At 38.9% G+C, this 144179-nt stretch overlaps 1 protein-coding gene across 1 annotated transcript; it reads right to left on the minus strand.

Moving 5' to 3' along the window:
* Positions 1-3658: 3658 nt before the first annotated feature.
* On the minus strand, positions 3659-108071 carry LOC309827259 (uncharacterized protein). Its single transcript, XM_082661804.1, has 7 exons — positions 107975-108071; positions 107814-107868; positions 105339-105461; positions 40319-40442; positions 34719-34777; positions 4870-4950; positions 3659-3706 (listed from the first exon to the last, which is right to left on the minus strand). Exons 2-7 carry the CDS (start codon positions 107849-107851, stop codon positions 3667-3669), a joined length of 465 nt encoding a protein of 154 aa, XP_082517930.1. The 5' UTR covers positions 107852-107868; positions 107975-108071; the 3' UTR covers positions 3659-3666.
* Positions 108072-144179: the final 36108 nt, after the last annotated feature.

The following is a 144179-nucleotide window of genomic DNA, read 5'->3' on the forward strand; positions in this document are numbered from 1 at the left end:
CTCAACAAAAACTAAAATTAATATTTCTACCTAAGTGAAGATGGTCAACACCTACACAACACCATGTTAAGTTGTACTGAAACTGAGGCACATTATGGATAGGAAGAAATGTACAGCAGATAATAATTATTAGAGGAAATAATATTAACCATAGCACAGTGAGCATTGAAAATAAGCTACAGAGACAGCTAGCCCCAAATCTAATACATGGTAGAGTTCAATAATGCAATTGGTGCTGTTGTGATTGTTGGTATCTTCGTATTTATCTATATTGTCTAGTAATGACTAGCAGGCCAAAAATATGTGGGGGGGTCAAAGTAGTCAATATAGACAGAGAAACAGTCATATCTCAAGAAAACCTAGAATGCTTTAGGCAGATAAGAGCATAAATTTGAATAAGAATATTTACTTACCAAAAATGAATATTGTAGATTTTACTGGCTGTCAAAAATTCCTCAGGTCCCTTGAAACTCACTCACAAAATGGAGACTGCAAAATGTTTAATAGTATTTTTAGAATGAATCTAAGTCTTAAGCTTTCTAAGAGTCTCTGTTGGTGATTTTGGGGTTCTTTGCCTTTGGGAAAATAGCAATAAATGAAATGGAGAATAAAAAAAAATAAAATCAGCACAAGCGAATTTAGTTCTTCAAAATGAACAAATCTTTAGCTTGACTAACCAGACAGAGAGAGAGAGAGAGAGAGACTCAAATTATGAAAAGCAGGGATAATAGATGGACCATCACAACTAGCCTTAGAGAAATAATAAGGATTATAGGGAAATACTATGAGCAGTTGTATGCCAGCAAATTATATAACTTCTATATTTGTGTCCCTCCAAAATTCACAGGCTGAAACCTAATCCCCGTTGGATGGCCTTTGGAAGTGGGACCTTTGGGGGATGATTATGTCATGAAGGTGGAGCCCTCATGAATGGGATTAGTGCCCTCAAAGAAGAGACCCCAGAGAGCTCCCCCACCTCCTTCCATCATATGAGGACCCAGAGAAAAAGACATCTATGAACAAGGAAGTGTGTCCTCTCTAGACCCTGAGTCTGCCAGCACCATAACACTGGACTTCGTAGCTCCCAGAATTGTGAGAAATAAATTTCTGTTGTTTACAAGTTCCCTGGCTTATGGTATTCTGTTATAGCAGGCCTGGACTAAGAAAATAACCTGGATGAAATGAACGAATTCCTAGGAAGACACAAACTACTGAAACTGAATCCAGAAAAAAAGAAAATCTGAATTCAATTTAAGAGATTACATTACTAATAAAAACACTTCTCACAAAGAAAAGTCCAGGCCCAGACGGTTTCATTAGCAAAATTTTCAAACTTTTAAGGAAGAATTAACACCAGTCTTTTACAAATTCTTCCAAAAAATAGAAGAGGAAGAATTACACCCTAACCCATTCTATGAGGCCAGCATTACCTTGATACAAAATCTAAGATAAAAAAATCATGAGAAAATAAAATTTCACACCAAAATCTCTTACGCATAGAGACACAAAATCCACAATGAAATGCTATCAAACTGCATCCCACAACATACAAAGAAGTTTACTCCTGACAACTAAGTAGCATTTATCAAAGGAATGCAAGGTTTGTATAATATGCAAACATCAATTAGTATAATAGACCATATTAATAGAATTAAGAACGAAACTACATGATCTTTTCTAAAGACTTATAGAAAGTTCTGCCCTGGGGAGTTAGCCACTTGGACCGTACACTGGGCACACACTGGACTCCACTCCCAGGACCTTGCGAATGTTGACTTCCTCTGGGGGCAGGGTAGAGAGGGTGGATGGAGGGCCGCTCCAGTGGCTGTCTGGTTTCCCACGACCGCCCTGGCCTGTGCGCCAGCCTGAGCCAAGCACATGCTCGAGCCCTGCTCCCTTCACCTTGTATGCAGTTCTGCACTGGGGCGAGGGACGCCATGAACGGGGAGAGAGATGGCCATGGCATGCTTGTGCTTCCATGGGTGGCACATCGGGGTGGTCCTGACCTCCAAGTGACCGGACCACCACAGCACACACCCCATTACACACTGACAGCCCAGGTGGGCCTGCCTACCCTACTGCACACCTCCCCAGCAGGGTGGGGTTGTGGAGGCTGGGGTGAATGGTCGGCTGAGAGGGAAAAGGAGCGTCCGATGCATCTGGGACTGCCCTTGATGACGCTTGCAGAGATGGTGCATTGGAGGCAGCTCGGACCTGTGTCCAGCGCACACAGCCCATGGCCCACCCTGAGCTGAGAGCCCCGGTGGGCCCCTTTTGCCCCAGCACTGCTCCCCTCTGGGGCAAGGGTACCAGTGTGGAGAGAGGGGAGAGCTCACACTTAAAGGGAACAGAGCCATCTCGGACCAGACTCTCAGGGCTTCCTCTCCAGCAACTTGGGATCCAACCCCATCCCTGATTGAAGGTGACAGACATCGAGAGAGGAAACTCCACTAATACCTGGCAACAGCCCTAGTCCCTCCATATCCAGCCACACCTCCTACCAAGGTGACAGCTGCCAGCACATCACAAGGAAGGACATAACTTCCATTCGTGTCATATCCAGCTCTCTACCAAAGGCATGGGGCACAGGCAGACTGTGTAGGGACCCTTTCACATAAGGACACCCCTTCAAGACCACAATAGGGAACTGTTTCACCTAAATCCACAGGCACAGAGAAAGTTAAGCAAAATAGAAAGAGGAACTGGTCTCACTGGAGAAAGCAAAAGAAAACCAATGAAAAAATAAATAATGAAACAGAAATAAACAATTTACCAGATAAAGAATTCTAAGCATTAGTGAATACCAGTGGGAGGGGTAGTTAGGGGTATGAGATTAATAGGTACAACCTACTATGTATAAGGTAGATAAGCAACAAGGATCTATTGTACAGCACAAGGAAATATAGTCATTATTTTATAATAACTTTAAATGGAATGCTATTATATAAGTATTCAATCACTATGCTGTACACAAGGAACTAATATAAAATTGTACATAACTATACTTCAATAAAAAAAGAAAAAAAACACTGGTGAAGTAAATTCTGGTGAAGTAAATTTTTCACGGTGTTTATTGTTTTATTTCTGATTCTACAAATAATGCATTCTCATTATAGAACAATTAGAAAATAAAGTGTTATGAAGAAAATGTGATATTAACAATGTAATATGTTTGTGTATTTCTGTTCTGTATTTTTATTGTGTTAAAATATACTTAACATAAAATTTACTGTCTTTACCTTTTTTTTTTTTTTTTTGGCAGTACGCAGGCCTCTCACTGTTGCGGCCTCTCCCGTTGCGGAGCACAGGCTCCGGATGCGCAGGCTCAGCGGCCATGGCTCACAGGCCCAGCCACTCCGCGGCATGTGAGATCTTCCCAGACTGGGGCATGAACCCGTGTCCCCTGCATCGGCAGGCGGACTCTCAACCACTGAGCCACCAGGGAAGCCCTGTCTTTGCCATTTTTAAGTGTACAGTTCAGTGGTATTAAGTGCAATCACATAGTTGTATGTAAACATCTTTTAAAGTGAAGAAAAATTATGTATTTAAATCCTGAGTGATAAAACTCAGAAAAACATGTGGAGGCCTTGTGAAGAAAAGCAAGAATGGACAACGCAATCAGAGGAGCTTTTATTTGTATACATTTATTGTGTGATATCTGTTTTTTTAAGGAGTCCTACTGCTTTCGAGAAGTCCGGGCATACACCTACAGATAAGAAATAAAACAGAACACTCAACCTCATATTTCCAGGGATTTGAGATAAAATGAGACACAACAGCAAAGGCAGTTCTGCTCCCCAGGTAAGATCTTTGTGGAGACGTGTGCTCCTATTCAGCACATCTTGTATTCAGAGTCGAGCACTCACAGTAGTAACTGCGTGTGCACATAACGTCCTAGGAATAATAAACCGATTGTCCAAAATAAATCCTCCCCTTTCTGACACATGGACATTCTGACACCATGGAGCCAATTTCCTTTAGAAAATTCATATGAGACCAGAGAATTTCTATTTTATACAAAGAAATGGATAAAAGAAGGAGCCTGAATTAATTTTATAAAACTAATATAGAATTGGTTCTAGCACCAAACCAAAGAGTATAAAAAAGTAGAACCAGGACCCATCTCGTTGATTAATATGTGTAAAAATTGTTAATAAAATAATTTTAAAATTCTAATCAGCAATGTATACAGATAAATCATTTGTGCCTATTTATTCTCAGAATCAGAAAATCAATTAATGTACAACTTTTTATTAACAGATTAAAGCATATAAATCATATTGTCAACGAAGTAGATGCAGAAAAATCATACAAGAAACTAAAATGTATTCATAACAACAGCTATTATTAGCTTAGGAATAGGAAAGGATTTTGTTTGGTTGACAAAGGTAACTATCAGAACAATGTGGCAGGTTTGTAAAATGTCTCTGAAAGATGCCCTTTGAGAAGTAAACTAGCCTTGTAATGTAGCTTTTCCTATGAAGGTTTCTGATATCCCCCAAATCCATCCAGTGGAAGGAAGGGGCCTATTTCCTTCAGTTTCATGGAGATAAAGAACACTTCTCCTACCCCTGATCATTTCTGAATGAATAAGTTGCTCTAGGACTTGGTTCTCCTCAACAGTGGGCTTATGGTGATGGGGTGTAGAAAATTCTTGAACAAAACTCCTACAGATGATAGCCTGTCACTGCATAATGCATGCTCTGCTTGCTTCCTACAAGTCTTCTGAGGATGGAAACTGTAATTCTAAATTCTACTTTTGTTCATCTTCAGAGAAGCCTTCATTTGTGGATTAGACCACAAAATCCTACTCTTCTGTATTCTGTAGACTTGGTCATCTCTCTGCCATCCAGCAAAAACATCACTCACCTTGTTGTGAAGTTCATGCTTCTCTCGTTGTTTTGCACACCAGGAAGGACAGAGTCCAGGGGGTGGCCAGTTGGTAGTAACCTACAGAAGAATGTTTCAACACACCCCTTGTCTAATCCTCTATTTTATGCATATTTTTCTTAATACCACTTTAAGTCATTAGTCAAAAATTTCAGTATGAAAACATAAAATATAGATGAACCCCTGTTCAATGCAATTAATGTATAGCCAGAATTGAGGTTTTCCCATTTCCATGTCCATTTCTATAGATGACAGTTAGAGGGTCTAGCAGTTTCTTGTTCTTATCTGATAAACTTTTTCTGTTACAGGGAAATTATTTATCAACTCTCTTTAAACCAGGGTTACTTCTTCAAGTTTCTGTTCTTTTGATAAGCTCAGATGGTGGAATCTGCCTGGACCCAGTTTACTCTGTGTTTTGAAAGAGCTCTCATTTTAGAAAGACTCTTAGTTTCCAGGATCTTGTATCAATTATTTCTGGTTTATTTATTTTTAATAAAGGAGATAGCAGCATGATGGAATGAATAGGAAACTGGGTAAAGGAAAACTGTTTCTCTACTCACATCACTTCTGGTGCCAAGTGTCTGTGGGGTCTCCCACAGACCCCACCCAGTTTCCAACTCTCTGGACACCAACTGGGTGTCAGTTCCCCCACCAACAACCCAGAGTTACTGTGAGACACCACAGCTTAAGGGTTCAGTCCCACAAAACTGCTCTCACTTCAGATAACGGTCACAAATAATGGTCGTCAGGGCACTCACACTTCTGTCCAACTTGGCCACAAACTCTCCCACCACAGGATTGCTAATTTCCTAGAACTGCTCAGGGAAATACTTTACTTATGCTCACTGCTTTGTTATAAAGGATTCTATAATGGATACAGATGAACAATCCGATGAAGAGGTACATAGGGCAGAAGGCCTGGAAGGGTCCCGTTTTCAGGAGCTTCTGACCCTGTGGAGTTGGTTTGCACCACCCTCCTGGCCTGTAGGTGCATTCACCTACCTGAAAGCTCTCCAAACTTTGTAGTTTAGGAATTTTTCTGGAGGTTCCATCACATAAGCATGATCAATTTTTAATTCAGTTCCCAGCACCTCCCCTCCCTAGAGGATGGAGGTAGGGCTGAAAGTTCCAAGCTTCTAATCATGGCTTGGTCTTTCTGGTGACCATCCCCTATCATGAAGCTATACAGGAGCCACCAAAGGTCACCTAATTAGAACAAAACATGACCCTACTGCCCAGGAAATTCCAAGAGATTTTGGAGCTCTGCATAGCATGCTCTCACCACTCAGGAAATTACAAGGGTTTTAGAAGCTCTGTGTCAGGAACCAAGGGCAGAGACAAATTATATATTTCTTATTATGTCACACTGGGTGACATAGAATCTGTACTTTCAGTATTTGCTCTCATTCCATGTTTTCTTTTAATGATATATTATTTTTTACATGTTTCCTTAGTAAATTTACTTATCAAAGTTGATAGAGTGAACTGTAATCTAAAATGAAAGCATATCTATTGTGTTAGCTAAATTTTAAAAAATGTATACTACAAAGCATTTTAGAGAACGTGGAGAAATTGAAACTTTTATATACTGTCAGTAGAAGGATATCTCTTTCCAGCCGCTCTGTAGGACAATTTGCTAATCTCTTTCAAAAAAATTTTTTAAATGTATAAACATATTCCAGAAATTTTGCCTTGAGGAGTTTATTTATGGCTCTTCTCTCAAAATATGTGCAAGCAGAAAATTGAGATTAACTAAAATGATCATCAAGTAGAGATTGGCTAAAAATTAATTTGTATTCATATCATGGAATAATCTATGGCCTAATTAAGGAAATTTATATATTTAATGGTGTGGACAAATATATATTTTAAGATGCAAAAGTTTAGGAAGAAACATATAGTGATCCCTTATTGTCAATAAATAAATAAATAGGTATATGGAGGTATGGAGGAAAATAATACAGATGAATATATTACATGAATATGAATATATTACAAATACAGTTTGTAATATGAATATGTTACAAATACAGTTTATAACATATCATTTTTATTGCTTTTTAAGAAAGGAATCAAAATAAAATTCAAACAGTAATCAACCTTGGGATAAAAGAAAAAGTGGGAGGGAGAGAAGTTTTTCCTTTTTATTTTGTACTTTTCTGTACAATTTATACTTTCTATTTTACTTTTTTGCCTGGAATGAACCAACCAAATGACCTGTGCTCTGGTATTATGCACTGAATGTTGTGTCTTTTTTCCTCTTTTGTATTAAAAATATTAATATTTAGCTAGTGGGAAGCAGTCGCATAGCACAGGGAGATCAGCTCGGTGCTTTGTGACCACCTACAGGTGTGGGATAGGGAGGGTGGGGGGGAGAGAGATGCAAGAGGGAAGAGATATGGGAACATATGTATATGTATAACTCACTTTGTTATACAGCAGAAACTAACACACCATTGTAAAGCAATTATACTCCAATAAAGATGTAAAAAAAAACTAATATGTTGCTAAGCATACACACAAGAAAATATATCTCTCTGGTTATATGATGTCATGCAGAAATGAATTCTAAAATAGCTGGCGGAGTGGATGACCTGCAAGACCCGACAGTGAGCTAGTGCCTTGAACACTTGCTCAGCCATCCAGCCTGGGAAGGGCCCTTCCTCTTGGCTTCTCTACCGTCCCTCATGGATCATATGCCACCATCTGTCCATCTCCCCTCTAGGACCCAGGACCCCAGGACCCTGACAGCACGACAGCTGCTTGTCACAGGTGCCAGTTTCTTCAGGATCAGCAAGTGCCGGGCACCCGCGAGCATTCTGTAAAGAGGCATTGGGCAGATTGGCTGAATAAATAAGTCTCCATGCTTTTGTCATCCCTATCCCCAACGCCCACCATCATCTCCTTGAAGATGCTGCTGCCATGAATTCCCTGTTTTCTGGTAGAGACCCAGACATCGGCCAGAGAAGATAGGGCGTATTTTGATGTGAACTAAATATCCATTTAAAACCGATCATGCCATTCAGATATTTGATCAGCTGCAGCTTTGGTTTCAGATGGATCACATCCCTTGGGTTCTGTCAGTACACAGGGATTCATTGGTCCATCAGTCAGCTCCAGTTTATGCTCCTACATCAGATCTCTGGGGCCCATTCAAATTACATTTGAGGACACTTCTATCCTGATTTTCCCTCCAGAACTTCATAAAGAAATTACACAGGGATGGACTATGTGTTGCAGGAAGTAATTATTTAAATAAATTTTCAGACAATAACTAATTTTTCCCCAGGAGAGAAAAGAAGTAAAGCTGCAGGTTTGCCCCCATTTGGAGACTTTGTAGGTTCTCCTCAATAGAGAAAACAGATGTCCGCACACCCAGGGATTTCCTTCTCTTCAGGGAGGGTCACTCCTCATGTTTTCAGATGTTTGATTACAGTTTTGCTTTTAGAACAGTTCTAGAGTAGGAGCCTTTTCAAATAGTTAAAATATTTTCAGTATTTTGGTGATCCACTGACTCTGTGTGCTCAAAATAGAAAATCTCCCTTTAAGGCAACACCATTCTTCCTCTTACCCTGTGCTCTGAGCACACCCATCTTATTTCAGGTGTCACTATTAGGTTGACCAGATAGCATAACTGACATGTGTATGTTTTGATCTACAAAAATGGCAAAGTCACATGGCTCCATAATCTCTGCTAAAATAAGACCACATCATATCTCCCTAGAAGGCTTCTCCCACATTCACTTTTCACCTGGCTAATTCCTGTGCACCATTTGGTTTGTGGTCTGGCCGTGGCATCATCACAAAAGCCATTAGCAAGTCTAGGACTGTTCCTTTCTCACACACCTTCCTGGTTTCCTCCAGGTCGGCTGATGTGACTGTTTGATGTCTCCCTCCTGTAACAGATTGTGAAAGCTCTGACATTGGAGACTGTGTTCATTTGCTCATTCTTCTACACTCAAACCTAAAAATCAAAGTTGGCACGGTAAGTGCTATATGAAAATTTAATGCATGGATGAAAGTTTAACCCTGTAGTGTCCATCACAGGACTTTATAACTGAAAGAGGCTTTACTTGTTATTTCATGATATCTCCTCAGTTTATTGAGAAAAAAATGCTTGAACAGCATATAGCTGACTTACAAAACTGACCTACATAAAACACTCAGTTCCTGAAATTTAAGTGTACAAAATAAGAGTTTAGCACTTTTAATGTTTTAACTTATTTTTTTAAAATTTCCAGCCTCACACTAAATATCCTATGCATATCAATCTCTCATTGAACTTTGAAATCTCTCATTCAACTTTGATCTCATATCAATCTCTCATTGAACTATATTACATGGATATTCAATAACTTGCATCTTTTTTGTCTGTTGTAGCTTATCCTGAGGTGAATCTAAATGTCTTTGTCGTCGAGTAAAAGGACCTAAGTAACAAATATGAAATAAAGAAATCTTATGGCTCCTAAGTGAAATAAATGTAAAGAATTCAGGTAATTGTGGTGACTAAAATTCAGCTGCACAATAGGAGACTTGAAGCTCAGGATGAAAATGTCAAGTTCAGGAATTGATACTCAAGTCCTTGCCTCGACCCAGAAGCCAGGGACGAGGAAGGACTGCATCCTGGTACCAGATGTACCTGTGACCAAAGGGCAGGTACTGGGGACCTTGCCTGTTTGACACTGAGTTCCCATTAGGTGACCTTGGCACAGAGGCTGAGAGGTGGGGAAATTTCCCAGGTCAATTTTTGTCACTTGACATCTGTACCATCAAGAGAGATGTTTGAATATGTAGAATAAAGTGATGGCTTTTGAGAATAACAACAAAAAATGTAGTAACAGTTATTATTTATTAAGCAGTTCTTCAATGTCAGGTACCATCTTATTATTCTATCCACAACTCAAGATGATTTAACCTTGATTATCCACATTCTCTAGTGGAGTATATGATGCCTCAAATCTTCTTGATGACTTGACTGTGATTACTCAGTGAACTCAGGAGCAAGGGTATTAACCAAGATCTGTGGTCACAGAAAATCTAAGCATGAAATACACCGAGAGGGAAATCATGAAACGTGGTTGGTAAAATGATTATAATGGTGGAAGTGTAAAAACTGGCCATATGCTGTCTCTAGATAAATAGTGTGGGGATCATGACCTGTTTTCCTGGTCATTGTAGGCCATTTTAAAGATGTTCTTATACCTGTAAATGTTCCACACTCTACTTTATACAGGGACCTATGTAGAATTAAAATTTCCAGTCTAAAATGTTTGAGGTAGAGGACTGGGAACCAAAGCATGCATGAATCTGAAGTCCAAGGAGCTAACATGACAGAATCTTGCAGAATTCTCAGCAAGCTGTCTGAGGATTTTCCAGGGTTAGTTTTCAGAGGAAGATATGTCTTTTAGGGGCTGATGAAAAGAAAAGGGAGGTGGGAACAAAGCAGGAGATTCTAGCAATGCTCAAGATGGAAGTTAATTATTAATTAATTATAGGAACAAGGAATCAGAGGGGAGGCTTGAGCTACAGAGTGGAGTAGAGGATTCTCTTGTCAGAGCAGGATGGATCTGATGAAGATGCTGACAACAGTGGAGAAGATAAAGACGACCGCTAACCATAACTGAATTCAAAAGTGGAAGGCAGTGTAACCTGGGGGCTAAGAACATGGGCTTGGAAGTAGTCATCTGGAACTTTCTGCCTGTGGGAACCTCAGACAATTATTTAACTTCTCCATAACTCAATCTCCTCATACAGAAAAATGGATTTTCAGGAGGGATGTTATGACTGCTCGAAATGGCTTAATCAACAATAAAATGCTTTCTCTCACATAACACAAAGCCTGGAGGAAGTCAGACACCAAGCAGTGTAATCAGGGCTTAACTTTTCTCTTGCTCTGCCTTCCTCTGTGTTGTCTTCATCCTCAGACCCAGCATCACACCCAGGGCCCTTAGAAACCAGAGTAAGGAAATCGACCATGTTGTCCTGCCTCTCATGAAGAACAAGGAACCCTTTCTCAGAAGACTACAGCAGCTGCCCCCTCCCTAGGAAATGTGACTTCCCATGGTGACTTCAGGTTTGGAGCATATGCTGTTTCCTAAATCTCTCATGAGCAAGATAATAGGGTGCCCAAGCTGGTTTAGCTAATCAGCCTCCACACCTGTAACTGACATAGGATCGCTTCCCTGAGACATACAAAGAAGGATTGGAGCATATCAGATTATTTGGGGAAGGAAAGAGGGAGAAGCACTTGCTGGAGAGAAACACAGCACTCACTACGTGCAGTTGTTATGAACCTTAAACTGTGTAACACATCCCAGGGAGACAACAGCTCTGGGTCACTTTTCCTCAGTTAGTGTAGCCATGGTCATTGTCAGGTGCCCGACACTGAGCCAGCAGTTCATACACCATTAGTAACTATCACCATCAGTCTATGAGGTTAGATTATTTTTTCCATTTTGCAGATGAAAAGAACAGAGACTCAAAGAGATGAAAGCATTACTCAGAGTCACAAATGAAGTCAGGAAAAAAGCTGGAATTTTAATCTAGAACTGAGTGCAAAACTCATGACCCACGATGCTTTTGCTCAGTGTTTCCACCAACACGATTCCATGTACTCTGTGGGCTACAACCATGATGCCCCTCCCCACGAGGTATCTGTGCTCAGACTTCCATCTTTGACGGAGGAGCATTCAGAGCCACAGAATCTGGGCGCTAAGGCACCCTTGATCAGTAGCACATTTCCTCCACAGATCACTTTTATGTTGTTGAAGAGTATTACAGAAGAAACTCTCATTATCCGCCTGTTTCTAATTAGCAAGGCACGAGGAAATTTGTCTATTATTCTTTCCTTTCCTAATGAAAAAACAATATCTGTTATCTTGCATTAATCAGTGAAAGAAGATTATGTCATGATACAAACTGATTGGCTAATAAAGAAATGTGAATGGTCTAGACTCATGTTAAGATACTTGCTGAAGAAGACCTGAATATCTATAATATCTATTTTCTTTCTGTTAAAATTCAGATTTATAAGGTCAAGTTCCCATCTGTACACTAGAATCATTGCAATTATTTTGCAGTCTGTGAAATATTGCCTGTTTTTAAGGTTCACTCTCATTTTGATAAACTGTTATTTTACTCATTCAATAAACAGTGCAAGTAACACATCTGGTAGTGTCAATGTGTAAGCTCCAGAGGGAACACACTTGCCTTCATTAAGGACTCCTAATTACAGGCAGTATTCCAATAGAGCCGATTTGTAATTGCAGAAAATTCATTTCTCCATACAAACAACATAACAACAATTGAATAACTTGAATTTTCGACCTGAGAACGCAATTTTTTAAGACTATGGTTTCAAATACAACCTGACCCAGTGTCATTTTGAACTATGTAGCAAGTATTCTCAGCAGGGCAAAAATAAATAAATAAATAATAAGCAAGTGGATGCAATCACTTTCAAAGTAACTTGGAAAGTTAATTAAGTTGGAAAGTCTTAGATTTTGCCTTGAAATCACCAGGAAGCCAATTATGACTTTTTACGTGTTCAGAATGAGCTTTTTCCATAGTTGTGAACTCGAGGAGAATGATATGTGATTCAAATTCATTCTCTCATTTCTTGAGTCCTTCGAATAAAGTGTTTATGCCCAGAGCCTATTATTTAATTATGATGATATGGGTAATTATCACAAACACATTATGTATTGACTTGTGCCAGGCATTGTTCTAATCCTTTATATTGATTAACTTATTTAATCCTCACAACAATCTAATGAGGTGGGTACTAATAAGTACCCAATTTAGAGATGAGGGGGTAAACGTATAGAAGGATGAGTTTTGCTAAAGTCACCAGGGAAGTAAATGTCAAAGCAGAGATAAGGACAGACATAGATTCTGGCCCATGGTAGGTACTCAAGTGTATCTGTTAAATAAGTGAATGGATAAAAAAAAGAATGAGGAGAAGGATGAGGGCACAATTAGACTTTGTTTTCTGCAATAATCCTTGATATTGATGTAACTCTAGAATGCAATGAGTATTTTATTTACATTAACTTGTTTAATATTTAAGATAAACCTCCAGTAAAGTAATAGGAATATCTTTTTATATACAGGAAAATCAACAATAAAAATATAGGATTTTTAGCCAGTATTCTTTGCATTAAAGCTGTCAGACAATTAGTTACAACTAGGGTCTGGTACATTGCCTGGCAAATGGTTGTACAATGAATATATCTTGGATAATTGCTTGGGGGAAATTATCGAAAGCTTACATTATAATGTGATTCTGTATTTGTCTGTGTGACTTCAGATGGCTCAAAATACCGCACTACACAAACAGAATTGACAACAGACCCAAACATGAGAAAATGGAAGTTTTTAAGTAATGAATAAGACACAGTTGCTGTTCTTGGGTTAAGTATAGATACATGTACAAATAACTAAAAGGCAAAGCAAGAAAGGGTCCATTAGAGCAGCAAACAGAGGGATGTGAGAGCACAGGAAGAGGACTCAAATGTTCTTCCAGGGAAACAGGAACTGTTGCTCTGATGAGATGGATCTGAGATGGTTTTTGAAAGAATGAACAGAGTACTAAGTCCTGGAAGCAGGAAAGCCATTGTGTGAAGAGCAAGCCCCGCTCTGTGTTTGAAGTCTCTCATTGTACAAGCAGTCCTGGCAACCCCATGGACTGGCCCGTGCCACAGCAACGTGCCCCAACGTTGAAGGTCTTCTCCGAGTCCATGCTGTCACCCTCATCCCCAGCACATCTTCTGTGTGTGGATCCTTCAGCAGCCTGTAAATCGATTTCTTTGCTTCTTTATTTGCCCACTTGTCACTTACTCCTCAAATAATCACAGTTATTTTTTTAAACATAAACCAAAAGGATCCACTCACCTACTTAAAATGTTTCAGTGAACCCCCATCAAATTGTAACAAAAATCCACATTTTTTACAATGGACTCTGATCCCCATTAGTTTCATGATCTCCCCACCTGACGTTGGTTCACAATGTTCCAACAAGGTTTGCCATATTTTTGTCTGTTGACCATTTCACGTGTGTTACTCATTTAGTGCCTGAGCACTTCTCTCTGTTCTGCTGAAAATGTTCTCCTACTGGACCTTCTTTTAATGGATTCCTCATAATCCAGAAATAAAGATCATAGTTGCTTCCTAAAAGGACTCTCTGATGCCCACATTGAAGTACCACTTTTATCACTCATCAGAATCACTGCCCATAAATCATCTTCCATTATTTATTACTCATATGATATTCTCTCCAAATATCATTACCAACATCATTAACAGGTGAAGGAGATATGAAACAATAGAAGAAAGCGTTATACTTTTACAGAGACCTTGCTCTGAATGACGGGATAGAGGAACGTGTATAATGTGTAGGATGACACCTTCCCCAATTCCTCTCCATCCCACATCTTTCCTGTGGCTCAAAATAAGTCCTGGGTAAAATGGGAAATTGAGAGCCATGTGGTCACGTCTAGGCATGGATGTCATATGTCAGATGTGACCTCTGATCAGTTCTTCATTGCTGGCTGGCTGCAGCTCACCTGTAGACATGGGCACGACCCAGACCTGGGTTAATTTTGGTTTTGAGTGGAGGATACATCTGAAAACTTCATCTCAGCATATGGTTTGAGTTGGAATTAGGATGCAGGTGGGAAAACATGGTATTGTGATACCTCATATGTGGCTAGGATGCCTGTGATATTCACAAATCATTTTGTTCCTTATCCTCAGCCACTTTGGATCTACTCATAGCCTAGCCTCATTTTCCATTTTTGGCATTATAAACCTCCCTTGCACTGATGCTCTAGCCCAAGACTCTGGCCCTGCTGACTCTTTCTGCCAGGCCAGGCTGACTTCTCTAGACGGCAAATGGGAACTTTCTAAAATTGACAGATTGCTCAGGTGCTTATATCACCCTTCTGCTGTTTGGCCAGTTACATAAGATAAAAATTACAAGTTTAAAATACAATGTTTTGACAAAGACACCAATTGATGTGACCATCGCATGTTCAGGATACAGAAGAACTTCATCACCCCAAAAAGTTTCCTCCTGTATCAATTGTTATTCTCCTCCTGTTATGCCCTGCCTCTGGTTTTATTATTTCTGCTATATTTTTTCTAGAACTTCATATAAATCGAATTGTACATTCTGTAGTGTTTTCTGTCAGGAATATAGAATAATTAGAAAGCTATCAAAAGGAGAATTATATTTCTTAACCACTTAAAATTAATCAGTGTCTCATCACTTTCTTGATTAGCTGAAAGGTGACTATTATCAAGCAGAGGATGCCGTAGTAGGCCAATCTAGTTTGGGGATGTTTGGGAGGATAAGAGAAAGGTCCACATATCTTAAAGGTTTAAATACAAAGGCACTTAAGTAGATAAAAGAACATGATTAAATTTTTTTTTAATTCACAAAATATTTGAAGTATGTGTTCCTTCCAAAAGTTCCTTCCTTGTTTCACTCTTCCTGGCATGGAATTGATTTTTCTGGGTAGCATTTGCTTTTGATTATGATCCAAAAGATCCAAACCCTTTTTTTTTTTTTACCGTACGCAGACCTTTCACTGCCCTGGCTTCTCCCGTTGCGGAGCATAGGCTCCGGGCGCGCAGGCTCAGCGGCCATGGCTCACGGGCCCAGCCGCTCCGCTGCACGTGGGATCCTCCCAGACTGGGGCACGAACCCGCGCCCTCTGCATTGGCAGGTGGACTCTCAACCACTGTGCCACCAGGGAAGCCCAGATCCAAAACCTTTTGGCAGATTTTCCGATGAAGAGAGATGGTGTGAGAATGTTTTCTGCACTCATTTTCAGCCAATTTTGTCTGGGCATCTATGAGGTGCACCAGGTTACCCATGACTATGGAAACTGTTTTCGCTCAAGCAGTGTCTCTGTAATAAGATTCAGTCCAATGTGACAGAGGAAAATAAGTTTTAACACATGCATTGTTTGTGTTCAGGAATTTCAATAAGTGCAAAGCTACAGAAACCCTCTCTTAAAATAAAGCAAACACAGATAGATACCATTAGTAAAGAGAAAAATAGTATCGGGAGACTACATAGTTTCAGAGTAGTGTCATCTACATTTAGAAATACAGGTTCACCAATTTGAACTAAAATTTTTATCTTACCAAATAGTTTTTTTTTTTTTCCATGAAGATCAATTTCATGCTTTCTGCTTTCTACCAATCAACTAATTGGTTGGCTTTTTTTTCCTTCTGGTTTGGTCAATTCAGACTTCTTCATGCTGAGATGGTGCCTTATTGCAGATATTTGTTCTTTCCTTTTAGTTTTTAGGTGTATCAGAAGCCGACATTATATACTCCTAGGGACTATGACCAGATGCACTAGAGTTTAATGAAAAGATTGGGGATTGGAGATGGCAGGTGATTCATATCCCTTCTCTGCAAATCATAAATTTTTCACAAAGAAAATAAGATTTGATCTTTCTGACTATTCATTAGAGTCATCCTAATTGTTGTTTAGATTATGAGATAATGCACATAAAGTACTGTAGGAGACAGAATAATGCCTTCTCCTACAGCGTGCAGGCCCTAATGCCCCAAACCTGTGCATGTTATCTTACATGACAAAAGGGATTTTGTTTGTATGACCAAGTTGAGGACCTTGAGATGTGAGGATTGTTTTGGATTCAGGCGTATGCAGTGTGATCATGGTCTCAGTCTGTGGCTTATTCCTTCCTAGGAACTGTTGCAGTACCCCTTCCCTTCTTATTTTCCATCATACTGTTGCTAAAATCCCAGAAACCCATTTTCCATCAAAATCTTAGACAATGACCACACAGACCTGGGCTGTTATAAGTACAGATATGCATCATGGCCATAATCGGTATAAACTACCATCAGCGTTAAAAGTGGTGAGTACAATTCCAGAAAATCTTGAGATTCCCTTTTCCTGAGTCAATATTCATTCCTAGAAAAACCAGTATATGTGTCTACAGAAATAGGTTTCAATCGCTAAAGCTCTTAACCTGGTATTTTCACCCTAATAATATTGGGCTACTTCTATTTTACCAAATTTACATTTACAGTTACTTTTACATTCATTCTTTCTTTCATTTATTCATTCATCATGGTTCAGCCATTATGGAAAATAGTACGGTGCTTTCTCAAAAAACTAAAAATAGAATGATCACATGATTTTGCAATATGTCTTGTGGGTATTTACCCAAAGGAAATGATATCTTTACCTCTAAGAGATACGTGCACTCCCATGTTCACTACAGCATTAATCATAATATCCAAGATCTGGAAATGACAGATGGGTGGATGGATGGATGAATAAAGACACTGCGGTGTGTATATAAAATAGAATATTATTCCATCTTATAAAAGGAGATCCTGCCATTTGCAACAACATGAATGAAACTGGAGGACATAACACTAACTGAAAGAAGCCAGACACAGAAATAAAAATATATATGAATTATCTCATTTTTGTGTGCAATCTAAACAGAGTACATGGAAGCAGAAAGTAGAACAGTGGCTACCAGGGGTGGGGAGGCGGGAGACATGGGGAGATTTTGGTAAAAGGCTACAGAGCTGCAATTATTTAGGATGAACAATTCAGGAGATCTAATGTACAGCAATGATGACTATAATTAATAATACTGGAAATTTGCTAAGAAAGATTTCACTTTCTCTTATCACCCCCCAAAAATATGAGGAGATGGTATGTTAATTAGTTTTACTGTAGTAATCATTTTACTACTTGTATTGATATCAAATCATCATGTTGCACACCCTAAATGTATACAATTTTTACTAATAGAAATAAAATAAGGAAATCTTTGAACTCAACTCATTTGTGTATATGGAACAGTAATATACATATTTTTTCAGCAGATAGTTTGGTTATATTACAATTTAACCACTTAGTTACTATTTTTTTCTGAACCCTTATACTTTCTGGAATTACTATTTAAGGGTAAAAATCATTCAGTCTATATTCTGTCTAAACCAGAGGCAATTTTTATTTTTCAAAGGCACTTTAATCTTCTTACACTTCTGATTTAATTATACTTCTGAAGTATTTTTCATTTATCCTGTTATCTGAAAATTTATTCTATCTGATGTTATAGTTGGATGTATATTTATATCTATATCTCCAGCATATAAATATATCCAATACCATGTGAAAATTCATCTGTATCAATCTCCCAACTAAAAACACATCTGCTTCCTCATTAATCATGATATCAACATTCTCATCATTAACTTCAGTCACCCTCTTCTGCTAACATTTTTCTCTCAGAAAATGCATATCATGGAAACATATGCACTGTAAATAAAATAAACACACAGACATTAAGAAAGCTTTATAAAGTGCCCATATTTTTTTTTTAACAAATTGACATTTACCCTATTTCCATTATAGTCAAGATGATTAAAAGTCATTGTGCACGTTTTCTATTGGCTGGGTTATCACCTATCCACTCCATAACGCCATTAATTCACGGAAAGTGTTCTTCCCAAGTGCATTTAACAAATCTTAGTTCTTAGCTTACGTTCTTAGCGTCTGCAGTATTTGAGACTCTTGATTTTTGGTCCTTCTTAAAATTCTCCCCTCCCTGCATTCCAGGAGGCTGTTCTCTCCTAAATTTCATCTCACAGTGATTGCTTTACTCGTACAACCCTGCTCCGTCCTGAGTAAATCCTTAAGGAGGTTGCAGTCTGCTTCTTTCAACTGGGGAAAGTGAGGCAAGAGAGCATCCAAGGTGAGTGACTAAGGCATCTCAGGTGATGTGGCATCCAGGTGGAGGTAGGGTTTTAACACAAGCACCTCCTTCTCCATCATGTCCATCCCCTTCTTGTTTCTTGAACACACTCCTTGATGTGGTTCTTACCCCAGCTTCCAATCTGCATCCTCTCTCTTTCACAGGCACAGCTGCAGTAACCAGCTGTGCAAAGTTTCCCAAACTTAGGGAACCGGTACAGACCCTGTGCCTCAGGCCTATGTGTAAGCAATTATTAGACAAATTCCTGAGATGTGTGACTGGCATCTCGAACCCAGCAAGTGCCAGATTGAACTCATCCTTTGTCTCAGAAACCTGCAATTCATCCTGGATTCCTGACCCAGTGTCCCTCGCTTACCCAAGCCACACACTTGGAAGAAGTTGATTTGCCTCTCTCTCCTCCTTATCCCACCAGTCTTCAAGTCTGTTGTCTAAGGCTCTTTTCTCAATAGCTTAAAAATGCCTCTAATTCTCTCACACTTAGCTTTAGAGACTCACTCTTTCTTACTTTTTCTATTGTCAATAGAATAAAGTCCCTCTTCCTAAGTTAACTTATTGAGTAATTATAGGCATGCTTCCCCCCCTTTGGGGACTGACATCATCTCATATGTAAAGAGAAAAAAACTGATAATTATAGTCAGTATTCATAGGTTATTTTCTCTGTGCCTAAGGGCTTTATGTATGTCAACTCATTTGATTCTAAAGTGCAATGGAACATTTTTACAATCCCATTTTTTGGGTGAGGAGACTGAAGCCCAATAAGGGACTGTCTTATGGTCCCCACAGCTGTTAAAAGTGGCCTGGGATACCATTCTAGGTAATATGACTTGAACCCCTCCTCTCAACATGAGTCTAGATGGCTCCTAAGGCAGAATTCTACACATTTGTATAGGTTTTTGGAAAGAGTATGAACATTGAAGCAAGACATACAGTGGTTTAATTTTAGATCTACCCCTTATAAGCTGTGTGGCCCTGGCGAATAGCTTTTTTTCTATGTTTCGGGTCCTTTTTCCCATAAAAGGAGGGTAATAATTATATTTCACAGATTTGTAGCAAAAATTACATGTTTTCCTCCAAGATCAATTTCCCCTACCTGCCTTGATAATAGAAATTCTGGTTTTTAATAGGTGTGAGGCCGCCAGAGTATATTTTCCTTAAAACTAGGTGTGACCGTGGGAATAAGTCTGTCCCAGGAAATTCAAAGTAAGTAGTATATGGTAGTTTCTAGAAATCTTCCTTAAAAGATTTCTGATCAATATCTTTTTGGTTTTTCTGCATCTTTTTCCTTCTGAGTAGCAGAATGTGATGGCTAAAGCTGGAGCATTTGTTTTGGATGAAGTACAATTCGAGCCTTTGAATGAAGGCCATGCACGGCAAAGTAACCAGAGAGAAGGAGTTTGGAGTCTCAGTCATTTGCAGTGGAGCCACTCTACCAGGCTGGCTACCTGTGCATTCTTACATAAGAAAAAAATGCACTGACTTGTTCAGCTAGATCGACTGGTCTCTCTTCTGTCAATCAGATCTAACAGACTATCCTCTCCCAGGTAGGACCATTTATTTCCAGGCCAGCCTGTGCAAACCTAGCAGTTTTATCTATTGGTTAACAAATATGTCTATTCCATTTTTCAGTTTTTTTGTGGTTGCCAAGACTCATGTCTATGTTTATTTACTAATTGATTTCATAACATCAATACTGTCCACATCTCCCATAACACAGCAAATACCTCATGTGTCTTGTCTGCCATACTCCCCAAACCAGCATCCTAATGATATGAGTGAATAGGTTTGTTCTAGATACTTAGAAATACAATTTCTAGTTATACTTTTTACTTTTTCTTTTGGTTCTAAGCTTAATACTTTTTTAGACAGCCATAAATTTTCTAAGATTTGATTAGTCATACTTGGAGTATATTCTGGGATTGTTTTTTCTTCTTCATTGAATAAGAATATTGTGATTATTGCCATCATGTTGGAAAGATATATTCTCCAGAGTTAAAACTGTAGCCTCATCTTTTTTTTCCTTCAATATTTTAGAAACTGTTACTGCATTGCCTTTTGCCATCTGGTACTGCTATTTGGAAGTTTGCCACCAGTCTATTTCCTATTAATTTTTGTGAGCTCCTCTTTCTGTCAAGAATTTAGAATTTTCATTTCTTTTTGATTGTCTTACATTTCACAATAATTCACCACGTATTTTTTTGTGTTTCTTTGGGTAGATTTTAAATGACCAATACAGCATTCCCATTTTCCTGGGAGTGAGGTTGAGCAATGGGTTTAGAGCACAGGTTCTGGTTCCCAGAGCTGCCACTTGTTAGTTGACCATTGACACATGACCTAAAGTCTTGGTGGCACAGTTTTCTCAGCTTTAAAATAGGAATAATAATTTTGAGCTAGTTAATGTCATGGTAAACAAATGAAATAATATTTTAGAGCCTGACATAGTACCGACCCTTAGTGCTTCCTCCTTCCTCTGAAGAATTCCTTATATCTTGTTTACCATTTTCATCCTGTCATACCATTTCTTAAGCATCAATTCAGAGGGTAAGGAAATTAGGGGAAAAAAATGGGGAAGGGTATAATTGGTTTGATATGTAAAGAAAAAGAAGGGATGTACAGGAGAAAATAGCACAATATTGTAAATCAACTATACTTCAGTTAAAAAAAGAAGAGAAAGGAAGGGATATTGATGGGCCTAGTTCCTTATACTGAAAGAGAAGGATTTATAACTTTTAAATAAAAATGTAAAATCTGAAAACATTTAAAAAAATAAATTCAATTTTGTCTTTCTTGTTTTATTGCCATGTACCTCTACCGTTTAATTTGTAGCTTGAGAACAGCATTTATGGGAGCAAATGTAATCACTTTTTAGTCTCTCCACAAACCAACATTCCACCTTCACATGCACAGGGGAATAAGGGAGGCGTTGGCATACACACACTGTCCTCAGAGCAATAACCTGTTAAAATTTCAGTATTCATTTTCTGAAGGACGTTTGTAAGGTAGCATTTTTCATCAACACTGTGGCCCATCACACATTATGTCAGAGATGAAGTACTATTATCAGGATCACAGGTTACTCTGAAGTTTCACAACATTTGAAATGTACATAATTCAAAAGAGAAAAATAATAAGGTATGTTCCTGGCTGATGTTTTCACCATCAATCACATGACTTCATTATCATACAGTTTACTGAAAGAAAACAAATATGGATGCAAGCCAAGTAAAAGCTAATTCAAATAGACCTGTTCGGTTCAATGGATTCATTGGTGAAGGATCACATTCTGTGGGAACAAAGGAATTTTTTTAACAGCTATATTTGTTCTAGTAATAATGTAGTTATTGAACGTTTTCAAGTAACCATGTCCACCATTCATTATGTCATAGTCTGTCTTAATCAATCTCCTTGGCTACAAAAGTACAATATCCCTCCATCATATTGTTCTGTTCACAGTACCCACTAGAATTTAACTTCTTACTATATAGACTGATGGTTGTCAAATTTAATGTGTGTCTGAACTACCTGGACCTGGAGGGCTCCTTAAAACATAGAGTTTTGAGGCCTCATTTTGAGTTTTAGATTCAGTTGTTCTGAATTTGCATCTTAACAGATTTCCAGTTGGTGCTGGTGCTGTTAGTCCAGGCATCACACTTTTTAAAATGACCATCTATGATGTGTCTGATAGGTTTTTAGCAAGTGTTGAGGTTTTTAATTTTTATTAATTTTACACATGAAACCACTGTGGCTAAAATAACAATGGGAGACCAAAAATGTTACTCATGACAGAGTCAAAACTCAGGTCAGCGATGTTGCTTTCATCTTACACTTACTCAGAGTGAACGTGTTACAGCCCAGCCACACTCGAACACTTCCTAATGTCCATCTGGTATCTACTTGACTCTTGCCAGAAGAATTTTCCTCAAGCCCCGAGGAGCCTTTTACTTTTAGGTAGTGGTAGCAATCTTTGTCTACAAACTTACTAAGAGAGGTTTAACATTGTTTGTCTAGAGATCAACTTAATTTTCATTTCAATCTCCCAAGCAGCTTAGCTGATAAAACTCAACATCCTGACACCAAATGGCCATCTATGATGCATCTAAATTCAAGATGGCTACCAGGGTGCCAACACACTGGGCGAGAGATTCTTCTGGATCATTTATCTACACCAGTGCTGTTGAGATTTGTAAAATTCCACTTGATCCTCAGCTGTTCACACAAGCTGCTGCTCTGCGTGCATTATTCCTACCCCCAAAGGCCTCATTACGTCCAATGTTTCTGATCATTACCTGCACTGTCACATTGTGGTATAAAACATTATCCCACTGCTCTTGAGCCACAGAAAATTAGGAGGTGTGTTGGGCCCATTTGCCTAAATATGTCCCCATAAAGGACATTTATATTCTGGATTTTTTTCAATTCCTGGATTCTTTTTGGGTAAGAGGACCCAGCTCTCTCTGAGGGTTGGGTTATTATCCCATTGTCCCCCCGGGATAGGACTGGGGCACGGGCAGGATACAGGACCATCTTTCTTAGAGATCACAAGTCTGGGAACCCACATCTAATTCAGCATGCAGGAAGTGTTGGTCACACTCATTATGCATTATTACTACATTTTTTATGTTTCAAATTCTTCTGCATCTAGAAAAGTCTTTTTTATGTTTTACTGCTCTAATATATTTCCCTTAAAGAATGAGTTTATCTGCCTGAATTGGGGTAAAGGGAAGGAGATTTAGAAAAAGCAATACTAATATCTGAGTACATTACCTGTTAGGCTAGCCATCGAGGCTGACAAATGCTAGGCTGGCTGACCTGCTCAGACTTATGCACCAACCAACGAGGCTTGTTAGTTCTCTTTTCAGTCATCTGTGTTTCTCAGTTCCCTCACCAAGTGAGATAGTTTGGTACATTTATTATAAATGCTAAATACAATCAGAAGAAATGTGGATATTTTGTGTTGGGGTAATTTAAGAAGCTTTTTCCAGGGGAGAAGCATGTAATGGTCCTTGTAGGAGCACAGAGTTTCAGCCTTGGGAGGCGAGAAAGGGATGGTTGTGGTACTGGGATGATGGAACAGGTGGAACAGGCTGTGTGTTTACACTAAAGGGGTTTGGAAATGACCCATGTCCTTCCTTTCCTGGGTGAAACAGAAGTCCAGGGAGGGGAAGTTACTTTCTCAGTGCCATGCTCCACCAGGAAAGAAGTATGGGGCTCATGATCTCAACCCCCACTGCCCCACACCACATTTCACTAATCATTACTGAACTGAGCATGAGGTCTGGATTGGAGTAAAGGTACTTAAAGTGGAGTGAGGGCACAAATTTTGGGCTATTCAGAAAAAGAAATGAAGAAGGCAGAATAGGATGACCTTGGGGATCAACTTGTACTGAAGGGGGAGGAATAGGAGAAACCAGACCCTGAAACTCACATTCAAGTAGATCCAACAATTCTCGAGACCCTAATGAACTCCAGGCACTGCACCAGGGGTCTCCACCCCATCATTCCATTCCCCTTCTGCCCCTGCTCTCTGATCTCTTGATCCTAAAGATCAAGGTGGAGGGATAAAGCAGGGCAAGGCAGGGCTTTCTGATGGTGGGCTTCATGCTCTTTTCTTTGCCCAATTTTAAAACATAAAGTGTTTATCTTTATCTTCCAGAGTATTTTCATTTCATAAATCATGCAAGAAACCTAAGTGTCCATCGACAGATGAATGGATAAAGATGTGGCATATATATACAATGGAATATTACACAGCCATAAAAAGAAACGAAATTGATTTATCTGTAGTGAGGTGGATAGACCTAGAGTCTGTCATACAGAGTGAAGTAAGTCAGAAAGAGAAAAACAAATACCGTATGCTAACACATATATATGGAATTTAAGAAAAAAAAATGTCATGAAGAACCTAGGGGTAAGACAGGAATAAAGACACAGACCTACTAGAGAACGGGCTTGAGGACATGGGGAGGGGGAAGGGTAAGCTGGGACAAAGTGAGGGAGTGGCATGGACATACATACACTACCAAATGTAAAACTAAAAGCTAGTGGGAAGAAGCCGCATAGCACAGGGAGATCAGCTTGGTGCTTTGTGACCACCTAGAGGAATGGGATAGGGAGGGTGAGAGGGAGGGAGACACAAGAGGGAGGAGATATGGGTATATATGTATATGTATAGTTGATTCACTTTGTTATAGAGCAGAAACTAACACACCATTGTACAGCAATTATACTCCAATAAAGATGTTAAAATACTAAAAAAAAAAAAAAAAAGAAGAAGAAGAAGAACATTTTTAGATTGTTTTTTCTGTTTTAAAAAGGAAAAACAATCACCTGTTATTTCCAATTTTAGAAACTGGAGATGGTCATTGCTAATATATTGATGTACATTTTTGCAAACTTCTGATGATGACCCACATTTAGGTGCAGGAATTTTACGTATGCATGTGGTTGTCTATGTGTGCATATTGTATATAGCATATGTAATATAGATACAGAGAGAGAGATTATATATGTATATATTTTTTCCAATCCTAGCAACTCACATTACATTCTTTTTTGCCACCATCAATATATCTAAACCTCAATTTCACATATTCACCATATTCTGCTCTCTACTGAATTATTACTAGTTTCACTAGGTACGCCTTACAGTTATCTTTTTATTCTTATTATTCTTCACCTTTTTATTTTATATCATTTTATGTAGAATATTTATAGTGTCCCTGTAACAATGCCTATCCACTGATGTTTTATAACCACTAGACCTGATGTCTCATGTTAATTTCTAGATGATCCAAATAATGTTTTACGTTTAAAATAGGAAAACAATGTTACAGCATCCCTACCTGCCATGACTCTCCAGGCAACGTTAGCAGCCTTGACCTGGTACAGAGCATCCTCTTGTTCTGGGCCTCACTCAAAACCCCTGCTTTTGGGGTTACCTGGTAAATGGGCCAGAGCAACACACCCCAATGATGACTATGTTGTCTCCAAAGTTCATAGCAGCTTAACTTTTAATGATCAAAAATTGGAAACCCAAATATCTATCAACAGGATAATTTTTTAACTATGCTGTATGAATTCTATGAACTACTATTCAGCAACAAAAGGAAAAATGAACAATATTGGATGCCAAGGCTGACCTGACTACTGCAATAAGCAGAATCCACAGTGTTTAATAGGCAAAGATATGTAGCAACAGCTAATGGATCATGGAAAATGAAGGGGTGATTTAGATGAAAAATGACTACAGTCTTGCTAAATGTGCATTAAAAAGTCATAATACTGTGATCAGAAAGTTTATGTTATGGTTTGCAATAGAAAATCATAACCTCTGCTTCTGTTTTCTGATCTAAGTCAGAGCCTGATCCCATCAACTTAAAGGATGCCCATGTTTCTTTGACAAAAGATCCTACAAAATTACTGCAAGTATTTGAAGTACATATTCTGCCAGTCCTTCTGTAAAGGGACGTGGCTCTTTTCCAGGCTAACAATTCCTGGACAAATCAGATTGTTCAGACTTTTTCAGAACTGGTGAGTTTAGGTCTGATCTCACACTAATACAAGGGGACCATCACAATCACATGGCTTGGGTTGGATACCATGAAGGCAAGGTGACCAATTCATACTACCTGTGAGCCCACCATACTGTTAAGCATCCCACCCCTGAGTGTGTAATTAAGATAAATATTCTTAACAATGGGAAGAACATCAAATTATGTCCCTGAGTCCTCGAGTAAGAGCTATTAAGGCAGTAGGTGTATTCGTTTTCTAGGGTTGCCCTCACAGATCACAATTAGGGTTGGCTTACAACAACAGAGATGTATTTTCTTGCAGTTCTGGAGGCTAGAAGTTTGAAATCAAAGTGCAGCAAGGTTGGTTTCTTCTGGAGTTTCTGGGCAAAGTCTATTCCATACTTCTCTCCTTTTCTGGTGCTGCTGGCAGCCCTTGGCATCCTTGGCTTGTGGATGTATCTCTCTGCCTCCACTCTCACCTGGCCTTCTTCTTGCTATGCATCTCTGCCTCTACCTTCTCTTCTTATAGGGACACTAGTCTTGGATTAAGGCCCACCCTAATCCACAAGACCTCATCTTAGCTTTACTAATTACACCCTCAAAGACCCTATTTCTAAAGAGACACGTTCTGACTTTTCTGGTGGACATGAATTTTGAAGAGACACTATTTAACCCACTACCCAACAGTGGAAATTCTGGAAACACTCCCTCTTTATTCAGAAAATAAGAGAGAATCAGTAGCAATAATGTATCCCGGGACTGATCTCAGGATGTGACAAACTATGTTCCACTGGCCAAACTTGGTCGACTGCCTATTTTTGGAAATAAAGTTTTTTGAAATACAGCCATACTCATTAGCTTATAGATTATGTATGGCTGCAGAGTTCAGTAAATGTGACAAAGACCCTTAACCTGCAAAGCCTAAATTATTTAATATCTGGTACTCTACAGAAAAAGTTTGCCAACTCCTGATTCAATTAATTCAAGGTTGGTGATTGACATAATATCCCATCCAATTTCTGACTCTTGCTAAAACCAGAAGAACTATAACAGATGAGGGAGAACTACTGTAAATGTAACCAGGTGGCACTGTTGTTGTTTTTTTTTTTTTTTTACCCTTTAAAAAACAGAGTTTTATTGAACTAAAATGGACATACAATAAACTGCATATATTTTAAGTCTGCAATTTGTTAAGTTTTACATATAAATATGACATATACGTATGCTTGACACATATGCATGTATACACCATGAAACCATTACCACAGTCAAAGTAATTCTTACCCCTCAAAGTAACCTTGTACCTCTTTGCAATCCAGATTTCCTGCCCCTTCTCCCATCCTTAGACAGCCACTGATCTGCTGTCTATCACTAGAGATTAGTTAGCATTTTCTCAAACTTTATATAATGGAATAGTATAAAGAATATTCTTTTTTTGTTTGGTTTCTTTCACTCAGCATAATTATTTTCAGATGCATCCATCTTGTTACATGTATCAACAGTTCATTCCTTTGCTTTGCTGAGTAATATTTCATTGAATGGATATATCATGATTTATTTGTCCATCTATTGATGGACATTTGGATTGTTTGGCTATTATAGATAGGAATCTTATGAAAATCTAGCTTTTATGGATTTTTGCTTTCATATCTCTTGGGTAAATACTTAAGATTGAGTGGTGAGGAATACATATTATTAACTTTGTAAGAAACTCTCAAACTGTTTTCTAGAATTGTAGTACCATTCTACATTCCTATCAGCAGTGGATGGGTTCCAGTTTCTCCCCAGCCTTATCTACATCCTCATCAACCCTAGGTGTGGTCAGACTTTTCAATTTAATCATTCTAAGGAGCCTATTATTTAGAATGGTAACTCATTGTGTTTTTCAGAAAATTACATAATATTTTATTACCTATTTCCCTGACATACTTCTTTTTTTAAGGTGTACAATGTGATGCTTTTTTTTTTTTTTAACATCTTTATTGGGGTATAATTGCTTTACAATGGTGTGTTAGTTTCTGCTTTATAACAAAGTGAATCAGTCATACATATACATATGTTCCCATATCTCTTCCCTCTTGCATCTCCCTCCCTCCCACCCTCCCTATCCCACCCCTCCAGGCCGTCACAAAGCACCAAGCCAATATCCCTGTGCCATGCGGCGGGGGCACTGTTTTTTTCTAATCGCAGCTGCTGTGCTGATGGGGTATTTTACGGAAGTGGATCAATACAGCTTCCAGCATTCACTGTACAACCACTGAGGAGGGAAAGTGCAGTTCTTGACCCACATCAGGATCACTGGTAAAATCAGTTTGATTTTCTATGGGAAACTCAGTAATACATGTTCACTATATTCTTCAGGGCAGTATTAACTATCCAGAATTCTGCCACAAAAGAGTCTTTAGGAATCATCTTGCTGGCCCTCCTGGTGCAGCTCTTGTGGCAGATAAGAGAGGCAGGAAGATGCTCATGGGCATGCGCCTCCAGTAGGTCTTTTAAGGACCATATTTTTCTCTTTCTTCTTTTCTCCCTTCTCTTTTCAGCCCTGTGGCGGACAGGGTCTTGGTGCACTGGACTGGTGTCAGGTATGAGGCTCTGAGGTGAGAGAGCCGAGTTCAGGACATTGGACCACCAGAGACTTCCTAGAGCCACATAAAATCAATCAGCAAGAGCTCTCACAGAGATCTCCATCTCAATGCTAAGACCCAGTTCCACTCAACAACCAGCAACCTCCAGTGCTAGATGCCCCATTCCAAACAACTAGCAAGACAGGAACACAAGCCCACCCATTAGCACAGAGGTTGCCTAAAATCATAATAAGTTCACAGACACCCCAAAACACACCACCAGACACTGTTCTGCCCACAAGAAAGACAAGATCCAGCCTCATCCACCAGAACACAGGCACCAGTCCCCTCCACCAAAAAGCCTACACAACCCACTGAACCAACCTTAGCCACTGGGGGCAGTCATCAAAAACAATGGGAGCTATGAACCTGCAGCTTGCAAAAAGCAGAACCCAAACACAGTGAGTTAAGCAAAATGAGAAGACAGAGAAATACACAGAAGATGAAGGAACAATGTAAAAGCCCACCAGACCAAACAAATGAGGAGGAAATAGGCAGTCTACCTGAAAAAGAATTCACAGTAATGATAGTAAAGATGATCCAAAATATTGGAAATAAAATGGAGAAAATACAAAGAACGTTTAACAAGGAACTAGAAGAACTAAAAAGCAAACAAACAATGATGAAAAACACAATAAATGAAATTAAAAAATTCTCTAGAAGGAATCTTCTAGAGAATTATAGCAGTATAACTGAGGCAGAAGAACAGATAAGTGATCTGGAAGATAAAATATTGGAAATAACTACCACAGAGCAGAATAAAGAAAAAATAATGAAAAGAATTGAGGACAGTCACAGAGATTTCTGGGACAATGTTAAATGCACCTACATTCAAAGTAAAGGGGTCCCAGAAGAAGAAGAGAAAAAGAAAGGGTCCAAAATATATTTGAAGAGATTATAGTTGAAAACTTCCCTAACATGGGAAGGAAATAATCAATCAAGTCCACGAAGCACAGAAAGTCCCATATAAGATAAATCCAAGTAGAAACACATGAAGAAATACATTAGTCAAACTAGCAAAAAATAAATACAAAGAAAAAATATTAAAAGCAGCAAAGGAAAAGCAACAAAAAACATACAAGGGAATCCCCATAAGGTTAACAGCTGATCTTTCAGCAAAAACTCTGCAAGCCAGAAGGGAGTGGCATGATATATTTAAAGTAATGAAAGGGAAGAACCTACAATTAAGACTACTTTACTCTGCAAGGATCTCATTCAGATTGGATGGAGGAATCAAAAGATTTACAGACAAGCAAAAACTAAGAGAATTCAGCACCACCAAACCAGCTTTACAACAAAGGAACTTCTCTAGGCAGGAAATATAAGAGAAGGAAAAGACCTACAAAAACAAGTCCAAAACAATTAAGAGAATGGTAATAGGAACATACATATAATTACCTAAAATATAAATGGATTAAATGCTCCAACAAAAGACATACACTGGCTGAATGGATACACAAACAAGACCCATATATATGCTGTATACAAGAGACCCACTTCAGACCTAGGGTCACATACAGACTGAAAGTGAAGGGATGGAAAAAGATATTCCATGCAAATGGAAATCAAAAGAAAGCTGGAGTAACAATTCTCATATCAGACAAAATAGATTTTAAAATAAAGACTATTACAAGAGACAAAGAGAGACACTACATAAAGATCAAAGGATGAATCCAAGAAGAAGATATAACAATTGTAAATATTTATGTACCCAACACAGAAGCACATCAATACATAAGGCAGATGCTAACAGCCATAAAAGGGGAAACAGACCATAACACAATCATAGTAGGGGACTTTAACACCCCACTTTCACCCATGGACAGATCATCCAAAATGAAAATAAATAAGGAAACACAAGTTTTAAATGATACATTAAACAAGATGAACTTAATATTTATGAGATTCCATCGAGAAACAACAGATTACACTTTCTTCTTAAGTGTTCATGGAACGCTCTCCAGGAGAGATCATATCTTGGATCACAAATCAAGCCTCTGTAAATTTATTAAAATTGAAATTGTATCAAGTATATTTTCTGACCACAACTCTATGAGATTAGATATCAATTACAGGAAATAAAAACTGTAAAAAATACAAACACATGAAGGCTAAACAATACGATACTAAATAACCAAGAGATCACTGAAGAAATCTAAGAGGAAATTGAAAATTACCTAGAAACAAATGACAATGAAAACACAATGACCCAAAACCTATGGGATGCAGCAAAATCAGTTCTAAGAGGGAAGTTTATAGCAATAAAATCCTACCTCAAGAAACAAGGAAATCTCAAATAAATAACCTAACTTTACACCTAAAGCAATTAGAGAAAGAAGAACAACAACAACAACAAAAAAAACCCAAAGTAAGCAGAGGGAAAGAAATCATAAAGATCAGATCAGAGATAAATGAAACAAAAATGAAGGAAACAATAGCAAAGATCAATAAAACTAAAAGATGGTTCTTTGAGAAGATAAACAAAATTGATAAACCATTAGCCAGACTCAACAAGAAAAAAAGGGAGAAGACTCAAAGCAACAGAATTAGATATGAAAAAGGAGAAGTAAAAACTGACACTGCAGAAATACAAAGAATCATGAGAGATTACTACAAGAAACTATATGCCAATAAAATGGACAACCTGGAAGAAATGGAGAAATTCTTAGAAAAGCATAACCTTCCAACACTAAACCAGGAAAAAATAGAAAAAATAAACAGAACAATCACAAGCTCTGAAATTGAAACTGTGGTTAAAAGTCTTCCAACAAACAAAAGCCCGGGACCAGATGGCTTCACAGGCAAATTCTATCAAACATTTAGAGAAGAGGTAACACCTAACCTTCTCAAACTCTTCCAAAATATAGCAGAGGGAAGAACATTCCCAAACTCATTCTATGAGGCCACAATCACCCTGATACCAAAACAAAAGATGTCAAAAAAAAGAAAACCACAGACCAATATCACTGATGAAAATACATGCAAAAATCTTCAACAAAATACTAGCAAACAGAATCCAGCAGCACATTAAAAGGATCATACATCATGATCACATGGGGTTTATCCCAGGAATGCAAGGATTCTTCAATATATGCAAATCAATCAATGTGATAAACAATATTAACAAATTGAAGGAGAAAAATCATATGATCATCTCAATAGATGCAGAAAACATTTTGACAAAATTCAACACCCATTTATGATAAAAACTCTCCAGAAATTAGGCATAGAGGGAACTTATCTCAACATAATAAAGGCCATGTATGACAAATCCACAGCCAACATCATTCTCAATGGTGAAAAACTGAAACCCTTTCCTCTAAAATCAGGAACAAGACAAGGATGCCCACTTTCACCACTATTATTCAACATATATTGGAAGTTTTAGCCACATCAATCAGAGAAGCAAAAGAAATAAAAGGAATGCAAATTGGAAAAGAAGAAGTAAAACTGTCACTGTTTGCAAATGACTTGATACTACACATAGAGAATCCTAAATATACTACCAGAAAACTACTAGAGTTAATCAATGAACTTGGTAAAGTAGAAGAATACAAAATTAATGCACAGAAATCTCTCGCATACCTATACACTAATGCTGAAAAATCTGAAAGAGAAATTAAGAGACACTCCTATTTACCATTGCAACAAAATCAATAAAATACCTAGGAATAAACCTACCTAAGGAGGTAAAATCCCTGTATGCAGAAAACTATGACACTGATGGAAGAAATTAAAGATGATACAAACAGATGGAAAGATATACCATGTTCTTGGATTGGAAGAATCAACATGTGAAAATGACTATACTACCCAAAGCAATCTACATATTCAATGCAATCCCTATCAAACTACCAATGGCATTTTTCACAGAACTAGAACAAAAGCTTTCATAATTTGTATGGAGACACAAAAGACCCTGAATAGACAAAGCCGTCTTGAGAGACAAAAACGGAGCTGGAGGTATCAGGCTCCCTGACTTCAGACTATACTACAAAACTACAGTAATCAAGACAGTATTGTACTGGCACAAAAACAGAAATCTAGATAAATGGAACAAGATAGAAAGCCCAGAGATAAACTTATGCACACATGGTCACCTTAACTTTGATAAAGGAGGCAAGAATATACAATGGAGATAAGACATCCACTTCAATAAATGGTGCTGGAAAAACTGGACAGCTACACAGAAAAGAATGAAATTAGAACTCCCTAACACCATACACAAAAATAAACTCAAAATGGATTAAAGACCTAAATGTAAGGCCAGACACTATAAAACTCTTAGAGGAAAACATAGGAAGAACACTTTTTGACATAAATCACATCAAGATCCATTTTGACAACCTCCTAGAGTAATGGAAATAAAAAAAAATAATCAACTGGGACCTAATGAAACTTAAAAACTTTTTCACAGCAAAGGAAACCATAAACAAGATGAAAAGACAACTCTCAGAATGGGAGAAAATATTTGCGAATGGAACAACTGACAAAGGATTAATCTCGAAAATATATTAGCAGCTCATGCAGCTCAATATGAAGAAAGCAAACAACCCAATCAAAACATGGGCAGAAAACCTAAATAGACATTTCTCCAAAGAAGATATACAGATTGCCAAAAAACATATGAAAGGATGCTCAACGTCACTAATCATTAGAGAAATGCAAATCAAAACTACAGTGAGGTATCACCTCACACCAGTCAGAATGACCATCATCAAAAAATCTAGAAACAATAACTGCTGGAGAGGGTGTGGAGAAAAGGCAACCCTCTTGCACTGTTGGTAGGAATGTAAACTGATACAGTCACTATGGAGAACAGTCTGGAGCTTCCTTAAAATGCTGAAAATAGAGCTACAATATGACCCAGCAATCCCATTCCTGGGCATATACACTGAGAAAATCATTATTCAAAAAGAGTCATGTACCACAATGTTCATTGCAGCACTATTTACAATAGCCAGGACATGGAAGCAACTTAATGCCAATTGACAGATAAATGGTTAAAGAAGATATGGCACATATATACAATGGAATATTACTCAACCATAAAAAGAAACAAAATTGTGTTATTTGTAGTGAGGTGGATGGACATAGGGTAAGTCATACAGAGTGAAGTAAGTCAGAAAGAGGAAAACAAATACCATATGCTAACACATACATATGGAATTTTTTAAAACATGGTTCTGATGAACCTAGGGGCAGGACAGGAATAAAGATGCAGATGTAGAGAATGGATTTGAGGACACAGGGAGGGAGAAGGGGAAGCTGGGATGAAGAGAGAGAGTATCATGGACATATATACACTACCAAACGTAAAATAGATAGCTAGTGGGAAGCAGCTGCATAGCACAGGGAGATCAGCTCAGTGCTTTGTGATCACCTAGAGGGGTGGAATAGGGAGGGCAAGAGGGAGATGAGAGAGGGAGGGGATATGGGGATATATGTATGCACATGGCTGATTCACCTTGTTATACAGCAGAAACTAACACACCATTGTAAAGCAATTATATTCCAATAAAGATGTTAAAACAAAAATAAAAGGGGCTTCCCTGGTGGCGCAGTGGTTGAGTCCGCCTGCCGATGCAGGGGACACGGGTTCATGTCCCGGTCCGGGAAGATCCCACATGCCGCGGAGCAGCTGGGCCCATGAGCCATGGCCTCTGAGCCTGTGCGTCTGGAGCCTGTGCTCCACAATGGGAGAGGCCACAGCAGTGAGAGGCCCGTGTACCGCAAAAAAAAAAAAAAAAAAAGAATCACCTTGTTTCTTGATCCTGTAAAGTTCCATGTGACTGCACTATAGTAATGACATCACAGTAATTGTACATGGTGTGTAAATAGTGGTAAGTACCATTAACAACCTAGTATGACACATGCATCCCACAGGGTGGGGAAACACAAAAGGGTTCACTGACCTGACATATTGGTAAAGTTTTGGCGGCTGCAATGGTCTGAGGCATGCCAGAGTACCCCTCTGTGGAAAAAAAGAAAAAGACAAAAAAAGAGAAAAGAAAAGTTACACCTCATGCAGCAGAGAGAATGTCAATGCAGATCCCTAGATTTCTGAAGAAACGCCATGGCTTCCAGAGCAACAATAAATGACTCTGTATTATTAAACCATTACTGCTCTTCTGCTGGGTCCTAATAGAGAATGAACACTTGACCATGAGATACTGTGTTTATGTTGCTAGAGTTGCTGGATATATTCAGATCCACCCAATCACATATTTAAATATGCTTAAACATAAGCAATACAAAGGATCTATATTCATGTTTAAGCGCCAGCGATCCAAACCATGTAATGAAATGATATATTTGCAACTCGGCCTTTGGGTCCACAGAAAATGGAACTGGGTGCCCAGCCTCTTGTATCCCCCTACTTATATTAAACCAACAACTCTTTCTTGGGAGTCGGGTCCCTAACACCAACGGACAAAGGAGAAAATAATTAGGATCAGGTCCACGGATGAGTTGACATGACATTTTAGAGTTAGCACAGAATGGGTTTATTGCCACATTTAGGGTGTGGAGTACTCAGCAGTACAGCGGTAAAGAAAATTCCTCCCAGCCTGGAAACATAGCTGACACATGGTGCTCTATTCCTAGTAGCTGGAAGACACACATAAACACACACACACATACACGCACACCAAGAGAGGAATACCTATACTGATAACAGAATAGAAATGTACGATCTCAGATTTTATATTAAACTGTTATGTTTTCTTCCCAAAGAGGACAGACTGGTTTATGAGAGAATTAACAAAATTTTAAATATTTCTCTGTAATTAGAATACTTTGGGAAAAAATGAATACCTCTCTTGGTAAACTAGAATAAAGAAAAAAAATATGTGGTTTAGGTTTCTAAGGACAAAAGCAAATTATCATTTAAACTCATGTTAATAAATATTTACATGCATGAATTGAAATACCCTTAACTGAAAGAGAAGATGATGAGAGAAATTCTTTTTCTTTTTCTTGGGAAATGAGCTAAAATTGTATATTTATTCTTTAATGTTTGCCTCATGATAACCCTGCGGCATAAGTATCACAAATTCTTTTTACAGATAATGAGATTGTAAATGATAAAGGTGAGCTAACTTGGCCAGTCCTGTCCCCAAATGGCAGAGTCAAGCTTTAGATCTAACTATTTCTGTTGCTAAATCTATGTCCTTATACCCTGGAGCTCATCAGGTTTAACTCAAGGGTGAAACTTCTAGGCCTTGGGTTATGAAAATGGTTCAATCAAATGACTATGTGAACTGGCATGAAAAACCCCATAATCTGAGAGTAATTGTGGGAACTGGGAGAACATGGTTTAGTCCTCAGGCTTTTCTTAATGAGTTTTGTAACCCTGAGCAATACATACACCAACCAGTCGTGGGTTTCCTCACCTGTGAAGTTAGCTGTTTGACCTAGATTTTCTCTGAGTTGAAAATCTTGTGGCTCTAAAATTATATGATTTTGTGGATAAGAAGCAACACCATCATACAGCTTCTAAATGATATGGGTGCAACAGTTGCAAAGACAATCACATCAGAATTCATCAGAGGTGTTTCAGATGTGTCTAATGAATCATTTTCTATATTGATAAGGAAAGAAAGTTGAGTCATGCATGTAAGCATGCATAAATAAATCAGAAAAACACTGAAAATCAAGTACAGTTAAACTGAATGGTGAAATAAGGAGAAAAGTGCTTCTGAGCTGTAGCCAAAATTAAGGGAGATGTGAAAAGAAGAGAGACCTTCAGACAAGATAAACTGCTTTGGGCGTGTTTCACCACGTAGATTTGATTGTTTCTCATCCTTAACAACCTTGAACTATTTCTTGCCCTCGCCTACACCTGAAATACGAATCAGAATAAAAATGTTTCTTCAAAATCCCAAGGGAACAGATTAATTTTTTTCTTCCCTCTGCCTTTGTACTTTTATGCGATGAGAACTGTTCTTTGATTCTTCCTCAAGCAGCAGCCCTCAGTGGGCGGTATATGTAAATAAACTAGAGAATGGAGAGTTACAAATACTTTCCAGTGATGGCCTAAGGCCAGACTAGAGGCCAGCCTGGCTCCCGTGTGACTGTCTTTGCCACGTTTTACTCTTTGTGTGATTTCCAAGACTTTCATCCCTCGGCATATGTGAGCCTATGAGCCTGCTCTGGAGACTCCAAACTTCAATATAACTCCATGTCTCTTCCCAAGAGTTACTGAGCAGATATTTTGCAGAAGGTAGTAAACCTTTGAATAATCATCTTTTTGAAGACGAATTAAGATGATACATTTAATTAATATTGATTTATGTTGCACCATAATAATGAAAAAATAAGCATTGATTAATTAATTCAACAAACATGTTGGAATCTACTGTGTCCTAGGGACTGTAAAATTTAACACAGAGAAGAAAAAGCAATTTTCTCATCATCAATCTCTCCTCATTCTAGCAAGAAACACATATACACAAGGATTAACCACCACAAAATATAATGAGATGCACCTAAAGGGAGGTGTTAATAAGGCACAAAGCTCTATCTAACTGTTTTCAACTTGATGTGATGGAGTTAAATTCTCCAGTATGTTCTATATATACTAACAATGAAAGATCAGAAAGAGAAATTAAGGAAACAATCCCATTTACCATTCCACCAAAAAGAATAAAATACCTAGGAATAAACCTACCTAAGGAGGCAAAAGACTAGTACTCTGCAAACTGTAAGATTTTGATGAAAGAAATCAAAGGTGACAGCAGATGGAAAGATGTACCCTGTTCTTGGATTGGAAGAATCAATATGGTCAAAATAACTATACTACCGAAGAATATCTACAGATTCAATGCAATTCCTATCAAATTACCAACAGCATTCTTCACAGAACTAGAATCAAAAACATTTTAATGTGTATGGAAACACAAAAGACCCTAAATAGCAAAAGCAATCTTGAGAAAGGAAAATGGAGCTGGAGGAATCAGGCTCCCTGACTTCCAATTACAGTACAAACCTACAGTAATCAAAACAGTATGGTACTGGCACAAAAAGAGACACATAGAATAATGCAACAGGATAGAAAGCCCAGAAATAAACCCACACACCTCTGGTCAGTTAATCTATGACAAAGGAGGCAAGAATACACAATGGAGAAAAGACAGTCTCTTTAATAAGTGGCCCTGGGAAAACTGGACAGCTACATGTAAAAGAATGAAATTAGAACATTTTGTAACACTGTGCACCAAAATAAACTCAAAAAGGATTAAAGACCTAAATGTAAGACCAGATACTATAAAACTCTTAAAGGAAAATACAGGCAGGACACTCTTTGATATAAATCACGGCATGATCTTTCTGGATCCATCTCTTAGAGTAATGAAAATAAAAACAAAAATAAACAAATGGGAACTTATTAATCTCCCACATGTCCTAGAGCAGAAGAGTGGCCCAAGCCACTTGCAAAACACTGTTATGCAAATATTGTTTGCAGAACAGTAAGCAGAACACAGGAAACTGGAGAAGGGGTGGCTTTGGTGTCAAGAGGTCAAGGTTGTCTGGAAAACTGAGCCCTGATTGTCCAAAGGTCTTATTTGTCAAATCAAGGAGTTTGGTCTTTTCATCAGAGCTTATGGAGCCATTTGAGTTTTCAAGTGGGTGAGTAGTTGTAATTTAACATGCCGTTGAAGACGACTTTGCAAACATTGTCAAGGAAGCCTACTATATTTTAAAAAACAAACAAACATTGGCTTTGGAAACTAGAAAAAAAAATTACTCAGCCATAAAAAAAGAATGAAATAATGCCATTTGCAGCAACATGGATGGACCTAGAGATTATCATACTAAGTGAAGTAAGTCAGATAGAGAAAGACAAGTATCATACAATATCTCTTATATGTGGAATTTTTAAAAAGGATACAAATGTACTTAGTTACAAAACAGAAATAGACTCACGGACACAGAAAACAAACTTATGGCTATCAAAGGGGAAAGGAATTTGGGATTAACAGATACATACTACTGTATATAAAATAAAGAACAAAGTACCTAATATATAGCACAGAGAACTATATTCAATATCTTGTAATAACCTAAAATGTAAAAAAAATCTGAAAAAGAATATACATATATATCTGAATCACTCTGCTGTAACCTGAAACTAACACAGCATTGTAAATCAACTACACTTCAATTAAAAAAAAAAAAAAAACTGTTCAAATTTTGATTCCTGCAATTTCCAGTGGGATTCTAAGCACATAACTCAATCTCTCTGAAAATTATCTTAATAAATCAGTGCCTTAATTTCCCATCTTTAAAAAAGCATAGTATTTTTTTGGTCCATTAACATGTGTGTGCATTTTTTAGAGTAAATTATATAAAGCACAGTGATGTAATGTGCCTTCGCGTGGAACATATTAAGTGCTTGGTAAATCGGGTGTGGGTGTGTTTTATTCTGAGAAGGTACAGGTGACTCTGGTAGTAGAGAACAGCAAATCGGTCGAAAAAGTTGCTTCATGAACAGAGCCCCGTCAATAGTCTCTGGCCAGCCCACAGTGGCCATGTGCAATCTTCCCACTCTACCAGTAACCCAGGCGCTGGGCCCACCTCTGTCCTTGCAGCCAGGCTCCCGGCCAGGCACACCAGAGCTGGGCGCCAGCCCAGCTGAGTGGCTGATCACACATCCAGGAGAGGGTGATTGCCCCCTATGGCTCTGCTGCTTCTCATCTCATCATGTTATATAACCTTCTGTGGCCATAAACACTGTCGGGGTCTGGTGTGTGCTTTCCTCTCTCCCAGGCCTCTCTGCCATCCCCCAGATGCCTGTAGCCATTATTTAAAGTCTTGTCACTCACTTTCTGATACAGGAAAATATGCTCCCTGGCTTTCAGTTTGCCTGCATGTGGTCAGGAAGTGGTAAAAAGTCCAGCATTTGTGAGTGCTGACTGCCAATCAAACTGAGATCAACAAAGGTTATAAGAGAGAGAAACACACGTAGATCATTGAAAAGGGGGACCAGATAGAATTACAGATACAAGAAACAGCATATGTGCATTAAGTGTTGGCAGTCCCGAGGAGACATATTATTTCTACACTTGAGCCAGACAACAATGGCAAAGTGACCGAAGTGTACCTGTCGGTGAAAGTGGAGTGGAGGCGGGGCGGAGCAAAGACAAAGACTGACACTGAAAAACAAGAGAAAAATGAAAAGCAAGGAAGTTGATCTCCCCTGGACTGTGCACTTAAGACAGCTGGTGCAGGAGTGTAGTTTAGGAGAGTGATGTCAACTTGCACAGTAGTTTGCAGCTAAAAAGTGCTAGACCAAGTTTTTTGACTCTCAAGCACTGTTTCCAGTAACAATATTCAAGCTACTCTACATTGAGTCCCTCCTATGTTTTACTGTTTTGCATGTAAATCTCATGATATCCTAATGGAAACATTATCTGGTGTTACTGTTGGGGAACCTGAGGAGGAGAGGGTTGAGTGATTTGTCAAAGGTCATAGAGACTGACTTGGCATCAAAAGCAAGGTTGGCTCTGTTTACCTGATAAGGTGTTAGCTCCGTCCACCTGAACAAGCCTGGGCTCTCTCCATAGCTGTGGTGCAATGTCCTTCCCATCCCAGCCAGCCATCCTCTACCTTCAGGAGTTATCCTGAAGAGCTGGATTCTGACAGCGGAGAGCATAATCTCAGTGCACTCAGGCTTATCCCAGGACAAACAATAGAAGGAAGATTGAAACATACTTGGTCCCTGAAAAAGAGCTCTAAGACTTACCTTAATGAGCATATCAGGAGAGTTAAGAAAAAAAGAAAAGCAAAAAAAAATCCGAAGAGTTTTAAGAATAAAACTCTAAACACGGCAACAGAGTTGAATTACAGACCAATAAAAATGCTTAATGATGACCTAATGTATCTAATTAAGTACTAAGTATTTCCAGTGATCTACTGCTTGAAAGAGTCACATTTCTAGTAACACAAATAAAAGTCTAATCATAAACAATACTTGCCTGTCATGTCTTATATATGAAATCAAGATCAGAGCTGCACTTTCTGTGGACGGAGCTTTGGCCTTCATCTACAGGGTAGAAATGGAGCCTTACTGGCCTGCTAGATATTTATGCCAAAAAGCCTTTATATCTAGCAAAAAAAGTACATAGTACCTTAAATACTTTGACGTTTACTGAGGGGGAGTGATATTACTTGATGGGTAATAAAAAGAATAGATTGAAGGCTAGAACAGAAGTAAAGCACTCTCAGGTCTCATTTTCTGGATAAGATTGTGTGTTAGACTCTAGTGATCAATCTGTCTGCTGGAGAAATTAAATTGTATTTAGTTGTGGACTTGAAGACGCAACTTGGAGATTGAATCTTAGTTGTACCACCACTTACTAGTGGTCACTATTTAACAAGTCAATTAAATTTGATTTTGTCATAGAAAAAAAATCTAGATCATAACCATGACCTATAGCGAGAAGTAATTGAGCTATCTGAATTTCCGAAATATGCTACTGGCTCATCCAAGAAGAGGGAAGAGCATATTTATTGAGCATGGTTGAGTCACATAAAAATTTCGCTTAATCTTATCTATACATCAGAGCAGTCCCATAAAACACCTTTATTCCAGTTACCAATCTGTCAACATACAAGGATATTATATTATTATTGGCTATATTCCCCACACCGTACATTTCATCATTTCTTTTGTAGCTGGAAGTTTGTAACTCTTATTCTCCCTCACCTATTTCTCTCCTCTCTCCACTCCCTCCCCTCTGGCAACCATTTGTTCGCTGTATCTATGATTCTGTTTCTCTTTTGTTATGCTTGTTCATTGTTCTGATTTTTAGACTGCACATATAAGTAAAATCATACAGTGTTTGTCTTTCTCTGTCTGACTTATTTCACTTAGCATGATACCCTCTAGGTTCATCCATATGGTCACAAATAGCAATATTTCATTTTTTTTAATAGCTGACTAATAGTCCATTGTGTGTATATGTATATATGCTGTGTGTGTGTATATATATATATATATTTCAAATTTATTTATCCATTCATCTGTTGATGGACATTTAGGTTGCTTCCATATCTTGCCTATTGTAAATAATGCTGCAAAGAACATAGGGATGCATGTGTGTGTTCAAATTAGTGTTTTTGTTATCTTCAGATCAGATGACAAAAGAGAAATGCTTACAGGGTCGAGTGTCAAGGGTCCCAAAGCAGGGCAAAGAAGGGTAAGTTTACTATGAACCCCAAAACAAGGCAAAGGGTAAGTTTACTGCTGATGACTAGACATCCTAAATATTACCTCAGTAAAGTAGTCCTGCTTTATGCCATCTACAATTAAACAATTTTACCATCTTTATTTCCACCTGTATTTAACTTGACTTACTTGCTGAATTATCTGTCACTTCACTATGATATAAGGCCTTTAGAGAGCAAAAGCAATGTTATATTTTTGCAAATATGCAAACTTCTAACCACAGTGTACTGTATATAGTAAACAGTCAATAAATATTTGTAAGTGTGAAATATAATGAAAAACTGATGGTGTTTAATGCATGCTCCTTAATGAGTTTTTAATGTTTTTGTCCTTACCATATAAACCCAAGAAAGTATACACTAATGCAAATGTAATTTCTGGAGTGAATATGTTTTGGAAGATATTTTTAAATGGTTCAATTTCATCCATTTCAAGCAAAAACCTTAAAACCATTTTTTTTGTCTCTTTACTATTTTCCAGAATTTTTTTTTTTTTTTGCGGTACGCGGGCCTCTCACTGTTGTGGCCTCTCCTGTTGTGGAGCACAGGCTCCGGACGCGCAGGCTCAGCGGCCATGGCTCACGGGCCCAGCCGCTCCACCGCATGTGGGATCTTCCCGGACCGGGGCACGAACCCATGTCCCCTGCATTGGCAGGCGGACTCCCAACCACCGCGCCACCAGGGAAGCCCTATTTTCCAGAATTTTAATGAACCAGAACTTAAGGAGATATTGCCAACACTCCCGGTGAAACAAAGGCACTGAAAAGTTGAGTCAAACACTACACTAAAGGTAAAAGTTTATGGTGATCTATGATTTTGTACAACTCCTTGCTCACTTGCCAGGGCCCTAACCCTGCAGCGATAGCTTGATGTCCTCCTTCTGCCCGTCACTCCTTCCCGCTTCCCCCTGAGTGTGCTGGTGGCGGTCTCAGAGGTGGTGCTGCCCCTCTGTGTCCTGCTGTTGTTCTAGGGGTTCACTGCCCTCTCAGGAGACCCCAGTGACTCTGTCCATCACTCCATAGATCACTGTCAGTGCTTTATGCACTCAGTGTACTCATGTCTCCTTTCCCTTCTCAACATGTGTTCTCTTGGATGGCAAGGTATCTGGGTTGGATATCACACAGCCAGAATATGATTTATAAAGTTTATTATAAGTGCAACAGAATAGAAATTCTTCATTAAGAGGCTTAGAGAAATGTGATAGGTGTTCTCTGTAATGATTAATCACAGCATCCTTGATGAATTTTTTGGGCAGCCTCATGAAGGAACGAGATGAACACTGTGTTTTAAGAACCAAACCTGAGTCCATCTGAGGCTCAAATTCTTCATTTCAAATTGAGAACAAGGTTCATTTCTGCCAACTCCATCAAGGATACGTGAATATCTGTCTAAGGAGTATGAAATTTCACTGGTGCTACAGGCTGAAATTACAAGAATTTTAAAAAATAATAACATTTTGTACAATCAAGATCATGTTAGCTCTAGAGCACCCATTTTGTGAGTAGAGGGAAACTTAATCAAGTTAAATCCAGTACTCTGATTCTTTATTCAAATTCAAGTATCATTATCTCAATCACTGTCCAATTCAAATTCTACTTCTCCCTGATTTCTTCCTCTTCTCAAGCATTTCCTCCTTCTCCTCTTCCTATAGTTGTGCTTCTACATTATAGGTTTTCTGGGTCTTGCAAGGAGGAACGTGATTGCCCACAAAATTTCCTCCAGAGCAGCTAGGCATGGTGCATCATTGGCCCATATGGCTGCTGCCATAGTTACCAGCTATTCTGACATTTTTGGTTGAGCAGCCCTTTGTAAGGTTAATAAAAACTGTCAAAGATTCTGCCAAGCAGACTAGACTTTGTCTTATTGAAGTCACTATATATAACTAGGATTTTATTGCAATGTAAGGGGCCTTTCGGATGCCAGTAAAAACCTGTAAACTAATGAACTGTCAGAAAATAATTGAGATAAGGCATTAAGCTGCCTTCAAAATGACTTCTAATTCTTGTTAACCTAAATATCGTAATGCTTTTTTTTTGGAAGGTGATTTTTGTTTTTTCGGTTTTTTTTTTTTAACATCTCTATTGTAGCATAATTGCTTTACAATGTTGTGTTAGTTTCTGCTGTAACAACAAAATGAATCAGCTATACCTATACATATATCCCCATATCCTCTCCCTCTTGTGTCTGCCTCCCACCCTCCCTATCCCACCCATCTAGGTGGTCACAAAGCAATGAGCTGATCTCTGTGCTATGCAGCTGCTTCCCACTAGCTACCTATTTTACATTTGGTAGTATATATATGCCAACACTTATTTCTTTTAATAATTTAATTACATTTCATTCAATTAAGTTTATTTTTTAAACTTAGTATTTACTCTGTGCCATGAATAATGCTAAATGACAATTCTAACATAATAGGTAAATCATTTCACTTTTCTAATTTTGAATTGTTTTCTATATTTTTATTACTATTATAAATAGCAACTCAGTTAACCTATGCATGCCCAAAACAATTTTCTTTCTTATTTTTGATCATTTTTCTTACAGGATCTTCTTGAAAATTAATGGAGTTTAAAAGATTTTTTTTACTATACTCTGATTAATGATTTCACAGTTTTGCTGGTGGTACACTAATCAAACCAGGGTAGGAAATTATTATTAAACTTATAACATCTTTTGGAAGAAGTTAACATTTTTCACCCAAATTTAGATGCCTCAACAACATAAAACATTGAAATCTCTAAACTTCTTCATAATAGCTGATCAGAGGAGGGTAAAGTTTACTTATGGCCAGAGGAGAAAATTTCTTCAACGCTGTAGGCTTCTGATCCACGTTAGGAAAAAGTATAATTGAGTATGATGAATGCTTCTGCTTATTGATAGAAAACTGAATTCTTCTTTTATTTGTTAATAAAATACACTGTAATAATTGATTAAAGAAAGAAATCATGAATAAGTAGAGGGAAAAGGATGAAGTAGGATGAGAGACAAGACAGAGAAGTTGACAGGAACAGCAATAGAAAAGATAAGACAGTAGGAAAAAGGGAGTCATTTTCTGTGATTAAGGAAATGCCTGGGAGGAAGGGATGACAAAGAGCAGGGAAAGAAGGAAAACATTACAATTCCCTTACCCAGTGCCCCGGTAGTCATGGTCTGTGTTTAGATCCCGTAAGTCTTTTTTTTCTTTTAATTAATTAATTAATTAATTTTTTTAACATCTTTATTGGAGTATAATTGCTACAATGGTGTGTTAGTTTCTGCTTTATGACAAAGTGAATCAGCTATATATATACATATATCACCATATCTCCTCCCTCTTGCATCTCCCTCCCACCCTCCCTATCCCACCCCTCTAGTTGGTCACAAAGCACCAAGCTGACCTCCCTGTGCTGGGCGGCTCCTTCCCACTAGCTACTTATTTTACGTTTGGTAGTGTGTATATGTCCATGCCACTCTCTCACTTCATCCCAGCTTACACTTACCCCTCCCTGTATCCTCAAGTCCATTATCAAAGTTGGCATCTTTATTCCTGTCATGCCGCTGGTTTCTTAAGAACTATTTTTTTTTTTTAGATTCCGTATATATGTGTTAATATATGGTATTTGTTCTTCTCTTTCTGACTTACTTCACTCTGTATGACAGACTCAAGGTCCATCCACCTCACTAAAAATAACTCAATTTCATTCTTTTTTATGGCTGAGTAATATTCCATTGTATATATGTGCCACATCTTCTTTATGCATTCATCTATCGGTGGACACTTAGGTTGCTTCCATGTCCTGGCTATTATAAATAGAGCTGCAATGAACATTATGGTACATGACTTCTTTAAATTATAGTTTTCTCAGGGTATATGCCCAAGAATGGGATTGCTGCGTTGTATGGTAGTTCTATTTTTAGTTTTTTAAGGAACCTTCATACTGTTCTCCATAGTGGCTGTATCAATTTACATTCTCACCAACAGTGCAAGAGGGGTCTCTTTTCTCCACACCCTCTCCAGCATTTATTGTTTCTCGATTTTTTGATGATGACCATTCTGACCGGTATGAGGTGATACCTCATTGTAGTTTTGATTTGCAGTTCTCTAATGATTAATGATGTTAAGCATTCTTTCATGTGTTTGTTGGCAATCTGTATATCTTCTTTGGAGAAATGTCTATCTAGGTCTTCTGCCCATTTTTGGATTGAGTTGTTTGTTTTTGTGATATTGAGCTGCATGAGTTGCTTGTATATTTTGGAGATTAATCTTTTGTCAGTTGCTTCATTTGTAAATAATTTCTTGCATTCTGAGGGTTGGCTTTAGGTCTTGTTTATGGTTTCCTTTGTTGTGCAAAAGCTTTGAAGTTTCATTAGATCCCATTTGTTTATTTATTTTTTTTTAAATTTCCATTTCTCTAGGAGGTGGGTCAAAAGGGATCTTGCTGTGATTTATGTCATAGAGTGTTCTGCCTATGTTTTCCTCTAAGAGTTTGATGGTGTCTGGCCTTACATTTAGGTCTTTAATCCATTTTGAGTTTATTGTTGTGTATGGTGTTAGGGAGTGTTCTAATTTCATTCTTTTACATGTAGCTGTGCAGTTTTCCCAGCACCACTTATTGAAGAGGCTGTCTTTTCTCCACTGTATATTTTGCCTCCTTTATCAAAGATAAGGTAACCATATATGCATGGGTTTATCTCTAGGCTTTCAATCCTGTTCGATTGATCTATATTTCTGTTTTAGTGCCAGTACAATACTGTCTTGATTATTGTAACTTTATAGTATAGTCTGAAGTCAGGGAACCTGATTCAAGCAGCTCCGTTTTTCTTTCTCAAGATTGCTTTTGCAATTCAGGGTCTTTTGTGTTTCCATACAAATTATGAAATTTTTTGTTCCTGTTCTGTGAAAAATGTCACTGGTAGTTTGATAGGGATTGCATTGTATCTGTAGATTGCTTTGGGTAGTAGAGTCATTTTCAAAATGTTGATGTCTCCAATACAAGAACATGGTATATCTCTCTATCTATTTGTATCATCTTTAATTTCTTTCATCAGTGTTTATAATTTTCTGCATACAGGTCTTTTGTCTCCTTAGGTAGGTTATTCCTAGATATTTTATTCTATTTGTTGCAATGGTAAATGGGAGTGTTTTCTTAATTTCACATTCAGATTTTTCAGCATTAGTGTATAGGAATGCAAGACTTTTCTGTGCATTAATTTTGTATCCTGCTACTTTCCCAAATTCATTAATTAGCTGTAGTAGTTTCCTGGTAGCATCTTTAGGATTCTCTATGTATAGTATCATGTCATCTGCAAACAGTGACAGCTTTACTTCTTCTTTTCCAGTTTGGATTCTTTTTCTTCTCTGATTCCTGTGGCTAAAACTTCCAAAACTATGTTGAATAATAGTGGTGAGAGTGGGCAACATTGTCTTGTTCCTGATCTTAGTGGAAATGGTTTCAATTTTTCAACCTAGAGGATGATGTTGGCTGTGGGTTTGTCATATATGTCATTTATTGTGTTGAGGAAAGTGCCCTCTATGCCTACTTTCTGGAGGGCTTTTATCATAGATGAATGTTGAATTTTGTTGAAAGCTTTCTCTGCATCTATTGAGATGGTCATGTTTTTCCTCCGTCAGTTGTTAATATGGTGTATCACACTGAGTGATTTGAGTCTATTGAAGAATCCTTGAATTCCTGGGATAAACCCCACTTGATCATAGTGTATGATCCTTTTAATGTGCTGTTGGAATCTGTTTGCTAGTATTTTGTTGAGGATTTTTGCATCTATGTTCATCAGTGATACTGGCCTGTAGTTTTCTTTCTTTGTGACATCATTGTCTGTTTTTAGTATCAGAGTGATGGTGGCCTCATAGAATGAGTTTGGGAGTGTTCCTCCCTCTGTTATATTTTGGAAGAGTTTGAGAAGGATGGGTATTAGCTCTTCGCTAAATATTTGATAGAATTCGTCTGTGAAGCCATCTGGTCCTGGGTTTTTGTTTGTTGGAAGATTTTTAATCACAATTTCAGTGCCTATGATTAGTCTGTTTATATTTTATATTTCTTCCTGGTTCATTCTTGGAGGGTTGTGCATTTCTGAAAATTTGTTCACTTCTTCCAGGTTGTCCATTTCTTTGGCATATGGTTGTTTGTAGTAATCTCTCATGATCCTTTGTATTTCTGCAGTGTCAGTTGTTACCTCTCCTTTTTCATTTCTAATTCTATTGATTTGAGTCTACTTCCTTTTTTTCTAGATAAGTCTGGCTAATGGTTTATCAATTTTGTTTATCTTCTCAAAGAACCAGATTTTAGTTTTATTGATCTTTGCTATCATTTCCTTCATTTCTTTTTCATTAATTTCTGATCTGATCTTTATGATTTCTTTCCCTTTGCTAAATTTGGGTTTGTTTTTTTTTTCTCTAATTGCTTTAGTGGTAAGCACAGGTTGTTTATTTCAGATGTTTCTTGTTTCTTGAGGTAAGATTGTATTGCTATAAACTTCCCTTTTAGAACTGCTTTTGCTGTATCCCAAAGGTGTCGGTCAACGTGTTTTCATTGTCATTTGTTTCTAGGTATTTTTTTTATTTCATCTTTGATTTCTTCAGTGATCTCTTGCTTATTAAGTAGTTGTTGTTTAGCCTCCATGTGTTTGTATTTCTTACAGATTTTCTCCAGTAATTGATATCTAGTCTCATAGCATTGTGGTTGGAAAAGATACTTGATACAATTTCAATTTTCTTAAATTTACCAAGGCTTGATTTGTGACCCAAGATATGGTCTATCCTGGAGAATGTTCCATGAGTACTTGAGAAGGATGTGTATTCTGTTGTTTTTGGATGTAATGTCCCATAAATATCAATTAAGTCCATCTTGTTTCATGTATCATTAAAAGCTTGTGTTTCCTTATTTATTTTCATTTTGGATGATCTGTGCATTGGTGAAAGTGGGGTGTTAAAGTCCCCTACTATGATTGTGTAACTGTCGATTTCCCCTTTTATGGCTGTTAGTATTTGCCTTATGTATTGAGGTGCTCCTATGTTGGGTGCATAAATATTTACAATTGTTATATCTTCTTCTTGGATTGATCCATTGACGATTATGTAGTGTCCTTCTTTGTCTCTTCTAATAGTCTTTATTTTAAAGTCTATTTTGTCTGATATGAGAATAGCTACTCCAGCTTTCTTTTGGTTTCCATTGCATGGAATGTCTTTTTCCAGCTCCTCACTTTCAGTCTGTATGTGTCCCTAGATCTGAAGTCGGTCTCTTGTAGACAGCATATATACGGGTCTTGTTTTTGCATCCATTCAGCCAGTCTATGTCTTTTGGTTGGAGCATTCAATCTATTTACATTTAAGGTAATTATCAACATGTATGTTCCTATTACCATTTTCTTAATTTTGGGGGGTTTATTATTGTAGGGCTTCTCCTTGTCTTGTGTTTTTTGCCTAGAGAAGTTCCTTTAGCATTTGGTGTAAAGCTGGTTTGATGGTGCTGAATTCTCTTAGCTTTTGCTAGTCTCTAAGGCTTTTAATTTCTCCATCAAGTTTGAATGAGTAGAGTAATCTTGGTTGTAGATTTTTCTCCATTATCACTTTAAATATGTCCTGCCACTCCCTTCTGGCTTGCACAGTTCCTGTTGAAAGATCAGCTCTTAACCTTATGGGGATTCCCTTATGTGTTATTTGTTGTTTTTCCCTTGCTGGTTTTTATATTTGTTCTTTGTATTTAATTTCTGATAGTTTGATTAATATGTGTTTTGGTGTGTTTCTCCTTGGATTTATCCTTATGGGACTCTCTGTGCTTCCTGGACTTGATTAACTATTTCTTTTCCCATATTAGGGAAGTTTTCAACTATAATCTCTTCAAATATATTCTCAGTCCCTTTCTTTTTCTCTTCTTCTTCTGGCACCCCTATAATTCGAATGTTGGTGCATTTAATGTTGTCCCAGAGGTCTCTGAGACTGTCCTCAATTCTTTCCATTCTTTTTTCTTTATTCTGCTCTGCAGTAGTTATTTCCACTAGTTTATCTTACAGGTCACTTATCCATTCTTCTGCCTCAGTTTTTCTGCTATTGATCCCTTCTAGAGAATTTTTAATTTCATTTATTGTGTTGTTCATCTCTGTTTGTTTGCTCTTTAGTTCTTGTAGGTCCTTGTTAAACCTTTCTTGTACTTTCTCCATTCTATTCCAAGATTTTGGATCGTGTTTGCTATCATTATTCTGAATTATTTTTCAAGTAGACTGCTTATTTCCTCCTCATTTGTTAGGTCTGGTGGGTTTTTGCTTTGCTCCTTCATCTGCTGTGTATTTCTTTGTCTTCTCATTTTGCTTAACTTATTGTGTTTGGGGTCTCCTTTTTGCAGGCTGCAGGCTCGTAGTTTCCGTTGCTTTTGGTGTCTGTAACCAGAGGCTAAGGTTGGCTCAGTGGGTTGTGTAGGCTTCCTGGTGGAGGGGACTAGTACCTGTGTTTTGGTGGATGTGGCTGGATCTTATCTTTCTGGTAGGCAGGTCCACGTCTGGTGGTGTGTTTTGGGGTGTCTTTGGACTTATTATGATTTTAGGCAGCCTCTTTGCTAATGGATGGTTTGTGTTCCTGTCTTGCTAGTTGTTTGGCATAGGGTGTCCTGCACTGTAGCTTTCTGGTTGTTGAGTGGAGCTGGGTCTTGGCTTTGAGATGGAGATCTCTGGGAGGTTTTCACTGTTTGATATTACATGGATCTGGAAGCTCTCTTGTGGACCAGTGTCCTGAACTTTTGGTCCCACCTCATTGGCACAGCCCTGATGCCTGGCTGGAGCACCAAGAGTCTGTCCTCCACATGGCTCAGAATAAAAAGGAGAAAAAAAAGAAAGAGAGAAAGAAAAAAAGAAAGAAGATAAAATAAAGTTATTAAAATAAAAATTAATTATTAAGAAAAAAGTTTTTAAGTAATTTAAAAAAAAAGGACAGACAGAACCCTAGAACAAATGGTAAAAGCAAAACTATACAGACAAAATCACACACAGAAGCATACACATACACACTCACCAAAAGAGAAAAAGGGCGGAAAAAAAAAAAGAAAAAAAATATATATATAAAATCATTGCTCTCAAAGTCCACCTCCTCAATTTGGGACGATTCGTTGTCTATTCAGATATTACACAGATGCAGGGTACATCAAGTTGATTGTGGAGATTTAATCCAGTGCTCCTGATGCTGCTGGGAGAGATTTCCGTTTCTATTCTTTGTTCACACAGCTCCCGGGGTCCAGCTTTGGATTTGGAGCCGCCTCTGCGTGTAGATGACCTGAGGGCGTCTGTTCTTGGCTCAGAGAGGACGGGGTTAAAGGAGCCACTGAATCGGGGACTCTGGCTCACTCAGCCCGGGGGGAGGGAGGGGTACAGAGTGCGGGGCGAGCCTGCAGCGACAGAGACCAGCATGACCTTTCAACAGCCTGAGGCACGCCTGTGTTCTCCCGGGGAAGTTGTCCCTGAATCACGGAACCCTGGCAGTGGCGGGCTGCACAGGCTCCCCGGAGGGGTGGTGTGGAGAGTGACCTATGCTCACACACAAGCTTCTTGGTGGCTGCAGCAGCAGCCTTCGCATCTCATTCCGGTGTCTGGGGTCTGTGCTGATAGCTGCGGCTCGCGCCTATCTCTGGAGCTCCTTTAAGTGGCGCTCTTAATCCCCTCTCCTCAGGCACCAGGAAACAAAGAGGCAAGAAAAAGTCTCTTGTCTCTTTGGCAGCTCCAGACTTTTTCCCGGACTCCCTCCCAGGTAGCCGTGGTGCACTTGCCCCTTCAGGCTGTGTTTATGCAGCCATCCCCAGTCCTCTCCCTGCGCTCTGACCGAAGCCCAAGCCTCAGCTCCCAGCCCCGCCTGCCCCGGCGGGTGAGCAGAAAAGCCTCTCTGGGCTAGTGAGTGCAGGTAGGCACTGATTCTCTGTGCGGGAATATCTCCATTTTTCCCTATGCACCCCTGTTGCTGCTCTCTCTTCCGTGGCCCCGAAGCTCCGCCCCTCCGCCACCCGCAGTCTCCGCCCGCGAAGGGGCTTCTAGTGTGTGGAAACCTTTCCTCCTTCACGACTCCCTCCCACTGGTGCAGGTCCCGTCCCTATTCTTTTGTCTCTGTTTTTTTTTTTTTTTTTCTTTTGCCCTACCCAGGTACGTGGGGGAGTTTCTTGCCTTTTGGGAGGTCTGAGGTCTTCTGCCAACGTTCAGTAGGTGTTCTGTAGGAGTTGTTCCACGTGTAGATGTATTTCTGGTGTATCTGTGGGGAGGAAGTTGATCTCCACATCTTACTCTTCTGCCATCTTCTGAGGGTTGTCTTTTCGTCTTGTTTATGGTTTCCTTTGCTGTGCAAAAGCTTTTAAGTTTCATTAGGCCCCATTTGTTAATTTTTATTTTTATTTCCATTTCTCTAAGAGGTGTAGACCCTGTAAGTCTTAATTGAGCACCTGGGAGAAATAGGAGGGTTTCCAGTGAAGCCCTGCCATGCTGTCAGGTGTACTGATGTCCTCCACAGGTGAAAGCAGAAAGGTACTGACTCTCCTGGTTAGAGGCACATGGAAAAGGCAGAGCAAATCTCCACTACATCAGAGCTCCTGGAAGTGAGGGCAAGATGGTACTTGGGTTACAAACTATAGGGGAGCAGGGATAACAATCTTGTTGATGGCCTTGAGTTCTTAAATAAATCTCTTTCCTTGTCCATTTGGTTCTTTACTGGTAGGACAGGAGTGTAACAAGAGCTAGTGCAAGACATGAGAAGCCTTTGGATATAAGGCTTTCAACTATGTTTGTCCCCTTCCTTTGCTTCTGACTTTACAATATATTGGGGAAGTTTAGGTAACAGCTTGGTAGAATTTGTATGGACTTTGATAGAGTCTACTCCAATTATTTTTCCAACATCTGTGGAATTTTTAGCCCCAAGTCAGATACAATGTCAAGAATCCTTATCCAAGTATGCATGAAATATAACACAGGAGGGAAATATATATCCTAGGCATATACTGCTTGATTATGAATAATGGAATCTTCTGGGACATCAGGAAAGAGTCACTGTGGTGAACATTTAATATTGCAATTCCATTTGCAGAGTATATCTCTCCCTATTAACTTCTCAAAGGTGGTATCACACAGCAGGAAGGAATGTTTTTCAGTCAAGGGCTCACAGGTTACAGTTAAGGGCTGGGAGAGGGGGGAACATCTGTAGGTTATTTGAAATACCTTCCACCTGTGCAGTATGTTTACTCTGGGGCAAAATGTTGAGTAAAGTTATCAGAGCTTAATGTAGGAGGAGTAGCACCTGCATCTATCAGGAATTGATGAGGATGGCCATCCATAATTTATAAGTATTTCATTTTGAGAGATTAAGTGTATGGTAGGATACTAGGTACTTTTTCCTTCCTCAGAGCACCCTCATTGATTTGAATCAAGGCATTTCTCTTTGTTTTGCTTTCATCGATAGGAATTCTTTTTTAGTGTCCTTTTGGTTTATAATTTCTTCAAGTGGTTGGCCTGGGGGGTGGGCCACCTAGCTGTTTGATCTGCAGAGCCACAAATTTACTTTAGGTTTTTTCTAAGTTTTATTCTAAACCCCTTTTATAATGTTCTTCCCTGTGTTGTAGTTCAGCTGAAGGGGCTCTTTCTCATTCTAATTTTTTCAAATTAAGTCTCCAAGTTCAGGTTTAATTCCATTGAGGCAATGAGATGAGAAGGCTGCTGTTACATAAGTCCCTCCTTACACTCTCTCAAGTGTTGTCAGGAGGTATATTCTAATCTATCCTGAAAATCTCCTCTAGTTTCATTATTTTTGTTGTTTGCATAATTAAAGTTTGGTCCAATCCATTTTTACTGGAAATGTTTCAAGTATGACTTTTAAGAGATGTAGATCTACTTTTCTGACCTTTTTGTTTTGTTTTGTTTCATTTTTGTTTTCGTTTTTGACCCTGAAATTTATTGTGAAGAGAAATTTATCTATAGTGTCTTTTTCCAGGTCAATCTAGTCAGCTTTATCATACAGAAGCAACCTGTACGGTTCTGACCAACATGTGTACAAGCTGATATAGGTTAGGTGGCCCTGGGTTATATGTACCCAAAGAATTCTAAATTCTTCTATGAATATGTGCTGGTTTTGTTTGGATTTAGCAAAATCTTTAATTATAACTCTTAAATTCAGCTTGGACCCAAGGCTTAAATTCTACAGTGGTCAGCAAACAATTCATGAGCATGGCTTATGGGCAGGATGGGTCCTTAGAGGCAGCTGGCATTTGGGGCTTTTAGGAGGGTTATTAGGGAAAGGTAGAGGGTCTGGACAAGAGAAGGAGGGAAGTGTCAGTCTGAAACAATTGGGCTGCCAGGTATTTCGCCAGCAAAATGTGTTTATTCGGGATTAGCAGAGAATTGCAATTCAGGGTCTACAACCATAGTGAGTCACATGCACTTTCCTGCACAACAAGAGAAGGAGAAAGATTGTATAGAGGAAAAGGAAGGTGGGAGGGCTTAGTAAACAGCATCCATGGCTGATCATTGGCTAAGTCCCTGCTGAGAAAGAGGAAGGGTCTGTCTTCTTCCTGTCGGCTCAGCTACTGTCTTGGGGGGTGAGGATTTCCCCTTCTGGTCTCCTGACTCTACATAATTGAGGTTTCTGTCTATTAATTTTTAGAGAAAAAATGCAAAGGAGAAAGATCAGTATAGGAGGGAAGTGGGAGAGATGGATGTAGAGAGGGGACTGGAGGGAGGATTTGAAGGAAATGAGTCTAATTTTTTCTTTCTTAAGATGTCAAATTGCTCTCATTTCCTTTGACCACAGACTTTCTTAGTGATGCAATTTTTAATTCAGAATTTCATTTGGAGGCCTCTGCATAACAATCAAGAAATGCTGTCCATTGGGCTTGCAAAATCTGATTCCCTTCCTTTTCAATATGCCTCACAAATGAAAACATGGCTCAAATAAAATGCCCCCGAGAATGGACACCGAACGCCTGGGTTAGCCTTGGTGAAGTTATGCTGTTTAGAAAGACAGGCACAGGAGTTAGGACTGTACAGAGAGGACAGATAAGAAGCAGGGTTCACCCAAGCAGAGGAGAGGATTTGACTAACAGGACCCCTTGCCATGGCAGCTGGCAGTAGGAACGTGATGCTTGAGCACTTCCTGTCTCAGGCCAAACCTGATGGTGGGCCTCGTCCAAATGCAGGCCCGGCAGGTGGAAAACCAGAAAGGACACTGTCTTGGAGTCACAGCCAAGCTTTCAGGACACACAATCAAAGCAGAAGGGGAATCTCATCCAGTATTATTGGTGACCCGCAGCAAAGTTAGTCCACGTGAACGGTGGTCTCACAACAACTGAAAACCCACTGGGCGATGAGCCGGCCTCAAACAACAGGCTTATAAAACCCGTGGCTGTGTCCTACCCCAGGACTCATGATAAACAGCAATTTTAGACCACCCAGTACAAAAACAGGAACACAAAAGGCAGCACAATGGAAGGAAGAGGAATGGCCTAATTCCATCATGGATGCAAAACAAAAAGGAAACTAACAAAACCTGGTACCAAACTAAGATTGAATAGCTGAGGAACTCAAAGCAAAGAGTAGAGTTCACACCCAGTGCTGTCTTTCCACATCTTCCTGGACTTGGCAAGCAGTGAGCAGCAGGGAACAAGGGGCCTCTGTGGGGACCACGTCTGGTTGAACACTAGGGCCTACAGTGATGGGAAGTGCTGACCAGACCTCACTGGAGCCCTCATGATTAACCTGGGAAATAAATGAGGACCAACCAAATGCAATTAAGTGGTGGCTATTTATTCAGAGCTTGTTATAGCAAGAGGGTCAGCCACCATCACTTGTGTTTTGGTAGAGACCAAAAAGTAGGCAGAGAAGTATGAAATTCTATAGTGAAAAAAGGGAGGGCTCTGGGGTGCCCTGATGGAGGCTGTGGGCCTGGGGAAGCTGGGGCGGCTACTAGAAGTGAGGGGTCCCCTGTGATTGGGTAGGGGTGTTCTGTTGGTTCTAAGTTGGAACTGGGTCCAAAAATTAGAGAAGCTGTCAGTTATTGATCACACCCTGGCCATCTGGGGACAGTTGTTAGAGAAGTTATTGTTCAGCATCCTGGCTTCCTGAAAGTCTGACTTTTAGCAGGCTGCTTCCTGGATTGCTTATTGTAAATAAGGGGGTTGGTTTTCAGGGCAGGTTGCTACAGGTTGTGGGTCATATTTTTATATACAGTCTGGTCCTTTTCTGTTTGTATATTCAGTCTCTCATGGGGTGGAATAAATCAGTTTCAGCAGCTACCTTTGTCCTTAATCCTGATAAAGCTGATCTCACCTTAAATATTCAAAATAAGTCATTACCAAATTCCTTACCATTCTATGCAAACCTCAAAACATTGAAAATCTAAGTTCTTATTTCTGATACATGGCAAGGCAGCCATTGCTCCCTCTTCTAAGAGAAAGCCTTGCCTGGAGACCGTGGGACCTGGCAGGAATTATAGAGACAAGCTTGTATAAAACAGTATTTTAATTCATTAGCTGGGAATGAAAGAACAGAGAAATCCATCCTGCAAATGGAAGGTCATTCAAAATCACCTTACTTTGGGGCTTCCCTGGTGGGGCAGTGGTTGAGAGTCCACCTGCTGTTGCAGGGGACATGGGTCCGTGCCCCGATCTGGGAAGATCCCACATGCCATGAGCGGCTGGGCCCGTGAGCCATGGCCACCAAGCCTGCGTGTCCGGAGCCTGTGCTCTGCAACGGGAGAGACCACAACAGTGAGAGGCCCATGTGCCACACACACACAAAAAAAAGTCACCTTACTTTAACTTCTATGGCGGACAAAGAGAAAGTGTTCCCTCCCCATTCTTTTCTTATTTATTCATGTTTTCCCTTTTTGAACGTCAAGTGCAAATTCAAGTCTTTGTACTTCACATACTGTCAAATGTCAGCATCATTGATCTACAGAAGTCCCCACTCTCTTTTCTTATGGCAAGTGTCAGCATCTTGTCCTATTTGGTCAGTACCTTTGCCAAGAGGGTGTTAACGTATTTTGAATATCATTCTGTGTGCAGCTGTTATGTTTGTGTTTTTAATAAAATTCATATTTTTGTTATTAAGCGTTTTTATTTTACGTAAATGGCATTGCATACAAACAACTTTGCTTCTTACTTTTTTCTTACTCAGCACAATATTTCTGAAATCCATCCATGTTCCTAGGTGAACACTTAATCCATTTCTTCTATCGGGTAGCAGATGCTGTTTTGTCCCCTTGCTGACTACTTTCACCTGGGACAAGGTACCCACCTGGTTACTTAGTGATGTTGGCTGCTAGGTCCTCACACCTGTATTCTTCTCCACAGCAATGCACTTGACTAAGGTGAGCCATGTTGTTCTGAGGATATGAGATTATACATCCTCTTCTTATCACCAGGGGCAGCCTCTGACCAACCCGTGTGAAGGTGTCATTGCCTCTGTTAGGACAAATTGAACTCTGGTACAATGTATACTCCAGAACTCCCCATGGATGCAGTTGATGCTACACCTCTCCAGAAACATGTATTTGTTGTTTCCTCCCCTGCCCTCTTCTGCTTCCTCACTTTTCTGCAGGTTTCTCCTGAGAGCACTCAGTCAATAAATCATTGCATGAGAATCAGCATCTCAAGCTCTGCTTCCAGAGAGCCCCAGCCAAGACAGGGAGTGCTCTGAACTGTGCATCTGCTACACTTTGTCTGTTTACCCAGGTAGCCTTCAACTCTCTGCCACCATAACCATCTTTCTAATGAATACACCTGTAAACCTGTTTGATATTTTCTTTTCTGTATACATTCTCAGGAGTGGAATTGCTGGGTCGTGGTGTGTGCTACACTTTATCTACAGGAATAGTTCCATTATGTCTTTACATTCCCACTCTGGGAAGTTTAAAATCTCTTCAATTAATGCTGAAAAATCTGTTTTAATATTGGCTCCCCTCTGCTATTAAGATTAATACAAAACAAAAACAAAAATTTCATGCCTTGACATTGTTTATCCAATCAGCAAATTGATTGGCTCTTATTTAAATCACAGTATGTGTCCATGGTACATGGGTCTGAGTAATAGCATGTTTTCGTTGAATTACGCCAGCATGGCGCCACCCCATGTAAATTCCTCCAGCCCTTATTTTCCTTCAACATCTCGATCCTTAACTCCCCAAATGATCAGGGAACTATATCAGTGATGCTCAGATTTTTAATTCATTCAGATGACATTTTTATTGAAGATTTTGATTCCATCAACATTTATTTTGCACATACTATATGACAGGTACTGTTGGGCTCTGGGGATATGAAATTTTAATACATATATTTTACCTCATTTGAGTAGTGATTCAGTATTTAAACTTGAAATAAATCCAATCATTCTGTTCACTTTAACAGGCAGTGTGGTTAAATGTTCATAACATTTGACCCAGTATTCCCACATCTGATTCTATAACATAAGAGCATAATCCAAGATTAAGACAAATAATTATCCAATAATTATATCTATTGCAAAATTGTTTATAAAACAAATGAAATCAAACCCGTAGTGAATGGTAGGATAATAGTTGAGTAAATGATAATATATTTTCAAATTGGCATATCATGTGACCATTAAACATGACTTGAGGAAGTACTAAGGACATAGTGATTTGAAAAAAGCAAGACACGTTATATATACAATGTGGTCTCAAATATATAAAAGTCTATAAATATTGTGATTTTGTTTAAATTTTTATTTTATTTTTGGCTGTGTTGGGTCTTTGTTGCTGTGCACTGGCTTTCTCTAGTCATGACAAGCAGGAGTTACTCTTCGTTGTGGTGCATGGGTTTCTCATTGTGATGGCTTCTCCTGTTGCGGAGCATGGGCTCGAGGCATGTGGGCTTCAGCACTTGTGGTACCTGGGCTCAGTAGTGGTTCAAGGGCTCTAGAGCACAGGCTCAGTAGTTGTGGTGCACGGGCTTAGTTGCTCCACAGCATATGGGATCTTCCCAAACCAGTTATTGAACCTGTGTCCCCTGCATTGGCAGGTGGATTCTCAACCACTGAACCACCAGGGAAGTCCCTAAAAATTGTAATCATTTTTAAACTTTTTATTCTGAACTAATTTTTATCTTAAAGAAATTTGCAAAAGTAATACGCAGTTCTCTCACACTTCTCACCAGACTCTCCCTAATTCAACATCTTACACAACCACAGTGCAATGATCAAGAACAAAAAACTGTGTGCTCGGGGTGCTGTGATTATTGGTATTTTTCTACCTCTTTGGTATCTTAAAAATCCATAGAATTAGTATGTACTGATACAATAATCAAAAATATTTTAAATGTCATGAGGGGAAAGATCAGCTTTGGTCCAGAGAAATGTAAAACACAAATGTAGAATTATGATGAATTACAAAACCAGCCACATCCTGCAGATCTTCTGATTAGTGACTGGACTTTGGTTTTGGATGAGTCTTTGCTTTGCATCAAAGATGAAACCAACATTTCTCAAAATGTCTGGTACACAGCCTGTACATTCCTTGTTATAATTTCATCAAATTCCTTGTCAAATTTACCCCAGTATCCACCTAAGTTACAAATTCAGTTCTTCCCTTTGGTGAAGTCAGCCCTGTATATATACAGTCTCTCATTATGGATTGTATAAAAGCTCTCATGTACCTTAGAATGCAAACGTTCCCATCATGGACTCTATAAACACATTTAACCTGAAAGTAGTGCTCTATGAAAAGAAATTGATGATTCCCTTTACGCTCTGCATGTAATAATACTTCCACTACTTTTTATTGTAATCTAAACTACTTTACATGACAAAGGAAATATTATTGTTCAACTTCAGGGCCATTTTAAAACTAATTTTTTTTAAGTTCATCTTCAATTAGAACTTACAAGAGTTTATTAGGAAATGTGTAAGCATAGCCTACAGATTCCATAGAAATTTATGTTTGGACCTTTGGGACCCATAGCGTCCCAGAAGAAAAATGCTAATTAGAATGCTAACACTAAACAAACAAAAAATGCAAATTTGTGGTAAAGAAAAGCATAACATTAGCATTGAGACTCTTGAATAAAAAGAGGGAAATGACAGATCAGTTTCGGCAACATTCAGCTTGGCTATAAAGGTGGTCCAGAGTAAACCAGAGTCCTGCAGAAGGGTGGACCTCAAGGTGAAAGGAACCTGACCCTTTAAGAGAGGCTGCAGTAGGTTGTCTGCTGGGGCCGTGTTGAAGGCTAGTGTGAGATTACTACATGAGCAAGAAATAAACTTCCATTGTCTGACACTCCAGGGCCACCCATGCAACTACTGTGGGTCCCAGATGAAAATGTAGAATATCTTATTCTAATACCGTAATAAAACCTTTCTTCTTTCTTTCACAGTCTCTCAATCTGTCATAGGATTTTTAAATTTTCTGTTTAATGCTGCACTCCTTTAAGCACCAGGACACCTACAGGATAAACAACAAAGACACTGCTGACCCTTTAACGTAATATGCACAATGATTATAAAGACAAAGATGTTGATGGTAAGAGGATGGGTCTTTGGGTTGAGAACACAGAAGAGATGCCTCGGTAACAGATAATAGTTATATGTAGACTAAATGCTTCTCTAGCCCTGTGTAACAAACCTTAAAAAGCAAGACACAAAGAAAAAAAAATCCTTCACATAACTTATCTGTATCCCAGGATAAAGCTCAATAATATTTATAGAAAAAAAAAATGTAGCCATCAACAAAGGGAAAAATTCACAATATCTTGTATCCAAACAAGAGGACCATACATTCAAAGAAGCAGAAACATTTGAATCAAATGAAGAAAGAAATCTATCAATAAAACTGACTCAGAACTGGCACAGATGATAGAATTAGGACAAGAAAAACAGTTATTATAAATTTATGTTCAAAAAGTTAAGGAGACAGAAATATGAAATAGAAAAGACCCAAATTACAATCTTAGAGATGAAAATTACAAAAACTGAGATAAAAATATCATTGATGAAAATAACACTAAATTCAACATTGCAGAATAAACAATGAGTGAAGAAGACATAGAAATTGAAACCACTCAAAATAAAAGATAGAGAAATGAATTTTTTTTAAAAAGATATCAAGTGTTTAGGGTAAACTTCAAGCAGTTTAATATACATGTAAGTAGAGTCCCAAAAGGAAAGAAGTAGAGGAAAGTGACAAAAAACATTTTAAATAATAATGGGTGAAAAAGTTAAAAATCTAATGGAAACTATAAACACACAGTTTGAAAAATCTTAACAAAACTCAAGCACAAGAAATATGAAAATATACTAGAGCATTATTATACTCAAGTTGCTCAAAACTAGTGAAGGAGAGGAATCTACAACCAGATAAAATTGGCACATTATGAACAGAGGAACAAAGATGGGGAGACAACAGTTTAGATTCCTCAAAGGACACAATGCAGGTGGAAGGAAAGCAGAGCAAACTCTTTGAGTTCTGGAAGGAAAAAATAAAAGTTGCTAAATTAGAGCTCTCTACTCAGTGAAAAAAATGTTTCAAAAACAAAAACAAATATAGAAGTTTTATGTACAAAATCTGAAAGAATTGATCAACCACAGATTTCCAGACAGAAAGAAATGACATTATGTGGAAATATGTATATATACAAATGAATAAAGACACATCAAATGGTAAACACATTAGTAACTATATGAGATTATTTTTTATTATTTAAATATTTTTAATATTAAATAAGAATATTTAAACAAAATAATTAATATAAATGTATTTTTCAGTTTATAACAGATGTACAAAAGTAAAAAGTATAACAAAAATGGCATAAAATTCAGGAAAGAAGAAATTATAAGGTACTTATTCTATAATAGGTGGTATAACATCATTTAAAAGCAGGTAGTGATATAATAAAGATGTACAATATAAATTCTAAAAAAAAAAAACACTATTTTTAACAAACTGTTATAGCTAGTAAGCCAAAGAAGGGAATGAAATCAAATTATAAAATGTACTCAAGTTATCCAAAATAAGGCATAGAACGATGGAAAAGGGGAAACACAAAATACATGAGACAAATAAAAAAAATTTTCTAACATGACAGATTTAAAACTAACTATACCTATAATCACATTAAATGTAAACTAAATATTTCAATTACAACAAAGAGCTTGATCGTCGTATTGTTTACAAAATCAAGACTCAACAGCTTACAAGAAATTTACATTAAATAAAATGCATTAAAATGTTAAAAGTAAAAAGAAATTGAAAAAGATGTATAGTGCTATCCTCAGTAAAAATTGTGCTAAAATGATTAGATCAATAACAAAGTAGATTTCAAGCAATAAATATCACCAGGAATAAAGAAGGTCATTTGATAATGATAAATGAGCTAGCTGATCAAGAGGACATAAAAACCCTAAACGTTTCTGCACCTAATAGCAAATGTTCCAAAACATGAAACAAAAACTGATAGAAATACAAGGAGAAATAGACAAACCCACAACCACACTTGGAGATTTCAATACTCTTCTGTCAGTAAATGATAGGAAAAATAGACACGAAATCCATGAAGATATGGAAGATTTGAACAACACTATCGACTAATGAGACTTAATGGACATTTATGGAACATTCTACTCAACTTTAGAAGACTGAACATTATTTTTAAATTCACACAGAGCGTCTATCAAGATAGATCATATTCAGGATCATAAAACAAGTATAAGTGAATTGAAAAGTAATCCAATAGAATTAAATTAAAAATCAACAATAAAAGATACTGGGGAAATCATCAGCTATTTGAATACAAATCAAACTTCTAAATAACACATGAGTCAAAAAAATAAACCAAAAGGGAAATAAAGTATTTTGAACTAAAGGAATGAGAACACAACAAGCTAGTATTTGCAGGATGCCACTAAACAGTATTTGGAGTTTCCCTCCACAGTATATTTTTTGTTTATTTTTATATTAGGGAAAAAACACATGTCTCAAGTCAATAGCCTCCAATTTCACTTTCAAAAAGTAGAAAAAGAAGGCCAAACAAAACACAAAGTAAGTAGAAGAAGGAAAATAATAAAGGTCAGAGGGGAAATCAATAAAAAAGAAAAGAGTAAAACAATAGAGAAAGCCAATGAAACCAAAGACCAGTCAGTTCAGGAAAAAAATCTCAAGCTGCCAATATTCAGAATGAAAGAGGAACTATCATTACAGATGCCACAGTTATTAAACTGATAATTAGGGAATATTATGAACAGCTTTATGCCATGACTGGATAATTTAGATGAAACTGAAAATTCCTTGGAAGACACATGCTCACTCAAGTATAATAGATAAACTGATAACTATATATCTATTGGAGAAACTTTATTTGTAAGTAAATCCCTTTCACAAAGAAATCTATAGTTCCAGACACATTCACTGAAGATGCATTAATGAAGAAATAAAACCAATTCTACCAGAAACACTTCCATAAAATTAAAGATGTGGGAAATGATTTCCAACTCATTCTATGAGGCCAGCATTACACTGATATCCAACTAAAGCCAATATATTATGAGAAAAGAATGCTACAGACTAATATTCCTCATAAATACCAAAGCAAAAAATCTAGATATAAATTTTACAAGTAAAATCCAATATATAGAAAAGGATAATACATAACAACCAAGTGGATATCCATTATTTCTTACAACTGCATATGAATCAACAATTCTTTCAAGGTAAAAGTTGAATATAAAAAAAAGTCCCAAGGGGTGGAAAAATATATTCCATGCAAATGGAAATCAAAGGAAAGCTGGAGTAGCAATACTCATATCACATAAAGTAGACTTTAAAATAAAGAATGTCACAAGAGACAAGGAAGGACACTATATAATGATCAAGGGATCAATCCAAGAAGAAGATATAACAATTATAAATATATATGCAGCCAACATAGGAGCATCTCAATACATAAGGTAACTGCTAACAGCTATAAAAGAGGAAATCAACAGTAACAAAAGAATAGTGAGGGACTTTAACACCTCACTTATACCAAGGGACAGATCATCCAGATAGAAAATTAATACAAAAACACAAGCTTTAAATGACACAACAGATCAGATAGATTTAATTGATATTTATAGGCCTTTCCATCTGAAAACAGCAGATTACACTTTCTTCTCAAGTGCACATGGAATATTCTCCAGTACACATCACATCTTGGGTCACAAATCAAGCATCACTAAACTTAAGAAAACTGAAATCATATCAAGAATCTTTTCTGACCACAACTTTATGAGATTAGAAATAAATTACAGGGAATAAATGTAAAAAACACAAACATATGGAGACTAAACAATACATTACTAAATAACTAAGAGATCACTGAAGAAGTCAAAGAGGAAATCAAAAAATACCTAGAGACAAATGACAATGAAAACACAGTGATCCAAAACCTATGGGATGCAGCAAAAGCAGTTCTAAGAGGGAAGTTTATAGCAATACAATCTTACCTCAAGAAACAAGAAAAATCTCAAATAAACAATCTAACCTTACACCAAAAGGAACTAAAGAAAGAAGAACAAATGAAATCCAAAGTTAGTAAGAGTAAAGACATCATAAAGTAAATAAATCATGAAGATCAGAGCAGAAATGAATGAAATAGAAACAAATAGAACAATAGCAAAGATAATAAAACTAAAAGCCAGTTCTTTGAGAAGATAAACAAAATTAATAAACCTTTAGCCAGACTCAGCAAAAAAAAGAGGGAGAGGACACAAATCAATAAAATTAGAAATGAAAAAGGAGAAGTTACAATGGACACTGCAGAAATACAAAGCATCATAAGAGACTACTACAAGCAACTCTTTGCCAGTAAAATGGACAACCTGGAAGAAATAGACAAATTCCTAGAAAGGTATAACCTTCCAAGACTGAACCAGGAAGAAATAGAAAATATGAACAGATCAATCACAAATAATGAAATTGAAAATATGATTAAAAATCTTCCAACAAACAAAAGTCCAGGACCAGATGGCTTCACAGGTGAATTCTATCAAATATTTAAAGAAGAGCTAACACCCATCCTTCTCAAACTCTTCCAAAAAATTGCAGAGGAAGGAACACTCCCAAACTCATTCTACGAGGCCACCATCACCCTTAACCAAAACAGGCAAAGATACCACAAAAAAATAAAATTACAGACCAATATCACTGATTAATATAGACACAAAAATCCTCAACAAAATACTAGCAAACAGAATCCAAAAACACATTAAAAGGATCATACACCATGATCAACTGGGGTTTGTCTCAGTCATGCAAAGATTCTTCAATATATGCAAATCAATCAATGTGATACACCATATTAACAAGTTGTAGATTGAAAACCATATGATCATCTCAATAGATGCAGATAAAGCTTTTGACAAAATTCAACACAAATTTATGATAAAAAGTCTCCAGAAAATGGGCATAGAGGGAACGTACCTCAACATAATAAAGGCCATATACAACAAATCCACACCAAACATCATTCTCAATGGTAAAAAACTGAAAGCATTTCCTCTAAGATCAGGTACAAGACCACTATTATTCAGCATAGTTTTGGAAGTCTTAGCCACAGCAATCAGAGAAGACAAAGAAAGAAAAGGAATACAAATGGGATAAGAAGAAAAACTGCCACTGCAGATGACATGGTACTGCACATAGATAATCCTAAAGATGCCACCAGAAAACTCCTAGAGCTAATCAATGAATTTGGTAAAGTTTCAGGATACAAAATTAATGCACAGAAATCTCTTGTATTCCTATACACTAAAAACAAAAGATCAGAAATAGAAATTAATGAAACAATCCCATTCACCATTGCAAAAAACGAATAAAATACCTAGGAATAAACCTATGTAAGGAGGTAAAAGACCTGTACTCACAAAACTATAAGACACTGAGGAAAGAAATCAAAGATGGCACAAACAGATGGAGAGATATACCATGTTATTGGACTGGAAGAATGAATATTGTGAAAATGACTATATACTACCCAAAGCAATATACAGAGTCAATGCAATCTCTATCAAATTACCAATGGCATTTTTTTACAGAACTAAAACAGAAAATCTTAAAATTTTGTATGGAGACATAAAAGACCCCAAATAGACAAAGAAATCTTGAGGGGAAAATATGGAGCTGGAGGAATCAGACTCCCTGACTTCAGACTACACTACAAAGCTACAGTAATCAAGACAGTATGGTACTGGCACAAAAACAGAAATATAGATCAATGGAACAAGATAGAAAACCCAGAGTTAAACCCATGCACCTATGGTGAACTAATCTATGACAAAGGAGGCAAAGGTATACAATGGAGAAAAGACAGTCTCTTCAATAAGTAGTGCTGGAAAAACTACACAGCTACATGGAAAAGAATGAAATTAGAACACTCCCTAACACCATGCACAAAAATAAACTCCAAATGGATTAAAGACCTAAATGTAAGGCCAGACACTATAAAACTCTTAGAGGAAGACATAGGCAGAACACTCTATGACATGAATTGCAGCAAGATCTTTTTTGACCCCTTCCTAGAGTAATGGTAATAAAAACAAAAACAAACAAGTGAGACCTAATGAATTTTAAAAGCCTTTTCACAGCAAAGGAAACCATAAACAAGATGAAAAGACAACCCCATCAGAATGGGAGAAAATATTTGTAAATGAATCAATGGACAAAGGATTAAGCTCAAAAATATAGAAACAGCTCGTGCAGCTCTATATTAAAAAAACAAAAACAAAAACACAATCCAAAAATGGGCAGAAGACCTAAATAGACATTTCTCCAAAGAAGACATACAGATGACCAAGAGGTACATGAAAAGCTGCTCAAAATCACTAATCATTAGAGAAAGGCAAATCAAAACTACGAGGTACCACCTCACACCGGTTAGAATGGACATCATCAGAAAATCTACAAACAATAAATGCTGGAGAGGGTGTGGAGAAAAGAGAACCCTCTTGCACTGTTGGTAGGAATGTAAATTGATACAGCCACTATGGAGAACAGTATGGAGGTTCCTTAAAAAACTAAAATTGGAATTACCATATGATCCAGCAATCTCACTACTGGGGAGATACCCAGAGAAAGCCATAATTCAAAAACACACATGCACCCCAATGTTCATTGCAGCACTGTTTACAATAGCCAGGTCATGGAAACAACCTAAATACCCATCAACAGAAGAATGGATAAAGAAAATGTGGTACATATATACAATGGAATATTATTCAGCCATAAAAAGGAACAAAATTGGGTCATTTGTAGAGATGTGGATGGACCTAGAGACTGTCATACAGAGTGAAGTAAGTCAGAAAGAGAAAAAACAATATTTTATATTAATGCATATATGAAGTAAGTCAGACAGAGAAAAACAAATATTGTATATTAATGCATATATGTGGAATCTAGAAAAATGGTACAGATGAAGTGGTTTGCAAGGCAGAAATAGAGACACAGATGTAGAGAACAAAGGTATGGACACCAAGGAGAGAAAGCAGGAATGGAGAGGGTGTTGTGATGAATTCGGAGATTGAGATTGACATGTATACACTGATGTGTATAAAATAGATAACTAATAAGAACCTGCTGTATATATATATAAAAAATCCCAGCAGGCCATTCTTTTGGTATAATTTGGCAAACTGATTCAAAAATCCATATGGAAGTGCAGAGAACATCAAAAAGCTAAAACAACTCTGGAAAAGAAAAGGAAGTGGATTTTAAGACTTATAATAAAGCTTAAGTAATCAGGACACCATGGCTAGGGCTCAAGACATATAAATTGATCAACTTATCCAGAAAGGATGTCCAGAAATAGTTTTGTATATCATATAAGGACAACTCCTCTTTGATAAATATGCTAGAGAAATTCAATGGAGAATAGATTGTATTTTCTACAGATGCTGCTGTAACAACTGGATATCTACTTGCAAAAAATAAACTTGGAACTATACCTCATACCATACTCAAAAAATAATGTAAAATGTATCATAGACTTCAACATAAGACAAATAAGACAAACTAAAACAATAAGACTTTTAGAAGAAAATACGGGAGAAAATTTCAGTGACACTTGTTCAGAGATTTCCCCTGTTCTTGATGCTCTTTTTTCTTCAAGTTAGTATCTTGACTGTGGTGGTGCTTTCATGGGTATATACATATATAAAAATTTATTAAAATATATACTTTATGTGCAGTTTTTGTTAATTATATCTTAATAAATCTATTAAAAGCAGATATATTTGCAGTTACTCCATCAAATCTGGAGTAATACATTAAACAAAAGTCATATACATCCTTTATATGAAAATAACAATTTGTTACACAGAGAAATAGATGGAGGTACAACATTTTCATGGGTTGAAGACTTTCCTTTAAAATTTCAATTCTCCTTTAATTAATATATAGAATCAATTTACTTCCAATGAAACACAAAGTTTTTTAAAAAATTTAGCAAGCTGACTGTGAAATTTCAGTGAAAAGTGAAGCATTATATTCAAAAGTTTTGAGAAAGAACTAAACAGGAGAACTTGTACCTCTTGATTTTAATAGAAGTCGTACATCTGTAGTGATAAAGACAATGTGGTATTAGCATAAGAATAGACAAGTAAATCGATGAAACAGAAAATAATATAGGGATAGTCCACAACAAATGTGCCATTGCCATTCAGATTGTGTCAGAACAACTAGATAAATATAGAAAAAAAGATAGTCTTCAAACCCTGCCTTGTATTATACACATGCAGAAAGAATTTGAAAATCTTCATAGGACTAAGAGTATAATGCTATAACTATAGTTTTTAGAAGAAACTATAAGAGAAACACGTTGAGTTCTTTGGTTACACACAGATATTTTAAAGAGCACATAAAAAAACTTACTGTAAAAGAAATATAATTGATAATTTAGACTTCATCAAAATTTAAAATTCCTGCTTATGAAAGCATAACACTGAGAAAATGAAGACGCAAGGCGTATAATGGAAAGTGTTCACAATACACATATGTGCCAAGGGACTTGTATTCAAATTACATAAATAAATCCTCAAATCAATAATCAAGGTAATCCAATAAAAGAGGCAAAAAACTTGGATAGACACGACATAAGAAGATATATGAAATACAAGAAATACATGAAAAGGGGATCAGCATTCTTTGTCATGAGGGAAATGCAAAGTGAAACCCCATTGGGATACTATTTTATATCCAAGGGGATGGATAAAATCTAAAAGGTGACAACAGCAAATAACGGCAAGAATATGGACCAGCTGAATCTCTCTCATACATTGCTGGAGGAAACAAGAAACAGCACACCCACTTTGGAGAATTTTTGGCATTTTGTTATAAAATTAAACATTCATCAGCCCTTTGCCCCAGCAGTTCACTCTCGGTGGCCTTTGGAGATGCCATAATGATGCAGAGATGGGGCTTGGGGATGAGGGAAGGGTGTCAGGAAAGGAGGGTAGCAGCGGCTTGTCACAGAGGCAGTGGCTTCAGGCATCATTAGGAACATATTGTGAGGCTAGAAAGTGGCCTGGACAAAGATCCAACCTGGCTATTCTCCTGTGTCTTGAACTCCAGTTTATACAGCTGATTTACATGCTTTTATTTCCCATCTTACAACCCAGCAATCCCAAGGCCTTAATTCACTCCCTCACAAGGCTGACATTCTTTTTAATCAACTCTCAGCTCAGTCATCACCTCTTCTGGGGAGCTTTTCTTGAAGCCCTTGTCTAAGTTCTAGAACCTTCCATGTGTCCCAACAGAACCCTAAACCTCATGTGTAAGACTTTCAGAATATGCATCACTTTTCTCTCTTCTGTGAGCTTTTTGTAGGCAAGGACCATGTCCCTTAGATCTGTATTATTAAATCTTGCCCAGACACTGGCATACACTGAGTCTTTGATAACTCTGACCAGAATGAATAAATGTCTGAAAAAAATGATTCACTGAACCTGTAAATCTAATATCTTGAATATTGAAAACAAGTTTTACATATTAATATCCTGATACTAATCATTACTAAGTTCTGTTTCATCTTACCAAGTATTTATTGATACTCACCATGTAAGCAGGAATTATCAATTATAAAGGTTCAATATCAATCCTGTGCCACTAATGTATTTCAAAGCCTGGTTCATGACTGTAAAGGCAGAATTAAAATGGATATAAAAATTATTATAATAGATAATCAAAATTCTTACTTTTTTCTTAATAATTTACAAGTAAGTCATTAAATGCAGGTATTTAAACAAGTTTAACTCATAACCTTATCCTGAGGAAGTAAGAATAAAAGCAATAAACTTTACACTGATTCTGTGGCTATATCACCATGAACTAGGAGGTCCTTCAGAAGACCTATTGATGAGTTGATTCCTCTCTCTGGGTACAGCTATGCATTAGAAACACAAAGACCTTACACCCTAATATTGATAGGGGCATATCAATTTTAGTCCATATTATGGTGAAATCCTTTAACTGCCTGAGAATATTAAAGTAGCACTTAACATGGTAAGCCCTCCCACCAAAGAGTCTTAAGAAATGTTAATATATAAACTGGTTATTAAGTAAAGCCTACTTTTTAGACTAAAACTTTTACATCATTGATTCAGTGCAATACATTGATTTAAAACAAACCCTTTAATAGAATTGAAGAAATATAATTATTTTGAGAAAAGATTCTCTTCAACTCAGCCCCATTCAGATATGATATGATCCTTGTTGTGGAGAAAATATAAGACATGGAAACAACCTAAATGCCCATCAATGGATGAATGGATAAAGAAGATGTGGTACAATATATAATGCAATATTACTCAGCCATAAAAAAGAGTGAAATAATGCCATTTGCAGCAAAATGGATGGACCTAGAGATTGTCATACTGAGGAAAGCAAGTCAGACAGAGAAGGACAAATATTGTATGATATCGCTTATATGTGGAATCTAAAAAAATGGTACAGATGAACTTATTTACAAAACAGAAATAGAGTCACAGATGTAAAAACCAAATGCATCATTACCAGGGGATAAAGAGGGAAGGATAAATTGGGAGATTGGCATCGACACATACAGACTACTATATATAAAATAAGTAACTAATAAGAACCTACTGCATAGCACAGGGAACTCTACTCAATACTCTGTAATGACCTATATGGGAAAAGAATCTTAAAAAAGAGTGGATACATGTATATATGTATAACTGATTCACTTTGTTGTACACCTGAAACTAACACAACATTGTAAATCAACTATACTCCAATAAAAATAATAAAAAAAAGACAGGCTCACACCTCTTCAAAGAACCTCATCTTTGCTAGCTGCCTGTTTAGTAACTAAAGTAAAAGATAATAACTATAACTTAGAAAATAATCAGAAAAATTTAATATTCATTGACCATAGTCCATCCCTTGTCAAGAGGCTTATGTTGTATATTAACACCCAATCTGGAAATTCATGATGTGATGAGTGCATGGACATGGCGTATGATAGTGGATGGTGTGTTGTGTGCACACAGAAAGTGCCACCTACTATCACCCACCATGATTTTACTGCAGATAATATACATACCCCTACACTTCTAAGTCGAGAAGAATTTAGAATAAATGTAGGTACAAAGGGAAGTAACATCAAGCTCCTTCACTGAGCTGATTTGACTTAAAAATAGGGACACTAATTAGAAGTAATGTTGAGATGCAAGGGATGCTCTTTTCTAAGCCATTTATCCAGTATAAAGGAATCTGGTGAAAATAAGATATCACCTAGTTTAATAGAAAACTGACCATTCACATATAAAGGTGATCAGCTAGAGGGAAATACAAATGAAAATAAAAGTTCAAAAGCAGGCATATGCACAGCTGAGATCCTAACGTGATAAGACCTGGAAATTGCAGACAGCTGAGTCTGAAGTGTTGACAGTAGACACAGCTTTTGTCAAAAGGTACCTAACAAAGTGAGATTGAAACCCTAGGCTAAAGAAAGAGGGGAAAATAACATCCATTGACATCAGACATTGTCACTGTTTCTTTGTGACTCATGGGACATCTGTTTCTCATGACAAACCATTAGGCAAGTATTATGTACCCTTTGAAAGTACAGAAACTCAAAGATTAAGTAATTTACCAAAGGTCACAAATATGGCAAAGCATCAGAGCCAGGAGTTGAGCCTAAGCCAGTGTAAAGATAATGTTTAATAAACATTTAAGGGAGACTGTGGCATTCCTTCTGCTTATAAGAATGGCATTCAGATGAAGGGGTCTTTTGATTCATTAGACTCTGCTCCCTTAACGGCTATTCTCTGCACAATTTTACGTTGTTGCAGTGTGCCCAGCCAAGGATGGGTAGACAAACATCTCTAGCAGATCATGCTGATGGCAGGTTCCACTGGGCAGCTGGACCAGTAGAACTCACTGGAGGCAGATGCTACCCAGATCCTATTCAGGGACCAGTCTTTAGCTCTCAGCAGCAGATACGGCCCAGACTATTAGTTATACCCATTGAAATTTAGATTATCAGAAGAAAGCATACAAACCATCAGGTTGTGAACTTTCAAAGATGTGAACGTGCGTTTGCACGTCCGACCACATAAGTTAGTTCAGGTGTCTGGCGTACATTGTCACGTGTGTGCATCCTCTACAAGTGGCTGTGCTTTTGGGTACTTTACTGTCCAGTACTGTATAAAGTACAGTAGTACAGTACCTTTATTTCAGCCCAGGATGGCCAGAAGCAAGCGTAAAAGCAGCGGTGATGTACCTGGTGCTACTGTTCTCTTCAAGGTACTGTACTGTAAGATTAAAAATGTTCTTTATATTTTGTGTTTGTTTTTTATGTATTATTTGTATGAAAATTATTATAAACCTATTACAGTACAGTACTACATAGCCGATTGTGTTACTTGGGTACCTAGGCTGACTTTGTTGGACTTAACGAACGAGCTCTCAGAACAGAACTCGTTCCTATGTAGGGGACTTACTGTACTTAGAATAGACAAAACTCTTATACCTTCACTACATTATATTGAATGTGATGGCTTAGATTTATAGAGATATGTCTCTCCACCTGCTTCAAACCTGAATGTGATGCTCTTTATCAAGGAAAACACTCCCCAGAGTCTCCACTGCACCCAGTGCCATTGATCCTTTAGTTGAGCCAATATTCCATACAGAAAAAAAAGTTAGAATCCTGTCACTTAACAGTTGTTTCCTATCTGCAGGTGCTGCTGAACCATAGGACACAAGGTAGTGCTCAGAGGAGGTAAGTGAATAATTTGAGGAAACTATTCCATCTGCCTTTATCTTCTTCCTAATTGTTTTTTTTATTTGCCTTTAAATTTTAATTGTCCTGATTTATGTGTATTTCCCTGTATAATGTTCCTTAAATCCTTTGTGGAATAGGCTATAAAATAGAAATTCTTTAAAAATATATCATCCAATAATCCATATTTATGTAGAAACATGAAGGGTATGGAAGTGTGGTTATAGAGCAGTCTTTTTCTACAAATAATGAACTAACTTGTAAGATGAAAAGCATGTGCTCAGCTTCAGCCTACTCCTGGTTACCTGGTTACTAGTGGTAAGATAGGGAAGATAATCCGTTCTTGCTACTATCATGGAAGGCATTCTTAAAAAAATACTTAACAAAGCTTGAATTGGCTTTTCAACTTCTTTTTCTTTTACTTTGATCATCTGGGCATAAAGTGGAATTTGATTTGATTTTGTGCAAGATAATAGAAGATGGCTCCCAAATGTTTGTGAAATTCTTATTGATTTTTCTGAAAATCAAATACCACCCTGTTTAAAGTCATCATATGAGAATTGAAATATCTGTTCCTAGAGTAATTTAAAATCTCATTTAGTGTGACAGAACTTAGACATATACTTGTTTAATTTTCTTTCAATTAAGCCATTATATAATTGAATATCACCAGAAATATTGGATTATGTTACAGTTGAATAAATCAAAAGGGGTTATTTACCTTTTTGTTTAAAATCAAGAGAAAACCAATCTAAGTGAATTTCCCCATTGCTTTACTTTATTATTGAATATATGAGAAAATTATCCTGGCATGAAGAAGCATAAAAGCTTCTTCACAGAAAGAAATATGAAATTAATCTTTCTTTGACTGAATCCACTCATATTACCTATTACTGGCTTGGTGTCCTTGTTTGAAGTTCGGTCAACCATCATTTGCCATCTAATAATAAGGTTCTAGGAACATTTTTTATGCAAATGATTAAGTAAATTTTATGGGTGTCAAGTGAGTGGTTGTTGACTTTGGTGATGGCCTGTGGAGGATGGGGGAGCCAACACAACAAGGATTCTTCTCTGCACAACCCAAGATGAATCACGGGACCATTCACGCCTCTCACAATCCTGCAGCCATCAGACCTATTGCCACTTTTCTGTGACAGACCTTGTACAAGGCATCAGGAACTCAAGAATGAAGATGCTTTGTTTCCCTTCTCAAATAGTTTATATCATTGGGCAGATAAAGGCACATGCAATATGACAAAGGATGCCATGGAGGTATGAGTCAATTATAACTGAAGCACAGAGACGATGTGTGGAAATAAGAATAAAAATGTTAGGGGAGTCTTCTCAGAGAACTACTTCTGCTGTGAGTTAAAGAATGGGGAAAATTTACTCTGGCTGATACAAGCAGAAGATGAATTCAGATGTGAAGAAGAGTGAAAATGATATGTCCAGGAAAGGATGCACAGTCAATACTGTTGGGGCACATGGTTCTTATGAATTGTGTGAACCCTTGAAAGAGAGGTAGGGTGCAGACCAAAAGGCCTGGCCAGCCACGCTAGTAACCTTCACTTTCACCTGTGGTCAGTAGGCAGCTACTGAAGTCTTAGAAACTAAGGAAGCAGCATCACTGGACAGTTCTAGCTGGGAAGAGGGAAATGGACTGCAGGCCCAAGCACATGATAGTCAATTAATCATGGCAATAGTTTCAACAAGAGATAATGAGAGATTTAAAATAATAGAAACAGGGAGAATATAGGTCATTTTAATTATGGTACTATTCTTCTAACACTGACAAAAGGCTTAAAAAAGGAGATTTTGAAAAAAAAAAGGAGATTCTGTTTTTCTAAAACTCATGTCCTTTATTGCACCACTGATATTTATAAATCAGTGACTAATGCTAGTTAGTATATGTCCACATTTAATATACCTTCAGAAAAACCACTGTACGTTTATAAGGTTTGTGACCCTAGAGATGAATGAGACGTTGATTTATTTTACCACATCATTGGTAGAGCTACTTTGAAAAACATCGTAATTCATAGGAAATTTGTATGGCCATCACAAGGTTTAGAGAATTGTTCAAGCACAAAATTAGTTTCCTTAGAGGAAAATCTTTAGTGTTAAGCTTAGAAAACTTTATGACTCAGCATTCTTGAAGGAAACAGATGGTATATCCAAAGGACTAACTGAAGAAAGTCTAATGAAGTGAGTATTTACAGAGATGGGGGCAGGTCCAGAGAACCAAGAATGGATAGAAGACCCCAAGGACTAGTGACCATTGTGCTCTGCCCTGAGCAGCCAGGTGAGGGGGTGGTGTTACCAGGGCCATAGTTCATAAAGGAGGCATCTGAAGAGGCTGGCAGGGTGAAGGGCCGTAGACAGAGGCATGAGCCACAGTCAAAACCTATTGGAGTTGGGGATTGACGAATACACCGTCCCATGTGTAAAACAGACAACTAATGAGAACCTGCTGTACAACACAGGGAACTCTACTCAGTGCTCTGTGGTGACCTAAATGGGAAGGAAATCCAAAACAGAGGGGATATATGTATACATATACCTGATTCAGTTTGCTGCACAGCAGAAACTAACAGGACATTGTAAAACACCTATACTCCAATTAAAAAAAAAAAACCTATTAGAGGAAAGGAGAGAGCAGGGAAGACACCAGAACCTCTCCTTTCTCACGACTCTCCTGCTGGTGTATCCATGGTACAAAACAAACTGCAGGAATGAAGAGGGTAACAGAGTATATGATGCCTCAGAAAAAGAGCCACCACCCAGGACGTAGAACGTGGAGATTGGCAAAGATGGACAGGGCTGGGGAGGGATGGGCAAGAGATGAAGCATCCCTGAGAGGGTGGTCATTGGTACTTTTCAAATGGTCAACCTGGCCAGCTGAGCAGCCTGCTTTTCAGTTTTGCATTTTCCAGAAACATGTAATTCTTCAGGTGGTGGTCCCTTTGCCTTGCTCACACTCACAGACCTACTTTGCCCTCAAGATTCCTGCCTAGGCCTTACTTCTGTGCCAAGTACCCCCTGAGACCCATTTCCCACCAGTTATGGCTAACCCGCTCTCCTCTGTGCTTTGTTTGTGCTGTTTAATACATGGAAGTATGTTTTTGACATCTCTTTATTGAAGCCTTAATGAATAAATAAAATAAGTAAGAAAAATGAGCACAGGCCTTGATAAATTGTCCTAAGAAAGAGAAACCTCAAAGGTGACTTTCTCAAGTTCAAAAAACCTGGGTATTAGATATGATCAAAGGGTTATTTAATCCTACTCAATTTTGTCACTTTTGCCTTCCTTCCAAATCTCATCAGTCAATCAATTATCAACACATGGTGAACATGAGAGCTTTTCTTTGAGGCTGAACTAAAAGAATGTCTGTACTAAGGGGGCAGGAGAGGGGGAGCAGACATCTACAAACAGTCATTATTACATGAATTGCCAGTTGAAATAACATTTTGGTGCAATAAGAATTCCTGCTTAATAGGCTTCTAGGGCATTAACTTAGCCAGTTTTATAGAATTATAGACTTTTTCCCAAAACAAGTCATCTACTTATTATTCATAATCTTCAGAGCAGCACTTAATGTTTAATAGCCCTTAAAACACACTCAATGAAATCGTAGTACCTGTTTCCCCACTTTACTGGGAGACTCAAGGCTCCTGGCCAAGGCTCTCCTCAGACACTCAAGCATCTCACATTATTATTGGAGGCATAGCTATTTAATCAAGTGCAAAGGCACATAGCTCAGCCCCTGGAATTGAGGGTTATAAACAACAAATAATAAACCAAAAAAGCCAAACAAATCACCCTCAGATGTATAACCCTGGTGTTTTGTGAGGACACAGAAAAGGAGGAACTTTTGCTTGAGGGCTGAGTCCTGCTTCCTCAAATACCAACACTGTGGATCCTGAAGAAAGTAGTTTCAGAGACACGTGTTCTGGGGAACTGGGACCCCAGGCAGGCTGCACTGAAAAACCAGGGTGACTGTATGCTTAATCCAGGGTATAATTTTTTGAGGATGAAAATGGCTAATGTATGCAAAATTTATATGTCAACTGTAATGGTTTATAAAGATTATTTATTACACTAGGTATATGAATCTATTACTAAAACATCCCAGCATTAATTTATTGATTAGACATATTTTGATATAGGAAAACAATTATCATTGATTTTGAATATTTAGTGATGAAAAGAAATAAAGAGAAGTCCAATTAATGTGCACAGATTCTGCATCATAAGCAGCACCGTTGCCGATTTCCTGCAGTTCCTCATACAGTTCTGACGTAGGAGCCAACTTCACAAGATTACCAAGTGTGCCAGGTGAGTCATAAGACTTGGAAGTTGAGAGCTGGGTACATCTCACCATCTTTTCCTTGCTGATTCACTCCTTCACTTAATTACACAAAGTTCTAGGAAACTTCCTCAGGGTCTTCTGCTTCCTTTTCTTCTCTTTCTGCACAAGAAATCGAGGACACTTTCTTAAATCCATCCCCTGTCCTTTCTAACCATAATTTAGGTTGCCATGATACCTTGTCTAGACTATGTATTAACTTTCTGTTTTCCCTTCTATTTTTCTCCTTAAACTCACTTCTCCACTGAGAGATCACAGATACAAGACAACCAGTCTAAAGGGTCTAAGTTCCATGACCCCAAACTACCATTTCCAGCTGCTCCAAACTCTGCCTTCCCCCTCCTTTCCAAATCTCTTGCCATCTTTGGCTTGTTCTCTGTTGCCCACTAATATCACATGGTGAGAGTGTCCAGAGAAAGTAAAAGCTTTTGTTAACACTCTTCCTGTAGTAACTGCTGCTCACCCTCCAAGACGCTCCGCTCCACAAACTGGGTTACATTGTCTGAGGGCCACATTCTGCTTCCTCTATAGTTACTCTCATGACGGTGAAATGAAATGGTCTCTTTGTGAATTTCTTCCCGTCAGTATACTGTGACCTGTTTTCAGTCATGGAAGATGCCTTTCTCACCATCCTTTTACCCCCAGTACCAAATACAATGTTGTAGACACACATGAAGCATCGTGCTTTGAAATGAAACTTATGGTCCTTGATCTTGCCTTTCCAAATATGCAAGAAGTATCCACAAATGTATAAGTGACTCACACTGTAATCCCTGTGATATCTACACCCAGGGAGAGTCTACATTGCCATTTGGACTTTCCCATTTCCCCTCTATTACACTCACTTTGACACTGGACATGTTAATAAACTATACTCCTGCCACTTCCATAGATGTGGGACTGGGGGATTTCCAATCTACTGTGGACCTACTGAGCAATTTTCTGTGTTAATGTAGTTCTAGATCATCCTTGCTTCAACAACGGAGCTGATCACGATGCAGAATACATACTGCACGAATTGGATCTACCTTTATTTCTTTTAGTCATTAAATGTTCAAAAGTGGATGATAAATTTTCTCTACTTCAATATATTTCCCTGACATAAAAAGCACTAAAAAGGAATTAAAGTTTCATAAAATCTCTAATATGCACTGTACATATTTCCTTGTCAGACAAGCTGTTTTTAGTAAAGGCTTGTAGGATATTTGGTTTCAATCAGTGTAAATTTAAATAAATTCATTTCAATCCTCACTTTCCCTTCCAGCTGTAAATCTGGGGAGACCTACAGAATTAATCTGATCTCATTCTCAATGTAAGATCAATGGGGAAGACATTTTATTGATATTAAACAGAAAATTACGATAGGTGGTTAAATTAAATCTCTGGGTTGGAAGATATAATAATAGAATTAAATCAAATTCTGTCACCTTAAATCAAGATATTTAAGTGTGAAGTCCTGTTGTCAAGGAAAGATAAATCTACCCCAAGGATGATTTTTAATGTACTGTAAAAAAAAAAAAAAAAAAAAAAAAAGAGAGAGAGAGAGAATTTGCTGGTAAAGAGAAAGGGGAATTTTTGCACATGTGTAGCCAATGTCACCTCTAAATGTACATCATCACATTTACTTGATTCACAAGACACAGAGTGTTGACCCAAGTAGGTAATTTATTCTTCTGTTCATTTCACAGCAAAGACTGGGTGGTGTAGTACAAGAGATAATGATCATCAGCTTTCAGGTTTAAACCAAGCCATCTTCAGGATCCTTCCAGCTCTGACATTCTGAGATTGTAACTAACCACACCAGTACAAACATTGCAAACGATAGCTCTGCTGCGGAGTCACAGGACAAACTGAAAGTTGAAAGCAAAATCACAACCTGCAAATAAATCTGTACTACGATTTTCCAAGCAAATTAACCAAGCCAACCATGAACACATTAAGTTGAAACCCTTGGAGCAAAAGCTCATTTGCTGCCACATGTTTTAGATCAGACCACGTCAAAGAGATCTGACAATAACTTGAGATGGGTTAGTTCTAAAAATAAGTCCACTCTCTATTCTAGTGTTTTTCCTGATTTATAAAGCCTGATTTATAACTAGTGAGACTTTCTTGAGACTAACGCTGAGACTCAAAACCTAGGAGCACCTTTCTGCAGACCCCTCCCTTTGGGGATGCCCTCATTTCTTATAGTGTGTGTGTTCTCTTCTGCCAAAACTAAGACACCTAAATCTGTTGGACTCTGGGTGTGTTCCTCATGGTCTTTGTTTAGGGAAGCATCGTAGTTTTTAAATCACAGGACTGTTATAAAGATTAAATAAGCTTGTGCACCTGATACAATGTGAGCTTTAATAGTGTCAGATATTGCTACTGGGCAGTTATCAGTGTATTAACTCTGAACTCCAAAGCCACCCGTCACTGCCCCACTTTGTGGTATGGAGCTGGTCCCTGTCATTATTCCTCTTTGGTAGCTGGCACGATGCTGGCTCAATGGCTCGTGGGCAGGACTCCCTCTGCGTCACCCCCAACAGAAGTTTTTGTGCTCACCAGGCCCAAGGAAGCTTTCCTGCTCCTTGGTCTTGCCCCACAGCCTATGGACAGGTCCAGCCAAGGCAGCCACCTACCTTCTCCACCAGCTCTGGGTCACAGCCACACCCTTGCCAGCAAGGTTTAAATCCAGCCTTGGGGAGGGAACCCACCTCCACACCTGCTCCTTCCTCTGGGGCTCTCTTTCAGCCTTTGGGTTTCTTCAGAGTTCTCTTTTATTCCTTCCCTTCCTGGCAGGCAGGAAGCCTCCAGCAGGAATGCTGGAAAAGTAGCTGGAGGGCGTTGTCATGGGACCGTAGCAACCACCAAAGAGAAACGTTCCCAGTCAATAATTCTTTACATTAAAATGTCCCTGTTTAAATGACTGATGTGTTTTCTGTCTCCTGACTAAACCCTGAAAAATGCAGCTACTTGAATATTGCTTGTTCAAATGGAACCATATTTACATGGATTTACTTCCAGACTTCTTGATATCTCTTACTTTTTTTGGTCCCTTGACTTCTGACCAGTGAAACCTCATCACTTAACCTGACACCTAATGTGGGGCTGTCTTAAGTTTTAATACCTTGCTACTCCCTACCTATGATCCCTTTGCCAAGGTAAGAGTTCGGATCAGCAATTTTCCTTCAAGACTGGTTGGGGGAGTTTCTGGTAAAATGCCAAGCTCTGCTTTGACCTCATTTTCAAGAAATGATGCTTGTATTGTAATAACATCTAGGTATTGATCACTATGTGTCTTACCCTCTGCTTGTCTGCACAAATCTCATCTTTCTTCCTAATAAAGGAATAGGTAGTCCTAATAAAGGAATAGATAGGTGATGTAAATAATAATATTAATAATAATAACAGCAGTACTTTTTTCTCAGACACTGTGCTAAATATATTTTATTTAATTTCCATAATAGTCCTGTTAGTTAGATATTATTCTATATCCATATTATAAACAGAGATAGTGAAGCTTGGAGAAATTTAGTGTCTTGGCCAAGATCAAGCACCTAATAAGTGGCAGATTTAAGACAATGTAAACCATGGGTAATTATTCAAAATTAAACTATTATTATTTAGCTCACGCTGTTCTAATAGTGGTCACAATTTCACTTCCAGGTGATTTTTAAAACCTGTTATATTTCAAATAAATATTCTATAATTACTGAATTTATTCATTGCTCATTGTATTTCAATGAGTATCACTGTTTAAATACACTGTTACAGTAATATTTGCTTTAGTAATTATTACAAAAAATGATAAAAATTTCTCAAATGTGTGTGAAACTGTTTTGATTGACTTATATAATGTCAGTGAGTGCAAATATTTTGCCCTGAGGACCCCAGCTACTAAATTTGGGTGACAGAAAGATCACTGACTACATTTTTAGTTCAATTTAATTAATTAAACTAGACTCTGTTCATTGAAATGATGAATTGTTTTTTGAAATGTAGTTCATAAGCTCATGTCTAGAGTATATTTAATCAATTTTAAAATGAACTGTTGCTGTTTGGGTAGACCAAATGAGTAAATCATTTTAAAATATAATTATACAGGGCTACCATATAAATGGGAGGAATTGTGAGGTTACTAACCAGCAAATAGACGATAAATGCAATTAATTAGCTTTTATACAACGAAGGATACAGTTTAATTTCCATTAGATCAGGTAACACAATAGGCCAGTTTACTCTCCTTCACAGGTTTAATTGAGAATAAATTCATATTCATGCATCATTTAGGAGAAGCTCTGAGATATGAATGAAAACAAGGGTCTGAAAAAGTAACATCTTCCTCATCGGCATTTTCGGTAACTTTTTCCAAGTATAATTTGAGGTGGGTATCGCAGGGCTATGGTAGGTGTCCAATGATGTTATGAGCATGTGAGTGTGTATGTGTGAAAATAGAAAGCATCATACAAATACAAATGCTCAGTAGTAGCATGCTGCTGTAAACCTCAATCTTGTTCATTTTTCCTACTGCCTCAATCTTATATTCATAACCTGCTTATTGTTGGTTTCAATTTTTCCTCAACATCTCCAGTTTTAATACATTCCAAAATCTTTAGAGCTCCTTATTTCTTCTATAAGTCTGAAGTCTACAATCTTTGTAGCTTATATAATAAACTAAAATAGAAACACTGTAAATCCTCCATATGACAGAAAGAGATATATTCCATTCAAGTTTACGACATTCACAATATCTCTATTTTGAATTTACATTTGGTAAATTTCACTTTTTAAGGTTTACAATTCTGTGTTTTTAACAGCTTTACTAAGAGGTAATTGATTAAAAAATTGCACATATGCAATGTGTATAATTTGATGAGTTTGGACATAGACAAATGCCTGGGGTACCAGCATCACAATCAAGATGACAGATGTCAAACACTTCCCAAAGTTTCCTTGTGTTCCCTTATTTTTTGATTTGTTTGTTTGTTTCGTGGTAAGAACACATAACAGGAGACAAGTGCACGACACCATATTGTTTACTATAGGTGCTGTGTCACGCGGCAGACCTCTAGGACGTACTCATCTAGCGTAGCTGAAAATTTACCCTCGTTGAATCACAACACCTGGTTTTCCCCACTCCCCAAGCCCTGGCAACTGCTACTGTATTCTCTGCTTCTATGAGTTTTACTAATTTAGATACATTCTGTAAGTGGAATCATGCAGCATTTGTGCTTTTGTGACTGGCTTGTCTCACGGAGCATAATGTCCTCTTGGTTCATCCATGTTGTCACAAACGGCAGGATTTTCTTTTTTTAAGGCTGAATAATATCCCATTACATGTATATACTACATTTTCTTTATCCATTAATCTCTTCAGGGACACCGGTTGCCTCTGTATCTTGGTTATCGTGAATAATGCTGCAATGAACATGGGAGACCAGATATCTCCCATACGCCTGGGATTGTATAACCACCATCAACATCATTATAGAGCATGGTTTCATTTCCACAAGAATTCCCTTTGTTCTGCCCCTTCCTAGTCAAACCCACCCCTCACCTTTACCTCCTGGCAATTACGTCTGCTTTCTCTCTCTGTACGTGTGCATTTCCCAAAATGTCATGTAAATGAAATCACACCTATGTAGCCTTTTGGATCTGACTACTTTCATTAAATATAGTGCAACTGATATTGACCACAAATTTCCAGGCATCAATAGAACATTACTTTTTATGTTTGAGTAGTGTTTTATATAGATTTATCAGACTTTATTCATCTGTTGATGAATATCTGAGTTATTTCTTGTTTGGGGCCGTTATGAGTAATGCTGCTATAGTCATTTTTGTGCTTTTGTGTGGACAGAATTTCTTAGTTTTCTAGTATAAATACTTGGGGAGGGAATAGCTGAGTCCAATGGTTAGTGTAAATTTAACTTTATAAGCATCTGCACACCTCTTGTAAAATATGGGTTCACCATTTTGCATTCCCTCAAGCAATGAATGAGATTTCAAGTTGATACAAACCCTCAACAGCACTTGGAAATGTCAAAATTTTAAAAATTTTATTATTTCTAATAGATGAGAAGTGGTACTTATTGTTTTAATTTGCATTTCCCAAATAATAATGACACTAAACATATTTTTACATGATTATTCTCCAACTATGTAGCTTCTTTGGTGAAGTGTCTTTTCAAATTTTTTACCCTTTTTTAGCTAGGTTGTTTGGCTACTTATCTTTGAATTTTGAGAGCTTTTTGTATATTCTAGACACAAATGATTTGTTGAATATGGGAACTGTATACCTCCTCCTGGTCTGTAGCTTGTTTTTTTTATTTTCTTAGCAATGTTTTTCCACAGTGCAATGGTTTTATTTTTTGTTTTTGGTTTTTTGGGGTTTTTTTGCAGTATACGGGACTCTCACTGTTGTGGCCTCTCCCATTGCGGAGCACAGGCTCCGGATGCACAGGCTCAGTGACCATGGTTCACGGGCCCAGCCGCTCCGTGGCATGTGGGATCTTCCCAGACTGGAGCACGAACCCGCGTACCCTGCATCGGCAGGCAGACTCTCAACCACTGTGCCACCAGGGAAACCCCAATGGTTTTATTTTTGATACATCCAAACAATCACAGGTTTTCTTCTATATTTCCTTTAAAGTGATGTCCTTTATCAAGATAAGGGAATTCCCTTCTATTCTTAGTTTTCTGAGAGTTTTGATTATGAATAAATGTTAAATTTTTTTTCTGAATTTTTTTTCATCTATTGAAATTATCATGTATTTTCTAATATGGAACATTTTATTGACTTTTCAAATGTTGAACCAATCTTCCACTCCCAGTATAAATTTAAATTGGTAGTGATGGGGTTTCTTCATTTTATATATTGACTATTTGATTTGTTAATATATTGTCAAGAATTTTTGTGTCTAAATTTATAAAAAATATTTGTCTATAGTTTTCTTTTCATGCACTGCTTTTCTATGGTTTTGTCATCAAGATAATGCTAGCCTCATAAAATGAGTTGTGAGTTACTCCTATTTCCTGGAAGAGATTATATAGAATTTCTATTATTTTTTCCATTTATGTTTGGTAGACTTAACTGATGAAACCAGTTTGTCCTGGAGTTATCTCTTTCAGAAGATTTTTAACTACAAATTCAATTTCTTTGATAGGTATAGTAGTATTTTTGTTATCTGTTTCTTCTTGAATAAACTTTATGGTATTTATCTAATGAGTATTTTGTCCTTTTAATCTAAGTTGTCAAATTTTTGCATAGAGTTATTGGTACTATTCACTTATTATCCTTTTGATATCTTTGAGTTCTATGGTAATATCCTCTCTTTAATTTCTGGTATTGGTAATTCATGTCATATCTTTTATTCCATTATTGTTTGAAGTTTATCAATTTCACTGATTTTTCAAAAAAAGACCATTTGGTTTTATTGATTGTCTCTGTTGGTTTTATTTTTTCAATTTTATTGATTTGTACTGTAATATTTATTTTTTCAATTTCTTTGCTTTATTTTGCTCTCTCTTTTTTTAAGTTTCTCAAGGTGAAACGTAAGATTATGAATTTGAGACCTATGCTAGTTTATAGGTTTAATGTTATAAATTTCCTCCTAAACATTGCTTTAGTTTTACCTCCCGAAAGTTCATGTTTTATTTTCACTTTGATTCAGTTCAAACTATTTTCTAATTTCCACTGAGACTTGTTTGACCCATGGATTATGTGGAAGTTTGCTGTTTAAGTTCGAAATATTTGGAAGATTTTCTAGTTATCATTGTGTTACTGCTATCTAGTTAATTTTCTTTATGTCAAAGAATATATATTTTCACATTTCAATTATTTTAAATTTAAGGTTTTGTTTAAGACTGAGGATATGTCTACATAAATATTCCACATGAACCTGAAACAGTCTGTCTTCTGCTGATGTTGGGTAGAGCATTCTAAAACTATCAGTTTGGTTTAGTTGGTTCATGTTGTTTTTTAGGTCTTCTGCCAGCTTATTTTATCACTTAATGGGATACTTTCCATTTTTCCTTTCAGTTTTACCAGTTTTTGTTGTATGTGTCATATGCTGTTATAAGCTCTGTTATGAGGTGCATGTTTATGCAGGATTTGTAGTCTTCTTGGTGAACTGACTCTTACCATGTTTAATGTCCCTTGTTATCACTGATGCTTTTTCTTCTTCTGAGGTCTGATTTGTCTGATATTAATATACCCATCACAGCCTTCTATTGATCACTGTTTCCAAGGTTGATCTTTTTCTTTTCTCTCTCCTTTTACTTTTTTATTGTATCTTTGATCCCAGTTAGTATCCAGCTGCAAGTCTGACTCACCTTCTGTAGTTACATTGTGGGTTCAGTGTTTAAAGTCTGAGCAGAGATATTCAAATGTGCTCTGTATGAGCTCTATCCAGAACACAGTCAGCTTCCTAGTTGTTGGTTTACCTCATAGTTCATTTCTCAATTTAACTTGGGTTGTTGTTTTAGGTCGATTCTATGCATCTGTACCCCAGAATGTCATACACAGCTCGACAGAATCTCTTTCTGGAGATCCCTCCCCTCTATAATTTCCTCAATTCTCCAGCACTCAGTAGCCTCTTTTTCTTGTCTACTCATTATAAACTATGGATTTGTCCATCCCCACACCCTCATCTTATCACACACTTCCTGAAACTGGGTCTACCTCTGGGCTAAAGAAACAGGAGGACAGAAAGAAGTAAAAGGTAGCAAAAATCCTCCTTCACTGATCAGAAAACAGAGGATTCTTTTCCCAGTTAATCTGGTCAGGAAGGAGGATTTTCCTCCCAGAGTTTTAGCTGTTTTAGCAACAGATATTGTCATTAACTCCACATAAAGGTATTTTGGGGATTGAGTCTTATTTAGTGGCTAGGCTAGGAAAAATCTAAAACAACGCACAATAAACAAAGAAACAAAGCAGAGGATGTCCCTCTCTCCATCCCTTAGGCAACCTGGTCCTCGAAACAGAAAGGGTTTATCTTGGAGATTTTCTGATCATGAGCATTGAACAGCCAGCCGTTTAAGCTGCCCTGAGTCTAAGCCAAGGGATTCAGGAGGAAAAACACAAACACCACACGTACACACACATTCACACCACATGCGCCCACACACATACATCACACAACCACACGAAACATACTGCCCTCCAATCATTGTCTTAGGTTTCCAACCAGGACTTTTGGTTGCAGTCAGCAGAAAAGATAATGTAAAATATCCTTATTCCATCCTTAGAAAAACCAAACCACTCTCTGTGTCCTTGACCTTGTTGCTTTTAAGACTATGTATGATGCCCTTTACAGTTTATTTGACACTTCCTCCTGAAAGGTTTGGTTTTGGGGAGATACCACCACCAGCACAACCATCCCCACCTTCAGCTTCGTTGTACCCACAGGAATTGGTAGACAGTCACACAGCAAAGAGCAGGGGCATTTTAATAAGCCCCAGACCAAAGTTCTAACCCAGATTCAAAGGCCTCATGCATTGGAATATCAGCCCACAGATGCCGCCCTTTCAATGCAACGGGAGTTGCCTAGGAGAGGAGGGATCCCTCATTGTGGCAGGTAAGTTGGGTCAGGAGACTTGTGCTTTATCCCAGAGAGTTTGAAGTGAATAACTAACCCTCCTGAATCTAGGCCTTGAGAAGTGGTTTCTCTTTTGCTTTGTGTCTTGAATCTAAGCTTCAGGCAACTGAAGCTTTTGTGGGGTCCTTCCTCACGCACTAGAGTTTTATAAAGGGCTGCTTTTTCAGTTGTTCATGGCTTGCTATCAAATATTTCCTTCAGGCACCTAACAGGGAGGCAGAGATCTCTAGAATGGCGCCCCAGTTTCCTAACTCTGTTACCTATCTTCCACTTAATCATATGTCCTCTTTTAATGACTTCAGTGGTTGCTAAAACTAAGTGCTGTTTTCCGCACTCTTCCTCACCACACTAACAGACCCTTAGTCATGTCGGAGCTTCTGCATTGTCCCACAGCTGAGCAGAGCCCTTCTCTGCCCTGACCAGGAGTTGCAGTCTCTCTGTCCCATCAGGGAAACCATCAGCAGACTTTAACTCAAGTCACAGCCCCACTGAACTTGACTTTGCCATGTAAGCTTTTTGAGTTGTCACGCTCACATCTGTATAAGAAAAATAGTATTCTCTGTGTCACTGATTTGGGTAGGTGCAATGAGGAAATGTATATAAAAGCCCCTAACACCCATAGCTGGTACCAAATTAATCCTCAAAGAAAGCTAATTGACTTTCTCTTCCTAAAATCTACTTCTAGGTCAGGATTTTCCAGAGTGCTCTATACAACACCCATCCTGTGAAATGGTGTTTTGGGGGGCTAGGGTAGGGGAGGAGCCAAGAATTCTAGGGTCAAAAATGTCAGAGTTCTGATAAGTACCTGCACTTAAACTTGAAGACTCATGACTCATATTGACATATTGAGGGTTCTGAAGAGTCCTCAGGTAACAAGCGCAACCACTTTATTTATTCCTGGGAAGCCCACGCCAATTCAGAGTTGCAACCTTTTTTCTCATTTGATTTCCCTTAATTTCTGGTGAAACTATGTCGCAGGTTTTCCCTCTTGAGTCACCACTGGCAGTGCTGGGGTTCAGGCTTAGCACCCCTCCACTAACTCCCAGGGCACACGGCTCGCAAAAGCCGTCCCGAGCAACTCGTGGGAATATGTGTTTGCTTCTCCTCCACCAGCCTGTGCACAGGAGTCCTCCGGGGGCTCTGCAACTTCTGCCTTTGAGCCAGTCTGCCTGCTCACCCTTCCTACCCACTGTTAATCTCCACTAATCTGCAAGGTGTTGTGATTAGCACAGTAATTATCATAGCGACAGGATGACAGCCCCAAAGCATCTGAGCTTTCAAGCAGTTTTTATGAAAATTTTGCCCAGAAAGATGATGAGAGAGATGAACGAGGGAAGGATTACTGGGCCTTCCCAAATGCCATCTGGCTCTGTTGAGTCATTCTGCAATTCTGGTTGACTCCTTCTGGGTAACGAGGTTGTTCCTTCCTTTCCATTCTGGATCTGTGGGTGTTCTTACCCTACTTCTAAATTAAGCAAATATTCATTGAGTCCTATGTAAGGGACTGCAGAAGACAGAGGAAGAATAGCATTAGTTTGTCCTTCCAAAGTCAAATTTTAGCAGACATCACAGATTATAAGTAGGCATAGTCAAAGGATGGTTTTGATGAAGGTCTCATCAGGCCCACAGGAAACAGCTAGGAGGGCGAGGGAAAGATAGACCTTACTACTTCCTGGAGGTTTGTGAACAAACTTCTTAGAAGGAGTGCGATGTGACCAAGATTGAAGGGAATTCTCTATTAGACTAATCACAGCAAGGGAATTTCCTGCTGGAGTTTCTCCAGCGTATAGCACAATGCTTGGGTCCATTGCAGATTCCTATAAAGTTTTGGGTTCTGTTATAAAATGCCCAGAATCTTGAAGATTAAGTTTGCTAACACGGAGGGCAGGGCAGAGAGAAAATCCCAAATAAAAGTACAGATACTGCAGTGTCCCGAGTGGCTGTAGGGGTCAGGTAAGACAGACCACTGGAGAAAAGTAGTAGAAGTCCCACTTTGCACACTCAAACTCTATAAATATGGTTGAGACGTATAATCTCACTATACCTCTGTTTCCTCAATTAGAAGGTAGAGACAATAATATCAACTCGTGTAGTTGTTTGTAACCACAGTTCCCTGGATCCTGACCTCTGTGAAGATTATCCCAGGTGTGGACATTCCGTTGATAAAATGTGGACATTCCAAAGATGTGGACATTTGGAGCTGAGCACTCACACAGTTGATTCCAGCTTTAGTCATCTGAAATGTAGTTGGTTTTTTTGGTTGGTGGTGTTATGGTTTGTTTGTTTTCCTCATCTGTAAAAACGAAGATAATAGTATTTTCTTCATGGGGGATTCTTTTGCTAATTAAATCTGATGGTAAATGTGACAGACTAGCAGGGAATAGAGTATTAGACCCTTAACAGAGCTCATTCCTTCCTGGCAAGATTTTCTTCCATGGCTGTCAGTTGGGGTGGCTGTTTCTTACTTTTCAGCGTTGCTTCCAGGGGAAGGGTAATGGGTTGTTTGAATTTGGATGGAAGTGAGTGAAAAGTCTTCAAAATCAATTTTGCTCCAATCCTTGTTCCCCCAAATATTCATTTTTTACCAGTTACAAAACATGGGGCAGTTTAATCCATTTTATGAGATTCTGTTTCCTCACCTTAGGAAGAAATACGTGGTACCGAACTGTTAAAATTAGCAGATGACTGTTAAGCAAAGCTCCACGGCACCTTCTAGCACCCAGAGCAGGGGCAGGAGAATCGCCTTCCTGCTCTGTCCCACACATTCCTCGAGGAATACTTTCCATCAGGGCATTGCCTGCCTGTGAGCTTCAGTAAACTGAACTATATATATGGAGATACAGTTTCTCCCTGAATGTTTAACTGGGACAAAATGAATATCTCCTAATTAGTGTGAAAAAATAAATTGGAGCACTTGAAGAGGGCCTCTGAGGCCAAGCATCAGGACGACCAAATCTACCCCTGTGAACTCCATCCCAAGCGCCTGAGAAGCATAATATCACCAGTGAGGAGAAATCACGTCCTGTCCTTTTCTTTGATTTTCTAGAAGAGTTTCAAAGTTACATTCTCACTTCACAGACGAGAACAATCTGAGACTATTTTTTAACATGAAAAAGATTATCTTAATTAAAAAAAGAGGGAAAGTATCCGGTATATATACCTCTGGTTAATTCATTCACGCAAGGTAGATGTGAACAAAGATTTTCAGAGATGTGGAAGAATTTTTCTCATGAGAACCAAATATAGGAGAATTTTAAATAGAAAACTAGGCCATGAGCTCCTAATTAGGGGATGTTAAGTAAGAGTTCCAGAACCTAGGACTAACCTATTCAAATTCTGCATTTGGGGAATGTGACATTCAGCCCAGTTAGGACCATGGTCAGAAGTGACACAGCAAGGCGGCAGCCCGAGGAAGATGGGACCGGCTGCTTTACTCTGCAGCCTCTGTGCCAACTTGGACACTTGTTAATTAAACAGATCTTTGGGCCATCATGGCAGCCATAGGCTCTGCAGAAAGAAATCTGGTTATAAAGTATGATTTTTTTAAATTTATAAGAAACATCAAAGGAATTCCATTTTTCAAGAGTCCAAATTTTATCAAAAATTGGCTATGCTTTTGCTTGCTCCTGGCAAGTTCACAGCTGTAAGGCAAATCCCCAAATGATGCCCTTCCACTTCTCACCTTTGATGGAGTTAATCCAATTCCTGTTCATCCCTTCTACCAGTGGCTCAATTCCTGCCATTCTGACTCCCCCTCGTATGGCAAGATCCCTCTCTAGGACCTTCCTGCCACCTCCTGTCTGTTCCAACTGTCACGGGAGAAATATTTTATTACAGTTGCACATCTCATTCCATTCCTACTCAAAGGCCTCCTTTGTCCATATCTTCAGGATGAGTATAAGATGCTCTGCTAACGCGATGCAGCTTCAGCTCTTCAAGAGATACCCCTAACTCACATTCTAGCTGTTCTCAAGACATTTCTAATTTAACACGTCACCACCAAAAAATAATCATTTCTAAATATCCTTTTTCAAGTCCTTATGCCTCTCGTTTGCCTGGGAAGCCGTATGCAACTTTACCCCCTGGCAAATTTCTACCTGTGATTGGAAACCCATCTGAGGTGCAGGAGTGCTCCTTCAGGTCCTGGTCTTGGCTCAGCAGTCACACCGGACTGGAAGACACCTGAGCCCTTTCTAGAGCCTTCCACAAAGCCAGGGGCTGACACTTCTTGGCAGGTGAGGGACATGCTGGTATTTAATGAGGGAAGGCAGGAGGGGTAGATGGATCTACATTCTGACACTAGCAGGGGAAAGGCTGCAACACTGCAGACGATGCTGACATTAGAATAGCCTTTTTGCTCATTTTGGAAGAACCCTGGTTGTGTTGCATGAGTCTGATCTCTTCCACTGCAAGATTTTTCTAGAGATGCCTCATTTTAAAAGTGGGTTATTTAAAGATGCATCATTTTATTTCATGCCAAAAATAAAACATGAAGTGGTCACTGGTCTGAAACCTTTACATTTAACTTCCAAAATATCTCAGGAGAAGGGAGTTCTGTAGTTCTCAAGGCTTCCGTCTGTGTGTGTGTGTGTGTGTGTGTGTGTGTGTGTGTGTGTGTGTGTGTGTCTGTGTCTGTGTCTGTGTGTTTCATAACAAAATGTGCTAAGGACTTTCGATTGACACAGGCAAACAGTTCCCCTGAGGTTTATTAACAAGCCCTTGTGGAGTTGAAAGCTGCTCAGAATAAGTAAACGAACTGCTAGGAAATATTAAGTCAGTAAAAACCTCATTTATAAAACATATGCTTTATTCTAAATTCTGGTAAAATCTCATTTTTGCCAGGAAGCTTGTGCTACTGTAAGAGCAAATACAAACCTTAAAATAAATGTTTTAAATCTTCCTAGTGAAAAGAGGGTAGAGGTCCCCCTGCTTTCTTCCTAGAGTACTTCCTTTAGACAATGTAATTGCAAATCCTTTCTCTGTCCCTTTGAGATGCATGTAGACCTTTTTAAAAGCTAAATGGGCTTCTCTCCAGTTTTACAATCAAGAATGTTTTTCTTGAGGGTCTGGAAGCCATCTCTTTGAAATGGGTGCTGTATCTCTCCTTCTCCTGGGAGGATGAGAGTTTAACCTATGTTTAACTTGGTGCCAAGCTCCAAGTTGTAAATGGTCATAGAGATAGAAGAAGTTCTAATCTTGCTCTGGATAAAGGCAATTAGCGGACACAGATGGCCATTTTAATTACCATGTTAATTTAGGATAAAGTATGTGTGACAATTTGTGCTACCATATTCTCCTGCTTGAGAACTAGTCTTCACAAGTATGCTAACTATTTCCTCCCTTCAAGAAGCTTTTGAAACTGCAGTGAAATTTCAGAGTCCCACAATATCATTTAAGTGAAGGTAAATCTGTTCCTTGTACTGTGATGAGGTGCTTTAACCAATGAGAAGATGGAAGATTAAGTGATCTAACACGATGGGTCGGATTGTCGAATCAAAGATCTTACCAAGGATTAAGCGTTACTAACAATTTCAAGGATACAGTCAGAGATCCGGGACATCTTACACGGCTTCCTAAAGCCGACCTTCCCACCCTGGACACACAGTGCCTGACTCAAGTTGAAATGAGGTCTCTAACAGAGACTTGTGCTCACCTCACACAGTGGCAAGAATTCACATTATGAAACAGCTCCATTTTGTAGACTCTGAGAGCAATTTATCTTGTATGACATTCTCTGAAGAGCCAGCCCTCAAAAATCATATTGTTAGTTTGTTTTCCATAAACAATCCTAAACCAGAGATACCCAGGTCTTAGATAAGGCTTCTCCTTTGATCAAATATCATTGCTTTTATTTCCAAGGGGTCAAATTACCAAGTTATTTTTACAAGCTGATCAAACCAAGTCATCAACCTTCTTTTCTTTCCAGAAAAGAAGTATATAACAGATCAACAGCTTTAACTCCATCCTGCCCAGGTGGTAACCAGACTAGATGCATATCTGCGTTCTACCACCTGATGGCTGTCTGATCTGATCTGTCTTCTCTGAATCATAGCTGTGGATATCAGCATTTAACTTTCTGGATTTTCATTAATGTTAGTTGTGATAACTACCACCAGAATCGGCATATCTACATCCTTGAATCAAGTCTCAGCATCTACCACCACCCACCCATAATAGAGACACGAAGTAGAGGGGAGATTTTCAAAATTTCATCTCTCACCATCTGCATCGTATCACCTGGAGGATTTTGTGGGGTTTTTAAATATATGGGACTCCATCCCAGAACTATTCAATCAGGATCTTTTGTGGTAGAACCACCAGGAAACTGCATTTTAAAATTTCCCAGTGTGATTTTTACACACACAAAATCTAGACCACCTGCCCTAAATGGGCATCAGAGTGGTGCACTCTGGTGAAAAAAACAGACAGTATGTAATACATGTTCATCACAGTTCTCAGCACAGAATATACTCTGAATATATATACTCTGAACCATCACCTCTTTAGGTAGAACTGGAGGTGACAGGGATAAAACAAAAATAAAATATTTTGGCCCAAAGAAACCTTGCAACACTTTCCTAATAATCTGTTCTCAGCAGAAATTTATTGGGACATAGAAGCTGCATACATTTAGAGCATGCTTTATCACCCAAAGCCATGTGGACCTGAGCTAGAATGAACTAGCTGTCCCATTTTGATGGAGCGTTCTTTAATCTCACAGGGCCTGGATGTGCAGTTCCTGAAAGTTAGAGGACAGGGCAAAAAGAAATCAGTGACTCACCCACTGCATTTCTCTATGATTAGCTTTCAGGCTGCAGTAGACATGAGGAAAGAGGACCTGGTTATAAATCTGAATCCAGGTCCTCTGGGCCTTAAACATGTATTTTTCCTTTTATCTTTCTGAAAGTTATACTTCACACGGTGCCTAAACTAAGGAAATACTCATGAAAACACCTAGCATAACGCCTGACATGGTAGGCACTCCAGAAAAATAGTTTTCAGGTGCTATTTCAGGGTTAGTTACAGCAAAATAGCATACAATAATATTCTTTCATAATTTTCTTGGCCAAAATTCATTCTCACTTGCTTAGATCTTAAAATGTAGGAAGACTCGAGAGAGACTGACTGTTAACGCTGGTTTTAAAACTGAGTTTTGATCACAATTGACTCTTTCATCCTCTCCTCCTCCATTCATCACTGAGTGTTTTTTTTTTTTTCTCATCTGACATTTGGCTCTGTGACTGACCACGGCCTCGTTCACACATCAGATGTGTCCTGAGCAGCCTCCATCCACCTACTCCCCGTGGGTCCCTCACTGCCCCACCACCCTGTGACCTTGATCTTGTTGTTTCAGGGGAATACTGGGCTCCTCCAGCCTTTGCTGCCACCTGAGTTCCTAGGTTTTTGTCTGACTGATGATGATGATGTGTGTATATATATATATATATATATATGCACTTAATTTAATGCTATAACATTGTATATAGATGAATCAATCATTTGAAAGCTTTTCTGTGTACTTTAAAATCTCTGCTGATGCATATTTTATTTGTTTGTGAGGATGAATGCATCTCAAACTTATTAATATTTTATTTAAGTACTTTTTAAAAAAAACTCAATTTCTCCTTTGTTAAACTTTTAATTCTTAAACAGTTGATTCAGTCTTGATAAAGTGCCTCAGTGTTGTGTTAAATGTTGCAACTAGTTTTTAAAAGTTGTACAAATAACTATACAGAAGTACATTTATGGGTGTTTGACTTTTGACAAAGATTCCAAGGTAATTCAATGGGAAAGGACAGTTTTTCAACAAATGAAGCCAGAAAAAAATGGATATCCACAAGTAAATTAGTAAGCTGGACCTCTACCACACACACCACACACAAAAAAATAACTCAAAGTGAATCATAGAAGTAAATATAACAGCAAAAATTATAAAATTTTTAAAATAAAATATAAGAGAAAATCTTCATGACTTTAGTTTGGGCAAAAAGTTCTTAGATCTGACACCAAATTCATGATACATAAAATAATAGATTGGTAAACTGAACTATATCAAAAATATATAATCTTGTGCTTCAAAAAACATCATTAAGAAGATTAAAGGTGACAATCATCTACAGGAAGACACTGGAACTCACCAAAAAAGACACCCCACATCCAAAGACAAAGGAGAAGCCACAATGAGATGGTAGGAGGGGCACAATCACAATAAAATCAAATCCCATAACTGCTGGGTTGGTGACTCACAAACTGGAGAACATTTATACTACAGAAGCCCACCAACTGGAGTGAAGGTCCTGAGCCCCATGTCAGGCTTCCCAACCTGGGGGTCCTGCAATGGGAGGAGGAATTCCTAGAGAATCAGACTTTGAAGGTTAGTGGGATTTGACTGCAGGACTTTGACAGGACTGGTGGAAAGAGAGACTCCACTCTTGGGAGGCACACACAAAGTAGTGTGCACATTGGGATGCAGGGGAAGGAGCAGTGACTCCATAGAGACTGAACCAGACCTACCTGCTAGTGCTGGAGAGTCTCCTGCAGGGGGCGGGGGGGTGGCTGTGGCTCACCACGTGGACAAGGACACAGGAAGCAGAAGTTCTGGGAAGTACTCTTTGGCATGAGCCCTCCCAGAGTCTGTCATTAGCCCCACCAAAGATCCCAGGTAGACTCCAGTGTTGGGTTGCTTCAGTCCAAAAAACCAACAGGGAGGGAACACAGCCCCACCAATCAGCAGACAAGTGGATTAAAGTTTTACTGAGCTCTGCCCACCAAAACACAGCCAGCTCTACCCACCCAGTCCCTCCAATCAGGAAACTTGCACAAGCCTCTTAGATAGCCTCGTCCACCAGAGGGCAGACAGTAGAAGCAAGAAGAACTACAATTCTGCAGCCTCTGGAACAAAAACCACATTCAAAGAAAGATAGACAAGATGAAAAGGCAAAGAACTATGTACCAGATGAAGGAACAAGATAAAACCCCAGAAAAACAACTAAATGAAGTGGAGATAGGCAACCTTCCAGAAAAAGAATTCAGAATAATAACAGTGAAGATGATCCAGGACCTTGGAAAAACAATAGAGACAAAGATTGAGAAGATGCAAGAAATGTTTAAAAAAGACCTAGAAGAATTAAAAAATAAACAAACACGGTGCTTTGTGACCACCTGGAGGGGTGGGATAAGGAGGGTGGAAAGGAGGGAGATGCAAGAGGGAAGAGATATGGGAACATATGTGTATGTATAGCTGATTCACTTTGTTATAAAGCAGAAACTAACACACCATTGTAAAGCAATTATACTCTAATAAAGATGTAAAAAAAAAAAACAGAGATGAACAATACAATAACTGAAATGAAAAATACACTAGAAGGAATCAATAGCAGAATAACAGAGGCAGAAGAAAGAATAAGTGACCTGGAAGATAGAATGGTGGAATTCACTGCTACAGACCTGAATAAAGAAAGAAGAATGAAAAGAAATGAAGACAGCCTAAGAGACTTCTGGGACAAAATTAAATGCAACAATGTTCACATTAGAGGGGTCCCAGAAGGAGAATAGAGAGAGAAAGGACCAGAGAAAATATATGAAGATATTACAGTCAAAAACTTCCCTAACATAGAAAAGGAAATAATCACGCAAGTCCAGGAAGTACAGAGACTCCCATACAGGATAAACCCAAGGAGAAACACGCCAAGACACACAGTAAACAAATTGGCAAAAATTAAAGACAAAGAAAAATTATTGAAAGCAGCAAGGGGAAAATGACAAATAACATACAAGGGAACTCCCATAACAGCTGATTAAATCAGCAGAAAATCTACAAGCCAGAAGGGAGTGGCATGACATATTTAAAGTGATGAAAGGGAAGCACCGACAACCAAGATTATTCTACCCAGCAAGGAGCTCATTCAGATTCGATGGAGAAATCAAAAGCTTTACAGACAAGTAAAAGCTAAGAGAATTCAGCACCACCAACCATTTCTACAATAAATGCTAAAGGAACTTCACTAAGTGGGAAACACAAGAGAAGCAAAGGACCTACAAAAACAAAACCAAAACAATTAAGAAAATGGTAATAGGAACATACATATCGATAATTACCTTAAATGTGAATGAATTAAATGTTCCAACCAAAAGACACAGGCTTGCTGAATGGATACAAAAACAAGACCCATATATATGCTGTCTACGAGAGACCCACTTCAGACCTAGGGACACATACAGACTGAAAGTGAGGGGATGGAAAAAGATATTCCATGCAAATGGAAATCAAAAGAAAGCTGGAGTAGCAATACTCATATCAGTTAAAATAGACTTTAAAATAAAGAATGTTACAAGAGACAAGGAAGGACACTACATAATGATCAAGGAATCAATACAAGAAGAAGATATAACAATTATAAATATATATGTACCCAACATAGGACAACCTCAATACATAAGGCAACTGCTTTAGCTACAAAAGGGGAAATCGACAGTAACACAATAATAGTGGGGGAATTTAACACCTCACTTATACCAATGGACAGTTCATCCAAACAGAAAATTAATAAGGAAACAGAAGCTTACATGACACAATAGACCAGATAGATTTAACTGATATTTATAAGACATTCCATCCAAAAACAGCAGATTACACTTTCTTCTGAAGTGTGCACAAAACATTCTCCAGCATAGATCACATCTTGAGTCACAAATCAAGCCTCAGTAAATTTAAGAAAACTGAAATCATATCAAGCATCTTTTCTGACCACAACGCCATGAGATTAGAGATCAATTACAGGGGAAAAAACGTAAAAAACACAGACACATGGAGGCTAAACAATACGTTACTAAATAACCAAGACATCACTGAAGAAATCAAAGAGGAAATAAAAAAATACCTAGAGACAAATGACAATGAAAACACGACGATCCAAAACCTATGGGATGCAGCAAAATCAGTTCTAAGAGGGAAGTTTATAGCAATACAATGCTACCTCAAGAAACAAGAAAAATCTCAAATAAACAATCTAACCTTACACCTAAAGCAATTAGAAAAGAAGAACAAACAAAACACAAAGTTAGTAAAAGGAAAGAAATCATAAAGATCAGAGCATAAAAAAATGAAATAGAACCAAAGAAAACGATAGCAAAGATAAATAAAACTAAAAGCTGTTTCATTGAGAAGATAAACAAAATTGATAAACCATTAGCCAAACTCATCAAGAAAAAGAGGGAAAGGACTCAAATCAATAAAATTAGAAATGAAAAAGGAGAAGTTACAGCAGACACTGCAGAAATACAAAGCATCCTAAGAGACTACTACAAGCAACTCTATGCCAATAAAATGGACAACCTGGAAGAAATGGACAAATTCTTCAAAAGGTATGACCTTCTAAGACTGAACCAGGAAGAAATAGAAAATATGAACAGACCAATCACAAGTAATGAAATTGAAACTGTGATTAAAAATCTTCCAACAAAGAGAAGTCCAGGACCAAATGGCTTCACAGTGAATTGTATCAAACATTTAGAGAAGAGCTAACACCCATCCTTCTCAACTCTTCCAAAAATTGTGGAGGAAGGACCACTCCCAAACTTATTCTATGAGGCCACCATCACCCTGATACTGAAACCAGACAAAGATACTATAGGGCTTCCCTGGTGGTGCAGTGGTTGGGAGTCCGCCTGCCGATGCAGGGGACACGGGTTCGTGCCCCGGTCCGGGAGGATCCCGCATGCCGCGGAGCGGCTGGGCCTGTGAGCCATGGCTGCTGAGCCTGCGTGTCCGGAGCCTGTGCTCCGCAACGGAAGAGGCCACAACAGTGAGAGGCCCACATACCGCAAAAAAAAAAAAAGATACTATAAAACAAGAAAATTACAGACCAATATCACTCATGAATATAGATGCAAAATCCTCAACAAAATACTAGCAAACAGAATCCAACAACACATTAAAAGGATCATACACCATGATCAAGTGGGATTTATCCCAGGGATGCCAGGATTCTTCTATATACGCAAATCAATCAATGTGATGCACCATATTAACAAATTGAAGAATAAAACCATATGATCATCTCAATAGATGCAGAGCAAGCTTTTGACAAAATTCAACACCGATTTATGATAAAAGCTCTCCAGAAAGTGGGCATAGAGGGAACCTACCTCAACATAATAAAGGTCATATGTGACAAACCCACAGCAAACATCATTCTCAATGGTGAAAAACCGAAAACATTTCCTCTAAGATCAGGAACAAGACAAGGATGTCCACTCTCACCACTATTATTCAACATAGTTTTGGAAGTCCTAGCCATGGCAATCAGAGAAAAAAGAAGAAATAAAAGGAATACAAATTGGAAAAGAAGAAGTAAAACTGCCACTGTTTGCAGATGACATGATACTATACATAGAGAATCCTAAGGATGCCAACAGAAAACTACTAGAGCTAACCAATGAATTTGGTAAAGTTGCAGGATACAAAATTAATGCACAGAAATCTCTTGCATTCCTTTACACTAATGATGAAAAACCTGAAAGAGAAATTAAGGAAACACTCCCATTTACCATTGCAAGAAAAAGAATAAAATAACTAGGAATAAACCTACCTAGGGAGACAAAAGACCTGTATGCAGAAAACTATAAGACACTGATGAAAGAAATTAAAGATGATACCAACAGATGGAGAGATATACCATGATCTTGGATTGGAAGAATCAATTTTGTGAAAACGACTATACTACCCAAAGCAATCTACAGATTCAATGCAATTCCTTTCAAATTACCAATGGCACTTTTTATGGAACTAGAACAAAAATATCTTAAAATTTGTATGGAGACACAAAAGATCCCGAATAGTCAAAGCAGTCTTGAGGGAAAAAAAACAGAGCTGGAAGACTCAGACTCCCTGACTTCAGACTATACTACAAAGCTACAGTAATCACGACAATATGGTACTGGCACAAAAACAGAAACATAGATCAATGGAACAAGATAGAAAGCTCAGAGATAAACTGACACACCTATGGTCAACTATTCTATGACAAAGGAGGCAAAGATATACAATGGAGAAAAGACATTCTCTTCAATAAGTGGTGCTGGGAAAACTGCACAGCTACATGGAAAAGAATGAAATTTGAACACTCCCTAACACCATACACAAAAATAAACTCAAAATGGCATAGAGACCTAAATGTAGCACTGGACACTATAAAACTCTTAGAGGAAAACATAGGAAGAACACTCTTTGACATAAATCACAGCAAGATCTTTTTTGATCTACCTTCCTGGAGTAATGGAAATAGAAACAAAATAAACAAATGGGACCTAATGAAACTTCAAAGCTTTTGCACAACAAAGGAAACCATAAACAAGACCAAAAGACAACCCTCAGAATGAGAAAAAATATTTGCAAACGAATCAACAGGCAAAGGATTAGTCTCCAAAATATATAAACAGCTCATGCAGCTCAATATTAAAAAAACAAACAACCTAATCGAAAAATGGCAGAAGACCTAAATAGACATTTCTCCAAAGAAGACATATAGATTGCCAACAAACACATGAAAGAACGCTCAACATCATTAATCATTAGAGAAATGTGAATCAAAACTACAATGAGATTATCATCTCACACCGGTCAGAATAGCCATCATCAAAAAATCTAGAAACAATAAATGCTGGAGAGGGTGTGGAGAAAAGGGAACCCTCTTGCACTGTTGGTGGGAATGTAAATTGATACAGCCACTATGGAGAACAGTATGAAGGTTCCTTAAAAAACTAAAAATAGAGTTACCATATGACCCAGCAATCCCACTACTGGGCATATACCCAGAGGAAACCATAATTCAAAGGGACACATGCCCCCCAGTGTTCATTGCAGCACTATTTACAATAGCCAGGTCATGGCAGCAACCTAAATGCCCATTGACAGATGAATGGATAAAGAAGATGTGGTACATATATACAGTGGAATATTACTCAGCCATAAAAAGGAACTAAATTGGGTCATTTGTTGAGACGTGGGTGGATCTAGAGACTGTCATACAGAGTGAAGTAAGTCAGAAAGAGAAAAACAAATATTGTATATTAATGCATATATGTGGAACCTAGAAAAATGGTACAGATGAACCAGTTTGCACGGCAGAAATTGAGATACAGATGTAGAGAACAAACGTATGGACACCAAGGGGGGAAAGTGCTGGGGGGTGGGAGTGGTGGTGTGATGAATTGGGCAATTGGTATTGACATGTATACGCTGATGTATATAAAATGGATGACTAATAAGAACCTGCTGTATAAAAAAATAATTAAATAAAATTCAACACAGTAAAAAGATAAAAGATTAAAGGGAAGTCATAAGCTAGAAGGAAACACTTGCAAATCATGTATTTGATAGATTGTAAAGAACTCAACTTTTCAATTATAACTAAATAAAAATCTCAATTTTAAACTGAGCATAAGTTTTAAAGCCATCTCATCAAAAAAGATATCTGAATGATAAATAAGCAAATAAAAAGATAGTTTCGTTAGTCTTTAGGAAGGTACAAATTAAACCAAATGTCCACTAGAGTATGTGTAATAAAAAGACAGACAGTACCAAGTGTTGGTAAGGACACAGAGAAACAAGAACCCATGTGCATTGCTGATAGGAATATAAAATGGTACAGCCATCTTCAGGGGCTCCCATAGAGCAGCGTTTTAGGGAATAAATAAATGCACAAATTTTAAAAATAAAAGTTTTAATTATAAACCTAATGTTAGTCAACAGAGTGATGTGATTCAAAAATCCTTACTGTGACCCTCAGATGCACAGAAAACATGCCTTAAGATAGGCAACAGCCCTGTCCTACACTTGGCTTTTCTTGGTCTAATTTGAGGGTCCTGTCAGTAGCACGAGCAAATCCCCTTAAGAGACACCGGTGAGTTGTCTGTGAAGTCCATTAAATGAAGAGACTGAATGGAGGAATGGAAACATTTACAGATAATTGTAGAGCTGTCACATGGATATTAACTTTTTTCTTTTCCACAAGGTCTGTGACAAAGACCATTGAAGGGAAGTGAAGGGCATATTGGTTTTAGTTCAGGTAGCACTTTACCTCAGAATAGATGACCAAATATGAAACAGGATGATTTTGATTACCAGTCACTGGAAGTGTTGAAAATGATCAAGGTGACAGGTTACACCTTGGCAAAGCACTGGCAAATTTTAAGCATTAAATGGAAGTGTTGACTTGGGTGACTGATAACATTTCTTTGGGTCAAGAGCCTCCCTGGTAAAGCAGGACTTTGTGCCTAAATGCAAATCAATTGTTATTTAATGAAGCCATCAGAAATGTGGCCTAGTAACAAACTGCAACTTGCCTTAAAAAGTTAAACTTAACCTAAAGTAGATTTTATGGTGAGCCAACGATAAAAGCCACATTGTAAACGCCACTATGCAAAACTCGTAGGTGGTTTATAATTTAGCACAAATCAGAGAAGAATTCTTCAATACCTTGGGGAATTAACTCAGCTAAAATAAAAATGGATTTTAGTAAGGGAAAACGCAATCACTTAAGCATAAGAAAGGCTGTTCTAATAAAAAATTAATAATAAGCAAACTAACAAAGTGTATTTTGAAATTTCTTACCATGGAGTTAAATAATACGGAAAAAGAGAAATACTGATACTATACTAGGAACAAAATGAGGAAAGGATGACCCCAAAAGAGATGTCATGTACAGATTCCCCTAGAGGTGCTGTGTCTTGAACAAGGGAGGAAATATGTAACTAAAATGACACTTATGTCAGATGTAAAGCAAAGTAAATGTGTCCAGAGACAGGGAGGTGGGGAAGAAGGGGAAACGCCTCCCTGTAATGAGGACCTACTCCTAACACTGGGAGGGGCTCAAGTGTCAAATATCAAAATGTATCAAGTCTTCTAACTGAACCTTTGCCATTTCTCAATATTGGAGGGAAGAAGAAAGAAAGGAAAGAATGAGAGTGAGTCATCTTTGTGCAAAGTGGGGGATGGTTGGGCTCCCTTAGGCTTTACATAGGAGATAGTCCCAGAAAATGAACAGTTAAGGCTTTCATGTTCACAAGGATTTAACCAATGACTGTTGACAAGCTCATGAGCATGACATCAGCTCAGGCCCCCATGCCCTTCCAGGCTCCAGGTGTGCGGTGGTCTCCCATGTGCATTCATCTCCAAGGCTCCCTCATCCTAGGCCCTCAGCTATGCTTCCCACAGCCTAAGTGAAATTCTGCAAGTATCTGCCCTAAACCCCTGCAGCTCATAGCTCCTTTCTGCGGGCCCTCAACACCTGCTCGTTTTTATCTGTTGAACATACTCACCTCTGGGTCTGCTCGCAGTTATTCACTTACATCTACAACTTATTAACTCTGTTATAGTCACAGGCATAAAGAATTTGGATGCGATTCCAGAATTTGCTGTTCTTTTTGAGATTTATTTCCAGGTACTTTGTGACCCTGTAACTTTGAAAGGCCCATATGAAAGAAAGTTTATTATTAGAGCTACAACCAGCAGGGTGTCTTTCGTTACAGGCCTGGCAGCAAGTGGTATGATGAAAGATTTCTCTTTTTAGCTCAGTTAAAATTTAACAAGTGCAAATTCAAGCAAGCAGGGATTTTGTGTTAACAAAATGTCATTCTATGAGTTTGTTTCTTCTGAGATAAAGTCAAGTTTCATAAAAAAGTAAAGCATGCCAGATGTCTAATAGTTCTATCGTCCTTTTCTATAGTTTAAAATTTAGCTGTAACTTCCTAAGGATCAGTATAAAAATGGTGGGATAGAATAATGACAATGAATTATTCATAATAAAAATCTGGGGCCTTAATTTTGCAGGTTATTTATAATTTCCTTTCTTCTTATGGAAACATCATCTTTAGAATTATAGAAGATGTGGGACAATTAAATTGAAAATCATCTGTTGTTGACACAATGACATGTACCTGTACTAAGCACTAAGTGACGGCGACAGTGGAATTCATTATCAGTATTCAGTTCCCATGAGGGTGGCCAGTTTTGCCAAAGGTATTATATGACCATCGCACGTCAATCCTTTGAATGCTATTTTATCAACGCTAAGGAAATGCACCCTTTTCCTCTTACTGTGGAAATGCAGCTTTCTTTTGTTCACACAATAGCAATTATATCTAATAGTGAATCATCCAGATTTTTGCAAAATCAAATCCATCTGCTTTTATCAGAAAGTAAGTTATTGGCATAGATATTTATGATTGAGTCAGGAACCTTAGACTTCAGTCCTGGCAATTAGCAAAATTCCTAACTGTACTAAACTCTTCTATCAAACAGGAGAATGACTTTGCACTCAGACGATTTCATTAAGATGCTGAAGGAGAAAATAACGTGCTCCTTGGTTCAGGCCTCTCAAGGAATCAAGGGGTCCCAAGATCACCACCAATCTCACAGTCCTGCACCCAGAAACACATCTGAAACCATGCAACTTCTTCAACACTTGTGCAGTAGGTTAAAAAAACCTGAAATCCATAGATGCCTTCCTAAGTTCTGTGAGTTTCCCATGAGTACCGTTTCATTCTGTGTTTCCATTTTGATGAGGATAATAAAAACAGATCTTAAAGCGTTTAAAACCACCACACAATGCTGTACTGTTATATAATTAAGTGCCTCACATTTGTATGTGTTTGTGATCAAATTCATTACAAAACTTACTTTAATTTTAATGTACTAATAAGTAAAGAATGAAGGTAGATTTAACATGCAAATTGTGCATTCTTCCCAAATTACTTTTTTGTATGCTCTTCAAATAACTGTCTCACATTTCTCAATTCAACACATTTTTTTTGGAGTGGTTTCTCATCATCAGCCACTCCTCTGTACCCAGAGCTGAAAAAATAATGTTGAATGAGAAGACATACTCTTGGGGAATATACATCCTCTCAAGTCAGACAGAGAGGAAGTAAGTGAATCAATACATAAATAATGCCCTTCTTTCATTGATCAGAAAGCTAAAAGATGGTGCTATCTGGTAAGAAGGGACCATCTGGCCAGAAAGCTGTCTCTGATTTCTGATTGTTGGGAAGGAACCTGCAGTGTGAATGTCATTGGAAAGAGGATGCCAGGCTGGGAGCACCTCCAAGTATGAAGCCCTTACCTCGGAAACACGGAATTCCACATACAAAAAGCCCGTATGGCTGGTGTGTCAGTGGCTGGCTTACGGCTGCTGTGGGATGAAGTTGGAGCAGTAGCAAGGGGAGGCATGCAGAGCTGTGTAAATCTGGGCGAAAAGGTAGAATATTATGTCAAATGTGATGGGAAACATTCGAATAGCTTTATTATTTTTAAGGTTTATTTTTTTAATTTTTATTGAGGTACAATAAGCACATAAAATTGTAAGATATGAAAATATACATTGTGATCACTTGATATGTATAACTTATGAAAGGATTCCTCCCATCTAGCTATTTAAGACCTCCATCACCTCACATAATTATCTTTCTTTTTAGTGAGAACATTTAAGTTTGACTCTCCTAGAAAATTTTAATTCTAGAATACAGTGTTATAAGCATAATACATATAAAACATTATTGTGTATGTTTTATTACTGTTCTGGCTTGACATCTTTGGGCTCGTAAAGGTGGTTGGAACAATGCCATAGAACCTGGGTTCAAATCCTGTCTCCAGCACTTAATTGTGTGATCTGAGTCTGTAACTTTGGTATATATGAATCTTCAATAATTTCATGAAGAGATTCTCTAATTCAACACATATTTGTGAAAGACACCTGTCTACCAGACATTGTGTGTGCTAGGGATTTCCTTACATCATACTAGTAACTCTTTCATCCAGTTCCATGAGGTAGGCATTGTTATTCCCATTTCATTCACCTGGCAAATGGTGGGGCAGGGATTTATTTACACATCGATTATATGAGATCCAGCATCCTCCAAATTATAGAAATAAAATAATGAATTTAACCATACTCAAGCTGGGGAAGAAACTACTAAGTAAGGGATATGAGGCCAAAGAAAAAGGGCTAAAAAATGATGTTTTAAAACTATATGTTGTTGGGACTTCCCTGGTGGTCCAGTGGTTACGAATACGTACTCCCAATGCAGGGGGCCCGGGTTCAACCCCTGGTCAGGGAACTAGATCCCACATGCATGCCACAACTAAGAGTTCGCATGACACAACTAAGGAGCCCATGTGCCACAACTAAGGAGCCTGCCTGCCACAACTAAGACCCTGTGCAACCAAATAAATAAATAGATAAAAATATGTATATATAAAAAACTATATGTTGTTCATAAAATTGAAGACCCATAGTGTGAAATTAACAAGAGATCATCTTTTGTGATAAAGTGAAGCAGTCATTTTCTTATCACCCTAAACTGCAAAGGTGTTCAACTCCTACAAACTAATAAAACTATAAAGGAAAAAGTGTATGAGTTCATGGTTTTGGTTAATTCTTCTCTTTGCTGTCTTCCCTGATGTCTTTAGATTCTTGCCCTGCTCATTTCTCTTCTCACTCATACATCTTTAAAAGATGCTTTCATAAGCAAAGAAGATAAAAACCAGTTATGAGACATGTCATTTAGCTTGAATGAGCTTTAGTCTGGACTGATTTAGGATGTCATCGACCTGGAGTTTGAGATGATGCTCACATTCAACTACTAATTTAGAATCCTCATGGCTGGGAAGGTGTCTAGTCTCCCCTGTAAATAAGAATCAATGAAATGAAGTAAAATAAAATGAAATTGGAGTATGGACTATCATTCTATTGAGAACATAGTTGACTCTACTTCCACATTTAAATTAGTTAATACATCATCTTTCCAAAAGAAATAAAAGCATGTTAACAACTCCGTAAGAAGAGGTCCTGATAAAATTAATCTGTGTTTACAAAACACAGATGAAAGTCAGTGAGGACAACTCTTGACACAACGTGAAAGGGGAATCGAACGATGTTTCCAGGATGATTTCTAAGGTCCCGTTAGCAATCATGCCAAGACCTAAAATCATCTTAAATGGAGTTTAGCTACTGAATTAAAAGAGACATCTCCAATCTTTTGGAAGTTAATCTAAGTCTGCTTCAAGTTTAAAGACAATTAAAAAGGGAAAATCCTTTGTGAGTTCTGAAAACTTCAAACAAATGTTACCGTTGGTCGTCAGGCATCTCGTGCATTAAATAAACTAAGTTAGAATGTATATATTTGGGCCCATGATCACAGCCAACTTCATCTCTCAGTTGGGTCACACGAACAAGGCTACATCAGCTGACTTCAGCCACTAAAAATGTCTTATGCTTAGGCTAAAAATAGTTAATTCACAGGCAGTGCAAACGATCCTGGATCCTGAAATTTGTTTTGACATTTCCCTATTCTGAGTTGAATGACTGTGCTGTAATTTTTGTGTTGGGGGGGAGGGAGAGAATGTACGAGGAAATTATTTATATTTAATGAAACTCTTATGCAAATGAATCTAGCATCATTCAAAACATGCAAAAATACATTTTCTATATTTTGAATAAACCCTCAAAAAATGATAGGAAAATCCACAAAGGTAACGACTGAGATTTTCTGTAGGGGTTTATTCTTCAGAGTAAAAGCACTGCCAGTTTAGCACTCACCTGTCTCCGTGCCCAGTGTTGCTGAACAGAGAAAGCATCTGATGATTCCAGCTTGCTGACGTGAGACACAAAATAAGCTGGAGTTTAGGAACCATTTGTATGTTTAATGGCCTCCATGAAAAGTGCTCTCTGGAGGCCCAAGCCCGGCCAGCAGATGTTACCTGCAAATGAGGCTTTTCCCCTCAGACACCAACACGCTGTCGCTGAGTTTGCTGCCCACTCTAGACCCTGAGTTGTTGACTGGATGATATGACTAGGTTCAAACGCAGAGGTTTGAATTTAGGGGAAAATATGCTGTGCTTGGACTTAAAACACGCTGTGGCCTTTTAGTGATGTAAGTGAAAAGAATTGCTCAATGACTCACACCCACTTAGCTCTGTGTAAATTCTCTTAGAGCAGCTTGATGCCAGGGGTCATGCAATCCGGCCCCTGTGGTTGCTCCAGCATCTGCAAAAGCCTCGGGGCAGCTTTCTGGGACACGTTCTCTGTCCTGGGAGATTCTGCCCTTTCCATGCTCTCCCTGGGCCCCTTGTACGTGGGTGTCAGAGGGCACACAGCTTTGCAACCCGGTCAATACAGTCAAAGACATTTTTATTCCAGCGCTAGGCTTGTTCTTTTTTGATTTTGCTCTTGTTTTCCTTTGCTTTCCACACAGTTCCCTTAGATAATCCTGCCCTGTCATCTGTTGTAAGAATCATCATTATTTTATGTACCACTAAGAAAATGAAAAAAAAAAAAAGCCAATTATACCCTGACATCTGTTCCTTATTTTATACATGCTAAAATGTGGGGAAACAAAAGCGTATCAGAATTGGGAGAATTCAGTATTTTCCAAACAATTCTGTGTCAATAACCATACTCCACATTCTTTTTGAGACAGTTCTCAAATTTGCTGTCTTTCTTTGATTTCTTGCTGCCAGATTTTCCCTCTGAACTTACAGGCTACACCAGAGTGGCCTGGAGCAAGATGTAGGGAGTTTGTCGACAATCTGGTAATGAGGTTTTTGTCTTGATTCCTTGTAGCCTGCAGAGGTTTTATCAGGTCTTTGTCATTCAAGGCTTTTTCTCAGACTCCTGCCTTAATATGGGAACTACCCAGCAATTGGTTTTTCCCACCGTCTAAAGCTACAAATTTTTAGACTTCTCTGTTCGTTTGGGTTTTTTCCTGCTTGAAAATCAGTTATTCTTTCCTGAGACTTCTCCCTCTCTCTGCAGTCTCTCTCTCTCATCCCTCTCCCCTTACTCTCTCCAATACCTTGACAAATAAATACCGCTTACAGCAACAAACACACAACAAAACTCTCCTATTATCAACTGCTTCCACTGCAGCTACAATTTCAGCCAGCAATTTCCAAGCTATTGAAGGTGACAGCTCTACCAGGCATCCTCGCATGCCATGAATCTCAATCGTTTAAATCTCCAAGAAGTTTTCTCACTGCGTGTCATTCAAACATGCAGCCAGTGGCTTTATTTCATTTTCACTTTTGAGTTTGTTCTTTTTTTTTAACTTCTTAAATTACAGTGTATGTTTTAAATTAATCTTTATTGGAGTATAGCTGCTTTACAATGTTGTGTTAGCTTCTACTGAACAGCAATGAATCAGCCGTACATATACATATATCCCCTCCCTTTTGTATTTCCCTCCCATTTAGGACACCACAGTGCATTATCACTTTTGAGTTTTTGATGTACATATATACAGAGGGGGGTGAGAATTAAGAGAGATATGAAGGTTTTAGCACAGAGTATGGTCTCCAAGTCAGCTTTCCTGGGTCGGAATGTCCATTCTGTCCACTTTTACTAGCTGGAAACCTTGGATAAGTTACTTAAGCAGCATTTCCTCAAGCGTAAAAATGCATTGCCTGGTTGCGTAAATGGTTGCACGTGTCTAAAGCCCTTAAAGCAATGCCTGGGATCGAATGTCAAATAAACGTACCTGAACCATGTGGCTGGTCACTGAGAGCTTGTGTGCAGCATGTGTCCCAGCTGTGGATGATGGACTCTTGTCCCCAACAGGTTTGTCCCATTGGGTTCTTTAGAGTAAGGCAGGGCACTGTTGTGGCATTGTCATCTCCTAGAACAAAATGCTTGTTTGCATTAACAATTATGCAGGAAATGGGCAAATTCTGGAATTATTGCAGAGGACAGAGTTAAAGAAGTATATCAGGCTAAGAAAAACTTTTTTTCTTTAAACTGTTCATTAGTGAGACGAACACACAATATTTGTACCTTTGTTCTGGGAAGAAAATAGTATTTTTACAGAGTCCATTGATTTTGATCTTTGGTACTAAAAATGGAATGTAGCCAACCTCTTCCTACTGAAAATTATGTCCTGGGATCTCCCATTAGGCTCATGTTCTCACATTTGGTGTGTTTTGGTCGCAGTTGGCAGGTCCCAGCCAGTCAAAATTCCTACGTTGAGATATGGACCAGACCGCAGGGCCATTTCAAATTGCATCCTTTGCATAAGGATGCCTCTTAGTTCATCCACGTGACTGGAGCAGAGGGGGCAGAGGGAATATATCAAAGTTATTTTTAAGTCCTCAGAGCACAGACACATAAAAGAGCTCATTTTCTAAACAATTTAACTCAGGAAATCCCCAACCTGGATGCAGAACTCTGACCGGACCTGCTCCTGGGAACCCAAGTGCCTATATCATAAGACACTCAGAGAAGGACTTTGTAATTTTCTGAAATCTAAATGAAAAACATTGAAACCAGAGTTTTGTATTTTAAAATTTAATTTATTCATTTTTACATATTTAGTCACCCTTTTAGTTTTATTGCATAACATATTTTTTAATGGTGAAAGTAATTCAAGCATTTAAAAAATCATAGAATAAAACATATAAAATAAAAAGTCAAAGCACCCCTCCCCAATCAGCACCCCTCCCCGTCATGGAGGGAACCAGTTAGCAGAGTTTCCCAGATAGTTTCTATGCATTTATGGGTCACCTTATTGTGTCGTGTTTTTAAAGAAATGGAATCATACTGTACATAACGTTCTATAAAATATTTCACCTTCAAGTAGTGATAAAGGCCAAAGAGAAATCAGGAGAGAGAGAGAGTCCTTTAGGACTAGGAGTATATTGTAACTGCCAGTCTCCCTGGGAGACCAGCAAACCCATCCAGGGCTGGTGGAGACAAAACCGACGGGCTTGTGACCGGCCTGAAATCACCGGTTCTGCAAGGAAACTCCTGTTGAATTGGTCAATCAATGCTGACATTAAAATGGTAAACAACTCTTAAGGGGATTGGGGTAGGCGTGTGATACCAAGGATACTAAGCGTGTTATTTCCCTTTGCCTTTTCTTGTCTCTTGCATACATCTCTGCTCCTGCTTGGGTGCCATAAGACTCTAGCATTTTAGGGCTTCCCTGGTGGCGCAGTGGTTGAGAGTCCGCCTGCCGATGCAGGGGACACGGCTTCGTGACCCGATCCGGGAGGATCCCACATGCCGCGGAGGGGCTGGGCCCGTGAGCCATGGCCGCTGGGCCTGTGCGTCCGGAGACTGTGCTCCGCAACGGGAGAGGCCACAACAGTGGGAGGCCCGCGTACCGCAAAAAAAAAAAAAAAAAAAAAGACTCTAGCATTTTAAAATTAACTGAATTTGCATTGCTCCTCAGCTGGAGGCCGGTTTCCGGATGTGCTTTGCAGTCGCTGACTGCGTAAGACTTTCCACTAGTGGCCTCTGGGCTCACAGAGCCTCGCCCAGCTCCCCACCCCCAAACTGCCATGCCCCCTCTTTCAGGACCTTCTTCCCAAGGATTCCCCACAATCTGATAGTTCTCACCACTCAGTGACCATAACTGAAGAGGCCTCAAAAGCTCCCCCAGAAGGAGAGTGGTGTCCCTAGGAGCCCCTGGGTGTGCTGGCCCAGAAGCTGTAAATCCACATTCAGGATCCACCGTCTGCCAGCTCCTGGGCTGAGCAAGTCTGCCTCTGTTCCCTTAGCCTCTGTTTCCCCAGCTATTAAATGGGGATAGCACTGCAGCCTCCAAGTACAGGGTGTCATGAACCCCAAATGAGAAAAATGCAATAAAATGCTATTTCTTATTATTGGAGGGACAGACTGCAGGTGAGTTATTCGCAGGCTTCAAGTCTCTCCCCCAAGTATGTATCTGCCCAGATCTCCTGGGCCGGCAGCTAGGATTGGGACCGCCTTGCAGTAACTTGGCCTCAACCTCCAACCCCCTTGGTGAAATGTGCCCCTGAATTTTAGCAAGCCTGCCAAAGGCCCCAAGGACCTCTTTTCCCACAAACTATTTCCTCAGTGGCACCATTCCCTGCATTTCATACCATTCACTTACTTTATTTTTGTTTCCATTTTTAGTGCCCACGGAATCATATATGAGCAAATCAAAAGAGAGTGTTGGGCACAGAGGCAGTGGGGGTTTTTTCCAACAAAAGTGCCTGGTGGAAAGGCACACACTTGGGGACATTCAGTTTATTCATCATCCTTCCCAGTAACTGGCTCTGCTCTGGACTCCCAGGCTCTGATGACCATGAACATCAGGTGGGCTCACGTGTTCACAGGGGAAAGGATGTACCCCTAACCTGAAAAGCGGAATGGCTCCTATTACTCCTGGGAAGAAAAGACTTAGTTCACAAACTCACCTGCAATGGAAAATGCCACTGGGGAAACTTAATAACCCCGTGGTCTGTCCAAGGGTGGGGAAGCATGGGCGAATCACAGCGCGATTTTTTAAATTAAGTGTAGTTGATTTACACTGTGTGTTAGTTTCAGGTGTACAGCACAATGATTCAGTTATACATACATATATATTCTTTTTCAAATTCTTTTCCCTTATAGGTTCTTACAAAATATTGAGTATAGTTCCCCATGTTATACAGTAGGTCCTTGTTGATTATCTGTTTTATATATAGCAGTGTGTATATGTTAATCCCAATCTCCTAATTTATACCTCCCCTTCCCCTTTGGTAAATGCCATAAGTTTGTTACGTCTGTGGGTCTGTTTCTGTTTTGTCAATAAGTTCATTTGACAAAACATTTGTATTATTGTTTTAGGTTCCATATATAGGTGATATCGTAAGATAGTTGTTATTGTCTGGCTCACCTCACTGAGCATGATCATCTCCAGGTCCATGACAACCCCTCATCCCATGTTAGCTCCCCCAAGCCCCTCTTCACTGAGGGTCTCCACCCTGCAAGGGGCTTCAGGTAAACAAACAAAAGATTCCCCTGGGGAAGCCGAGGAGCAGAGGTTCATTCCCTTGCCCAGGAGGACAGGTCCAGGGCAAGGTCACTTTGTCATGAATTCTGCTTCCCCTGCGCAGCCCTTTCCCCACGTTTCATTGCTCCCAGTGCGGTTTCTATGGTAACCAGTATGGCACCATTACCCAGTTCTGGTTCCCTCCCCAGGCTGCCTTTCACCATCCCTCCCCACCCCCCAGGGCCAGCCGCAGGATGACACCCCTCCTCTCCTCTCTCACCTGTTTCTGTTGTGCTCCTGTTGTGCACCTGCCCTTCCTTCTATTTCTTCTCTGTTCTCTCTGCCAGGACATGTTCACCGTTCTTCAGGACACAGTCAATGGGCACCTCCCCTGACTTAGTCCTCCCGGACACTATTCCTCACCCATACCTTCCACATCACACCCCCAGCCCCATAAATACACCTCCGATAGCATAGGACCCATTCAGGGTTATCCTTGCAAAAGCTCCTAACTTCTCACTTATCTGTAGTTTCGTGTTGTTGACACCCTTATGCCAACACACACTACAAACATTGAGTGAAGGTGTGATGGGATGATGGGGAAGTGGACCACGGTGCTTGCACCCCCCTCTACCCCCCTTCCTGAGGTCTTCGACTCCAGGACCCAGTGTCTCAGTGTCTAGCAGAATCCCTGCCTTTAAATAAACCTCTATAAGACATTGAGAACCAACTTACGGATACCAGAAGGTGAAGGGGGGTGGTGGGATGAATTGGGAGATTGGGATTGACATATATACACTACTGATACAATGTATAAAATAGATAATAATGAGAACCTACTGTAGAGCACAGGGAAATCTCAACACTCTGTGGTAACCTAAATGGGAAGGTAATTCAAAAAAGAGGAGATATATGTATACATGTAACTGATTCACTTTTCTGTACAGCAGAAACTAACACAACATTGTAAAACAACTCTATACACCAATAAAAATTAATTTTACAAAAGCCTCTATAAACACCTAATTAAGGAGTCATCTGCGTGTGGGAAGTGTTTGCGTATGTGACAGGGAGCCTTGTGCCTTGTGCATATTTTAAATCAAATAGTTAAATGAAATGATCAGTTGTTTCTTCTATGGTTCATTATTCCTTATTGACAAGTCTGCCTTATCCATCACTGGGGATCTCCTGAGGCCAGATTGCTTACGCTGCTTCTGTGTGATAATTTGGCCAAGGAAATATAAGATATATTCCTTAATAGATGATTTTGTTAAATAAAACACTGTGCAACTTAGCAAACACTTTAAATATCAGCATCAGTGAACTAAGAAAATAATGCTAATTTGGAGTTTTAATCAATGGTTTCCCTGGATAATATAAAAATATTCACCCAAATGGAGGGAGATCCACCCTCCCTCTGGGCTTAATTAGCATCCTTGCATGACTAAATAACCTCGGCTCAATGACTTAAAAACTCAAATGTTCTTGAAACTGGAAAAATGTATTTAAACCATTGTTGACTGACAAAATAATGCACAACATGAGAGCTGTGAGTTAAGTTTTATTGGCGGCAAAATGAGGACTATAGCCCAGGAGGCAGCATCTCAGCTCTGAGAAACTGCTCCAGAGAGGCAGGGAAGAAGGTCAGTAAACGTGTGATTTTGGGGAAGGGGGAGTACCTGCACTCAAGCACATACTTTCTGCAGAAGGTTTCCGCTAATCTCGTGCAGGTTACTGCTAGTCGTGAGGAGTAGACATCACCATGAGGGATTTCAGTGCTTTTCTAGACATGAGGAGATACAAGAATTAGGTTCATAAAATCTTCTCCTGAAACTAATCTAACTCTCTGAAGATGTGTTCTGCCAGTTTTCCCCAGAGCACAGTGCCTCATTTCTGCTCTCCACCTGAACGCCTTTCAGGGGGTGTTGAAAGTCAGCAGCTGCCGCAGCACGTGATTTAACCCTTGTAGAGGGAGATGGCAAGTGCCAGTTTGTAGCTGGCACCACGATGTTTATTTGTAATAAATACTGAAAATTGTTTTACAAAATTATAGGAAGTTTAAGGCCTGTATTATTTTGAAATTGAATTGCAGACTTTCTATTGGTGGAAAAAAAATTAAATCTAATTCCAACTTCCAGAACAAATGAAATTAGTTATTTTTCAAGCAATTATTTTTAGTCATTAAAATTTTAATTTATGTATTTTAAGTATAGTACTGCTTATGAAAAATAGAGACTGTCTTTCAAAACAAATAGATATAATAGAGACTTTCAGTATTTGAGGACTTAGATTTTTATGAAGAAATATTTTCAAAATATTGATCAAAAATAAAGATATAAAACCACAGCTTAAAAGGATGAGCAAAGTAGAATTAACATTGTTAAGTCAAAAATGGTTGAATAGGGCTTCCCTGGTGGCGCAGTGGTTGAGAGTCCACCTGCCAATGCAGGGGACGTGGGTTCGAGCCCCGGTCCGGGAAGATCCCACATGCCGCGGAGCGGCTGGGCCCATGAGCCATGGCCGCTGAGCCTGCACGTCCGGAGCCTGTGCTCCGCAAAGGGAGAGGCCACAACAGTGAGAGGCCCGCATACCGCAAAAAAAAAAAAAAAAAAAAAAAAAAAAAAGGTTGAATACTGGCTTTTGCAAACAGCACAACCTATAAGTATGTAAATTGAAATAGTTGGTAAGCTATTAACACTAAGGAAAGCACTTGATTAATTAACATCTGGGCTATATTTGGACTCGGGAGAATCAGACTTAGCTCATATACTATAAGTATGACCATTTCCAAGTTACATCTCTCCTTGACCTTTGTTTTCCCACATGAAAATATCTAACTTTCTAATTTCTGTTTCAGCTCTGAACTTCTGCAATTCAATTCACGCATTTTCCCTTGCCATTAAAGATATTTGCACTGGGATATCATTAGAACACTACCTTGTTACAAATGTTTACTGATGTCATTAATAAAGCATCTTTATTCATTAATGTGACAAATATTAATTGAGTGGTTGCTATGCTCCAGGTCCTTTCCATCAAGTGCAGGTGCATGAAACAAACAGAAGTCCTTCCCTCCTGGAGCTTACATACTAGTGGGTGAGAAAGATAATAAACAAATAAGTATAAAATGTTGTATGCTATAGAAGTGCTGGGGGGGGATGGGAAGGAGGGGGACAGGAGGGAGGCAGGAAGACCTGGGATGGGGGGGGCTACATTAAATAGGGTGGAGAGGGAAAAATGGAAATAGAAATGTTGCCATTATAATATCAGGAATATCTTTAGCACAAAAACCCTGTTCAACAGTGACTTGACGAAATAGGCATTATTGTTCTAACTGAAGAGGCAACAAAGAAGAAAAGGCTTCCCTGAGATTGATTCAGCTATGTAAATGTACCTTCAAGTCCTCAGATTTTTCATCTTTTTGCTATTCTATCTTTGGCATTTGCTATTCCTCCTAACTCTTGGGACCTCATGGTCACAAGATGGCTGCTGTTTTCCCATACATCACAAATGCGGAATAGCAACAGATAATTCTCTCTCTCTTTTTTGAACCTTTGCAAAAACTTGTGTCCCCAGAACAATAATCTCTGCAACTACCACAGACAGCTGTCTTCCCCTTGCACAACTGTATTCCCCATGTCTTCTTTCCTGTATTTTGATGCTTTGACTGCGCTGTAGGGTAGGATAGTTCCTGGCACCTTTCAAATTTACACCAACCAGTGCAGAGCTGACATTTCAACCACCTCTTCTATCAGGCTCTTATACTCTGGGCCACTATCCCCCTGCCCTAATTACCCCAGGGCCAGGTACCAGAACACTAGGGCAGCCCCTGAGCCCCAGAGCCCACTGAAATTGTTCAAACCAGCCTGTTTATCCTGTGTCTGTTTCTTCTCACAGAAACCACCATAAAGGCCCTTGCCCACATTCTCCCCTCCCTCCCTCTGCCTCCTGACTGACCCTGATGCTTCCCTGTGTGCCCCCCACCCAGAGTGTGGCATGACCCCTCATCTTGGGAACTGTGAATATAATTATTTAAAGCGATCTTCTCAGTGGCAACTGTCTCCTGACCTATGGGTGTTCTCATACCTAAATACTAATGAAACCTGTATCAGAAAAATAGCATTGATCACAGGACAAACCCTAGCTGCAAAGGGGGAGTCGGGTTGTAATGAGTGGCCTCACACAATCAATTCAGGTTTCGGTATTGGTCATGTTGTGATCACAGGAGAACAGCTCTTAGGTATGACCTACAAGTCCCTCGTCAACAGGAGGAGGAGGTGTTTTCTTTGGCCCAGGAGGACCACAGCCCCCTGACACTCCTAAGCGTTGACTGGATTACAGGTGAAGGCTCCTTCCCTAAATTCTCAGAAATCCCCTGACTATAAAATTCCACCTAGAAACACCTTTCCCAAAAATGTAAAGCGTCTCTTCTTTTTTCTGGTCTTCAGAGACATTTGTTGTTCCTCAGTACAAATGCTTTTATGTCTTTCTGTACCATTTCTATGTGCTTTGAACTGAAGAGCACCTCCTCTTGGCAAAAGAAGGATGATGAGGGAGCGTTTGCTCACAGTGTGGACCAAGAGGTGCCCTGTGCTGTCATCATCACAGGGTCTGGAAGTGCTGTCCAGCAGACCTTCCCTGAGGCTGTGGACACACCAGCACCGCCCAGCACAGTAGCACAAGCCACGGGGGCCGCCCAGCCCTTGGAATGCAGCTGCTGTGAAGGAGGGACGGATTCTTCTTCGTTGCACTTTATTTTAACTAATTTATATTTGAATACCCATCTAGGGTTTCCGGCTAATATATTAGACAACATTCTAGAGTCTCCACAGGGTGCGAGCAAAAGGCGTTTCTTTAGTTATGAGGATGGAGAATGTGACTGCAGTGTAACCCTCTGTATACGTTTTGAATAAACACTTTCCTTTCATCGCCCTGCCTGCTGAGAACAAGGATGAGAAGGCTTGGCGGACAGCTGTTCTCAGGCACCTGTCCCCTCCAAGCTTTAGCCAGGGGCTGTCTTGTGCTTCCCCTAGAGCTGAGCCCACCAACCCCAGCCAGCCTTGAGGGGCCGGGCGCTGAGTAGGGGGCAGGCCTCCTGCACTCCAGCCTCCTTCCTGCTGATAAGAGGGACGTTCCCATATTGAGGTATGGGGCCGCCGTTCTGGCGGTTAGAGTTAACTTGAATATTATGTCTGTCTGTGGCCTATCAGACACTCACTGTACATCTGCTTTAATTATTAAGAAAAGGGTGCATTGGCCAGAAATAAAGCATGTCCGTGACAAAAATAAGGATTAACTGCCTCCCTTCCTGGGACGCCAGTTCTGGTCCTCCCATGATGATGAACCTCCCTTCCCAGGCGCCAAGGCCTTACTGACTCACTGTGTACCTGCTGATCTGTTTTTCTGAAACCTCGAAGGAATGTATCCCTGACTTGTTTGATGTTCTTTGTTCAGAAAAGATATAAAACTGTGCTGAAAGCCATGCTTCTGTGGTGCAGCTCTTCAGAGTTATCTGAGAGACTGTCTTCTGGGCTTTAGTCCTCAGCGTGGCACAAATAAAACTTTCTATTCCTATTATAGATTGTTTATTGATTATTTTCGTGAGCACTGCCCATCGCATTGATATAAGCAGCGCCACTGAGATCTCCTGCCTGATCCCTCGGTGATAATTATTCTCCTACTAAGAATGGGTCCTGCCCCTAAACTGCCACAGTTCTGTGGGGCTTCTGACCATCTGCTTGGGTCTTGGTGGCCCCTTCTAGGCGCTGGCTCTAGCCCCTGGGATGACGTCGGCCAGTGCCAGGCGAGGCAGCCAAACTGCTTGTCACACGTAGGGGCACATTTCTCTTCCAGTGGAAAAGCTGTCTCTGAGCCAAACCCCACCTCGTGCCCTGAGGACCCGCAGACCCAATCAGTCCATCACCCGCCAGCACATCTTACTTGGTGCCTCTGCTGGTCCTGCTGCCCTGTATTTTGGAGGCCAATTGACACTCCACTGGGAAGCACCCCCGACCAGCCTGGGGACGTCCCCTCCTTCCCACCCCGGTTTGTCTCCTGTGACTCAAACGAGTAACTGCTTTGACGTCTCAGGGTTTGTTTCAAATTACAAAAACCCTGTTTTGCTGAAGTGCTTTTACTTTCTTAACAAATTATCCTATTTTCCCTTCTTGAAAATATCCCGAGTAGTTCTTAGGGTATTGGCTGAAAACTGAAAGAAACCTGTAGTGTGTTTGTCTCTTCATTCCCTTTGCCCATATGTGTCTGTAGTTCAGAATGGAGTGAAATCTGCACCCTTACATTCACCCTCGTTTGCAGAGTGAATATGTACAAACTGTCGGATGTGTTTGTTCATAGTTATCAGTCCCTTAAAAAAATTAGAAATCTGGCATGTGCGACAAGAAAATTTTTTACAGTAATGAAAATCATAAATAAGCCAGGCCCAACGCTAGGAAAATACTTATGTAAATTATGATTTATTCTAACAATTGGATAATACATATTCTATAAAATTGTGTTTAAATATATTTTGAGGACATGGGAAATAACTGTTATTATGTAAAATCAATTTTAGAGGATTTTTTTAAAAGATGGCAAATAATTTTTAAAAATAATAGTATATAATGGATAGACAATGAGAAACTTGTTATTTTCTAGATGTTTCTATGCTTTCCAAATATCAGAGATAAGCATGCCACCTTTAAAATATCTATGTGGGCATGTATGTGTGCATACTCATACAATATCCAACAAGTGTGGAAAGGCTGGCAAGAGTGTGTGAACTGGGTGGGCTACAAGGTAACCACTGAGAATGATGTTTTGATAAATTTGGGAAAACGTTCATGAAACAAGGGCAAGTGAAAAGTTGGAATATAAATTGTAAAAAGGATGTGCTCTTGGCTTTATTTAGTTTAGTAAAAGAATTAACTATATATAGAGAAAATAGTTTAATAAAGTATAGAAAATGACTGAGATTATTGATATTTTGGGTACACCTTTCTACTTTGGCAGTGTTTCCTGCCTTGATTTCAATGAGTACACACTTCTTTTAGAATTAGATGTAAATCTCACAGGGCAGGTGGCCCCTTTCATTACAGACATAGCAATAGCTCTGTCCTCATGGGAGCTCACCTTCTCCTGCTGTACATGTGCTATAGCCTTTACAATACACTTGCAAATGTGCTTTGATTATGCTTGCCAAACTGTGTCATTTCTTGCTTCCCCTCATTGGTTAACCTTTATAACAAAATATTCTTAACATAGAAATGTGTCAATTTGGATGGTTTGGAGATTTCATCATGATTAAACATTTAAACAGAACATTTTTACATTTTTTAAATTGAAGTATAGTTGATTTACAATGTTGTGTTCATTTCAGTTGTACAGCAAAGTGATTCAGTTATTCATATATATACATTCTTTTTTAAATATTTTTTTCCATTATGATTTATCATAGGATACTGAATATAGTTCCCTGTGCTATACAGTAGGACCTTGTTGTTTATCCATTCTATATGTAATAGTTTGCATCTGCTAACCCCAAACTCCCAGTGCATCCCTCCCCCATCCCCATCCCCATCCCCCTCCCCCTTGGCGACCACAAGTCTGTTCTCTATGTCTATGAGTCTGTTTCTGTTTTGTGGATATGTTCATTTGTGTCATGTTTTAGATTCCACATATAAGTGATATCATATGATATTAGTCTTTCTCTTCCTGACTTGCTTCACTCAGTATGATAATCTCTAGTTGCACCCATGGTGCTGCAAATGGCATTATTTCATTCTTTTTATGGCTGAGTAATATTCCATTGTATATAGGTACCACATCTTCTTTATCCATTCATCTGTCGATGGACGTTTAGGCTGTTTCCATGTCTTGGCCATTGTGAATAGTGCTGCTATGAACATAGGGGTGCATGTAACTTTCTGGATTAGAGTTTCATCTGGATATATGCTTAGGACTGGAATTGCTAGATTATATGGTAATTCTATTTTTAGTTTTCTGAGGAACATCTATACTGTTCTCCATAGTAGCTGCATCAATTTACATTCCCACCAACAGTGTAGGAGAGTTTCCTTTTCTCCACATCCTCTCCAGCATTTAAACAAAACATTTTTAATATCATATATATGATTCTTTTTCCTTTTCCCAAATTAATTTTCCAAATAGTAAAGTAAGTGTGTTGGTGTGATTTGGGGATTTGATTTTTTTTTTCACTTTCTTGCTACAGAAAAGTAAAAAAAGAATAGAAGCACTTGGGATATACACACCTCCAGAAAATAAGAGGTATCTAGCAAATCCACTAAATAATACAACATCTCTGGGTTAGATTTTTTCTTCCCCATCTCTCTATAATCTTCTTCCATGTTCCACTTTATCAAACTGAAAGAAGCTTTTAAAAGCCCTGGGTTTAAGTTTGTTTTGTCCCCTTGGAGAAAAGAAAATGGTTTTTGTTTTGTATTTTGTAAATTGGTCTCTCAAGCTCCTGATAGCTAGCTGTTTCTAGGAGAAGATGCAAATCTTACATTCTAAAATTCTGCTTTCTTACATGTTCAGAATTCCCAGACCCTGCTGTGATCCTTCACAACAATGAGAATCCAGACAGAGAACAGAAGTCCTCTGAGACAATCAACTCATCTTTCCTTCATGTGAGAAAACAGCAATTCCACAAGACCAGACCAGACAACACCAGGGTCAAAAAATCCAAATGCCTTGCAGGGGCAGGGCAGAAATCCTAGAGCAGGCGACTCCCTGGGGCTAAGCAGAGAGGGCAGCCTGCCCGGAATAGTCACATCCCCCTCTAGAGGCTCAAAACCTGGGCTCTGAGATAAGAGCACAGGTCAGGGAGAGCAGACTCCAGGGTCCCTGAGGAGGAAGGTCTACGTACAACACATGCATTGAGTTTTGGGAAAGAAGTTTTTTGTAAATCTGTGGAGATATCCCAATCGTTTTGTGTTCAGACAAAAAATAAATAAAAAATTTAAAAAGATCACTGTTTTCTCACAATCATTAATTTTCATGTAACTGCTATTATTATAAATAACTGAAACACCACTTCAGGCATCCACTCATGGAATCAAATCCACATTGTCACTGTAAAGACATCTTTTCAAACATTTCTAATACACTTCTTTATCTAGGTTGACTTTATGTCAGGAAACAGGATTTCAACAGATTGGAGACATGTGTATGCATTTCAAAATCTTTAACAGTTTTCTCACTTTCTGAAAGTCTCTGGGGTAAGAGAGTGGGAGGAAAGTATATGGAGATTCAAATTAAGCACAGGTAGTGCTCAAAGGGGAAAGCAGCTCTACATTCAAGCCACAAAACAGGGATAGCAGGAAACAAGGGGCTAAGGGTATTTGATCTTTTTTGCGGAAGGCGACTGGGCATGTTAGAAGTGGCATCCCTCCGTCTGACGGTGGTTAGTGAAGCCCTTTGTCAGGGTGCAACAGGGCAGATGGCCTGTGAGGAGAACCAGGGAAGAGAAGACAGAGGCAGGGGACAGTGTCCTGCCCACGGACAGCCGGGTGGGTGAGTGACAGGAAGGACGCCAGCCAGGGATGGAGAAATCAAATGCATGCGATTCTCATATTTGCCAAACTTAGAAGGACCACATTTCTTGTAAAAATGAGATTGTGATATGCACCGCAGATAAAAAATACTCTGATTATTGGTGACAGTCAGGCAAGCTTAGCCTTATGCATTTTAATAAGCTGGTTTTCCTGACACGCTCACTTTTTAAAATATAGCAACTAGGTTTCTAAAGGAAAAGAACAAAAAGAGATTGTATTTTCCTAGTGATCCTATTGCCTGTGAATTATATGATTGTCCCTGTGTCTTCTTGACTTCCATCTACTTTGCCTCTGAACCTAAAGAGTGCGTCCTTCTTAGCTTATGAGGAAAGGTAACAGATTTTGTCTCGTCCATATTAAAAAGAAACAAATGTGAAAGAAAGCAGTTTGGAGTAGGTGACCTAGACCATTTAGGCTGCTGCTCCCTCTGCCCTGGGGGAGCCAGCTCGCCGCAGTGTGACTCCTGGCACCGTGCCAGCCTAGGAGTGAAGCCGGTGCTACAGGAAGAGACTGCATGAACCCACGTCTCAAGGTGTATGTAGAGACCTAGCATCCACTGACTAAACATCTTCTTAACCATCAGGCATACGTTGAGCACATAATTTGCTCTAGGATTACACTAAAGTTAGAAAGGTGAAAATCTCTCTCTCTCTCTCCACAAATATTGTATCTAGCTAGCTAGCTACCTATAACCTATCTATCTATGTAGATACTGATATTCATAGATATACATAGATATCATTCTATTTCTCTAGGTATCCATACACAGATAGACTGATTAATCAATAGATCTATGAATATATTTGGGTTTCAATCTATCTCTCTATGTCTGTCTATATCTCTATCCATCTCACATCTTTATGTATCAATGCATCTTTATGTATCTATGCCTCTGTATCTATCATCTATCTATATCTATGTATGTATTGTGTGTTTTTATGTACCTATATATGTATGCGCCTATCTATTATCTATCTATCTATTCAGGTATCGATGTATCCATCCATTCATCCATCATCTATCTCTCTATTTATCTATCATCTGTCTACCTATCTACATCTATGTATCCATATATCTATCAATCCATCCATCCATCCATCTAGCAACTATCCCTCAATCTATCCATCCATTCTTCTATCATCCGTCTACCTATCCACCTACCTATTGTCTACCTATCTTCTGTGTATCTATCCATCTGTTCGCATATCTACTCTGCACGTATCAGGAATCTCTGGAGCCAGGCACCACGAGAGATGCTAAGGGACAGAAGAAAAATCTCCCGCCCTCAAGGCAGGCAGGGTCCTATTTGGCAACTTTGCGGGAAGGTACCTCTGCTCGCCAATTGCCTCCCCACCTTTCCATACAGCTGGACCCTCAGATCCCACAGAGGTGTTATCACTATTCAGAAACTACATCTAGCTCACCTCCCACCCAGAGAACTGGCAAGTGTTCCTCTTCTTGCATCTAATGGCAGTCGTCACATTTTATTAAAATTTTTGGTTTTACTGTCTGCTCTCACACATGACCACAAATGCTTTTTTTGTCAGGACCCTCATAGTGGCTGGAACAAAAGAGGGTCCCAATGCACATGAATTGTCACCATCGGTTTGGGCATTACCTCAACTGTGCATAAGTCCCATTGGGCATGTGTAAGACAAGAAATAATTAGTATTTAACTAAGACAATTGTCCCATCCAAGTCATATGGATCTGAATTACCCACAGTGAAGAAGACCAAGGGACATTTATATTATAGGGATTATATATACTTGGAACTTTTTTATAAGACATTAATGCCAACCATGAGGGCTCCACTCTCATGAACAAAGCACTTCCCAAAGCGCCCAATACCATCACCTGGTATCCTCATTAAGATTCCAACATATGAATTTGGGAGGTATTCATTCAGACCATAGCAATAATAGTATCAAACACTAAAAATTAAAACTGGAAAGAAAAGATTGCCCAAGTGAGGGGCTACTCAATTACATGGTGGTAGAATTGGCCAAAGAAGTAATATGCAGCCAATTAAAATGTTTATCACATGGAGTACTGAGCTCAGCTTGCCAAGTGGAAAAGCAAGATGCACAACTTTATTCAAGCATGATAACAGCAATGCTCTACAACTATATTTAGAGAGAACGGAAAGGAATGTAATGAAGGGCTGACATTGATTGCATGGCTAAAGGGCACCTGGGAAATCGTTTTCTTCTTATACTGTATTTTTAAATTTCTACAATTAGCACATTCACATTTAAAATGAATATACAAGGTACTTATTGCTATGCTAAAAACATGTCAGCACATGCATTTGCTTTAGAAATGTTATTTCTTGCTGTGGACAGTTACTAAACCTAGGCTAGTGAGTATCAGGAAATAAACACTGAAGGAAACATCCCTGCTGGCGGATGCAAACACGGACATAATGGAAGGGATTTCTTACAGAACCCTCGTGGCAGTGGCAGTTGGACCCACCATAGACTAAGTCCATTTATATCTGCTCATATAAATTCTTCATTTCCTCCCGGGGGACCAATTACGGAGGAAGCCGAAGGCTGGCCTGACGTTTTCTTCTCTGTGATTGTGATCCCACGTCTTTACTGTTTGGGCTGATACTGAATGAACCCCTTATTTGCTGCTGTGTGGAGCAAGCCCTCAAGGCATCCAAGTGTTCCCAGTTTCTGTAGGGCAGAGCAGGCTCCGAGCTGCCGGGGAACATTTAAGAAATCCTTAACTGTAGCGGAATTTTTGTGTCCAATCACATCCTCTGGGTCCAGAAACCCAATGGCAAGTAATTTGTGATAATGAGATGTATTTGGAGTTTGAGTGTAGACAAACATAGAACATCTGGCAGCCAGACAACTTCTAGAAATGCCAGATTCATGGGGAGACAGAGACACCTCTTGGAGAAAATCATTGTGCATCAAAATATCTTGCTCAGAGGGCCAGATGGGGTCTCTCGGGGTCAATGAAGCTGTGCTTAGTTATGCCCTAACCCAGCCTCCCCAGGGCTATGGTTGAACAATAGGTGGAGGACACTCTTCTACTGCTAGAATTATCTTTGAGCTACTCAGAAGGAGTGGAAGGAATTCTCCTGCTGCACCCAGAGGGAGAAAAGCACTGGCATTCAGGGTTTGCAAGCTGGTGCTCGGTGGAGGTCAGCAGCTGCAAATACGATCGCCAGCGTCACAGGCACTGCAACTGTCAATTACCTAGAAAGATCACAGCTGGTACAGATGGGGGCTAAGAGAGAACAAAACCTCAGAGCTGAGAGCCCGGGGAGCTGATGGCCATGGTCCCTACGTCCAGCCCCTGAAAGAGGCAAGTTTAGAGGTGTATTGCGAAGGAGCAGGGAGCGTAAGTTCTTACATCAGTGCCGTTATCAGAATTTGAGATACATCAACAAACACAATTGACACAGTGCCTTCAAGGAGGTGGCATTTCACTAGAGGAGAGATAAAGCAAACAAATACACAATATGTAATATAACGTAAGGTACATGGAGAATAGACGAACGAGGAGTGCAGTTATGAATGGCGTGTTTACAGAGACATTCCTAAAGCAGAGACCTGACATTTTATGAATCTGACAAGCTGAAGCCATTTAACAGAGGTTCACATAATAAAGTTACATTGGGAGGAAATCTAGCGCAAAATTTCCCTTCATTCTGAACACATTCTGTTACAATATAAAGTATATTCACTGTATTGGTTTAAAATACACTATTGATTCCAAATCACTTATTTCACAGCAAGGCATCATGCAGAAACTTCGAAAGGTCATTAATTACTCATAGAAAAAGTGTAAAATATTTACGGCACATTGTGTTAATACTACAATGATTGTACTATGTGCAATCTCTTTAATTTTATATTTTAGTTCCAGAAAATCTGTGGGGTTTTATTGCTTTGGGGTTGCAAAATGATTGTGTAAGCCTGTCCTCTAAAAGCCTTTTATTCAACATTTTCTTTTTGAGTCCTTGAAAAATGCCTGGGAGTTTACGAGATGCTGAGATAGCAAATGTGAGGTGAGACCTGGTAGCTGCTCCAAGCACTTCACAATAGGGTATCAGATCTGAAATCTCAGCAGTTGATTTCTTTGAGTCCGTTTGTAAGAGTGTAAGTGAGACCAAAAAACAAACAAAAAAACAGAGTCTTCTAACAACAAGCTCTCATAACAAAATTAATCTCTCTCCCTCCATGTCACTAAGAGTCGTGTTGAAGCGTCATGCTCTGTGAAATAAATTTCCTCAAAGGATTAGCGACTAGCTGTTTCCTCATGGAGACTGGCATCTGTCCTCAGCGAATGCATTTTGCTGGCTGAACACAGGTCTGGGGGACATTGCTGCTCAAGGGAGGATGATACTCAGACTCCTTGGATACAGCAGAGTTTCCTAAACTCTGTTTCCTAAACATCAGTTTGTTCTCTCCGAGCCACATGGACAGTTCCTGTTGATCAGTGTCCTCATCAACTGTTAGGATTCTGAGACTTTTAATTTTTGCCAGTCTGGCGACTTTCCTCATCTTCCCCTTACTCCCCTCCCCACACCATCATGACTGGTACCCCAGGCATCTATTCTGGGCCACTTCCTTCATCTTCTCCCTCTTAGAAGTTGTTCCCCAGGATCTCTGAGCAGGAAAGGATACGATGATCAAATCTTTAAAAAACATTCACGATTGAAAATTGCTTCATGGGCTATTTTCTATCTTAGGTATTGAGATGCTGCCCTACCAGTGTAGATAGTCAGACACCAGGCTGACTAATGCAGATGCAGAATATGATATGAACCCCACTGCATGTATTTAAATTCTCTTTCCACATTTTCTTTTTCGTACTGTATTCATTAAGCTTCCCATTCTTTTTATTTTCCTCTTCGTAATAATTAATGATTACTTTTCTTAGTCTTTCCATTGTAGTTCTTCTAAAAATTAGTGACAAAAGGGAAAAAAAAAGACCAATAAGAATAAAAATATTTCTATTTACCTGCAACTAAAGAAAAGCATATATTCCACTGCACCCTAAAAGGGCCCTTGCAAACATTATTTTAGCAAAGTTGTCTTACTGCAATCGCTACATCAGAGATGGCTGTTAAGTTTTGTGCAAGTAAATGTTACCTCTAAAATCTGTAATTTTATTGAATAATTTGTGAGCCTGGCAGTACTAAATAAGTTTTAGTTTCTCTGTTCTAGTTGTAAAAAGGCATTTATTCAGTTTTTGGGTTTTTTTGCCATTTCCCTTCTCTCTCATATGGCTCTGTTGGATTTATTGTTTAAAGAAATAGTTTAGGGGTTTTACCTACTTAATTAAACACTGGTGGTTTCCTGTGATAAAGAACTATAAATAAAATCTGAAATAGAAGTCATAAAACATTAAAACAAAATTGAAAGCAAGCAGCAATTTAGAATATAACATATGCAATATGTGACAAGTGATTAAAATCATTGATTTATGAAATGCTCCTAGGGCTTAGTAACAGAAAAAGTTTTATTATACAAAAAAATGAGTAAAAGTTTGAAAAGGCAATTTAAAAAAATATATAAAGAATAGCTAACAGGAAAAACTCTCAGGCACAAAAGTAATCAAAGAAACTCAAATTAAAAAACAATGAAAATACATTTTTAAAAATCAATAATCTGAAAATATTACACCAAATAAAGAAGTATTGGCAAAAAGATGATGATCACATATTGGTAAACACTGGTGGAAAATTACAACCTTACTTGCTGATAAGGAATTACAACCTTACTTGCTGATAAGGAAGCCCAGCTTTGAACTTGCCTTCATTCCTTTTTCCCTGTGGAATTATTAGTAGAGGGCACACTCTTTGCCCTACTGTATTTTCCCATTGTACATTCTGTTACTTTGTCATTCTTTGGGAGAAAGTTTGACTCCCAGTGACCCCAGGGACCTCCTTGGCAGAAACATTCAAGGAGGTAGAGTTCAGTCAAGCTTCCCAGCTCATTTTTGTATAACAGCTTTATTGAGATAATAATTCAAATGCCATAAAATTCACCCTTTTATAGTCTGCAATTTAGTGGCTTTTAGTATAGTCACAGAGCTATACAATCACCACAGCCATCTCACTTTAGAACAATTCATACCCCCCAAAACCTGTACTTATCAGCAGCCATCCCATTGCTTCTCAGGTGTTTGCACCACAAAAACAAATTCTGCCTAGAGGAAACCACCCTCAATGCAGGTGATACGGATTCCCAAAGATTTAGATGAGTTAAAAATTAACTCTAAAATAAAAAGTTAACAAAACAAAACAGAAGAAAACAAGCCACTATGAGAGAATAAATAGAGCAATAAAAAATTTTAAAACATTTTTACATAGAACAGTTTATTTTTTAATTAATTTTTATTGGACTGTAGTTGATTTACAATGTTGTGTTAATTTCTGCTGTATAGCAAAGTGAATCAGTTTTATTGGGTTGGCCAAAAAGTTTATTCAGTTTTAAGTAAAAATAAAAGACGCATTTTTCGTTTTCACCAAGAACTTTATTGAACAACATATTCATTAACTGAACAAACTTTTTGGCTGGCCCAATAAATATACATATATCCACTATTTTCCAGATTATTTTCCCATATAGGTCATTACAGAGTATTGAGATTTCTGTGTGCTATATAGTAGGTTCTTATTAGTTATCTATTTTATCTATAGTAGTGTGTATATGTCAATCCCAATCTTCCAATTTATCCCTCTCTGTCCCCCCCTCAGTAACCATAAGTTTGTTTTCTACCTCTGTGACTCTATTTCTGTTTTGTAAATAAGTTCATTTGTACCAATTTTTTAAATTCCACATAGAAGCAATATCATGTGATATTTGTCTTTCTCTGTCTGATAACAGATTATCTTAAGCTGATAACAACTTAACCTCCATCACATACAAAAACTCTAACCTTTTACTCTCCCCTCATATATTGTATTTTATGCTTTTCATGTCACAATTTACACTTTTCATATTGTGTATCCATTAACAAATTATTGTAGGATAGCTATTTTTCATACTTTTGACCTTTAACCTTTATGCTATAGTTAAGTGGTTAGCACACTACCATATTACACTATTAGAGTACTCTGAACCTGACTACTTACCTATACCTGCTGTAAATTTTCATATGTTGTTATGTTAGTAATTAATGCCCTTTTGTTTCAGCTTGAAGAACTGCTTTCAGTATTTCTTGTAATGCAGGTCTAATGGTGATGAACTACCTAGGCTTTTGTTATTTTCAAAGGGTCACTTTGCTGGGTAAATTATTCTTGATTGGCAGGGTTTTTTCCCTTTCAGGACTTTGAATATACATTGCATTCTCCCCTTGATTGCAAGGTTTCTGCTGAGAAATCAGCTGATAGCCTTATGAGGGCTCCCTTTCATGAGATTTTTTTTTTTTTTTTGCTGCTATAAAATTTATTTTTGTCTTTGACTTTAGACACTTTTCTTATAATGTATCTTAGAGAAGATTGTTTTGGATTGAAATTTTGGAGTGACCAATAGCTTCATGAACTTGGATGTATAAATCTCTTCCCAGGTTTGGGAAAGTTTGGGAAAATACAGCCATTATATCTTTGAAAAAGCTCTCCACCCCTTTCTCCTTTTCTTCTCCATCTTGGACTTTAATGATGTGTAGATTATTTCTTTTAATGGAATCCCTTAAATCCTGTAGACTTTCTTCATTCTTTTTCCTTCCTTTTTTTCTTTTTGCTCCTCTGACCTGATCATTTCAAATGATCTGTCTTTGAGCTCATTGATTTTTTCTTCTCTTTTGTCAAGTCTGTTGTTGAAGTCCTCTATGGAATTCTTCAGCTCATTCATTATATTCTTCAGCTCCAACATTTTTGTTTGGTTCTTTTTTATGTTTTCTATCACCTTGGAGAACATCTCCTTTTGTTCTTGTTTTTCTGATTTCATTAAGTTGTTTGTGTTCTCTTGTAGCTCTCTAAGAATCTTTAGAACAATTATTTTGCATTTGTTGTTGAACTATTCCTGTAGCTCCATTTCTCTGGGTCAGTAACTGGCATTTTACTGTGTTTCTTGGATGGAGTCATGTTTCCTTGATTCTTCATGATCCCTGTAGCCTTGCATAGGTGTCTACGCATTTGAAGAAGCAATCATCTCTTCCAAAGTTTATGGAGTGACTTCAGTAAGAAAAGACCTTGACCTACAGGTAAGGACACCCTAGAGCATGCTGTGACCCTGGCCCCAATGTGTGTGTGCATGGTGGCTCCAGGTCTGGGGGGAATGATGTCTCTTTGGCTCAGGCCACTGAGGCCCATGGCACTGACAACCACATGGTCTTTGGCGAGCACTGTGGGCTCTGCAGAGGCTGCAAAGACTTTTGAAGTCCTCAGTGGTGCCTTCAGTTCCAACCACTGGGGACCAGAGCAGTCAGCAGTGGTGGCCAGAGCCTATGGTGTGCACACACTCAACCACAGGGCCATTTGCAGTGCCTGTGTAGTGGCAGGGGTCAGCTGCAAACACACACATCGTGGTGGAGGACAGAGCAAGCAGGAAGAGTTGGAGCCAACTGCAGGTCCACTGGCAGCTGTGGGGGCCCTGTCTGTCCATGTGCACTAACCTGGCTTCTGAGTCTCACCCCAGGCATATGGCAATAGAGGTCAGTATCAGGAAGTGGGCAGGGCAAGGGCAGGCATAGAGCCAGAGAGACCAGCTACAGGGGAGCCCAGATGTATAGACCAGTGACTGGAGACAAAGCTGCATCTGGGCCTACAAGCAGCTGGGGGACCCTGGCTGTCAGCATGTACTCCAGTGGTTGCAGGGCCTCACTGTGGGTGCACAGGAGCCAAGGCCAGTGATGAAGGCTGGGATGGGCCCATGCCATTGCTCAGCTGCAGGGGAGCCAATGACAGAAGACAGAGCTGCATCTGTGGGACCTTGGCCATCAGTGTACACTTCTGCCATGGCAATGGCAGCCCAGGACATGGGTGATTGGAGGCTGGTGATGTGTGTCAAGCCAGCAATGTGTAAGTGTACAGCTAGAGGGGCTAGCCTAAGGGTGTGCATGGTGATGGGGTCAGCAGCAGGGGTTTAGGCTTGTGTCATGACTCCTGCAGTGCGGTGGCCTTGGCTGGCTGTTGGTGTGGTCCCAGGCTCTGACAGGGGCAGGAGGTAGGAAGCATGGAGGAACTCATGTGTCTGGCGGCAGTGAACGTGAATACTTGTGGGGCTAAAGCTGGGGAAATCTGCAGGGGTCTTCAGTGTCTGTGTTTGTCATAGGTTTCTTCAGTGGTAAAAGCTGCTGGTGTTGTCTGCAGAACAGGTGACTGAGAACCATGGTCTCTCCTACTGAATCCTGAGTGTGGCAGCTCCTGCTTTTCTTCTTTGTTCCTAGTCTCTGTAGGTCTCAGCTTTACCAGTCTGGGGTAAAACCAAAGGGGAACCTTCACATGGTACCCCAAAAGCCTGGGGAAACTGGTCCTCACTCTGTTCTTCCTTTCCTGGTGAGGGGAACTCTTTCTAGCTGAGCAGTGCCCACCTGGGGCTGGGATGATGAAGAGAGAACATGAGCTTGTCTTCCTGCTCTTTTGTGCAGTTATTCCCATGATTTTCCTTTACTGTAATGCTGAAGTTTCTTAAGAACCCCAGAACTGATTTTGTTGGTGGGTACCTGTCTGATTGTTGATCTCTGTAGGAGAATGGAGACCAAGGTCTCCTACTCTGCCATCTTGGTGATTTCACCAAATTCTTAAAATCCATTTTGACTTTTTTCCAGTAAATATTTATTTTGATGGAAAAGTAGCCAAATTTTCCTGATGGCCAGTTCCCCAACACAATTCATTAAATAAATTACATTTTCACCATTGATGTAAGATGCTTGTTTATCAGTTATCAACTTTTATAGGTTCTTTTTCTGGGCTTCTCATTCTGAGCTACTGGTCTATTTATCTCTCTTTTGCAAAATGACCTCAGTTTTATAACTACCATTATGATTTAAATACATTTTGTTATCTTGTTATCATGTCCTCTCAACACTTTTTTATATCAAAGATTTCCTAGCTATTTTTGTTTATATACATATATATACATACATATAATGTATGTACAGATACATTCATATATATACATATATATACAGAAAGAGACATACATATACAGAAAGAGAAGAAAGACCAATTGTGAGAACAAGACAAGAATTTGTTGGAATATTAAAGAAGAAGAAGTAATATTCTATAGCACACTCTGAACTCCACCACAGCCATTTTCTGACCTACTTCCAATCACTGCTGAGCCAAGCTGGATCAATTATAATCCTGAGGCTGTCAAACCTCACTCTTCTCTTCTGACTTGTAGCTGAAGCTCAAAGCTGCCTTTCCCCTCTGCCACCTCACTCTGCATGCAAAAGAGATTGATCCAGAGAATAGGCAACTCACCCAGGGGCAAATAAATGTTTTGTGGAAGTTTCCAGCGCCCATGCAGATCTTGCAATTATAGAGCTGAACCCAAGAGAGGAAGACAGATTTTTTTTCCTGTCTAAATCTTACTTGGAGATCTAGGTAATACTATGTAAATTGTTTAGGATAAAAGGCAACTTGAAAGCCAGAGGATTGGGGAAGGGCATAGCTGTAGGGACTGCTGATATTAAAGAGGAAGATTGATTGGGGCAAGGTCTCTGAAGTGTTCTGAGGACTCAAAACCATCACTTTTTCTTTTAATGCTTTCAAATATCCAATCAATGCAGATCAAATACTTTTTTTAAAAGTACTTTCAAATACTTATTATGGAAGCCTATTTTCTGTTGAAAAGGTTACTGAGAAAAAATATTCATTTTTTCACATAGCAAATGTTTATAATGCCCACGAGCAAAAAATATAGTTCCATATGAGAACCATGATGAAACAGAAACAGACTCACAGACATAGAAAACAGAATTGTGCTTGCCAATGGGAGTGGGAGGTGAGAGAGGGAAGGACTGAAAGTTTGAGATTAGCAGATGCAAACTATTATATATAGAGTGGATAAACAATGAGGTCCTACTGTATAGCACGGGGAACTATATTTAATACCCTCTGATAAACCATAAGGGAAAATAATATGAGAAAGAATATATATACATATAATTGAATCACTTTGCTGTGCAGCTATAATTAATACCACATTGTAATTCAACTATACTTCAATAAAAAATAAATTTAAAAAATCTCCCTTTAGGAGCTCAAATAGGTGTCTTTCAATTACTCTACTTCATTAGAACATGTGACTTTCTTTCTTGATGTTAAATACTCTGTGCTAAACTCACTAACTTTATCCCCTAAGTTAGGGGCTGAGGCACCCATTGTGTAGGATCAAGCAAACTTCAGGAACCGAATGGATGGCAAGTTTGGTGAGGCTGGTGAGGATGCAAAACTCCAGCCACAAAAGCAGTTCTGCTCCTTCGTTTCCCGTCAGCTCTGCTGCGGAGCTGCCCTTGGGGTCCTTCCCTCTATGAGTCTGCACCTTCTCCCCACTTCCACATACTTGACTCCAGCTGTTCATAGTGACTAATTTTTTCTGTGTGTTTCTAGAGCCACACACTGTCTGATACACTGGAACATCTTAGACAATCACAAATGTCATGCGAATATGATGGCAGCATGTGAACAAGGGTGTAGGTTTGAGCATTGTCTCTGCTCCCTTCACCACAGTTTTGGAAAATTGAGACGATGTGATTGCACAAGGAAACTGTTGCTTCTTTTCCTTCCCTCAAATGAATGTTAATCTGTATTTTGGTGGGTTTTGGCTAATGTCACCCTTACCCCTGCACCTACAATCTGAGGATCTCAGGGTTACTCCTATATAACCGCTGAAGATGGGCTTTTATCCACTCAACTTGATCTCCTGCAAACACGTCCCATATCCCTTATCGCTCTGCTGTCATGGTCTGCATTTTTTTCCAACAGTCACTCAAAGGATGACCCTGAAACTCTGGCCTCAAAAGGCTTAACAACATCCTAAACTTATTTTAGCACCTGATTCCTTCTCTAATACAACTTCTTAGATTTCTGCTTCTCCCAGGTCCTCATTCCTTTGGCCCATGCTTGTTTTCAATGCTACTGTGAGCTCGGGGGTGCAGGTATCTCTTCGGGATCCTGATTTCATTTCCTTCCAATACATACCCCGAAGTGGGATTGCGGAATCATATGGTAGTTCTATTTTTAATTTTTTGAGGGAACTCGATACTATTTTCCATAGTGGAAAATAGTGAATTATCCAATTTACATTCCCACCAACAGTGCAGGAGGGTCCCCTCTGCGTGACACTCAGCATCATATTTATCCCCAGGCTCCTGTCCCGGGCACGTCTCCAGGCCAGCAGAATCATTCTAATTTCTTGCCCTTGCCTTCCAGTCCAGATACACCTTTCAAAACTCACCTGATACCTCAGTTTCCCTTTCCACCTACCCTCTGCCAAAGGCATCCTATGAGTTTCCATCTTGGTGAAATCCCTTTCTACATCCCTGCTTCCCTGTAAGGAGACTGGCCCTGCCTAGTGAAGGATCATTTTTCATCCTCTGAGAACATTGTTGACTTTGCATATCAAAGAATCATTTGATGAAATACATCGAGATTTTATGACTAGGATAGTTTCTGATTGTGTAATGTCCACACTTCATTAGCCCTGTATGAGGACAACCGGAACCATTCATTTCCAAGATGGATGGATGCCCTTACCTGGAGACCTGACACATGCATATTCATAAGGAAAACTGACAGCTCCCTAGTACTTACTTGATTTTCTTTACACTTCTGTAGTAAAAATGACCAGAAGTTCAGAGAATATGGTCAGGGCCTGGATCACTGCCATTCTTCGGTGTGAAAAACAGACCTGTGGTATCTGTGTGACCTGGAATGTGGCTTAGTTTCATTTATAAATTCAGAATATGAATATATATGTAATAGTTTTTGGGAAGACAAAATAATATCAATATTGTACACCATTCTGTATATAATTCTGTTACACTCAGCACTGTATTGGATGTATGGTAGGTGCTTAATTTCCTTTCCCCCAAAGCAGCTCATCTCTACTGGTGCTTGTTTCATAAAGTTGGAGAAATGAATTTAAGTCACTTTATTTTTCCATATATGAAGGATTTAAGCACTGTGCTCCAGACAAGTCACTGGTGAGACATGTCCTCTGTGTGAGGAACCTTGGAAAGTTCACCCGAGAGGATCTCCCTTTAGCAGGAACCTGCGCTGGACCAATGGCATTCTGGGTCCTTATATGCCCCTCCCCAGACGGAATGAAACCAGAGAAGGTCACCCTCACCCATGGTATTATTTGCTTCACATTCTGGCTTCTGAGATCATTCCTTTCTTTCTCATTTCACTTCACAAATGATCATCCACATGAAGCAATATAGTATATCCAATTTCATAATGTGTTGATATTTTGAGATTATATGCAACAGTCGTGTTTGGATCACATTTGTAAACCTCGTGCTATGAGCTTGGTTTACAAATTAAAAGGGGAGCTTGGAAACAGGAGCTCATATTTTTGTACTGAATATGTGCCATTATGCCTAATTGAGTTTGTTCATCTTCCAAATAAATTGCTTTTCAGCAGAAATCTGGACAGTCTTTCATGAGGGCCTTTAGAAGCCAATGTCCCATCCCTGTCTTTCTGTTTCATTCAACTGTCCCCACTTGAAGTCAGGATTAGGACTGTGTGTGGTACACTCTGCCCCCCTCACCCAGCTCAGAGCCTAGAGCACAAAGGGAGTTTGAGGAGCATGTGGGAGACCAGAACAAAGCTGGGTGTTAATCACAAGGCCTTGACAGCAGTGTCCACGGGCCAAAACATCCATTTGTTAACACTGCATTGTGCTGTTATTTTCTTCTTTGAATTCCCCGTGTTTCAACGAGATGCACTTCAGTTAAGTGGGCGATGAAGAGGCAATTACTGAACAGGCATTTAAAGACCAGTCCTGGCTCTATTATTGTCTTTAAGGTCCAAGTAAAACCCCAGCATTTACAGATGGTGACAAGCTACCAGAGATAGCGTGCCAATACTGTTGTTACCTGTTCAACAGTTGTGCACTTTGCTGATTGACTGGAGTGATACATGAAAGATTAATATAAAATACCTCTTCTTAAGGCTGACTGTCAATAAGGAAGCCACACAGCCCTGGACTGACTGATTTTGCAAAGTACCTTGTTATCCTTTGTTGTTGTTTTTTTTTAATATATATATATACATGGATATATACATGGATTTGTTAAGCTATTCAAACTAAACAAGTGGCCTGGGAGGGGCTTTAATATCAGGGTCTTGGGCTCACTTTCCTTAACAGCTGGGTGACTCTTCTATCAGGTCATCTATTTATCCTGATGGAAGCCCCCTGACCCTGCCCCCTGCTGTCCAGTGGGACTTGGATCACTTTCCTTGCAGCCAGTTAGAACCTGGACACTGGCCCACAGCTGTTGGTCTCCAGGCCTTGGAGGTGAGCTCTGGACAACATTTTGCCCCAAGTCGCCGCTGTCCCTGCCCCACCTCCCAGAGGGAGTTGCAAAGAGATGGACCCAGAAGCCGGACAGATGTGGCTGCAGGCCTGGCTCTTTGGAGAGAGGCAGACCCTCTCTCCCTCCTGCCCTCTTACTTTGCACTGTCGCTACCATCGGGGCTACCATTTGCTAAGAGAGACAGATGTCACTTTCAATTATACCAATTGAAATTTAAGTTTCTCAAGTATGAATTTTGTTGACTTAATAAATACGTTTGCAGAAAAGTTAGCCAGAAAAGTCTTAAGAGCAATCAAGCTATCACATTAATAAAGCATTGTTATTCTCGAATTATAAAAATTATCACACAAAGATATCATTTTTTTTCTTGTAATTTGTAAGGGCATGTTATTATTTTTGTGTCACTATTTTCTCTATTATGTTTCATGAGAATAAAATATAATTAAAAAGAAAAGACTTATATTTGAGTACCTTTATATGAAGATTTTCCCTCTAAATTTTATACAAGTTCCCTTTTTTAATTTTGCACTGGGCCCCAAGAATTATGTAGGCAGCACTGGCAGTGCACCAAGCTCATATTAAACTGATAAGCATTTCCAGAGGCAGTAGTCATAGGCTCAGCTATTAGGAAAAAATGAAAAAAGAAAAAAAAAACAACCAAAAAACAGCAACACACTTTTATGGGTTATATATATTAACTTTGCAGTTTTTAAAGGTACAGTTTTCTAATTAGCTGAAAAATTTTAGACTCTATCAGCAATAAAAATGTTTTTAGATTCCAAGTAACTGTATTTTTATTATAATTAGACCTCACAAATGCAAACAGAAATGTGTTTAGAAGAGGTGCCTATCACAGCTGACCTTGTTAGGCTATTACATTCTGTTAGACCAGAAAATGTACCTGCGATGCTAAAGCTGGTATCAGAGAAAATAGGATGTTTTCTTGAACACTGTGAGCCTACTCAATTTTTTGTGAGTTTTCTAGCAACTTTCACATTAAAAAAATTTTGATCTCTGATTTTCACCACCAAATAATTTGAGTTGGAGCTGGCATTACAATGTCTGTTTTCTCAGTGTCTTCTAATAGCAAAAAAGACTCAGAAAAACAGACTGAAGGGAGAAAAGAGGGTTTCAGAAAAGAAATGAGAATGGGCTCAATTCAATTTTGCACACAGCCTTGGCTCTGTAAAGTTTGGACCATCCCGGAGACATTTAACAGATTGGTCTTTTTTTTTTTTTTTTAATATCCTTATTGGAGTAGAATTGCTTCACAATGGTGTGTTAGTTTCTGCTGTATAACAAAGTGAATCAACTATACATATACATACATCCCCATATCTCTTCCCTCTCGCGTCTCCCTCCCACCCTCCCTATCCCACCCCTCTAGGTGTACACAAAGCACTGAGCTGCATATCGCTCTTTAAACCTGCTTCTGGTTGTCCCTATGTACCTGCTCCAGCAGAAATGGCAGTCAAGGTGGCAACTAGCTTTCAATGAGCAGTAAACTTCCTCCATGCCCAACACCCTCCATGCAGATTAAACAGTAAAGCTGTCAGGTGAAAAAGGGATTCAACAATGGAAAAGAGAACCTGTTTAAGAAGAGTAGAGCCCTGGGGTCCCTCATTAGAGAAGTAGCCATAAACACTCCTTGCCCAAATAAACTGTTCCCTGGTTATCAGAATAATAAAAAAAAAAAAAAAAAAAAAAAAAAGGAGGAGTCATTGTTCTACAGCACAGAACTATCCCAAACTGGCCAAACAATAAAAGGGGGATTTGGGGAGGAAGTGTTGAAAAACAAAATTCAATTGAGTAAATTTTAGAGATCTTTTTGGCTTTATTCAACAAATCATGAATCAGACAGCATCCAAACCAGCATATAGAAAGGGAATTTGAAGAGCTGTACAAGGCAAGAGATTTTATAAGCAGAAGGGAGCAGGAACAAGGAAGGTACTCTAGGAAAAAGAGAGGGTTGGTTATTGCAAGGATAATCTCCTTTAGAGCACGACAGGGTCTTTCTGGCAGGTTACCTGATTAGTGCTGACCAGGTGATTCCTGATTGACTGGTTTAAGATTTCATTTCTGTAATTAAGTCTCAGCTTGATGACATGGGGCTTAGCATAAGCGACTCCATTTTGGGTTGGTTGTCTTGTGTACAACAGAAGGAAACAAGAGTGTTTCTGGAACTTCAGGACAGGAAGACCTCTTTAGAGGCAGGTGTCAATCACTGGAAAGGAACTACCTCAAGACGGAGGATAGATGATCGTCTGCATGTTCTCTATCCGGTGCCATGGGCCCATTCATTGTCCTTTGTTCTAGGGGTTCACTTGCTTTTTTTTCTCTTCCTCAGAAGCCAGAGTTTCTCTGGCTTTCTCTGTTCACCTTACAGCTGTCTCCAGTATGACTGCCCAGATCAAATTGTACATGAGCACTCCACGCAGGGGTCCAACAGACAATTGCAGGGGACTCTGAGGCTTCATAGGGGAGAGAATCTAGTTGGCCCAAGCTGGATGTGGTGCCCAAACCATTTCCAGTTGCTGTGAGTAGGAAGGATTTCCAAGGCTCTGGAGGTTCTGGAGTGGTGACTGGGCAACCCCCCAAAGCAGAACCAACTTGTACCCTTAATAAGCAGCCCATATAGAGCAAGGAGGAAACACTCAGGGAATTGTTTCAGAATCAATTAAGAAATGATAATGAAATGCAGGGAAAATCAACCTCTCCAATGCGTACCTTCAGAAGTAGTATGTTTCCTACCAGAGGTGAGTATTTCAACAGAAACCAGGAAGATAAAACACATGCACTTGCTAGAGAGACAGTGGAAGGGAAGCAGGCATTGGGACTGTGGTGGTAAAGGGAGTTTTGAGGTCTCCAACCAATCTAAATATTTATGATATGCCAGAAATTTGAATTCTTTAAGGCCAAACATGAGTCTTTACCTATCTCCTTTTTCTCTTCCCTCTCTTCTCCTAATCTTATTATCGTGTATGCATTTACTTTTAACAATCCCATGAAGTCTATCTAATCTGGGAATTTTCCCTATTCTTTCCTCCATCATCCAGAACTTAAGGGCACAGCTCTCTTCATCAGAGAGGGAGCCTGTTCCATTTACAAGGAGAGCAAATTTTCACTTCAGCTTCAGGGAAACACCAAGTGGGTAGAAAGGCCACTTATTCATGTGTGACCGTCTAGGACACATTGTTTAGTTTTTCCACACCTTTTCTCTGGAAAGCCACATCGAAGGCAAAATAAAACCCTCTATCTAACTGCTATATGTTCCAATTTTATAAAGTTTTTAAGCTTGAGGTATTGGGAGAGCTCATGAAGTGGTGATATTTTAACATTGACTTACCTATCTCCAAGCAATAATGACATTCAGTACCAAATGGGCACCATCTCCAACTCCAAATGCATCCTAAATGGTGTTTCAAAAAGACTGTTATTTGGTAATGGAGTCACACCCAAAGTAGCACCTGTTCAGCTGAACTCCCCAGAAACTGAGAGGACTGCAGGATCCAGGCGCTACTATGACAACAGCATCACAACCTGTCCACCCCCCTCTGGGTGGCTGCCCATACAGTACCATCCTTCAGCACCGGCTCAGAGAAGCAAAGGCAGCAACAGCAAAGCCCTTGAAAATACTCTTGTTCATAAAATCACAACAAGGACATGTCCATCACAACTGCTTTGAAACAGCCAGCATCTCCACAACAGCTGATGTAACCCCAGAGGCTTCTTTCATTCAGACCTCTACTTACAAGGAGAAAAATGCTGCATAGATTCAGGTGCACTGATGGGACAGAAGATGGAAACATAGTTGAGGCACTAGCAGGGTTAAAAGGATGCACCTGGCACCTGGCTTGGTGGATATCTTGTGCTTAATAAACATGTGTTAGGTAAGTGAAAAACAAAAACATACCAGTATGCCCTGTTCTGTTTCTACTGGTAGATTTTGACCTGAGGATTCACAATGTTGCTGTGAAGTATTGGAAGAAAGAAACCATACGGGCTTCCAGCTCCCAAGCCCAGCACGAGAGGAAACTGTATGTGTTGAACCTGGCCTCAGTTAGGAATGCATTGGTGATAAGAAACAGAAAGAACACTTGGATAAAATGACATTTTCCTCCCATAACAAGAAACCCATGTGGAGGCAGCTGTCTGTGCTCTGGGCTGGCATTGGGGTGATATGGGGGTATTTATGTTGCCAAACCCTGCTGTGGCTTCATGCCCACAGTCACATGCAAAGTCAGGGGACCAGGACCAGGACAGGTCAGAAGCAACCTCCTTCAGCCTTCTTTTTTATTAAAGAGAAACTGCATTTAGAGAGCTTCCACCAGCAAGAATTCACCCGACATCATGCTGCCCCAGCTCTCCCCCAGCTCTGGGAGGTTGGTGTCTGGCTTTGTGAACCTTTGTGGAGGAAGACAGCAACCACACAAGGAGTGAGGACAGGTGTGTCAACAACGCTTGGTTAGTATAAACTACAGAGACACACATTTCATCTCAGTGTGGAAGTTTCTAGAACTCATGGAAAACTGCAGAACTTCTCCCTCATTGGTGTTCACAGAAACCACCTCATCTGCGGCAGGTCCTGAATTACACCCTAAGATTATGAAATAAAACTGGTGAGTGTGTGTCCTGGAGTAGAGTTTACAGTCTAACCAAAGTCCAGGGCACCAATGGCTCTGGGAACATCTCAACAAGGGTCACAGTTGGTGGTGCTCTGCCCGCCCCCCACCCCTCAGCCATGCACTCCAGGAAGGAGAGCCTTTGGGAGCTGCCCCTCGTAGGACCTTGTCATGCACAGAGGACACTTCATTCCTCCCTTTCCCACTGCCTGAATGTAACTCCTTACAATACCTCTCTGCTGCTACCAGCAGCCTTAAACGTCTCTCTGTCTGTCCCTATTCAACACTCAGTCCCTCCTCCATGGTTGGGATGAAATGACATTTCTAAAGAAGCAGAGAAGTTGCCTGCAAACCACCTGATATATATGAAGTGACCGTTTGTCCCTGACTTTGCTCTTGTTTAGGGTGAAATCAAAGTGAAGGTTTGATTGGGATGAGATGCTAGTGTCTGAAGGAAAGAGATTTTCACTGATTGAAGAAAAGATCTGAAAAAGGGAAAATAACACTTCAGTCAAGCACATCTGGATTTACATATTTTTTTAAAAAAATTAAATAGTGAGGAAAACAGGAAGAAAGTAGTTGTCTACAGTAGAGAAATGATTTTATGAAACTATACCCATGTATTCCAATACTTTACATCGAAGAGATCATCATCAGAAACAAAGTTAGACAGATAGATGGTAAATAGATGAGAGAGAGATGGATAGATAGAGACAGAGAGATAGATATAGATAGATGATAGATAGATAGATAGATAGATATGGACAGGAATGGTAGATAGACAAATAGAGACAGGGATGATAAGTAGATAGATAGATGATAGATAGAAAATAGATAGAGATAGATAGATAGAGACAGAGATAGATAGATGATAGATATAGGGAGACAAAGATAGATAAATATATTTAGATAGATCATAGAGAGGTAGAGATAGACAAATATATTTGAGGGCAATTCAGTGAAGAAGCATGGGGAGAACAGAGTAGGTAAACTAAATCCAGATCCTGTAAAAGGTAAAAATCCAAGGACACTATATTAGTGGGAAGCAAACTGTACCAGCAGAGAAGGCGCCATGAAAGACTCCTCAACCATTTAGCCAAACAGAGTTTCAAAGCATGTCCACAAAGACAGAAATGGAGGGAACACATATTTAGCTCCCCTTTGATGTATTTATTGACTTGGTGACTATTACATCTTATTGCCTATTGATTAAGTTCCTACTTGGATAGTTTTGTGGTAAGAGTTTTGGCAAGAAGTTAAGCAGAAGTGCCTTACCCACATCGCAGCTGTTCCCAAAAGCAACAAGAAGACTTTGCCAACAAAGACAACCTGCACTACAGCTCTCCCTCCTGAGAAACCAGTACCTAAGCACAGCTGAGCAAATACCAACCCTGTACAAAATGGTTTAGTCATTTCCTACAATATCAAAGACGTGCCAGAATGCTTTGTCGACATTTATCTGATCTTAAAAATAGTACCTGATTTTGGTAGAATGTCTGGGAAGAAGATAGTAATATCTAAAGAGGAATATAACCACCACTCCATGCTCAAATTTGTGATAGTATATCCTTGCTTTGTCCTTGACTGTGAGATGTGAATATTTCCTACGTCATAGTATTTTTTTAAGTAACTGCAAAAATTTTCTCTGTATGGATGTACCATGTTTTAAGAAAACTATCCACAGCTTTTGAACACTTGTAATCTTTGCACTTCCTTTTTTGTGTATGTGATGTACTTTCCCACAAGAAATCCCAAGCAGTGAAATTTATGACCAAAAGTACGAATATGCCTATTATGCTTAAGGAATATTGAAGTTTACCTGTACTGAGTGTTTATCTATTTGACTATATTTTTTTTCCAAAAGTGGGTATTATCATTTTTCAAAACTAAACTGAAGGTAAAAATGAGTGCTGTAGTTATAATATTCATCATTTGAATACTAGTAAGTTTAGATTTCAGTATATTCATTAATCACTTTCCTTTTTTAATTTAATTTTTATTTTATATTGGAGTATAGTTGATTTATTGATACAATGCTGTGTTAGTTTCAGGAGTACAGCAAAGTGATTCAGTTATACATACACGTATATCCATTACTTTTCAGATTTATTTCCCATATAGGTTATTACAAAATATTGAGTAGAGTTCCCTGAATCACTTTCAGTTTTTATCTTATGTGTTACCTTTTGATACACAAGACTTTGCCTGGGTTATATGTTTCCCTTACTAATATCGATCTGGGTATATTTACTAATCTAATATTTTAGGAAGTGGTGGGTAACTAAGGATGGCAGAGTAGAGGTCTGGCAGTCAAACTATGGATGGAGGATGCAGAACTACTGACATCATTTTGTGAAAGTCCTACTGTGAATCCCATGTTTGGAGTCGTTGAGAGTAGCTTCTTCACATCTCCTCATGTTCCCATTACAAGAGAGCCCTGAATATGCATCTCACTATAATTTTAATGAGTCCAGGACAGGGTTCAGGACATGGTGAAGCTGTGGGTGGGCCTCCACATGTAGGGTTGTATGGAAGGTTT

The sequence above is a fragment of the Grampus griseus genome (assembly GCF_964374135.1).
Source record: "Grampus griseus genome assembly, chromosome: 9".
Taxonomy (NCBI): domain Eukaryota; kingdom Metazoa; phylum Chordata; class Mammalia; order Artiodactyla; family Delphinidae; genus Grampus; species Grampus griseus.

What these genes read in the sequence shown, in the direction of transcription:
- LOC309827259 (XM_082661804.1), bottom strand. Translation starts at nt 107,851, where the DNA reads ATGCTTTCTCTGTTCAGCAACACTGGGCACGGAGACAG. An exon ending in AAACTTTACCAATATGTCAG is followed by an intron (nt 4,951 to 34,718) that starts GTCAGTGAACCC and finishes ATTCTTCTGTAG; the next exon opens with GTTACTACCAACTGGCCACC. An exon ending in AGCATGAACTTCACAACAAG is followed by an intron (nt 3,707 to 4,869) that starts GTGAGTGATGTT and finishes TCTTATCTGTAG; the next exon opens with GTGTATGCCCGGACTTCTCG.